The sequence below is a fragment of the Scleropages formosus genome, chromosome 4 (assembly GCF_900964775.1).
Source record: "Scleropages formosus chromosome 4, fSclFor1.1, whole genome shotgun sequence".
NCBI classification, from domain to species: Eukaryota; Metazoa; Chordata; class Actinopteri; order Osteoglossiformes; family Osteoglossidae; genus Scleropages; species Scleropages formosus.
This window is the reverse complement of record NC_041809.1, coordinates 4,427,177-4,555,196: the sequence shown is the minus strand read 5'-3', so window position 1 is coordinate 4,555,196 and position 128,020 is coordinate 4,427,177. Positions and strand designations below refer to the sequence as shown.

The 128,020-nt window shown below is 48.1% G+C and overlaps 9 protein-coding genes across 12 annotated transcripts; 4 read left to right on the top strand and 5 right to left on the bottom strand.

Annotated features, from left to right (window-relative positions):
• Positions 1–9,990: 9,990 nt before the first annotated feature.
• On the top strand, positions 9,991–25,219 carry slc29a1a (solute carrier family 29 member 1a). 2 transcript variants are annotated; one of them, XM_018740238.2, is made up of 13 exons: positions 9,991–10,152; positions 17,847–17,928; positions 18,006–18,087; positions 18,616–18,770; positions 19,298–19,437; positions 19,845–19,979; positions 20,086–20,183; positions 20,435–20,516; positions 20,813–20,889; positions 21,183–21,285; positions 22,065–22,150; positions 23,605–23,804; positions 24,082–25,219. In XM_018740238.2, the coding sequence occupies exons 2-13, from the start codon at positions 17,900–17,902 to the stop codon at positions 24,191–24,193; spliced, it is 1,299 nt and encodes a 432-aa protein (XP_018595754.1). In that variant the 5' UTR covers positions 9,991–10,152; positions 17,847–17,899; the 3' UTR covers positions 24,194–25,219. The 2 variants fall into 2 exon arrangements, with proteins under 2 accessions (XP_018595754.1, XP_018595753.1); XM_018740237.2 differs by having other exon boundaries at positions 9,993–10,152; positions 21,183–21,291.
• Positions 25,220–28,290: 3,071 nt separating this feature from the next.
• On the top strand, positions 28,291–30,668 carry LOC114910439 (coiled-coil domain-containing protein 177). The gene has a single exon (XM_029251444.1). The coding sequence runs from the start codon at positions 28,514–28,516 to the stop codon at positions 30,221–30,223; it is 1,710 nt and encodes a 569-aa protein (XP_029107277.1). The 5' UTR covers positions 28,291–28,513; the 3' UTR covers positions 30,224–30,668.
• Positions 30,669–31,365: 697 nt separating this feature from the next.
• On the bottom strand, positions 31,366–39,540 carry LOC108926957 (zinc transporter ZIP9-B). Its single transcript, XM_018739973.2, has 8 exons — positions 39,348–39,540; positions 38,765–39,113; positions 37,112–37,217; positions 36,178–36,357; positions 35,986–36,054; positions 34,275–34,360; positions 33,616–33,750; positions 31,366–32,918 (listed from the first exon to the last, which is right to left on the bottom strand). The coding sequence occupies exons 2-8, from the start codon at positions 38,858–38,860 to the stop codon at positions 32,682–32,684; spliced, it is 909 nt and encodes a 302-aa protein (XP_018595489.1). The 5' UTR covers positions 38,861–39,113; positions 39,348–39,540; the 3' UTR covers positions 31,366–32,681.
• Positions 39,541–42,529: 2,989 nt separating this feature from the next.
• Positions 42,530–77,451, bottom strand: tmem63ba (transmembrane protein 63Ba). Of its 3 annotated transcripts, XM_029251171.1 has the most exons (24): positions 77,148–77,451; positions 60,243–60,493; positions 57,735–57,814; positions 54,418–54,456; positions 53,137–53,221; positions 52,586–52,623; positions 52,196–52,338; positions 52,004–52,055; positions 51,788–51,896; positions 51,320–51,390; positions 50,463–50,543; positions 49,714–49,837; positions 47,925–48,058; positions 47,685–47,822; positions 47,273–47,426; positions 47,008–47,114; positions 46,803–46,889; positions 46,527–46,592; positions 46,254–46,416; positions 46,016–46,121; positions 45,361–45,528; positions 45,028–45,143; positions 44,693–44,764; positions 42,530–43,920 (listed from the first exon to the last, which is right to left on the bottom strand). In XM_029251171.1, exons 2-24 carry the CDS (start codon positions 60,468–60,470, stop codon positions 43,741–43,743), a joined length of 2,541 nt encoding a protein of 846 aa, XP_029107004.1. In that variant the 5' UTR covers positions 60,471–60,493; positions 77,148–77,451; the 3' UTR covers positions 42,530–43,740. The 3 variants fall into 3 exon arrangements, with proteins under 3 accessions (XP_029107004.1, XP_029107005.1, XP_029107006.1); XM_029251172.1 differs by lacking the exon at positions 54,418–54,456 and having other exon boundaries at positions 43,741–43,920; XM_029251173.1 differs by lacking the exons at positions 57,735–57,814; positions 60,243–60,493; positions 77,148–77,451 and adding an exon at positions 56,919–56,923 and having other exon boundaries at positions 43,741–43,920.
• A 958-nt stretch (positions 77,452–78,409) lies between these two features.
• mrpl14 (mitochondrial ribosomal protein L14) lies at positions 78,410–80,532 on the top strand. Its single transcript, XM_018739994.2, has 3 exons — positions 78,410–78,498; positions 79,990–80,070; positions 80,166–80,532. Exons 2-3 carry the CDS (start codon positions 80,003–80,005, stop codon positions 80,530–80,532), a joined length of 435 nt encoding a protein of 144 aa, XP_018595510.1. The 5' UTR covers positions 78,410–78,498; positions 79,990–80,002.
• Positions 80,533–80,659: 127 nt separating this feature from the next.
• Positions 80,660–84,583, bottom strand: sde2 (SDE2 telomere maintenance homolog (S. pombe)). Its single transcript, XM_018739992.2, has 7 exons — positions 84,430–84,583; positions 83,952–84,072; positions 83,157–83,268; positions 82,865–83,034; positions 82,486–82,591; positions 81,860–82,214; positions 80,660–81,203 (listed from the first exon to the last, which is right to left on the bottom strand). The coding sequence occupies exons 1-7, from the start codon at positions 84,529–84,531 to the stop codon at positions 80,988–80,990; spliced, it is 1,182 nt and encodes a 393-aa protein (XP_018595508.2). The 5' UTR covers positions 84,532–84,583; the 3' UTR covers positions 80,660–80,987.
• Positions 84,584–84,812: 229 nt separating this feature from the next.
• On the top strand, positions 84,813–86,572 carry mrps28 (mitochondrial ribosomal protein S28). The gene has a single exon (XM_018740176.2). The coding sequence runs from the start codon at positions 84,817–84,819 to the stop codon at positions 85,438–85,440; it is 624 nt and encodes a 207-aa protein (XP_018595692.2). The 5' UTR covers positions 84,813–84,816; the 3' UTR covers positions 85,441–86,572.
• A 305-nt stretch (positions 86,573–86,877) lies between these two features.
• On the bottom strand, positions 86,878–106,248 carry LOC108927110 (calpain-1 catalytic subunit-like). The gene is made up of 22 exons (XM_018740173.2): positions 105,861–106,248; positions 99,673–99,919; positions 97,107–97,176; positions 93,587–93,705; positions 93,342–93,475; positions 93,076–93,244; positions 92,910–92,993; positions 92,616–92,701; positions 92,132–92,206; positions 91,825–91,985; positions 91,523–91,695; positions 91,271–91,282; positions 89,499–89,710; positions 89,367–89,406; positions 89,168–89,233; positions 89,026–89,083; positions 88,587–88,651; positions 88,385–88,453; positions 87,510–87,588; positions 87,303–87,416; positions 87,101–87,159; positions 86,878–86,957 (listed from the first exon to the last, which is right to left on the bottom strand). Exons 1-22 carry the CDS (start codon positions 106,184–106,186, stop codon positions 86,931–86,933), a joined length of 2,445 nt encoding a protein of 814 aa, XP_018595689.2. The 5' UTR covers positions 106,187–106,248; the 3' UTR covers positions 86,878–86,930.
• Positions 106,249–107,142: 894 nt separating this feature from the next.
• LOC108927128 (calpain-2 catalytic subunit-like) lies at positions 107,143–126,041 on the bottom strand. Its single transcript, XM_018740216.2, has 21 exons — positions 125,510–126,041; positions 124,298–124,367; positions 119,883–120,001; positions 115,903–116,036; positions 115,130–115,298; positions 114,637–114,720; positions 114,108–114,193; positions 113,068–113,136; positions 112,165–112,325; positions 110,881–111,050; positions 110,615–110,626; positions 109,961–110,172; positions 109,702–109,738; positions 109,549–109,614; positions 109,248–109,305; positions 109,089–109,153; positions 108,631–108,699; positions 108,294–108,372; positions 108,013–108,129; positions 107,481–107,539; positions 107,143–107,370 (listed from the first exon to the last, which is right to left on the bottom strand). Exons 1-21 carry the CDS (start codon positions 125,744–125,746, stop codon positions 107,347–107,349), a joined length of 2,097 nt encoding a protein of 698 aa, XP_018595732.1. The 5' UTR covers positions 125,747–126,041; the 3' UTR covers positions 107,143–107,346.
• Positions 126,042–128,020: the final 1,979 nt, after the last annotated feature.

Genomic DNA, 128,020 nt, shown 5'->3' with positions numbered 1-128,020 from the left:
CCTCGGACGTCTCTCACCTTGACAGTCTCGCCAACAACTCCGACAGATCGATACCGAAACCGCTTTACTGATAACAAGCAAAATGGCACAGTGGTGCAGCTGCATGTACGCAACAATTATGTTTCTTTTAATTTATTCACGTAGCTGACACTTTCCTCCAACTCAAAGTGAACAAAAGTTAAGAAGTTAAGGGCTTTGGATGGACGTGTCCCCTCTGCCCCCAAGTCGTTTCGGTTAAACCAAGTAGGTAAGTAGAATCAGGGGTGTAAATCATCACCATTTGTTCGTGTCATAGATTTAGTTTATGATCAAGATTTTATAAGTATATTTTAATATCTTATACGTTAATGACCATCTACATGGGGTTGACATGGAAGTGTTTGCATGTGTGTGTGTGTATATATACGTATACCTTGGGGTGACACGGTGGCACAGCGTGTAAGCCAGGGTGATGCGAGAAGACGCGGGTTCGATTTCTGCTCAGTCTGTGTAGAGTTTGCATGTTCTGCCCATGTCTGCGTGGGTTTCCCCTGGGTGCTCTGGTTTCCTCCCACAGTCCAAATACATGCTCTTCAGGTCCCCCATAGTGTGTGTGAGTGACAGAGAGAGCGTGTGTGTGTGTTCCACTGATGTATGGATGAGTGACCCAGCCTAAGTAGTGTATCTGGCAGTGTAAGTCACCATGGTGAATAAGGTGTGTGGGTGGATAACACTACATAGACTTAATTGGAAGTTGCTTTGGAGAAAAGTGTCTGCTAAATAAATAAATGTAAACATATATATAGAGCTGTAGGGGGTAGTACTATGCTGTAGTGAAATGTGTAGAAGGCCAGTAGAAACCATCAGTTCAAGTACCGTGTTCCTTTGCCGCAGTAAATTGCTCCGACAGAAGAGCGGTGAGAACACTAAACGCTCAGCCGGTCTCCCTGGTTTGGTCATCTTGGTGATTCTGACATCCTCAATGTCCAGCTGCGTTTTAAGTGACTCCAGACTCCTCCCATTAGGCTCTTTACCAGGGTGTTCCAAGCACTGGTTACCCCATGCGAAGGAGTGTTGCAATTCCCTCCTGAGCTCCACACTAATGCAGCCTCAAACATTTTTCTTTTCTTGACTCCCTGCTGCTCCGTTCTCACTAACGACGATGAATGTGCTCACTACTCATGGAGGAATTTAAGACCTTCCTCCATGATACTCTGGGTCGTTTTGGGTGCGGTCATGCTGCAAGCTGAGGTACGAGTGCAGAAGGTGGAAACGCACGGACTGCGTTTCCTTCTACCCTGATTCGTATACAAAGTGCTTTTTCTCCGAAGTGGTGTACGACTCGGAGAACGAAAGTGCATTTCCAAGAGCGGCACGTGCTCGCCGAAGCAGTTTGTCTGATTCCGCCGTGTTGCTACCACCAGCACACGTTACACGAGGAGCTGCCTTTAGAATCGACTCTGATATCTGCGAGAGACGGTGCGTGAATTTAAGGAGAAGTGGGCGAGATAGAGATAACTTTCGTGCGCCTTCGTGACCTTTGAAAGGGATTCAGCAGCTCCGAGGGACGGAGGGAGTTCCTTCCAGCGCGCAGGGGACAAAACTGAGAATGTGCGGACGGTCGCTTTTGGGGGGTGTAGGAAAGATCAGCTCCTCTAGGTGCACATCCGTTGGACTGAAACATGGTCTTTTCTTTTATGTGGAAGAACCCTGAAGTAACCCTGTTCCCCAAGTCAATGTCATGACCCCCCCGCATCCCTGTTTGAATCCAGGCGATTTTTTGACGTCGTGTGTTTTTTGGCAGCTCTGTGTTTTTGTTTTGCCTTCTTTTTGGAGAACACAATACTCGTATCCCCAGAGAGTGACCTGGACTGGCAAACAGGGTTTTCCGCTCATCAAGCGCTTTGCGATGTGACATTAAGGGCCACTTCCCGTCTCCCGTGAACGCAGAGAGATCTGTTGAAATATCTGGGAACTGTTTCGGGGCGTTCTCTTCCTTTATCCAAAACGCAGTTTTCTGCGCCTCGAACGTCAACAGCTCGGTGACAATAAATCAATGCCACTCATTTCACTTTCAATGTCCTGTGAGTTCATCAGCAGAGACTATATCGCTGTTAACAGCAACGATCAAAAACATGTTCCGGAAAGCTGAGGGTGGCCTTCTCCGTATTCTATGCATCCACGCTCATTTCCACCCTGTATTGACATAAATTTCATATTTAACGTATTTCTTCTTCTTTATCAAAGGCGTTTCTCCAAAAGTCACTTACAATGATTTACCCGCTTATACAGCTGGGTAATTTTTATGAGAGTAATTTAGAGTAATTTTTTAAGGTCGGTGCCCGCCCGCTCGAGGGCGCTAGGGCAGTCGATGGGATGTGAACCCAAAAGGTCGCAGCTCCATCCGCTGCGGTACAAGCTGCCCTCGCTGCTGCAATTGTACGATTGCTACAGAACATACGAAGAACGTGGAATCCTCTCTTTTGTGTGGCCGGAGAAGCTGCACATGAAGTAAATATACCCACAGATGTGGTGTTATGCATGCAGTGGGGGCGAAAGGTGGGCTCAAGAGACCTCCCAACTGTGCGCCCCCCCGCTGTGATTTCCCAGATTTCAGAAGCGGCGTTCGTGGACCAGCTGTGTCACATCCTGACGTGTCGAGCCCCGCTGACCGCTCGCCAGCTCTCGGAAATATCAAAGGAGCTTCCACGCCGTCTGCTCTCAGGAAGCCCAGTGCAGCAGCTCCCATCACTATGTACGTTTTTATACTGAATCAATGAGAAATATCAGTTTAAATCAATAAATATTTAATTTAATTCCAGGTAGTGACAGTTACATTTTTTGAAAATGAAGATCCGGACAATAGAACCTTCAGGATTAATTAGGAGTTTGTCAACAAAATTCATAATAATAATGACAATGTAGTGAAGCGATGAAGGGCAGCATGGTGGTGCAGCGGGTAGTGCTGCTGCCTCACAGCATCCGGGCTGTTTGGGTGAAGGTTTGGGTGGCTCAGCCTGGGTGGAGGCTGCATGGGTTTCCTATGAGTGCTCTGGTTTCCTCCCACAGTCGAAAGACATGTGCTTGAGATTAACTGGCGATGCAAAATTTCCTGCGCTGAGCGTGACTACCTTGTGATAGACTGCTGTCCAGTAAAGGGTGTAACCCCCCTTCCCCAGCCTTGTGCCCAGTGATTCCAAGATATGTTCTGGACTGCTGTGACCCAGACCAGGACAGGTGGTTAGTGAAGAGCAGTAAGTCCAACTAAATCAGAATCCTTCTTCTTCTTTTGTCTTTCAGCTTTTGTAAGGTCGACCTTTAAGCCCACACTGGCACAAGCTTCCTCCCCCCTACCCCCATCATCTGGGATGTCCCATTTTCCCCAGTGAGGCCTGAGTAAAACTCACATCAGGCTGCTGTGGAACTGCATGCATGGGAGCCAGGGTTCAACAGGGCTCTCCGGGGGTGGGGTGGGGGGGGGGGCCTTTTGTATGAATGCAAATGAGCCCTCCGAGAAAAACTGCGAAGCCTTTCAGGGATTTTGAACTATCTCAAGTCCTGCTGAGGCTGAAGGGCTTTTTGCAGCACATTCGTCATTGTCCGACGAGGCCTTGGTGATGAACGCGCTTAGAGGAAACCTCAGCTGTTCATTTCTGTCCACTCTAGAGGACACGAGTTTTGTCCTCTAGAGTGGACAAAATGAATAGTGTCTCAAAGTATCTCAGACCTGGTAAATGTTACAGTGCTGCTTATGAATACAAGAGGACATTCCATGCTTTTAAGTCACGCCACACGTTTGGGGTGGGGCTTTGGACAGCGCTCTAAAAATACGAGAACTACGTCTGAAAGAGTCTCTCCGATGTCCTCGGGACAATATAATGACATATGACATACTGCTTTCCCAACACCGTTCCCGCAAGAACTGCAAGTTTAATGCGCACACAACTTGACATCAGCCCGAAACGCACAAAATTTCATGAAATGCAGATGCTGCTTTGTTTTTCGATTCGTGCGAATTGCAGAATACCATTGTGTAACAATTAGTGTAACCATGGAAACCCCATATCCCCAAAACACACCGAAAAGCAACCTCTCTGAGTATGAAGAATGTCTTTCCAATGCAGGCCTGTGCCAAAGGAACACATTGTGTGCTCTGTTGAGTTCTTTCCGCTCAGCTGCTTTGTGTTATTACAACCGTCCTCTTCCAATAACTAATAAGCTCTACTGCTCGTGTTTGTGTTCTCAGCGCTATTTAATTGCAACATGCTGAAATTATGTGGGCAAGGGAATAGATCAGGACCATCTGAATAATTGCGGCTTGTGCTAAACAGGCCATATGAGAAGCGGCCGGGACAAAATTGAGTGTATTGCTAAGGAGGGCTTCTCTAAGGTCCTTATATGAAAAAATCTACAATAGCATCTTAGGATTGAACGGAAAATCACAGAAAGTCATTCACTGCTGGTAAAAAAAAAGTGTCAAAAACAAGAGAAGCTATAAAAACAGGAAAGCAGGAATATTTGTCTAACACGAGAGGTCATATGTTACTCTTGTAAAAACACTCCTGTTATTATGAGATGACACTGCCAAGTTTACGCCTTCAAGAAGGAAATGACCCCAAATGGAAAATGAAGCTGCTGAAACATTGAACGTGACTAATATTCAGCTAAAGACTCCTGTCTCCAAGTTCTGCAGAAACCGGGACAAAATTCTCCATTTATGTTCTTCCCCGTAGGCAAGAGAAATAACAGACCAAGTTCTAAATATATATAAAACGTATATATATTAAACATATATTTAAACACATTTATGTGATGCATAGATGCATTATATACTGTCTATAAATGGAACGTGTGTGTGGTTCTGTGCGTCTTTATGTATATATGTTTCAATATGAATGTGCTGTTATGTGCTATAAATATTGTATATATGCATGTTACAAGTTCATACACAGAGGATGTGGAGGATCATTTTCGATGATACCACATGCTTCAGGGTGGGGCTTAGATAACGTCCACATACACGCACGCACACAGCCATGCACGCACACACACATCTATGCAAAACCTCCCGAGACTGAGCAAAGCCAGATTTTTGTACACATATACAGTAAATATACAAATAGACTGCACTCTAGAACGACGCGTCTATATCCAAATCTCTCCTTCTGCCGACGTAATGAACTCTTTGCGTTTTTCTCCGAGTTGCATGTCGCCTTGGATAAAAGCATCTGCTAAATGTGAAAAAATGAATGTAAACGTGCGTACGGCATGTGTATGTGTACTGTGAGCGCGGGGGCGGGATCCGACTGACGGACAGCTCCCAAGGACCCACCCCCGCCCTAACAGAATAATGACAACCAGCTGCTGCCAGTTGAACGCGGTCCCGGAGGACTGCGAAGCAGCTGGCCTGAGGACTCATAAGGCATCATTATGAGCGTTGGGCTTGTGGTTCAGTTTCGTTACTTTTGTTGTTCCTTTGTCTCGTATTGCTTTTGTTTGTGCGCCGAATGTCGCTGGTTTGGTTTTGATCCTGTGTTTGAGTAATAAAGCCTGCGCGGGTGGTGAAAACTGCTGTCCAGTGCTTTTGTCTTGCCCATGTGGTTGCCTCCACCCCAATGTGTGTGTGTGTGTGTACATATATATATATATATATATACATACACACATAGACACACACACGTAGGCTCTATATGTACCATATGTACTACAGTGGATCTAGTACATACATATCTATATAAGGCTTCCTATTAGCTTAGTGAGCTCTGCGGAGAAGGACGACAAGAGCTCTGCTGGCTTGGAAACGCCACCGCAAACTTATTTTAGGAGCAGACAGGGAGGGGATGGGCAGGGTTATGGGGAAAACAAGGGCCTCGCATCCAGGGCGTAAACAAGGGGGCGGCCAGCTCCTTTCCGAAGGCCCCAGCGAGATCGGAGCAGGTCGCTATCTGGACCGACCTCCTCCGGCAAGGAGAGAAAACACACGATAAATCTAATCAGAGTTTGCACACCCTGCCAGCGCTTCCCAGAGGTGCGTTGTTTTTCTCTCAAAATATATATTTTTCTTCTTTACTGCCAGTGGCTTTTAAAGATTTTTTCAGCTTTATCCTTCACGCTTGATCGAGGGAGCACGCTACCAGTAAACGTTTGCTTTCACTTTCCCGCATGGCAGGAAGTGGGCATGGCACACACACTGACACGCTCAAACACACAGCAGGCCCCTGTACCCACTGTGTTTGCTTCACCCTTATAACCCCGCCCCATCTGGCCTCCTGCGGGTTTGGAAGGCTTCCCATCGTCCCGGGAACAGTACCTGCCTTCACGGGGTGTGTTACACCGCGGTATTCACGTCTCGCTGCGGACGCCGCGCTCCTACCTTCCCTTCCTGCTCCCGGCATCTGCTCTCATGGAGCGGGGGTGGAGGGGGATCAAGATCCACAGGTCCACTGCATCACCTTTCCCAAAGCAGAAAGGTTCTGCAACGGCTCACATCGAGATACCAGAGATCAGATCTTACGGAAACCTCACCGCGGTCCACAGTAAAAAGTGAAATGAAGTCATGTGGTGCGGCAGTGATGTCAGCCCCACACCTGTCACCTAACTACCGTTGAGTGTAACTCCACAGCGAAGTGGAAAATGCTCCAGGGCACTGATGATTAACTATTTATTATCGTTAATCATTCATCGATATTATTGCTTTCGTTTACTTACTCATTTATTTACTTACTTATTGGCAAGTCTAACTTGCCCGAGGGGGAAACGATTAGAAAAAGGGACTTCTGGTTTTTCTGCTGAGAAAGCCGAGAGCGCGATGCCTCCGCAGGGAAGAGAGTCTGCAGCGCTGTGCTCAGTGAGCGGTGTGTCGGTGGGGGGAGACCCAGTGTGAGATGATAAGCTCGCTAAGCGGCTTCCAGATAACAGCGTTCGGCGTGTAGATGATGCAGGGGGATGGAGGCGATAGCCCTTTGCCACCGCCGCTTCTGCGCGCAGGCTTCTGAGATCATCTGCAGGAGGACGCAAACGTTTCTGCTGAGGTCCAGGGAAACAGCCGCGAGTCCAAACCGAGGGAAAAAGGGTTTAAAGACCAATATTTACTTACTTATAATATAAGACATTAATAAGCCTGTTTCAACTCACATCGAAAGCGCTGGGAGCTCAAATATTTCGATGCTTCATGCAGGACGCTGCCAGATCCTGGGATTTGGGAAGTGAGTCCCAGAGGGTCTGAAGGAAGGAATCGTCTTCAAACAGATGTTCCACATATTTGTAAAAAAAAAAAAAAAGGAGGGGGCAGGCTTGTGTCTTGTGTATTTGTTGTAGGAAAAAAGGAATGATAACAACATTGTTTATTAGGCCAAATAAAAGCATATTTCCACTCTAGGCGTAAACATGGGGGAGGATGTTCGATTTCGTGGCTTTGGGGGTTGGGGGGTTGCTGGCCCCCGCCGGGTGACTTTCTGAAGTCAGAGCCTTCCCTGCTGGGGTGGGGGGGACGGGTGCCGTTAAGAGTTGTTTTCCCAAGTTTAAATTTAAAACAGCACCAGGGCAGATGACATCAGCTCGAAATGCCTCTGTAACACAATGAAGTGCTTATGCTGTCTCCTTAAACATCACACACCTTCATGTCTTCGTTTGACATGATTATGTCCCAGACGACTTACAATGTTGGGTTTTTATATTAAGCTGTTTACAGAAATTTAAACGGCTGGGTAATTCAGCTCATCCATCCTTGCAGTTGGGTAACGGTATCAGTTGAGGGTAAGTACCTCAGTGGACTATACCAGGGTTAGGGATTCAAACCTGGATCCTTGGACTGCAAAGCCTTCGAACCACAATTTGTCATCTTCATCTCTCGACTGATTATTCATAATGTTTTCGGGCACAAAACTCCGGCTCTCTTGTGGAACCCATGGGGAGCTCTGAAATGTTAGCAGGACCTTCAGAGGAGTTGCACGCTGAGAGGACTCTTGGTGTGTTTGTACATTAAAGTGGCGCTTCCGACTCGTGCCAAGTGGGAATTCGGACACGGACGAGCCGTGAGCGGTGCCACGCGCACTGCGCCGTTGGGTTTTATAAATGGAAATGTCTGGAATTCAAAACATCTGACCACGCTCTCATGTTACCTGGTCTGGATTCGCTCAGATTAGTAAAGAACACCGCTGTGCAGAACTTGCCTGCCTTTCAGGGTAAAATTCAACCATGAATTTAAGAGCAGTGGCTCAGAACGCAAATTGTTCGAATGGTTCATACATAAACTCACTTCTTTTGAACCTTGGCACTTGTCAGGACGACTAAGACGGGGCGTCTGTTCGTAAATCAATTTGTTTGTAACACCAAAATCACCTACACCCCTAATTCAGAGTCAATAAAGTTTTAATAATAGAGATTTTGCTTCATTCATTCTCTGGTTAAGTTCTCTAAACACTAAAATTAATTCAAAATTACTGAAAATAGAAATATGTCATCTCCGCAAACCACCTACCCAATCACGACAGTTGACTGATTCATCCCATAAACATATGCATTATTTGTCATCTTGCTGATCACCAGCGCTCATGAACACCAGACATGAGCTGTAGACACTGTGGAAGTCAGTTTGATCAGTGCGGTCACACATTCCTATTCTCTTTACTGTTAAAGTCCAGCCAGCCATGTAAATACAGGTCACTGAACTTAATCAATAATAATACAGCCATATAATTAATATAGTATAGTATAATAAAATACAACTAATAATAATAAATAATTAATCTTTGGTGCCATACATTGTTTTCATTATTCAATAATGATTATATCAATCATTATTTTCTGAAAATAGATCGCTGTAAAAAAATGCAGTTAGAAATAAATAAAGAGGAAAAATTATTGTCTTTGAAAATTCTTAACATGCGTAATCCAAACGGTCAACATAGGTAAACGGTTTTTGCCTCTCCTGCAAAACGTTGCTGATGGAATTACAGAGCAACTGAATTTATTTGCTCTGCGCTATGTTATTGCTTTCTTAACCTCATCTGCAGTGAAGACCAATTACACCTGCAGCTTATTTTTACTACAAAAAGGAAATAGCTGCGAGCCACAATTGCCCTTTGAGATGCTGAATTTCCAGGGTAAGGCCCTTGAGAGCAGACCTCCTGCTTAGACCCGTGACACAGGCAGTGAGAACATTTGCTCAGCTGAAGTTTGACCTGATACACTTTGACAAAGACATGTTTTACCCAACAGTCAATATTGGGGCTTTGAACAAGAAAATCTATCCACCGCCAAAAAGGTCCCAGATGTTCTTCGGACAGGTGTGGGGGAGGGGCTCTTTCGTCGTTTACATTTCCCTCGGATCGCCACGGTGATTTACCCTCTTTCCTCCTTCCTTTATCTGCAGATAATCAGCAGTCTGGTCATGGACAGAGGAGGAGTCCTTTGAAGTGCTGATGTGGTCAGTTAGGATAAATGGTTCTGATTTGAATGGGGGGGGTTGGGGATCAATCAATGGGCAGGAGAGCAGTTCCTTCAGCTCCCCTCTCAGGGTCTTCCTAGGTTTTACTCCAGATAAGCAGGTTTAAGTTGTTGACCGTTAAAGTTATTCGATATCGGGCCACGTGTATCCATTTTCACAAGGGTTCCTACACATGGTTGCAGTGTCGGCCCAGCGGGTAGCACTGGTGCCACATGGCGTTGGGGCTCTGGACTCAAGAATGGGCTCAAATCTGCCCTAAATCTCTGAACATTCGTGTTCAAAACGTCATTAAAACTTTTCTCATCGCAAACATGACAGAGATTACTGACTCATAAACATAGTCATCTTTCCAAAACAATCAGAGTTTAAAAACAAGTATGAACAATCGACGTTTTAACTAAGAACAAAATTTGGGACTTTAAAGCCGTTCATATTTTAAAACGGTGTTTAACCCATAAGAAAAGTACCTTAAACTTTTACACTCGTAAGGTTTAATTGGATTTCCAGTGTTAACTCTGCGCTGGACACGGCCGAGCGCGTTATGAATCGCAGCAGATGAGAGAGACGGTGAGATGAGTGACACGGGCGCGCGCGCTCGCACGCACTCACGTACACAGTTATCGTCGTCCCTAGCGACGCCCCCACGCGCCTCAGCCTCAGCCTCGCGTCGCTGGTGTCTCGCGCTCCACACGCGGCTCGTGCACTGCGACTGACGGACGCGCCCGGTGAGTGCTCCGCATTTACCGTGTTTACACCATCCTCGCGCACTCCGTCGGCATCAGTTCGAAACGGACAGAACAGGGAGCCGCTGACGCTTCATCAACTTCATAGATATATTCCTCATAATTGCTTTTGTCACGCGAAATGTCAATGTGTGTATTTTAATTTAATTTCAACGTCGTGACATCCGAGTTCTTCAGATTTCACATTTTTGCGATGTTTCCATCACTCTCGTTTTATTTGGAATAATCGTGTCGTGTCGGAGAAAATGTATAAACTCGGTCGTTGTTTCCCCTCAAGTTTGAGTTAGAGCGAGAAGAAGACGGTGTGTCACTGTGTGTGGAGGAGAACGTGTCTGAGCTGTGTGTGTGTCTTTTTTTCTGAAAGGACGCGTTTTTAACTTTCTCATTTTCTCAACGCACGGGTCTGGATGTTTTCTGTAAATGTGCGTTACGGGTGTTTTCCCGCCAGCAGCAGCGGGGAAACATTTAATAATTCAATTTTCCCGCAAAAAAAATTCAAGTTCGGCGCCAAGAGGAGGAAGTCATCGAGTGTAGTAAAAATGAAGGCACGTTTGCGCCAGGAAGTCCGCTAAGCAAGGAAGGAGCAGAGAAACTGTGAAAGCTGGTGTGAAATTAATAGTTTTTTCGAAAAATTATTTTAATGTGCTATTAATCGGTAGATTATGTGTCTGTCGAAGCCGCGTGAGTGACAATGGACGCTGCCTGTGGTCGCGCGCGTGCTCTCCCTCTCGCGCGCCACGTGCACAACCCCGGGCGGGCGGGAAATGAAAGCGCGCGCTCTTTATGTCTCTCATTCATTCGTTCGTTCCGTCGCGGGTTACATCATGATGTTGTAGAACAGAATCCCACCCCAGTGTGTGTACCCGCGTGGTTCTTGCGGCAGCGCCACACACGCGGGCACCGTCACGCGGAGGCGCGCGCCGGAGCGTGACACCAATTTAGGGACACTCCCCGTTTCCGTCTCCGCGTGGCAGGTTTCGCGAGCGGTGGAAAGGGGCGCGCGCAGCGATACAGAACGCTCCGATCTCGCCCCCCCCCCCCGGGAATAAATATGAGGTTTTATTGCACGGCCTGGTGAGGCACCAGGTCGAAATGTATTTTACATCAGCATTGAGGGGGAGAGCATGGTGTGGTATGGTACCTGTCACTGACAGTACTCAGTGGAGTGAATCACAAGGGGGTCCAAATTAGGTTCGCTGGAGCACTGGAGGGACCGGTTCCCCGCTGTGTGTTGCACTTAGATGGACAGTCGTATTTTTTCATAACCGGTTGATGGCTCTCGATAATTTGGTGGAATCTGCTGGCTGATGGGACCTGCCCTTTGGATGTTCAGCATCACCCCTGTCCTGCAGCTCTGTCTTTCAACAGGATGTCTGACAAGACTCGGCGAATCACCTCCCTGTGATTCAATGCCATCTAACTTGTTGCATCCTGCAACTCGCCGCATTCTTCCTCCTTTGGGGTTTATCGAACGCTGCAGTAGGATTTTGATTTAAGTCCCAGAAGTGGTTGTGCTACACTGCCTTTGAGCAAGAAAGCTAGCCTGAACTGCTCCTGTAAATCATCCAACTGTATAAATGGGTAAAAAATTGTTAGTGGCTTTGGATTAGTGAGGTTTAGATAAATAATGAAGCTGATTACAAAAATAATAAGCCGGAAACCTTCTTGATTGCAGCCCGCCAGGACATTGTATGGGTCAGGAGATGGATCCTGGCCTACAGTCAAGGATTGTGTGAGATGATGTGCCCTTCCTTGTCATGTCTGATGAGAGTGACTATTTATGGTCCTCTGATTTTAAAGTAAAAATCAGGAAAAGCTTGAAAATCAGAGGCCCATTTATGGCCCTCTGATTTTAAGTGAAAATCAGAAGAGCTTTTCTTGATTGACGCAAACTGCTGTTCAAAGTTCATCACCCCTCCAAGCACTATGGAAAATGTTTACAATAACTGGACTTTTGGTTGTCTTCTAAGCCGCAGCAGCTTTTGCTGGAGCCTGAAAAATGGGGAACTGAGGCCTTTGCGATGCTGTAAAGATAGTATTGGGGAAAAGGGAACATAAAAGTGCAGTTGTTGCAGGGAAACTGAACGGCCATGTGATTTGAAGTCTTGATGACAATTTTCTATGCTCATATTTTCTGCAGACAACTGAAAAGCAGCTCTTTACTATGTGTGCGCACTGTCCAGCACGTGCTGCCAGAGGAACCTGGCAAAATTACACACGTTGACTGAAACTGCTTATCCCATGCGGGGTCGCGGAGAGCCGGAGCCTAACCCGGCAGCACAGGGCATAGGGCTGGAGGGGGAGGGGACACACCCAGGACAGGATGCCAGTCTGTCATCACAAGGCACCCCCAGCGGGACTCGAACCCCAGACCTGGCAGAGAGCAGGACCCGGTCAAACCCGCTGTGCCACCGTGCCCCCCGGCAAAATTACATAAGAGAAAAAATGTTTCAGGAGTCTTACTGTGTACCATCTTTGAAGTGTAGTTTCTACCAACAGAGCTTCCCTCTCAGCGTCTTGCAGTACCAGGGATTCCAAGGAATTGGCATATTGCACCTTAAACCCAGCGGCATGTGCCATATTAGGGCCATTACAACCATTGTTTTTTTTTTTTGTGCAGGAGGAAAAGACGGCACTGTCATTTTAAGGCACACAGTAGTTTTCTAGTTACCGTCTTAATTTCGTCAATGAGTGCAGCAAGTCCCACGTACACTTTTTCCCTCTAATTGCTGACTAAAACGTTTTTTTTTTTTCCACATCTTCTCAGACTGGATTAATAGGGCACAGCATTATTCCTTTCACTGCTCTCCAGTTTTTTTTCAATTCCAAAAGCCTCCATTGTTGGTTCGTGTGAAAGCTGCGATTAGTCTTGAGAAAACTTTGTCTACAATTATGTCGACTTGCAGCTTTGAGGAAGTTTTGGGCAGGTTGAGTTAAATATTTAGTCTTTGACCCAAGTAGAAATATTTTATGTAGGAATACTGGCCCATACTGGTGTAGGGATGTTTCAGATTACAGCAAAAGCTACAGGGAAAAACAAATCAATACGATGCAGGTCAGTTTAATTTCCAAGAAACCAACAAGAATAAGACTTCATTACAGAGCTGTTACCAGCATGTTCCAACACAAGGTCTGTTACGGACTTGTCGTCAAAGGCCAAACGGTCTATTTCTGGATCCTCCAGTCACAGCTGAGCCACAGTGGCATGCACCGGGACGCTGTGGGAACACGATCCCAGGAAGTGGTGCAAATGGAGGTATTTCAGAACATAGCCACAGGGTGGTGAGGGCCTGTGACTGGAGCCTGGAGGCGTGACACTATGCAGCAGGACACGGGACACTGTGCTTCCCCTTCTCTCCACATTTAGCTCCAAAGCGGGCTTACTGACAGCCAGTGGAGCATAAGTCAACAAGGGATTGAACCTGAAAACTAGTCGTGATGCTGTTCCATTCTGGTTTTTTCCAGACTTAAAGACAGCTTGTACAGCTGGGGTCAGTTTTCCCACACTGACAATACAGTAAAGTATGTCAATGCACTGTTTGTCTGCTACAATGGTGGGCCAATGTCTGCGTGCTGTGGCACTGGATGGCAGGTTTTCACAAGCCACACAGGCTTTATATCTCAAACACAGGATCAAAACCAAACCAGTGCTGTAGCGCATTCAGCAAACAAACTAAAGCAACAAAGGAACACCAAACCAAAGAAACGGAGCCCAGGCAAGGCCAACACTGCTTTAAAGTCGTTCTCGATTCCCTTCAAAAGCTCCAGTGGGAGCTTTTCCATCAGTCAGACACCACCTCCTATCTTATCTGTACCAGCTCACCTGCCCCACAGTAGCTCATCTTCAGAGAGTTGATGAAATGACAGCAATACAGTTAGTCCCTGAAACATGAACTTTTGAGTAACAATTTTTTATTGGTACAGGTTGTTCTTGACATGTATTTAGGCTGACATATCAATTGATATGCAGACAGATGGTGATCCTGCATAGTAAGCGTTGCCTTGAGTATTTCAAAAGAGTGGAGAAGATTAAGAAGGTGAAAAGAGTAGGTGAGAAAGCTATAGATGACCAAGTCCCACATACCTTCTACATCTACTGGTGTTGAGCTGTCAGTCAGGTGCCGCATCTCCATCTTCCTTCACCTCCATGTAATACCTCTGGCTTTAAGATGATGTGGAGTTGTTGTCTGTGCTTCAAGGTAAATAACAGACAACATAAATCACATTTTAAATTTCATATAATTGTGTTTTTAGGAGCAGGGGGTGTGGTGGCGCAGTGGGTTGGACCGCAGTCCTGCTCTCCGGTGGGTCTGGGGTTCGAGTCCCGCTTGGGGTGCCTTGCGACGGACTGGCGTCCCGTCCTGGGTGTGTCCCCTCCCCCTCCGGCCTTACGCCCTGTGTTGCCGGGTAGGCTCCGGTTCCCCGTGACCCCGTATGGGACGAGCGGTTCTGAAACTGTGTGTGTGTGTGTGTGTGTGTTTTAGGTCTTACACTTAGACTTTTTCAGGAACAAACCAACTCACACATATAAAGTCTACAGCTACTTGTCCCGAGTGGAGGTCACGGCAAACCGGAGCCTATCCCAGCAACACAGGGTGCAAGCCTGAAGCGATGCACCCCGGACAGGACGCCAGTCCGCTGCAAGGCACCCCAATTAGGACTTTAACCCTAGACCCACCACACAGCAGGCCCTGGCCAAATGCACTAATTAATGAGACACTTCAGGATGAGGAGGATGCCATGAGTGGTTCCCACAGTTCCACACCAGTCAAAGGAACCTGGCTTTCAAGTCAGTCTGTTTGCCCAGTGTCCCACTTTCTTTCATCCCTTTGTCTCAGACATTGCTGAACTTGTAAACTTGAATTTTGAAGGGCATCCATATTATTCGTTAGCATGACTAGCCGCCACTGGAATGTGAAGTGTTTTCCTGTGACTTAGTGAAGCCTGAAGGGAATGTGAGGTCATGAGGTGAACTGGCCCTATGGAAGGTTTGATGACAAGGTCATTGAGATTCTCTCCAGTGAGCAGGAAAGAGATGCTTCCAGTTCCCCAACTGGATTCTTTGGACCATGTGATTTATTGGGCTTCTCTAACTACACTGGATGTAATAAAATTCTCTGTAAACAAATTGCAATGTATTTGTACAATTACAACCCGGAGGTCGGGTTAGAAATGAAGCAACGACTTCGGCTATCTATTCTGTAATACTACTTATACAAGATTGTACCTTCTGGAATTTTAGAGAAAAATTTCTTGATTAAAGGAAGTCCATCTTATCCTGTGCATATGATATATGGAGATCAAGCATCAAAAATAAAAGCTGATTGATATGCACTTTCAGATATATTTGACACTGAAGTGATAGTCGGCAATGGAAGGAATCCAGCATAAATAAAGGACATGTGACCAAACTCTAGAGTTCACCACACAGAATACTACACATGGTATAAGGGATGGTAAAGATAACTGCCATTGAGTCAAAGTTAACTGCTTGGGTGGTTTTCATCGTAAGGAGGGTGGAGAAGTGGTTTACCGTCACTTTGCTCAGAGAACATCCTGGTATCTTGGGTTTACCGTTGTCTTCTTGGGGGGACACGCAAAGTCTGCACAGAGAGATGGGTGTAACCCACGTCCGGTCCCACCATGTGTGAAACAACCAAACCTGTTACTCACAGTTGTGAAGTACAGATTTCTCCTGCCATATATGGGAGGGTCTACCAGGCCAGGATAATCTGAGATATACTTGTATAAGATGTACAAGTGCACCCCAGCAGCCCACTGGAGCCAGCACGGACTCCCAGATGATTGTTTAGCTTCATTTGCACCGCATACAATGACTTGAACACATTTGTAATTTCTTCCAAATAGTTCTCAGTGGGGACTTGCTGTTCCTTGTCTTTAGCACAGTCAGGGCTGGTTTGGGCATGTGTAGAGAAATAACACACAGTCCCACATGCCAGCTGTCACTTTTACTTAAGCACAGGGTATGAATGTAGCACAGAGACGGGTTATTTCCCAATCAGAAAAACAGGACCAGAATATCCAGTATTTGTCAGTAAAGTTTAAATCGTTTTACGAGAGAACTGAGAACAAGGTGTGGCAAAACTTATTGGCATGATTTTCTGTCACAGTTGAGGAACATCCTTATCATGGTAAACCACCCGCTGCACTGCAACTGACATAAAATGCAATGCAATGGGCTGCCGTGCTTTTTGCTGATGGTGAATGGTACACATCTTGGACGTACTGCTCAGACCTGGGTGCAAAAGTGGCTTGTTTGGGCGGAAGATCACTCGGGCTCAGCCTGCGGTGTGTGACACAACTGTGCATCATTGGCACGTCCAAAAAGGGTGTTTACAGTCCTGTCCATTGTTCCCACCAATAAACTGGTGCCTTGTGGGAAGGCTGTCTAGACATTTTGGTGATGAAATTACTTCCTTTGGTAAAGGGGGTGTCTTTTTTGAGTCGGCAGCACGCTGTATATGGTGGACTGGCCCTGTTTTGCAAAGTACTTCCATCTGAACCACTGTTTAGGTGCTGGGTTCTTGGCCAAGGACAGTGTTGTACGTGGTAAGTCTGGATTATTTGTGTTACTGTGACAAGGGGACAGCCTGCTTTGTTTAGGAAGGCTCTGCCTAGAGTTTCTGCACCTAGTCGTGAGCCCATTTGGTGCTCTGCAAATTCTAAGCGTACAGTCTTTCTTTGCCAAATAAAACGTTACAGCTGCTGTCTGCAGAGGCAACTGCTGCAGTTGTCAAGTAGCTCAATGGAAAGTTAGCGGAGCTCAGCCACCCGTAAACAGGCACCTGGGACCATCGTAAGCTGGGGCTGGTACATGTTGCTCTGAGATCACATCGAGAGAGCTGACCAGACAGCTGCGAGAGGGGCCCAGCTTCTCCAGGGCCCCCAGCTCTGCTCGGTGCATGGGCCAGTGGGGCAGAACCCCCAACCTGCCGAGCGGTCTCCAGCTGACTCGTCCTGAGGGGCAGTGAGTCCCACTACCTTGGGGTGGAACAGAAATGTGGAAGTGGGCCAGACCCCCCCATCTCGTATCAGTTGCTAGAACGTGACCAAGGGTTCAAAACCTGTCAGCCTTGAAAAATCCAGGGAAACGACGTCGTCAGCATTAAGCACGCGTACGCCTTTGTCTGCTTTTGTGCTCATCGGCTGGTGGTTTCAATGAGAAGGCACAGCTGACGGAAGCCACTGGAATCTTGCGGAGGTTCATGTTCGAAAAAACTGACACAACATGATTTGTAACAAAAAAATCGGTTCCTTTTGCGTTTTGTAGTAAGTAAATATATAGAAGAAATCTTAACATGCAGTTTGTTGTGCACAATAAACGGGAATAATAAATTGATGCTTTTGTATGCTTTCTCATTGTTGATGTTTTTGGTTGTGTTAACACAAATTGTCTGCTTACTGGTTCCAAAGGCAAAAGTTTAATATTGTTTTTGCTTTATAAACACCGTAGCATTTAGGAAAATGTAAATTATTGCATAATTTTGACGAGCAGTTGGAGCCTGCAGCCACTTCTCTTTCCTCAAATTCTCTGTGACGTCCAGCTCCGCTGTGCAATGTACGTCTCCATTTGTGGTGAACGGTCCTATCAGCTATCTGTTTCGCAGAGCATGTATAAAAATTTAGTAAATGCATTATGATCCTTTTTGTTCCAGGTTTGACACAAAGCAATTACAGCGCATCGTTCTTATAGCCACCGAGAGGGACAATGACGGCCATCAATGCGCCTCGGGACCGGTGAGTACATTTCTGTCCTGGCGTTAATCGAGAAGTCAAGGCGTTTGTATTACAGTATCTCTGTGTCTCATTGTCAGCTATCATGCTGTGTGGATCATATTCTTCATCCTGGGCCTGGGAACACTCTTACCGTGGAACTTCTTCATGACTGCAACGGCGGTAACGTCCCTTCTTTCATTGCCTCATGCCTGTGATATTTTCCTGTGCTAATGGAGAACCTGTGGAAGATCAGTAGGTAACAAACAGTGGAATTGTAGATGCAGCAGCAATGGTCACTCCCTACTGTAGTACTATAATTGTCTTGTGGCCACCCCACCACAGTGCACCAGTGTTCTGAGTATTTTGTAGGTGGCATGGTGACACAGCAGGGGTAGCACTGATGTCTTACAGTTCCTGGACTGTATGGACAGATGTGGCTTTGAATCTAATTCAGTTTGTGTGGAGTTTGCATGTTCTCCCAATGTTTGCTTGCGTTACCTTCTGGCCATAGACATGTTTCAGACCACCCAAGTGGAACTAAACTTACACTGTAATGAGGAAAGTGGTCAGTGAGGTTGGAAAAGTAATTGAAGGATCGAGAAGTTTGAGGAATGCAGAGAATGACATGGTCGTGAAGACCACCTGATTAGTCCTGACCATCAGATTCCTGAGAGCCTAGCATGTGACTGTCTCCCCGCCACCCCGCAGTACTTCACCAGCCGGTTGAAGAACAGCACCAACCTGACGGCCAGTGAGGCAGTCGGCCGCAACACGCTGGAGTCCACGTTCAACAATGTGATGACCCTGTGTGCCATGGTTCCCCTCCTGATCTTCACGTGCCTCAACTCGTTCATTCATCAGAAGTATGTTTACGCTGGAAACAACGTTGGGGATGTGTGAGGCGGGCTGAGATACTGTGCACTCAACACTCAGTCCTATCCAGGGCATCAAGGGCAGTCCACTAAAATTGAAACTAGTCAACAATTTCGGTAGCACATCTGTTAAGATCTTTATTTTTCTCCTGTGGGCTGTTACTACCCCAAGGATGGGGTGGCTCCTTGACATTTGAAAACAATTAAGTCCAGTATGAGACTGATTACTTATGAGTTCTAACTCTTTCTCATGGCCAGTGCAGTTGCTTAGGGCTTTTACACACAATATTAGCATGTGCACATCTGATTTATGAATACATGCTAGAGAAAAGTGTTTTGCTTGGCTAACTGCCTGTTGCACCACACTGAGCCTGAGCTGAGGGTACAGTTAATAAAGCTGTTGTTGTATTTTGAAAGATGGATCATCTGTGAGCATGGAGAACGAACCACCGCCCTTGTACCCACCCAGGTAGATGACATACCCAGGATGTTTATCTCAGCCCTTTCTTCTCTTCCAGGATTCCCCAGAAGGTGCGGATTTTGGGTGGTCTGGTTGCTATATTCGTGGTGTTCTTAGTGACTGCCATCGTTGTGAAGGTGGAGATATCGCCACTGCCCTTCTATGTCTTCACCATGATCAAGATCGTCTTCATCAACTGTGAGTGTCCACGACTTGCCCCACTGCAGGCCTTTGGGGCTGCGCCCATCCCCCCTCTGAATGAGCCGTAGCTTCTCGTACAAATCTGGAAGAGACCCAACACTCATTTAGCCTCGTGTTTTGATCCATGAGAAATTCCAGGCTCCACATGTTTGTGTTGGGTTTTTCTGTGGCAGTGAAGGTCAACTTCATTTCCTCGAAGGCTACTGTTTGATGTTCACACAGAAATTCCTTTTGCTCAGCAGTGTCGAAGCGCGCTTTGTTTAATCTGACTTTTTTCTTTTAAAAAAAAAATCCTTTTTTCTTGAAAAATATTTGATTGTTGGAGTTGCTTGTCAGGACTGCGAAGACAAAGTTTCACTCTGTTCTGGTCCATCCGCCTAAATGCCACATTCCTCTGCCTCCAGCATTCGGCGCCATCCTCCAGAGCAGCCTTTTTGGTCTGGCTGGGATGTTGCCCGCCTCCTATACCGCACCCATCATGAGTGGTCAGGGCCTTGCAGGCACCTTTGCAGCCTTCTCCATGATCTGCGCCCTGTTGTGTATGTACAGTATATACTCCTGTCTGACTCATTACCTTGTTGTGTTGAGGCCCATCGACCCTCATGCTCCTTCAGGACCCTGACCATTCCTTCATGTTCTCTCCAGCTGGTTCTGAGCTCCAAGATAGTGCCTTTGGCTATTTCATCACAGCCTGCATGGTCATCCTCCTAGCCATTGTGTCCTACATCGCCTTGCCAAAAATGGTACGAACGTAGCACAGCGTACACGATATATACTTGTCACGTCCTGCTTTGAGCGATGATCACTCTTGTTGAACATGTTGCTGCTGAAGAAGGTTCTGGGTAACAGTAATATTAATAACATTTTGCAAACACTCGTCAGTAAAGCCTTTATAGCTGCTTTTCAAGAGCAGTGGCCAGAGTTCCCTTCCTTCGCTGTTCCCGCTTATTTACAGCAGTGTGATGAAGGAGCTCCTTCTTTTTCTGTGCTCCAGGAATTTTTCCAGTATTACTTGGAGACCAACAGCAACCGAGCCTCTGGGGATGAGGAGAACAAGATGGACCTGCTGAAGAAAGGTAAATCCAACATGATTAACTTCCCACAGGCAGTTAGACACATTCTTTCCTTAGACTCCTGTGTAATTCAGACACCTGTGATGTTTTCCAGCAGTTAGCTAAATATGTCATTGTTTCCCCAAGTATGTGTCTTACGTTATCTTATGTTAGCGTAGCCACAATGGCAGGTGATGTTTAGAGCTTTAAGCTTCTCAGCAAACAAAACGCCCTCAGAAAGACATCCCTTTGAAACTGCTATCGTGCTGTTTGGTGGCAAGACTCACTGAGGTCTGATGTGACGTCACGTCTTCCCACAGATCCTGCCGAGAAGATGCCTGTCCTGAACGACGAGGAGCCTGCATCAAGCTCCTCCGTGTTCAGCATCTTCAGAAAGGTACCACGCCGGCTCCAGGCCCCGGTGGGCTCACTTAATACCCTCATCACTGTCTGTAACTGAAAAGACACTAAAAGCTGCCTATGGTGCTGCGTTGATGGCTCTCTAGTACCATTTTCTGTTGCCCAGCCTGTCCTGTTTTCTTAGTATTGTACACATTTCAATCACATGTTTAGGTGTTTCAAGGGTTCCAGAGTAGACTCTTGGAAACACTTTTAGCATAATATAAAGTACTGAGTTGTCCACACCAACGGTGAAACCCTCTCTCCCTCGCTGCTTCCCTGCGTCTGCAGATCTGGGTGATGGCCTTGTCCGTGTGCTTCGTCTTCACCATCACCATCGGTGTCTTTCCCGCTGTGACTGTGGATGCCCAGTCGACTGTGGCAACTGATAGAGGTTGGGGTGAGGAACCGCGTGAGGGAGTGTGCACATCTCTGCTTGTGTGTGCGAGAGTGATGGATGAATCCCTATCGTAAGGAGGTATCTTTCTGTCCGAAGAGCAGTTCCAACATGTGATCAGTCCAAACAGAGACATGCGATGCTCGCTCAAGGCCGAACGGACAACAGAAATGGCCCGAGGGGCAAGACCAGTGTCCAGCTCTTCAGGGTCAAGTTGGAAGCCCACATTTGACACAGACGTAGGAGAGACGCTCCTGTTGAGAGCGGTTCTGCACAGCAGCAGATCCCACATGGAGAAGCCCATACTGATTGTTCTTTGAGAAACTAGAGACAGACCATGTTGTACGCTGTCTGTCCTTCCCTTTGTATGGAGAACTGCGAGAAACTTCATGTGCCAATTTGGCACTGAAATTAAACATCTCAAAGTACATAGGAAATGCTTTTTCCAAAGTTCCCATGGAAAGAAACGTGGCAAATGATCTTGCTTGGGGAAGTAAATCCCAAGTTTACTATAAATTTTCAGAAAAGGCAGATTTACAAGTGAATTTTCCTGAAAGAAAAAAGTGAATAAGTTGTATTTGGACATTACATTGATATAACATTAATTAGATACTTAATGGTTGTGTTATATTTAATATATTTGTTATATTTACTGTCCATTTATCCATCCAGTGTCATTAACCACTTCTAACTGAGGGTTTGTAGCCACCTGCATTATATTTTTACTAAATGTTTAAGTCTCCCTGACCATTTTATCCTTGTTCACTTGTCCACAGCTACGTACTTTATCCCCGTGTCCTGCTTCCTGGTCTTCAACCTGATGGACTGGGCCGGCCGGAGTCTCACTGCGCTGTGTATGTGGGTAAGTTTCAAATCCAAAGCAGTGTCGCTACCCTACGGTTTCCATCGCTGAACCGTTGTGCTTTTCCTCGAAACCCTGCGGGATTTCAGCCACACTGAACTTCGGTCGTGGAATTGGCACGTTGACTTCTCTCTCGATATTATTGCCGTCCAAAAAGAATTTATCCCAGTTTGTAAGAGGAAACAGCCTAATTGCCAAATGCGTTCCCATCTGGCCCATAACCTCCTCAGAGGACAGTGCTGATACCAGGACTTTCCACCAAGAAAAAAAACACGTTTTGACAAAACAACATTCTACTCCGATTCAGTCTGCAGAATTGCCTTCAGGAAAAGATCTTATTTTTCTCTGAAGAATGTATAATAAAAGCACTCTTTTACTGCTTGGATGTGCTTTTGTTTTCCAAGCTTACAATCAGAGCTGTACTTGGAACAGCACACTGACACAGTGACAGGTCCACTGGGGGGTTTTTGTTGATCAAGGACTAAATGAAATTCTGTATAGAATAAACAAACGTAATGGATTCTCTGCCAGAGTGAATCCCAACAGTGTAAACCTCTGTTCCTTGTCTTGTAACTCACTCCTTTGGCTTTGGACACACTCACAGTGCATCCATTAGCGGTAACACTTGCAGTTAACATCACGTTAGACACACTCATGTAGCGGCTGCACGGGCAGAGGCCCAGGGGACACGCAGTTTGCAGTTAGCTATTTGCATTTGGCGAGGGGACATCTGAAAAAAACAGATGCTGTCAGAGGGGAAGAAAGTAGCGGCGACACAGCTGGGACTGTTGAGTGAGTGAGTGTGTGTGTGTGTGTGTGTGTCTGCATGCACATCTGTGTCTCTGACTGAGGGCGGCAACTGGCTACTTAGAATTATTGAATGAATGAAACATTCTGATTTATTGAGGCATTGGGGTCTCCCTTTCCCCACCCCACCCCCTTTCCCAAGGACTCCCAGTAAAGTTAAGGGAACCACAGAGCACAGAACAACCCCCCAGCACCCATCCAGTTGGTTTAGTTATCTTGCGTGTCTGATACAGAAATTGGATTTACACTTGCTTAAGATGCTGAGATAAAGCAGAGCTTGTATCTCTGGATCTCCTTTTCTGCTATTGTGATTGGACTCCAGACCGTAACTCCCAGATGAGCTTCATAAAGGTGAAAGCACTTCTTAAAGCCAAAAGGAGCTTCAGATGGAAGCTGAAAGTTTCTTGTATGCACATAAATAATTCACTTATGTAGATGTTAATATTTCTGCTAATTGAAACATTAATCTGTCTTAGTATTGTGTGTGTATACAGTGCGATTTTATTAGATGTAGAGAGCCAGAACAGTGATGGACTTTTTTCACGAATCAGATGTGTTGTGGGCAGACGAAAGAGTGTTTATGGTTGGTGCACAGATACCGGTGTTGAATGAAGGTGTTCATAGCCCTTACCCTGTTCTCCTTCTAGCCGGGCAAAGACAGCATCCTCCTGCCCATCTTGGTGTTGGTTCGCCTCATCTTCGTGCCCCTTTTCATGCTCTGCAACATCAAACCCAGGGAGTACCTGCCCGTGGTCTTCGAGAACGACGGCTGGTACATCTTCTTCATGGTGCTCTTTGCCTTCTCCAACGGCTACCTGGCCAGCCTCTGCATGTGCTTCGGGCCCAAGTAAGGACGACCTTCCTCGGTTTTTCTGCATTACCTTCATCACTCCCTGTACTCTGCTCTGCCACCTCAGGGCTGGAAAGTCATAAATGCTCATCATTTGCACTGAGGCTCTAGGCAATACTGAGTTTAAAATGTTGAACATAATTTGTTCCATGAATAACTTGATTACACAAGCAAATCTACATCTGATGTTTTCTTACTGCAGAGCACGGAAACAAACCACTCCCATCGTTCCCTGGAAGGTTTCACAGCGTACCTTTGTTTTTGTTCCCCTCAGGAAAGTGTTGCCGCACGAAGCTGAGACGGCCGGCGCTGTAATGGCATTTTTCCTCTCTTTGGGTCTGGCACTGGGAGCGGCGCTGTCCTTTGCTTTCAGAGCCATGGTGTAGAACGAGGGTCACTCCTCCAGTCTCGCGGCCTTGGAGGAACAGAGACGCTCGCAAGGAGGGAGGACCATTATTTGACCAGGTGTTTATGTTTTTAGTCGTGTGCTCTGGAATGAGCTGTGACGGACGTAGTCACAGAGCTGTCCCCGGGAACGCAAAAGCAAATGACTGCAGTGCCTTCGGCGTCACGGATGCCTCGCTACTACTTTTTGCCAGCAGCAGTATATCGGCGTGGTAAACTTAAATAGAAGACAAGGTGCTTTCCCAGCTGTTTTATACTTGCTTCCCGTTCAAGAGGAATTGCGCGCTGTGCTTCACCTCCTCCACACAAACGGAGATTTTGTGGAACTTTTGTGATATTCAGCTCTTTGAGTTTTTTAGAAACAGAATGTGTCTCTAAAATGTATCTGAAGTGAACCCGGCCCTATGGAGATACACACTATAAATATGTAAATGATAACTATTGCAGGGATTCAGTCTGAAGTAGTGCCTATCACTACTTTAAGCGCAGCTGTTACATACAGACATATATTTTATTAGCAACAAAGTGGTAAAAATTATTTTGTGTCATTTCCAGTCACAACAAATACGTGTTCGCCGTATTCTGTCCCTCAAAACTGTTACAGTTCTGTTGAAAAACAAAAGTAAATGTTTAGTTGGCTCCATGTGTTACAAACAGTTGAGCTAAAAGACCATCAGTAAACACTGAGTTTAAGGCAGTCCTTCACTCCTGTTCTGTATGGTGGTGTTTCAGTTATCCCTCAGGCGGATGTGTAAATACAGGCTGCATTGGCTTCCTTTCAAATGTTACATTTATTCATTTAGCTGATGCTTTTCATTTTTACTGGAGCAATTCAAGGTAAGTACCTTGATCAAGGACAGATTTCAAACCTGCTGCCAGCACATTTTACAAAATGCATGTGAAGAAAACAACTGAATTGAAATGGAAACTGTTTTGTAACTCTCTGTTCCTAACACAAGAAGCCCTGGTCTTCTTTTATTACAGTACTGGATAATGTTGTTACAAAACCTAAACCGTAGGGATGTCGGTATTTTTCAAGTTTTATTGTTGCCAAGTGGTGAGTGTCGTTGAAGTTCCAAACAATGAAAATTACTAACAGACTTCCAGTCCCAACTGTTTATAAAGCGAGGAGCCCATGTATTTTCAATATCTTCTGTATAAAACTGAGTCATTTCAAGCATTTCTACAAAAAAAGACTGCCTTACAGTTTTTGATTTAGTGATAAAATGGATTCATTGCTTGTATTGTTTCTCTGTCTATATGCGTCTTGCACTAGAAGTCTAAAATGTTAGTTTTTTTGTTTATGTGAAACTGAGGGCCCATGGTCTTCAGCTGAGTACCTTCTCTGCAGAACAGTGTGGAGCTGGAGAAAGAGGTTTGCTGGGTGTGTCTGCTCTGCTGTTCATCTCCAAGTACGCAGACCTTGTTAACCTGATTGCCATACAGTGTCTGATAAAACATCATAACTAACCTATAACGCACATCAGACAAGAAAATACTATTTTTAACATTTATTTTCACACAACTGGGTATTGATACAATAAAGTAATAGAATATTGGAATGCAGATGCACCTCCGGTGCCATATGATCACAAGTGGTATCACCCGGAAGTGTCCCTACACGGTGTCAGAAGTGGGATCTATTGCGCAATTTCTCAACATGAGTTACATTTAGCTGACACTTTTCTCCAAAACAGCTTACAATGGTAAGTTACCCACAACTATTTCCATAGCTGTGCAATTTTACAGGAGCAACTTATACAAAGTACCTTGCTCAAGGGTATTAGAGTTAGGATTTGAACCACTAACCTCACGGTGCAAAGGTAGCACCACTGACTTAATATGTTACAAGCTGCCCCTTTGAAGCACTTTAAAGGTTTAAATTTGATTTAAATCTCATTTAAAGAAACATTCTTCATCTGTGAACGTACAGAAGCAGGTGTAAGTTTAGCAGTTGGTGGAAAATGCATGGAACAGATTCCACACCACAATGCTGTGTGTACATTCTTCAAACCGCTGAGCTGCTTCAAAGCCCTTCTGCGACCGATCACTTTCACGCTGCCTTGAGTTACTTTCCCTGGAATCCCAAAAGAATGCGAGCTCCGGGTGACTATAATTGTCCCATGGGAGTCTTCCAGAAACATCTGCACCTTTTGCACGTACAGGTGACAGGACTGCGCCATCTGCCCTTCGTAAACCAGCGAGAGAGCCGACTTTCACGGGCGCTCAGTACCCTTTGACAAAATAGCAGCCTGTGATGATGGAAACTGGCTCCGCCGCACAAAGTCGGCGCTCACTGGCACTGCAACAATTTACCCCGTGTGGTATATTTACATTCACTCGCTTTTCTCCAAAGCAACTCGCCGTGTAAAGCTGATTACAACTATTAACCCATTTACACAGCTGAGTGATTTTACTGGAGTGATGTAGGGCGAGTACCTTGCTCAAGGATATCGGAACTGGAGATGGGATTCGAAAGCAGCACGTTTCAGCACCATGGGAGCAGACTTTAAGCCACACCACATACACATGTTCGAAATTCCATCATCGGGCCAGTGGTCCTTCGGCCCGAATCATATCTCACTTCTCATACGTTACACTGTATCAGAAGGGTGAGGGGTGTCGTTGAAGTATCTCCTTTGATAGCCCAGCCCACCCTTCCAAGAAAACAGCTGCCAGAAACGATAAGCAGGATCAGGGCCGTCAAACTTCTTTCATACAGCGGGATGAATGGGATCGGTGGCGCCTGCTGGGGGTCCGGTTTCGGACGTCATGTCTGTATAGCAGTGACCAGCAGACTAAACTCTTTGTAGCCAATGAAAATTATTAAAGCCATGTCCACCGGTACTATGGTGCTGTACACCGATTCGATACGCTTCATTTCCAAAATCAAAGCGTCACTACTGCACCGTGACCTTGACAGTTCATTTTACTGCTTGGGACAGTTGGCAGCGTAGCTCTTAGTACTAGTGCCTTTCAACGAGAAGGTTGTGGGTTTGAATCCCACCTGTAGTACCCTTGAACAATATACTTAAGCGAAATTGCTCCCGTAAAATAACCCAGCTGTATAAATTCGTAAATTATTGTAAGCAGCTTAATGTTGGGACTCAGTAGGGGGGTCAGATAAATGACTTTACTTCCTAATGCCAGTTTAAAATGAGCCTCTTCTGAGTCGAGAACCACATCTTCACCGATTCGTAACAGAAACCAGGTGTTTGCAGACATAAGTTACCCTGGACATGGATGCAATTCCTACAGTATAATCCGTGAGCCTGGAGAATTTTGAACGTTAACTACACACTATGTCATCAGTTACGTAGATGCATATTATGCAAATCTTTGTCATGCATGTCTTTATCAATATCTTCCTTATTACAGTATACCGCAAATTAATCCTGCAAACTGACCCACACTGATTATTAATAATGGCATTTTTGCGTTATGTTACGATGCAATAATCTAAAAAAAAACTGAAATTCGGACGTCTGCTTGGTGTGCAAACTCGACCTTATACCGCCCCCTGCTGTTCAAACCTCGCATTAACCAATCGCATAAAAGGTCACTCTTGGGTACCTTTAAATGTACAGTATTCGTTTATTTTACTCCTTTCTCCCCGGCGACATACAGTGTTGGGTTTTTATATTAAGCAGATTACAGTTTTTAACCCATTTTTTCAGGTGAGAATTTTTACTGGCGCAAGTTTAGGGTACGGACCTCAGTCGAGGGAACTAGAGCAGGAAAAGGGATTCAAACCTATCTTTCGACGAGAAAACGCTTCTGACCACAAGGCCGATGTCACATGTGCCATTTCGTGCGCCCGTTCAACTGTAAATTTACCGCAGCGTCCCAATGACCCAGCAGCGGTGCACTTGCAACATTTCCATCGGACGCCAGGCGGCGCTAAAGAAAACGACTTCCAACACGGACCGGCGAAATGCCCGTGTGCCGAAACGAAAGCTTTTCGGCGCCGCTGTAGTGACTCCGCCGGCAGCTAGAGGGCAACAGAGCGACTTCCGAACAGCGACGCTGACGGAAGTCCCTCTTTAAAACGGACATCTCTTTTTTCCATGGCGACCGACTGAGCGTCCTCGTCCTGTCACCGCGGTTGCGCGCAGATTGACTGAATGAGCACTGTCAGAGGCGAAGACGGAGCTCGGGCATCCTGTCTATAGCTGCACCGGTTTCAATATGTTCTCATCACGACCAGAACTTGAACGTTAAACGCTTCGAGACATGATTTGATGCACTGGTAGTTGTTATGTTGTCATAATCATAAACTAAAGTAGTAAAGCGCGGCGATCATGGGGGACGAGCGCGGCGCCGCCTCTCCGCTCGTCCACCTCGACCTCGACAACTTCGACTCGAAGGAGGCCCGCCGCTGTCGCTACGTGCTCACGAGCCCGCGCTCGCTGGAGTCGTGCGCGCGGCTCGGCGTGCGGCCCGCGGATCTCCTGCAGCGCTCGCTGTCCGAGTTCGTGCGCGCGCACCGGGACGCGCCGCTGCGCTCCGTGGCGCTGCTCTACGAGGTCTACGAGAGGGAGCGCCGGCGCCGCGTGCGCCTCTGCCGCGAGGAGCGCAGGAAGGTGATGGAGGAGGGCGCGCTGGAAACCGTGCCCGAGCACGCGGCCGAGAGCCAGATTTCGGAACCCAGAGCCGGGCGTGCCGGTCGGGACGAGGCCCCGAGAAGAGCGGATAAGAGGCCCGGTCAGAGAGGCACAACAAGGGGGCGGTCCCTGTCCGTGGAGCGCAGGGGAGCGCCGCGCTCGCGCGACTGCATCGCCACGAGCTTCAGCCTGGGGGACCTGAGGCACTCGGCGGCCACGAGCCAGAGGCTGGAGCGTCTCGAGCGGGAGATCCGGAAAGAGAGGAGCGTCACCGTGCCGCACAAGGACCGCAAGATCGCCGCGCTGATGCTGGCGAGGCGCGAGGAGGAAGAGCTGCGCCTCAGGAGGAGCCAGCGCGAGGAGGAGCTGCGCGAGGAGGCGCAGCGGCACGAGGCTCTACAGCGCGCGGTTGCCGAGCGTCGCCGGCGGCAAGAGCTGGAGCGCGGCGCGCTGCTCTGGCAGGAGGCGCTGGAGGCGCGGCGGAGGCAGCGCCAGCGCGAGGAGGCGCGGCTCGCCGCAGTGCGCGAGCAGGAGCGCGTGACGCACGAGGAGCGGCAGCGGCGGCTCGCCGAAGAGCAAGGGCGGCGGCGACGGGAGCGCGCGGAAGCGGCGCGCAGGGAGGCGGGCGAGCGCAAGCGCTGCCAGCAGCGGCTGCTCGAGGAGCAGGAGCGGCAGGAGCGCGCCGGGCGCCAGCAGGAGCTCCGACTCGCCCTGGACAAGGAGCTGCGGGCCGGGAGGAGCAGGCGGAGCTGGGAGCGCGCGGAGCGGCGGCGGCGGCGGATCCACAACCAGCAGCAGATGCTCCGGCACGTCCTGCTCACGAGGGAGCTGGAGGAGGAGGCGCGCGCCCTCGAGCTCCGGATGAGAAGCGCCCTCGAGCGGAGGCTGGAGCGCTCCCGGGGGAACCACGCGCAGTGCCTGCAGGCGCGGCACCAGGAGCTGCGGGAGCGCGCCGCCCACGGGGAGGAGCTGAAGGAGCGGGCGCGCACCCGCGCCGGGCAACAGGCGCGCCAGCGGGAGCAGCAGCGCCGCGTGCTGGCCGAGCTGTGCGAGCAGCGCATGGAGCGCGCCGCGCAGCGGGTCGGAGCGCAGCGCCGCGAGAGGGCCCAGGAGGCTCGGCGCGCCAACGCGGCGCGGGAGCGAGCACACCGCCTTCTCCGGGAGAGGCTGCGCGAGGAAGAGGAGGGCGTCCTGCGCCAGCGGCTGGGCCACATCGCCCGCAAGGAGCGCCGCCGAGAGCAGCTGCAGCGGGTCCGAGAGGAGGTGCAGGAGAAGGGCCGCCGGCTGGCGCGCGCCTCCTTCCACATGCGCGAGCGGCTCAAGGAGGAGAGCAGCAGTAGCCGCTCGTTCCAGCAGATGGCGCTGGAGGCGCAGATTGCAGCGGCGCTGGACCGGATCAAGCTCTGAGAGTCTCTCTCTCTCTCTCTCTCTCTCTCTCTCTCTCTCTCTCTCTCTCACACACACTCACACACACCGCACTTTAGAGCCCCCCCATGGAAGCAAACCCACGTAAACATGGGTAGAACATGCAAATTCTATCCAGGCTTAGTTGGGTTCAAACCCAAAGCTGTGAGGCACCAGTGCTACCTGCTGCGCCACGATGAGTGGCAATACAGTGTTACTTTAGGAACTATATTTATGTGTTAATTACATTATGCGCTTGGGTGTTTGTATTGTTGTACAGCAGTAATGAGTTATACTCATTGGGAGCAGCAAAGTCCTTTGAAGTTTTTACCCTGTAGCTCTAAGAAGTGACAGTCAGAATTAAGGTTTTTTCAGTGTTTTTTTTGTGTGAAAGATTAACAAGAGCTGTGTCAATCACTCTACGACCAAAGATATTTGCAGTATTTTTAAATCAGAGTTAAATATGTATTTATAGAGAAAATTAGTATATTTTGATTACTACTGTAGTTTTATATGCTGTTGATATTTTTCTATTAACCTAGTTTAACACATCCATTGAATAAACTGTTTTTGTGGAAATTAAAGGAGAAAAATGTCAAGCAAAAAAAATCTAGTAAATTTCTCTATACTGTATTCATTGGTATTGTTTCCTTTTCCATCAAATTGGTAAATTTAGTGTAAAACACTTGCTACGTATAATTTGGAGCCATACATCATAAGCTCGTTCCCGCTAGCTGAAATAAAACAAGAATACTCCAGAAAGACCTCGAAAGAGAAAGGGAACAGCACCTGTGAAAACGTGCGGCAAATTAGCACCTCGAGTAAAACATCAAAAAGTGATGGAACATAAAAAAAAAAAAAAAAAAATCTTCAAAAGCATCTGAGGGCCCTGTAATGGCAGAGGGACTTAATTGGTATTCCACGAACCCATGGTAAACCACGGTAAAGAGGAGACCCTCCGATGACACTGGCTACAATGATGTGACACCAATACTGAAAAATGAACAGCTGTGATTCTCCTACTCGCTGCCTGCACTGGCTAATCTTTACCACGTTTACACAGTCGAGGTCAGCTGAGAACAAGAAGAGGGGGCTCAAATTCCTCTAATTTTTTCCTGATGTTTCCGGGTACGGGGGAGGGGGGGGGTTCCTCTACCCAAACATGTCCTTACTGAACTCGGGAGTCAGCCGGCAGTGAGCTGCACCTTGGGTTCGACCCCCCTGTGGGCGAGGCTATCAAGGAGCACAGTGGGGAACATCTCCCAAATGCAGAGGGCAAACAAGGAGCCGCTTGATGGTCTCAGCACAGGAAAAACCTTGATGAACAAAGAGGATTCAGTTAGAAAATGACACCTGTTATACTGGGAAGACACTACCATATATAGCAAAGCTGCTGATTCATTAAATAACACTAAATAACTGTTGGAGCCACCATGGCCACAGGGCAGGACTAAAGCCAGAAACAGCAAGATCTTAACCAAATAAGGGTTTTTATTATAAATTTAAAAAAAAAAAAAAAAGAGAGAGAGAGAGAACTCTTTGTGATGTACTCTTCCAGGCAAAAGGCAAGCAGCAAAACCTCTTCTCCTCCAGGCCGCTCTCAACCCGTTTCCAAACACACCTCCTCCAAGTTCTTAGACCAGCTGCCTTTACAGTCCTTTGGCTGAGCTGGTAAATGTTGGCAGCTGGGCGTCTTACAATTGTCCATTTATTCTACCCGGCTCCCTCCCCCCTTCACTTACCCTCAACTGATACAATAACAATACTGTAGAAATGGGTAAATCACTGTAAAGATCACTATATGACACCGTGCGTCGCTTTGTACAGAGGATTTGGCTCAAAAAATATTCGCTAAAATGCGGAGAACGTAAAGCAGCGTTTATCTCGGCCACACTGGACGACACCCTTTAAAGCCTGAGGACATTCTGAAGGCGTTTCGCCGAGCTTAACAACACGGTATTTCTGATACGAAATCATGAATGATCTTATCAACAATTCAACTGCCCTTTATGCCCATACATAATCAATGAATTGCTGCTTTGTGTATTTTCACCCAGGAATCCTGTTGACCAGCAGAAAACCGAGACACCAGTGGACTGAAATGCATTTTAGCAGTTTGGACGTTTTAATAAAGACGGTTGTGGCTAAAACTCCTGTTAACAGTCACACGGCTGTAGCCGATGAGGTACAACAGTAAATCACTGCAAAGTCTGAGAGGCTCCTAACCACGAGGCTTTTTGGTTTGTTTGGCTCTTTGGCTGACAAACACAGAAGTTCCTTCATAATCTCACATGGCTCGGAATACGAAACCGAATTCACCATCTCGAGGTGCGCTAGTCGACCTGATGAGTGCCGATCCCTGAATAAATGCCCATCTGCAAGCCCCGCCTCCTCAGCGGACTCCCCCCTGTCTGCCTCAGCGGGCCCTCGGCACTGCACGCGGTGCAGATGGTCCCCACGGTCAGCCGTCATGAAGGCCGAGCGCCAGCAACACAGGAAGCCCCGCCCCGGCGATGAGGGTCAGGCTCTCCAGGACCCCGAGACCTCCTTGGGGGTAGGGCCCGGTGCCCGAGTGGTGGTGGCCCCTGCTGCTGATCTCTGGCAGCACGTGCACGGTGGCCACGTAGAGGAAGGTGCCGGCGGAGAAGAGCATCCCAATGCCGGTGGCGCCAAGGCGGTGCTGCGAGGAGCCTCCGGTCTGTGGGCACAGCAGACAGAGGTCACCTTCTCCCATCATCAGAGAGCTCCGGGATCTCCAGCTGGACCTTACCGGATCATCTGCACCATGGTGTGGTCACCACTTGCCCTCAAGGACCACGGTGCCGTGGCTCCTCGCTTTATCGCTGGCAAATAAGTCACCTCACCGTGGTTCTTAAGGTAAAAATCGGGACTTGAAGTTGGCAGGTTTGAATCCCACGTCCCGCTGTAGTACACTTGATCAAGGTACTTACCCTGAATTGCTCCAGTAAAAATTACCCTGCTCTAAAAATGGGTAAATAACTGCGGGGAAGCTGATGTAGCACTTGGCTTCGAAGTCAAGCATCAGCACAAGGAATTAATGTAAATCTCTTTTTATGAAGTGTCGCTAACCATGTAATTACGCTAGAAGCTTACAAGACGGTTAAAGAATTCGGGAGCCCAGATACCTACAGGTCTACAATCAATCCCCGCACCCCAAAAAAGACCATTATGTTCCCCCGTCTCTGACCGCTTGGTCGTCCCAGTAATAAGAGGTCCAAAATTAAAATCCAACAGGTTTGTGCTTTTGACTCAGATGTGGTCTAATAAGGTCCCTCTGGACAGACACAGACACGGACACGGACACGGACACACACACACACACACACACACACTACTGCAATCCCCACACATGTTCCTCCCTCCCTCCCTCTCACCGCGCTCAAGATGAAGTACGTGCTGATGGCCAGCAGGGGCGCTGCCACTGAGAATGCCAGCAAGTGCGTCTGGATTTGCCTCCTCTCCAGGCCCGCGTGCATCAGGAAGGAGACCAGGCCGAACGCTGCCGGTGCCTGCGGGGGGTGGGGGTGGTCGGTAGTGTCGAGACACAGTGACGGTGATTTATTAGAGGGCCGCTCAAAACGAGGTTCGAATAATCGGGCCAGTGATTAATATCTGAAAACTTGACCATTAGTCAGAACCTGTAGAAGAGGCAGCAGGGGGCGTAGCAGTTAGAGCCATTGCCTCACCATGGGAATGTCCTGAGTTTCAACCCCTTTTCCTACTGTAGAAGCCTTGATCAAGGTACCTACCCTGAATTTATACAGTAAAATTACCCAGCGACATAAAGGGGTGAATCAGTGTAAGTAGCTTAACAATGTAAATTGCCTTGGAGAAAAGCACCAGCTAAATGAGGAATGGCAAATGTAGAAGCTATTATATTGTTATAATATAATTATTATTAAGCATTGTTTTATGGCAGTGGTATGATAATTGCCCGCTTCATATTAATTTATGTCACCGAAGCAGCATCTGAGGGTATCGCAAAGGCATTTGCTGCGGTACGTGGCCCGTGGTTCCCGCGCCGGGCTCCGACCTTGTGCAGAATGACGGCGAAGAACACGATGACTTGAACGGTGATCTGGGAGGAGGCTGCCGCTGCCCCGAGGGCGACGCCGTCGGCTGGAAGAACACGGAGAGGCGATGAGAGCCGCGCTCACCCGGACCAGTCGGGACCAATTATTAAAAAATATGTCGTAATACAGATCGTACGCGGTGATACCCTGAGACACACCCGTTTGGGTTACAAGAACGAGGCGGGGGGGGGGCTTCATCCGATACCCCGCCTTTGGCTCGAGAGGCATTTCTGTTTTTGCGTTTTACCAGGACAGGATTCGGAGCCGAGGGCCTCCCCGCAGCCGAGCGGTACGAGACCGGAACCGCCACGCGATCCTCTTCACTTACGGTTTGGTTCGTTCTGCGTCGGGGGGTCTCGGCCTCCATCAGCCCTCGTTCGCTATTTTCCCCGTTACGATCCCATAACCGCGCCCCCATCCGGGCTGTAAAAACAGCGTCGGCTTGTTCGCTGAGCGAGGCTTCTTCATTTACATTGTTTTCCTTTATTTCTACTGCATTAATGCAGGTAAACTGCCCTGTTACATTGTGATACAACTAATGTTAACTATTCAAGTAATTGTGTCCATTTTACACGGATCAGGTGTAATTTTGCACAAACTGTTGCCACTTTTGGGACTCAGAAATACGTAACTTCTTCAAAACTGTTGGAATTACGAGTATTAATAGAGAGCATTCAATTATTAGTGCGGTTCGTTGTACTCGTCAAGGCTTTTTGGGGGGGCGCATTGGCTTCGTAAGGCAGGGGACGCCGTACTGCTCTTTAGTGCAGGATAACCATTTCGGCTAATCTTGCATTTAAAATATTTTAAAAATCTGTGATCCAAGACCAACTGCTGGTGAACTGGTGACAGGGCGAGACGGCTCCTTCGCGGCAGCGCGGAAAGGAAGTAACGGAGCGGATCGTCATCGAGCAAAAATTTCACCCAGGGTTCACATCCGAGTGGCGAGACTCGCACAAACACCCTAGCGTTTCCTCATCGCGCAGCCCTTCGTCTCGGCCCTGCTTACACGCCTCCTGGATGGGAACACCCTGAAAACGGACACGGAGCCAACAAGCTCAGCTATTGGTCTCCGGGCCGTGGGACCAGTCTGTGGGTTTTACAGGAAGGGGTAAAAGGAGATGATAGCAGCGGGGGGGGGGGATGATACAATACGACTGATGGAATCCTTCCAATGTGCAATCTGGCGGTTTCACCCCGCCCTTCAACCTTCAACAGTGTCCTGTTGGCAAGGAACTACATAGTGCGCAATAAGGAAGCACACACACGCACACACGCACACAGTCTGAAAACACTTGTCCCGAGCAGGGTTGCGGCAGACCAGAGCTGGGGGGGGGGGGCACACCCAGGACGGGACGCCAATCCATCGCAAGGCACCCCAAGCGGGACTCGAACCCCGGAGCCGCCAGAGAGTAAGACCTGGCCAAACCCGCTGCGCCACCGCGGCCCCGCAATAAAGAAGCAGCAAAATGTAATTTTAACAAAATAACAGAAATACGAGGAAAATGCACAAAAATGTTTAAAAAACGTAAGTTAAAACCTTCAGTGCTCGACACATGAGCAGAACTGTACAAAAAAAGGCACGATCAAAACGACGAGGGAGACGAGGTAAAAGATCAAAGGTGGCTGCGGGCACCGATATGCAAATGAGGTGCAATGAATGCACTGTACCTGCGGCGTGGATGACCAGTCCCAGCGTGGCGGTGATGCTGGTGCTGCTGGACATGCCTGTGCGCGGGTCTGCAGTCACAGACAAGGCAGAGTCAGTCACGTACGTATAAACAGCGGGTACGGATCCAAACGTCTGGACGGAAGCTGGCATCGCGACCTTCATCCGACTCGCTTGATTCGGGATCAACTTGCCGTGCACTGAGCAGTAGCTGCTGATCTGGTCCACGATGAACATGAGGATGAAGCCCACAACCAGAGACACCCCGATGAAGAAGTGGGGGGGCACGCCCCGTCCGGATCCCGTACCCGCGGACGGGCCGAGTCCGCTGGAGTTCTCGCGGGACTCCGCTCTGGTGCAGGGAGGGGCAGGACCTGGGGAGGGACAGGAACAGTTGGCTCTGTCCAACCTGTGGGCCACTGTGTCTGGAGGAATCATACAAACTCCACACAGACTGGAAGAGGAGCTTTGAGACACCAGCAACCCTAAGTGGGCGGCACAGCGGCACCGGGCGCTCTGGTTGCCTCCCACACTCCAGAGACATGCTGTTCAGCTTCACCCGTAGCGTGCGAGTGACAGAGAGCGCGTTCCACTAATGCGTGGATGAGCGACCCAGCGTAAGTCACCACGGTAAATAAGGTATGTCGGCTGATAACGCTACACAGAGTTCGTTGGGTGTCGCTTTGGAGAACAGTGTCTGCTGAATAAATAAACAAATATCTAAGTGCAAAATGGGAACTATGAAGCACGGACGCTCCAACCGCCTGAAAATGAAGGCAGTTGTCCGAGATTTTTCTGCAAAAGGGCTCAAACTGTGAAAACCTACAGGGAAGGTCTGCAGCAACAGTGGCTGTGTTTTAAGGCTCCTCGTTTTCTTTACCCATATTCACACGAGACGGAGGTGGGGATCTAGTTCATATGAGAAATACGGCAACGCGTGAACATTCGAGAACACGGGCTGAGATCCCGGGAAGGTGCGATCGAGGGAAGAACGCTGCTGCGCCCAGTGATGCCCTGCGGACAGTCCACTTCCTGGGAGGGATTCGACGGGTCTGTAAAGAGAGATGTTTGACTGCGAAACAAATTCCACAAATTCAGAAAGACGTCCGCCCCCCCCCAACGTCGCACCTCCCCAGGCGTCTTCGAGCAGTTCCACACCCTCGGGGATGATGACGGCCAGCGCCGTCCCGCACAGCAACCCGGCGCCCAGCAGGCTCACGAACTGCAGCTTCTTCTGAAACCAGAGAAGCCGGAAAATACCGGATGTCACGTGACTTGCGTGTCGGTCGAAACGAGAGCGGTTACTCGGCGCAGGTCATCGAGGACACGGAGGAAGGATGAGATTTCCGAAGCAGTCTTGGCCCGGAACTTTCTAGGGCACAGACTGATCAATAAGGCTTTGATGGGATTGCGCCAGGACTGCAGTTGCATCGAAAGGAGTCCAGTTGTTGGTGTTTTTGCAATGAATAAAGACAAAGGTCATCCATCGCAGGCAGTACTGGGCAAAGTGCTCCCTAGCATGGAGAGCAAAACTCTTGAATGAATGAATGAATGAACCACACATATCAACAGGCATAAACACATAAATAATAAACACATAAACAGCCAGTAAGAAACTAGACAGGAAAAACTGGGGAAGACTGCAATGTGCATCAACTGTATCAAAAGTTCCTCCACTTCACCAGTATTTGAACCTACGCACAGCCTCACTCTCACATGACCCTTCCATGGGCCAGAAGGTGCGACCGGTGGGTTGTTGGTTCGAGTCCCACACTCTGCTCCTGCTGTAGTACCTGAATCAATGGTACTGATGAACTGCAGAATTCCCTCCTCAAGAATATCTGAGAGGTAAACTTATAGAACCGCATTAAAATAAATCTTTTGTTTTGCTATTATTTTCTAGTTATTTAATTGTCCTGATGTCTTATTGTTGCATTTTGTTATTATGCCACCCTGTACGATTAATTTATTTCTGTAGTTTCATTTTCAGACCCTGTATATCTGCCTTAATTCTGTAAAGCACTTCGAGAACCTGTTTCTACAGGCGCTTATAAAATGAAGACTCATGATTTATTATAATTTATTGTTATTACTAAAATGTAGGGGGTGCGGTGGCGCAGTAGGTTGAACCACAGTCCTGCTCTCCGGTGGGTCTGGGGTTCGAGTCCCACTTGGGGTGCCTTGCGACGGACTGGCGTCCCGTCCTGGGTGTGTCCCCTCCCCCTCCAGCCTTACGCCCTGAGTTGCCAGGTTAGGCTCCGGTTCCCCGTGACCCCGTATGGGACAAGCGGTTCAGAAAATGTGTGTGTGTGTGTGTGTGTGTATTACTAAAAGCACGACTTACCCTGAATTACTGTAGTGAAATTCGCATCGGTGTAAATCGGTCCACTTGGGGCGTATTCCACAGCTAAGCAAATGATTTAAAGCGATAATGCACTTTTGTTGACACTGGCGGGGTCGCGACCGTAAACGCAAGAAGCGGCGCGTGACTCGGAGCTCAGCGTCGCGCGCAAAGGCAAAGCGAAACTTCGCTCGCGCGGCGGGAGTTGTGCGTAAAAGTGAGCTCGCGGAGCCCACGGGCAGCTCAGTTTCCGCGAAAAAAAAAAAAAAAAAATTACATATCTAATAGAGAAAAGCACAAGGGAGGGAGCCAGATTGAATGAGACAATGACAATGTTGTCGTGAGCGGTTCCGATACAACAACCTACTGACAGCGGGGAACCGACATCGATCGGCGGCGTTCGAGTGAAAAAAGAGGAATGAAAAGGGATCGGAACCCACCTCGGAGAGCTTCACCAGCAGGGGGATCAAGCCGAGGCAGAAGGAGCCCAGGAACATCGCGGCCGAAATGAGGACGACCGCCGTGGAACCGTCCATGGTCGAGCGGCACGCACGCACGCACGCACACGGTACGAACTGCACTGGCCGAAAATACCGGTCAGAAAGTGTCACGTCATGGCCTCGTTATACGAGCACAGCGGAGCACAGCGGAACCCAGCTCGTGGCGACGCGCGGGTTGGAAGCGCGCAGCGGGGACGCGCTCGTCCACGTCGCCTCTTGTCGGGTGGCACTTGTGTGCTGGAGGGAAACTCCTGGTGTTCGAGCGGAGAACTACACACACTTTGGACCTCTTCCGCAGAGAAAGAGGGACAGAGAGAGAGAGAGAGAGAGAGAGAAAGAGAATTACACCGGGTGAAACGGTGTAACTCCTATTCTTAGAGTGATTCATTGTAACTGATTGTTCAACTGATACAGTGTAAAACATGGTGATCAGAAGTGAGCTCTAACCAGATACATCGATCCCCTTTTATTCAGTTATGTTTGTAAAAAAAAAATAATGTACTTTTAGCCTGTTATAACTCACCATTCCAGCTACCTCTGAGTTTTCCCACCAAGTTTCAAGACAGTGTTCAGTGTTGCCACTTTCGGAGTGACCCACTAGCAACACCTCCTCGCTGTCGGCGCTCTTCATCCATCATGGGCTTCGTGGCCTCTTCTTCACTGGAGGTCACTCAGTTTTCCCCTAAAACTTTCAAATCACTTCCACTGTACACAGGTAGGGCAGCTGATGATGAAACTTCCAGAAAATTGGTTTAAATGTCTTAAGGGTACTATTGGACTGTATTTGCATTTGCTTGTACTGTAATTGTGTTGAATTTAACTGTTGAATACTATGAACAAATTTTACTAGTTTTATAAGAAAGCTGATTCCCTCCACTTTGTAATTCGGCTTCAAAGTTAAAACTATTAGCGGAATGTTATTCAAACAGCTGTTAGACAACATTTTCGCTCGCTGTTCTACATTAGCTTTCCATTTATATCTTAAATGAACAAATAGCTAAAGAGATGAGCATCAAGTCAGGTAGGCTGTCAGTAAAGCAAGTTCACAAAATGGCATTAAGCAGCTTATTAGACAGTGTTTTTTTATTTTCCGTTTGTTTTATGAGCAATACCTGAACTTCCAATTTATTGAAAATTGTTCACGAGTTAAAACTATGTTGAAACTTAATGCTAGTGATTTAGGTCAGGACACGAAAATCACAATTTGAATCAAAGTAATTCAGTACTTGAGCAGCTTTTTAACCCGTTAGTTTTTACTTTTAGATTTTTACTTTAACTTTAATCCATGGACTGTCAATAACCACCTGTCTAATGCAACAGGGTCGTCCTGGTCCGGAGCCGTTATATTACTTGAGTGCTTTTGCTACTCTAGCGACCTCTGGCGAAGAAACAATGTAACTGCACTATGATTGTGGCCAGTGTGGATGACGTCATTAGTGCGCGTGTGACCGACCCCCCGCCCCCACACCAGCCTGCACGTGACTGATATAGTGGGCATAGAGGTTCAAATGTTTTTTTTTTTTTTTAAATAAAGCTTCTTAAAAAAAAGGCGGACATTCAAAGTTCAGAAAAATAATTTTAAAAAAATCTAAGAGAGAAATACAATTCTGTCACGTGTCTTTTAATCATGGAATTGTGCACGTGACCTTTAAAGAACGGGCTGTTGTCTCCACTGACTCGCCGCATCTTCTTCAACAGCAGCCCACTGTGTGAATAAATCCTTCTACAGCTCAGGTTGCGGTTTGATCCTTCCCAACAGCCAAGTCGAAATGTGCCCGTTGTAGTTAATTAAGCTTTATTTTCCTTTTTTATTTTGGTATACTCGAAACACAAACTATTAAAAATAAAGTCAATCCCTTCAAGTTTAACCTCAGGGGCAGAACGGGAACTGAGGGGCGTCATTCCTTTATTTAACATTTCATCTTAAACAGCGTCTTCTGAACGCAAATAAGCAGAAACCATTTGGGCTTTTTAATAAGACCTCCACGTCCTTATACATTTATTTAAAAAAAAAAAAAAAAAACAAAAAAAAACAAAACAAAACCCTGAACCTAGTAAAAATACTGCAATAAAAATGTTTACAGCGACCCCTTGTGGACAGTGTTGACTGCGGTCCTTCCGCTTTGCGTTTCTCCGAGGTACAGCAGACTGCTGGGGCTGAGCGTCATTTGCAGAACGGGTACCATGTTTGTACAGCTCATCACACTGCCTACTTTACATAAGGGAGGAGAATTTAAAAATACAGGCCGAGCATGTATTGCGACTCCTTTCAACAAACTTCTGATTTCTGCTCACCCACAATAACAGTGTTTACACTCTTACTCCTCATTCCAGTCCATCTTTTTCCACAGGACACCAGATGTCCCCGTCACTCCCAGTCAGGCGACTAAATCGGAGCCCTGCCTCGTCACAGCCAGCGGTCGTTCGGAAACAAAAAAAACCTCATTCGCACGCACACGCACACCAAACTTCTTCCTGCTCGTCTCTGACTTTGAAAGAAGAAACTTTGCGTTACATTTTCCTCCCCCTTATCCCTCATTTTTCGACGCTCATCAAAAATTCCCATACTTATGCAGCGCAACAAAACTGGGGCAGCGATCCATGAATTAAAATCTAATCCTCAGTTTCATCGCTAACAAAGTTATTAGTCCTAAAGGGAAAAGCAGTGACTGCATTTAAAAATGACTAATTCTTGAAATCAGAACGCAATAAGTGTAGTTCCTAACAATTTGACCCAGGATCCTTCCAGAAATTTGAGAGAGACTGGGGGGAAAAAGCGATTAAAGCACTCAGCCTTCATGTATCACAAACAGTTTTGCGAGATGATCCAAGGGCCTCAGTGGAGACAGACTGTGATCTCTGACCTCAAGTAAAAGAAAAAGGGGGGGGCTTTTTCACTCTGAGAATCAGACAGGTACAGGCTGAACGCACACTGCAGTGCTGCGGGGAATTTATTCCATGACGTAATGGAAGAAGACGGGGGGATGCGAGTCCATCTGGGTGGACGGTCCATACCAGCAGCACGGGGGGGGGGGAGAGTTAAAAAAACTAAAAATAGCAAAATCACTTCAGAAGATTCATAACCTATTGAATGAGAATAAGGACATTAAAAAAATAGAATAGTATTCGTTTCTCATTTGCTGAGCCCCGAAAACAAATGCTGGGAACATAAACTATGAGGCGGAGAGCCGCGGTCCAGGCGCCGTTGCTCAGAATGGACGCGGAGACACCGCGCAACTGACAAATGAGCACGATGTGGAAATGTGGCTGAGGCCAGGGTCTCCGTGTTCCCCGCTCCACCATCAGAGGAAGAGGAAGGAGCACCGGACACGACGAGGAGGTCAGTTCTTGGAACCAAACGGTCACCGAAGCGGGCAACGCAGCCGATGCCCCAAGGGTGAAAGAGAGAACAGCCTAGATGAGGCTGCGTGACCATCTGAGGTCATCATCATCTGCCAACAGCAGAACCCCACCCCCCCCACCGTCCTCCGGAGTCTTCCGCAAACCCCAGACCAGGCAACACGTGTTCAGCAGTGCACCGCTGTGTGACAAACATGAAAACAAACACACACCTGTACGGTTAAAACAAAAGAGGGAAGTACAATTATTTGTAGAGGTACAGGAATATTTGATATCGAGCGCCTGCCGAAATATTTCAGTAAACAATTTCCAAGAAAAAAAAAAAAAAAAAAAAAAAACCCACACTTGAAATGAACAAAAAAAAAAAAAAATTTCAACAAAAAATGCAATTTACTCAATCATGTATTAGTACCAATGTGAGAAACAGGAAAAATAAGAACACGTTCCCTAATATTCCAACAGCTGCAGTGCGATGGAAATTAAAAAGAAATCGTGAGTGTGCGCGCGCGGTGGCACGTTAAGTACACACACACACACACCACACACACACACAAACACGCAGACGATTCTCACGTCTTTTATTCACTGGATTAAATATCAACCAGCTGCTCCACACCACACACTCTTACCCGTGGCCTGATGTAGCTTAATGCGCCGCTGCAATGGCTTCTGGGAAATCAGAGGAACCAGACCACGTTAGACATACGGTAACGAAAACAAACCTACACACTAACTTAGAAAAAAAAAAAAACCCACAAATAAATAAATCAAAGGACTTTGAGAAACACTGAATCCATCCCGAAGCCTGACGAGCCAGCAATGGGACGACACCTTTGCTCAGATACCGTTATTTACTCTGTTTTGTAGTGGAACAAGTCACCCTGCGGCGCAATTGCTGCTTCTTCTTTCTGGAATTGTTCGAAAAGGGGACCCGGTTGTATTGCGTACAAAAAAAAAAAAAAAAAAAAAAAAAAAAAAAATTAAAAATAAGAGAAATACTCAAATCCTACGTCAGTCTTCAGTGTACGAGAAGGTGCAAGCTGCTGGGTGGTACATCCCAACCTTGGGTTCGAGAGCAACAAACATTGGTCCTCACGGTAACGGCTCCCGGCCTGGAACGGAGGCTCGGGCTAGTTATGTGCAGGAAGTAAAATAAATAGAGGTCGGGCACGAGCGGCACAGCCAACCGGGAGACGAGCGGTGTTAAGGTACGCCCGAGAAACAAGAGGACGCGGAGGGGAACGTCCTAAAGACGGACAGGAAGGAAGTCTCAGGTCGCCGCTCCGACGGCGTTCCGCAGCCGTCCGTGGGTCGGCGGCGCCGTGCCGGAAAGCGGCGGCAGGGAAAGGAGCAGAGCGCCGGGTAACGGCAGCAGCTGTGGTCATGGAGTCTGTACACGGAGCGCCGGAGAGGAGCCGGCTGGGTATGAGGTCTCGCATAGAGCGCAGGGCTTCAGTGTCGTTAACTGCTGCATTTAGTCGAATGCCGCCGCCGCCGCCGCCTCCACCTGTCGCCCGTGGTTCGAGCCCGTCGGTGCCCTCTTCCCCCGGGCACCTCTACTGGCACACCTCGTTGGCTATGAGGCTGTCCTCTCCGGACTGGAAGTCCGCCTCGTTAAGGCTGTCGGCCGCGTTGATCATCTCCTCGTCTTGCGAGGAGCCCTGGCCGTCGTCCTCCTCGCTGCCTGCGCCAATCTCGTCCGAGTTGGGGTCCTGCAGCACCTGGGCGATGTACATCTGCAGGGAAATGGGTGCGGGGGATGGAATAAGAGATCCGTCATTAAGACTCATTAAAAGCATCCTCAATGACCCCATCAGAAGAAAAAAAAAAAAATTTATAACATGCGCTGCGACTTCAAAATAAATCTAGAAATGTATTCGGGTGCCTCAAATGTAACCGGCTACTGCCCGGCAGCGAGGCGCTCGATACGCCGTCTCCTCGTCTTTGAAATAGTCAGGTTACAAATTTTCGAAAGCACATTTCACGTGTTATTTATTTCCAGTTGCATATTCTCATTCATTTTTATTAATGTTTACGGCAAGGCAACCTGTATTTACGCTGCCAGCCAGCAGATGTCAGTAAAACACATTTCAGCAGACATTTAGCAAGAGATTCATTCCTACAGTCTTCATGGCTCATTACTGCCGTTCCTCAGTGGTGGGCATTAATAAAATGAGGAATACCGCAGGCTGATGACATTAATTCGTCAACAACCGGCACCGAGTTTGAGGAGACTAATTTTAGGCATTTTAACAACTCAAAATATTTCAAAGTATTTTTTAAAAACCGTTATACCCATTTCTGAGACTTTCATGCAACCAAATGCAAAAATAAACGGAGGGAAATCTGTCTTATGATGCTTCCTGCGATTAAGAGTTCGCGATTATGGAGTTAGAAACAAATCCATTTGCAAACTGCTTTCCAGTACCGACTGTGTTCCTAAACTGCAGAAGCCGCGTATTTGGATTCTGGGACTCGGTGACCCCAAACAGGGGTTCAACTGCTCACCTGTGTCCTGTTAGTGGGTGACATCTGTTCCTGGCGCTCGTTTCCCAGCCCATCCACTTCATCGGTGTCGATCTGAGAAAAACCAACACCGCGATCACGACCCTTTATCTACATCGCCTGCATGTCGTCAACCGGTGCCGAACGTCCATAAAGAAGAAAACGCCATCGCAAAATACATAATCGTGCACGTCAACGTGTTTGGGAGCAAATGTCCGTTTGTCCATTAGGTCCGGTGAAAAAGGGACGGTTGTTGACAAAGTCACAGGCAGCGGAAAGAAGAGACAGGATCCGAGGGTCAGGGTTGGCGAGGAGGACCCGGCGCGAGCGCGTCGTACCTTATAGTTGTGAGCGCTGAGATACTTGAAGTGTCCGAAGCAGGTGTGGGAGAGGCAGATGATGATGGTGATGATGAGGACGATCAGCGTTACCACGGACGTAGGCGCGGTGACCCCTGTCGGACAGAGAGAAGGCACGCGACTTAATGCCACCGTCGCAGCGGTCGGCTGGAGACGCGCGGGGTGCGGATCACACGTCTCCCAGACTCCCCTGGAGCTGCAACACCACGCAGCCGCTTAGTTAGCTGTAACATGGAGGCCCGCAGGCTGCAAAGCGGTCGAAAGGCATTTTGGGAAATGACACAAGGTGAAACCCGGTCCTGGTTCCCTCACCCGTGCGCACGGTGGAGAAGAACAGCAGCCAGAAGAGGCAGAGGATGGGCGCTGCCACCACCTGGTTGACTGCGCCGGAGTGGATCTTCTTGTCCAGCTTGGAGGGCAGGTAGGCATAGTACATGTTGTACCTGTCCACCAGGTGCTTCAGCAGCATGTACATGAGGCCTGGAGGGGGGGGGGTAGAGGGTCACTAGGAGAATGAGCAGGAATTGGGCCATTTCTCACTCGCATCACGTATTATTAATAGCAACAATTTAGCTGACACTTGCATAATAAGGCACTAACATATTTATTCATTTATTCAGCTGGGTAGTTTTTACTGCATCAATTCAGCATAAGTACCTTCAATAAGGGTTCTACAGTAGGAAGTGGGATTTGAAGGCAAGTCCTTCGAGCGCAAGTTGGTGACTAACCCACTACGCTACTTGCTGCCATCAGAATTATGAGAAGGGCCTTTATTAAGAACGAGGATATACCCAGAAGTAAGAAAACAAAGAATTAAGTATATAGTGAAAGAAAAACAGAGAACACATAGTCATTGTGCAGGTGAAAGCTTCTTTATAGCCTGTGGTGCCTGCACGATCGTCCCTGGAGCCCCCGCTCGGCTCGCTCTCCGGACCAGGCTGACGAAGACGACCGCGTCAGGACTCACCGAACGGAACGATGATGGGGCAGGTGATGCTGTAGGTCATGACCACGGTGAAGACGCACATCATCCAGCCGTAGGCGGCGCCAAACTGAAACTCGTAGGCCTGGTGCTGGAAGAAGAGAGGACCAGGGGCTGAAAGGGGGGTGACTATTGTCCTCTGCGCAACACGGTAACGCAAGACAAAGGAACGAGGCTGGAGGAGGTGTCCCGCGTCGGAGGGTCGGCCGTACGGGCAGCTCACCCGCTTGACGTTGCGCCTCTCGGCTGCCGAGCGTGCCATACACAGGCGGATCATGTACATGAGCAGACCCGGGATGCGCAGCAGATCCATGGCGTTACCGATGAAGGCCGAGGCGATGACGTAGTTGACGAAGAAGGCGCCGTTGTCCGGCAGAAACACGCATCTGCGGCACAGGAAGCGGCGGCTGAGCAGCGGAAATAACCTCGCGCCACAACGTGCGGTGGTGGATCGGAAGGGGGGGGTATGGGGGGTGGGACGAGCGACCTCGCTTACTCAAACCGGATTTTGGCGTCCTCCAGGAATTTCTGGTCAAACAGCCAACGGAAAAAAACATCCAGACTGTTTTTGAGGGGAGAGAAAAAAAAAAAAAAAAAAAAAAACACAGGAAACGAAGCATTATTGTGACAACTTGCGCAGAAGAGATGGGAAAACGTACAGGAAGGAAAGCAGTTCAAAGAGGCTCTGGGGATCTTTAACGGCAAACACTTCATTAGAATGCAGACCGGCGATGACTTCACCAACGGCAACAGACGGATGCTGGGAAGGTACCTGGTGAGTCCCAGCGAGGGCAGCAGGAGGACCATGAAGATCAGGAACGTGTAGCACTTGTGCATTGTGGTCCTGTTCTCCCCAGACCTGCAGATGAGATGAAACTGTTAAAAAATCGTTGTCATCTACAACTTTTGGGATCGATGATGCTCTTTCTACCCGCCTTTCTATAAACCACTTCCAGCCCTGGGGGTGTCCAGCCTACCTGGTCCAGTGGGCCTCAAAGAAAGCAGAGTAGTAGACGATGGTGGGCAGCAGAGCCGAGAAGGACCACAGCAGCAGGGTGGGGAAGAATTGTGTGATGATGGGGTTCTGGAGGACAGGGAGACAGCGTGGGGGTGGAGGTCAAATGTACCAAAGGTGTCGTCCTTGGATTTGCTTCCAGCAGGCTTCATTTTCCCACCTATTCCCGCCTCCCTTGCAGAGAGGTCGATCGGAGGATACGGAAGGGCGTGGCCCTCGATACCTACGTTGAGGTACTCCACGGGTTTGGTGACGTTGAACTTGTCCATGGTAGAGATGATGATGGCCGGGGTGGTGAGGAAGAAGAGGAGGATGAACAGGATGACGTTGATGAAGAAGCACCGTAGCCACCAGACGATGCCTCCGACAGACAGGTGCTCCCTGGAGGGGTCGGGGGAGAGGAATTACATCTTAGGAAAAACGTCTTACATTTTTCTCCCTCGGCAAGTGAACTCAGACATGCATTTAAAGTAATTTCCTGTAATTTCCTGAAAAAGACGTTGGGGTCCGTCTATGCTTCAATGAAAATGGACTCGGACTAGGCTGAGGGTGATGACCACCCAACCTCCCTGCGATCTGAACACACAACCTACCCCCATGAACACAGTAGCGAGAGAAAACTGAACACGGCTGCCTCACCAGTACACGTTCTGAGGGTCAGGTGCATAGCTCACGGTCCAGTTGTGGACTTTCAGGCTGCTGCTGAAGCTGGAGAAGCGCGGCTCCCGACGGCACTTACAGCCATGGCAGTCGCAGGCATTGAAGTCCTTGAGGATTCTTAGCGAGAGAACGGGACATCGGGCAAACATCATTAACAGGTTGACCGGGAACCGTCCGGTCGAGAACGGAGCAGACGGGACGGGACAAGGGGACGCTCACTTTGCGGTCATCATTTCGTTCTGAAAGGTAACGAACGCCATCCCCAGCGGCTTCGTGTTGACCTCCGCCTTGGCCTTCCTGCACTCCTCCTTCAACTTGGCCTCCAGCTTTGTGTAGTAGGTCACCGCCTCCTCCTGCTCCGGTGGAGGGACAAGGCAACAAGGTGACAACGTGTGACACATGGGAGGGGCAGGTGCAAACAGACACACACACACACACACACACACAGTCATGCTTGAAACTGTATATCACTGAAGTGACATCATGATGACGCTCACCTCAATAAAAGTTTGCCGGCCGCACCCGAATTGAAAAACAACGGAAGTCAATAAACACAAAGTTCACCCGCTTTGCCGACATGCCTGTTAAATAAATTCGATTTTTCCGAGAGCACCACAGCACACAAATCGGTCTGTAGAAACATGTACACTCATGCGCATACATAGCACGCTAATACCACCAGAGGTCTGTAACAGACAGGCAGCAAACGTTGCTGCGAACAAAAGAAATATTATAACAGAAGTGGAGTCAAACATGTGAACAGCCCTCTCTCACTCACAGCTGCTGAATCCCTCTCAGCATTCAATAAGAGTCTCAAAACACATCTTTCGAAAACCCTACTTTCCCGATTTCCTAGGTACTGCATAAACTTTAACAATGTCAATGAATAAAAGTACTAATAAAAAAATAAAAACGTAACAGTAATGTAAATGTAATAATAATAATAATAATAATAATAATAATAATACTCCCTATCAATTCTGTAAGCAGCTACTTGCGCAATGTGTGCAAAGACAGCGGCACCGGACTAAGTGATGGACTTCGAGAAAAGCGTTTGCTAAACGAAGGAAAGCGAAAGTACCAGCACCGCCCCGCACGCGAAGCCGGGAGTCCTGGCCCAACTCGGCCACTAGAGGCCACCGGCGAGCGCCCTGCGGGTCGGGGACGCGCACGACCCTCCCCATCACACGACCATCGCCCAACAGGGATGACAACCGTTCTTCATTTCAACTTGTCCGCGCAAGAGGCCGATCGATGCGCTCGGCTAAAAGCGCTTTCCTTCCCTCGTTTCAGACACGCTTCACTTAACACAGCTGCGCAGCACCAGACCTCTTTGCCGCGGTGACCATGATAGAACCCCGAGCGCAACGCCAATCTAGAATATATTATCGTACACACATATGGAGTGAAACAACACAAAAACATACATGTTCTTATTATAATGACTGTATATATAATATAGTGCAGCTTCAAAGTATGTGAAGCCCTTGTGTCCTTTAGTTTTACCACAAAATGGTTATTTAATGAGAATCAATGTTTCTCATGTGACACAATCGGTGTCCATCCATCCACCCATCGCCAACAACCACTTGTCCCATACGGGGTCGCAGCGAGCAGGAGCCTTACCCAGCAACACAGGTCGCAAGGCCGAGGCGGGAGGGGAAACACCCAGGATGGGACGCCAGTCTGTCGCAAGGCACCCCAAGCAGGGCTTGAACCCCAGACCCACTACACAGCGGGCACTGGCTGAACCCACCGCACCGCTGCGCCCCCATATTGAGTGTTCATTCCGACCTATATACCCTGTGATGGACTGGCGTTCCGTCCGGGGTGTTCCCTAACTCAACCTCGGACCTGGTCATTCAGGGATCAGCTCCGGACCCTATGATCAATTCCATATGTTTCTTTAAGTTACTTATGACGATTTGCCCACTTACACAGCTAGGTGTTTTTTTACTGGAGATTCAGGGTAAGTACCTTGGCGGGGGATGGGGACGGGGACACTCACCCGCTCGCAACCCCGGATGTCGCAGCAACACAGGTGACCGCAGGGCTTGGGGTTGATCATGGTGTGCATGTGCTCCCGGGCCATCAGGTCCGTGAAGAATTTCTTGCTGCGCTCCGCCTTCTTCCTGCAGGCCACACCCACAGCAGTTAGCGCACCCTCACCACGCTTATGGAGGGTGGGAAGCAAGGGGAACCAGGCACGAGTGTCACTTTCGCGCCACCCGGAGCACGAGGTCCATTCATGCAGACGCCTGGAAAAATTCCCTGGTAAAAGGAGCCGGCGTGAGTCCCATTAGAGTAATTCTATTTGAGAGAGACGTCGAAAGTTCGGGAGCGGCGGTGAAAGGGCGCCACTGTGCCCCGGGTCCGAAACAGACTACCCGAAGGCTCGGCAAACGAGAGCCGCGTGCTGAAGATCCCGTGACCAGTTAGTCTATCCAATTACAGAAGAACGTGCACGTGCCCAAAAAACATTCTCCGTGACCGCCCAACTCTTGAACGTTAACGTTCCACACCTCGTCTGCAGGGCCGTCCACCTCCGGTTAAAGTTCAACACAAACTATTTCAGGTCCTGATCCAAAATTTTTATTGTACAAGATAGAAATGTATTTATTTGGTTCCCACACCCGGGTCTCTATTGGCACATTGTCTCATGCTAAGGAGCTGGGGAACGAGCGTCATGCATTGGGTCACGAACTGACACACTTCTAGAACCTTGGCTCCTCTATGGAATTCGGTCTGTTGGCGTACCTTTCGGTGGTCAGGGACATCAGCTTGGCCACATTGTAGCAGATGCGAGCCTCCAGCACGATGCAGTTGTCATAGGCCTGTCTGCAGACACACACACACACACACACACACACACACACACACACACACACACAGCGTTACCTATCCAGTTAGACTGGAACACAACACATAATTCACTGTTCTCTGTATGTGCAGTAATTGAATTTTAACCAGGAGAGTTGAGCTCACATCCCTTACAGGAATGCAACAGTGAAGCCCATAAAATTCAGTTTAAAGCTCTGAATCTTTGAGAACATCAGACAGCCTGCCAGACAAATTATGCAAGGTACAGATACACTTAACTAAAAAAAAAAAAAAAAAAAAAATAATAATAAAAAAAAAGCGGCCACTTTATTGGGTACACCTGCTTGTAAATGAGGACAGTAAATCAGGTGGTTGTAACTGAGGTTGCTGCGTGTAAAGTGTACAGACAGGGTCACAGGGTTCACTTCCAGCTGGCATGAGAATTTACAAGATGCTGGATCTAAGCCATTTTGAACACGGCACATTGTGTCCGTGCACTACCATGTCGAGAGATTTTGGAGAACGGGACAATAAACACCACCACTCACACGGGATGTTCCAGCAGAAAAATGCGGACCTACTAGGTGTACCTAATGAAGTGGCCTGAGTTCTGAGCTTCAGACCCCTGGACTTCACACCACTCGACCCAAGTTATTTTGAACGGACGGAAGCAAGGGGTCTTTGGTTCGCTGATGTCCTCCAATCGCCGTCCCTTCTCACTTGGCGATGTCCACTGCTCTTACTACGAGCAGGATGCCACCTGCACAGCATCCCAACCGTTAAGGGTCGCTTACTCAAAGTGCTGCTTGATCTGGTCCGGCTCAGCATACTTGGAGATCCCATTGATGAACAAAGTCCGCTTGACCTGCAGGGACAGGAGGACGACGTAACATTTACATTTATTTAGCAGACGCTTTTCTCCAAAGCGACTTCCAATGAAATCTATGTAGTGTTATCAGTCCATACCTTATTCACCGTGGTGACTTACACTGCTAGATACACTACTTACAATGGGTCACTCATCCATACATCAGTGAAACACACTCTCTTCGTCACTCGCGCACTATAGGTGAACCTGAACAGCATGTCTTTGGACTGTGGGAGGAAACCAGAGCACCCGGAGGAAACCCACGCAGACACAGGCAGAACGTGCAAACTCCTTAACAGGACCAGGAGTTGCCTCCTCACACACATCTGCAGTCATCACATATACTAGTAACAGTAAATCACCCCCTCCCTCCTGTGCACCGCCGTTCCCTCACCAGGTCGTCCTCTTTGTAGTGCATCTTGGACGTGTGTCTCCTCATGCTGTATACGGTGAGCAGCAGGTAGACGAAGGCAAATGTCGTGTGGAGCCACAGCAGGTTGTTCCTGTGGAGAACGAGGCAGGAATAGGGCTCACGCCGGCATCTCCGTGTGGCAAACCTGCCCGGACTCCTCCGCCGCATCCTCTGGGACAACTGGTCCGCTCTACTTACCCAGAACTGAGGTTGGCTATGGTGGTCCGCCCAAAGCTGTAGGCATTATTTTCTAGGGGATGGAAAAGAGGAGAGAGAAGAAAGAAAGGAAAAAAATTTATTATTATTACATGCATGCTGAATCAATAACAGACACAAGTATTTTTATCCCTAAGCTGCGCGGTGGATCCGTATCCCCCAGTTGCAACTCACCCAATAGATCTCCTGAGAAGTTGACGGGCAGCACGATGCCCACGGAGAGCACGCCCACCACCACCAGCAGACCGATGATGTGGCGCTGGAAGGACAGGTAGTGCACGGCATCCTCGCCGCATTTCTCCCTGATCTCATCGTCCCTGGGGGGGGGTGGCAGCTGAGTCATCGGCTCCCGTCGCCTCAACCCTTCCCCGACATCCTTACCACGCTAAAGCCAGGCTACAGCACCCTCTCATTGCTTTTGGACTTTGGACCAAATGAATCTGGCTTGATGCCTTCACATAAGCAGTTGAGGGCGAAAATGTTGAAGGTACGAGGGAAGACGGAACACAAAGGTCCTGCCTGCTCACAATGACACATTCTACTCGGGGCGGCTGCTATACTCACTTAATCCTGAAGATCGCCGTGAGCCAGGAGCAGAAGCCCTGCAGGGGGAGCAATGAGGAAGGGACACGTTCAGACAAGGGAAGGTAAGGGGCCCGGCGGGCCGAGGCCGTTTCCGTGACGATGACTTTCCGGTTTCTCGCTGGCGAGTGCATTGTGGGAACAAACCATTGTTCACACGGTGCCTCACGGGGTACGCTTTCATTACAGTATTTATAATTGTGTAATAACCATTGTTGGAAAATGTTATAATTGTACTCAGATTGGAATATTTCTTATTGCATTTGGGGTTTTGGGTCATTTTGGGTGCAACTGGGTCCTGCTTAAATCAAGACTGGAATCCCTGTAAGAATAAACAATATCAGTCATTTCAAACGGACTTTGTGACAAATTTTTGCCAGATGAATCTGAACGATTTCAAGCAACAAATCGGGTACCTAAATCGAGGGACCGGCGCGTAGGACATCGGACCTACCAGGTACTGGGGGGGTGTACCTAATAAAGTGGCCCCGGAGTGTCATTTACTTTGGGTCCAAGTAGCGGGGAAGACTTACATTGTCTCGCTGGTCAAAATCGACGGAGCTGGAGACGGAGGTGAGGCGCTCGTAGCGGTCAGGGGTCTGCATGGCGGAGGCCACACTGGGGGGGGACACAGGGTCAGAGGTCAGAGCTGAGAACAAACAGCTCTTTGCATCGGCCCCAGAGGCACAGTGCAAGTCAGGCGAAAAGGCACCGTCACAAGTCAGGGTTAAAGGTCAACTAGAGAGCGCCGAAAATGGCCTGAGGGGTTCGGATGGATGGGGTCCTCAGATAAGCGCGTCCGTTCGGGAGATCCTTTGTGCAAAAGCAAACCTTCCCTCTCATCGCGCCGTCTACCATTTCTCAGAGGTGATCACGGAAAACCCCGGAAAGTGCTGGAACGTAAACTCATCCCTTTATTCTGCCCAGAGGTATTTTAATAAACGAGCTACGAGCCCCTCAGAGCCATTTCACACGGCTGAACAAGTGCAGAAAGATGGCGCCCAGCAGGAGAGGCTATGCTGGGGAGTACGCCGGACCCCCCCCTGCTACGGAGGAGGCCGCTGTTAGTCTTCGTTAGTCACCCAGCTGGGGGTCCTGACCCCACGCTACCACCCCGCTAACACTCACTGGAGTTGCGTCACGTTCAGCGTGCGCATCGGCGGCTCCGGCACCGCACCGCCTTACGAACCCTGAGAGCAGCTTGGTCGCAATGCTCCGGAGCTGTCCCAGAATGCATCGGGACGCTGAATGTGACGCAGGCCCCGCTAAACTGGACGTCAAAGTAGGTAAACTACAACAGCAGACAACTTTACCCAGAGCTCATCGGGAATGTGGACAATTTCAGCCAATCGCGTGCCGGGAACCGGAGGGGACCCCGCGTGGGCCGAAGCGCGGTCGCCACGGCAACGTGACACGACAAAAGAGCTCTAGGCAGGTGGTCCTTACTGACACCCACGGAAGGAGTACGTGGCAAGCGGTCCGTTACCTGTCTACAGAGTCATCTGGCCTCGGGGGGCCGTGGGGGGGGCTCACACAGTCAAAAACGGGCATGCTTGCCAAGAGATTCAACGCACAGATTAGGAGAAACATCTTAGTCCAAAAGGTCAGGCACCTGCGGTGCCGCAATCTATGAGTAGCGGGAAGCGCCGAGAGACACCGAGGTGGAAAAGAGTGAGTGAGAGAACCCAGAACCCAGAGAGAGTGGATCTAGAGAGGAGGAAGGAAAGGGTTAATCCAGGAGAGAGACCAGCGAACAGAGCTGCGAGGAGAGCGCAGCGCCACGGCGGCAAGAGAATGAACAAAATGAGACATACTATTCCCGTACTTCCAAGCCGTTGGACTGCTGTCTTTGTCTTGGGAGAGAAATGGAGAGGGGGGGGTGTCAGTCTGGTTAACAGTGTATTACCCACACATGACAAGTGAAAAATGTAACACTGGTTACAATAATAAAAACCACGTTCACATCACTCAGGTTGGGGGGGGGGGGTGATCCCTTCCTTGACCGGCTGCCTCGGACCTACGATTCGAGCAGCAGCTTAAACTGGTCAGTGTTTTGTGTGTGTGTGTGTGGAGGGAGGCACCATCCAATGCTGTGAGCGCAGCTGTGAACTCCCTGAACCACCCCCCCCCACCCAGCCCTCCCGGTGACAGCATGCGCCTTAGGAAACAAAGGGCTCTCACACTCTAGCCCCCCCGCCCAACCCCAACCCCAACCCCAGCCCCCACTCCCTGCTGCTGCTGCCCACCAGGGATGGGGAGGGAGGAAGCATCAGCTGTAACACACAAACTTCAGCGGTGATGGTGGGGGGGTTCTCAGCAGGCAGGAGGAACAATGGGAAGTTAGTGGGTGTTGGGCAGAGGGTATTACAGTGAGAACCAAACCTCTCTACTTCAGGTCCTAAGGTGGTACCACTAACCACACCACCACCAAAAACAGTTCACATTACTGTAGTAACTCAAAAGCAAATCGAGGGGTCCAACCAGTTTGTACCGGTCCAAAGGGCGGTTCCGGTAGGATCGTCGGATCAATAGACAGACACTCGAAGGAAAGAGGAGGAGCCGAGTCGTTCGAGAGCGTGAGGCTTCCGGAAAGTTCAGCGCCCTGACCACACTCGCAGTCCAGCCATCCTCAGTCCATTAGCACGATGAGGCTCCGCAAACAGGGCCCCGGCCCGTCTCCTACCTCCTGACCTTGTCGTTACGGTAACGGCTTCCCAAACTCCCCTCCGTCACTCGGCTTCCATCTACCCATCATCCCCTGGGCCCGGTCCAGCTCCGCATAGAATCATACCGGACCGGCTTAGCAAGGACTGTGCCATCATTGTGGAGCCGCAGGGAGGAGAAGAAGCGTCTGGCAGGAGCCGTGGCGCGGGTACGAGGAACAGGCAGTCGGCGGAGCGACTCCCCCAGAACCCGGAGGCGCTAGACAAGGACGAGCGGTGCAGGGAAAGGCTTCACATATGCAAATGACTCAAGGAGCAGATGGCTCTGACGACCGAGTCGTGATGTTTGTTATCCTGCCGAATCGCTGCCACCCCCCCCCCCTTCAGTAAATGGCGGTCGCAGTGGGGGAGGGGGGGGGACGGGTGTCACATTCTCCCAGCTAGAGCTGGTGAGGAGGAAGCAGCCAGGAGCTGAACTCCACCAGTGACAATAGATGGTAAAACTCACCAGGCACATGAAGGGAACAAAACCAGCTAATTCTTAAAAATTTCGTATTTATTAATTTATCTGAACATTTTCTATAAAGCGACTTACAATGTTAAGCTACTTTATTTGCCCAGTTATACAGCTGGGTAATTTTACTGGAGTAATTCAGGGTACTACAGCTGGGATTCAAACCTGTGAAGCCACTTGTCCCATATAGGGTCGCGGGGAGCCAGAGCCTAACCCGGCAACACAGGGCGTAAGGCTGGAGGGGACACCAGTCCATCCCAAGGCACCCCAAGCGGGACTCGAACCGCAGACCCACCAGAGAGCAGGACCCGGTCCAACCCACTACGCCACTGCGCCACCGTGCCCCCTGCTGTATAACTATACTACATTATAATTTTACTACTTTCTATTATAAGAGGCAGCAGGTGGCGTAGCGATTAGAGCTGGAACCTTCCAATCAAAGGATCTGGGTTTGAATCCCACCTTCTGTTCCAGTACCCTTGATCAAGGTTGCTACCCTAAACTGATGAGTAAAAATTACTCAGTTGTATAAATAGGTAAATAATTGTAAGTAGTTTACAAAGACAACCTTGTAATTCACCTTTGAGGAAAGTGGCAAATGTATTTTTATTTGTTTGTTTTTTTTTTTTTTTTAAATTAATGTCATTAACACAGAGGTGACACGATGTCACAGCAGGTAGCGCTTGTCTCTCGCAGTTCCTGGGTTGGGGGGGTTGGCTCAGTCTGTGGAGTTTTGCACATTTTCCTCCAGGTGCTCTGGTTTCCTTCCATAAAGACATGTTGATTCAAATCACTGGCGACTTTAAAGTGCCGTGTGTGTGTGTGTGTGTGTGTGTGTGTGTGTGTGTGAGAGAGAGAGAGAGACTGAATCAGTGAGTTATGTTTTGATGGACTGGTGTCCCATCCAGCATGTCCTCACACCCTGTGAGTCCAGGATAGGCTCTGGACCCCCACGACCCTCCGCTGGTAATGAATGTACATATGGATGGATTAAATACAAAACCATTCGCCTACAAGCGAAAACAGAACCAGAAGGTAACGGGTTCAAAGTTCATAGGTTCACAGTCTCTGTCAATAAGGACACCCAGTGTTTGAACTCTTAGTATGCATGTTATATAAATAAGCAACGTGAGCTCACATTAGATGGTCAGCGCAGTGCGCTTCCAGACTTTACCGTGGGGCCCCGTACCCCTCCCCCTTGGTTCGCTGCTCACTCGACCTCTGCTCCTCATTCCAGCAAGAAGAAGAAAAAAAAAAAAACGTACGCTCAGTGTTCAGCAGGACAACCTGCTGAGAACCCCCCCAACTTCTCCTACACTTAGACCCTCTGTCCCGCCGACCTCAGCATCTGATCTTCATTTACCCTTGAGCCCGACCATGACCGCCCATAACGACATCATAACTCATTCTCCGTAATTCCTTCCATAATTACCCATCAAGAACGAGCAGGGACTTTAGGGAGCGAGAGGCATCGGCTTCGGGGCCGGGACTCGGGGTGGATGGAGAAGCTCTTTGAACCCGGGACCCTTCGACCGCGGTTCAGTTTACCAGCAAATGTTTGCACGCTCGGGATTATTGAAATTAGCCCACTTCGAGGACGGACGGACCCAGCTGCGTTCGCTCACGCCACCCAGCTAAGTCCACGGAGGGGTGATCAAAGTCCCCGGAGCCACCGTCTCAGCGAGCTGGGGAAGCGGAGGGTGGGGGTGGATCTCAGCTGTTCCACTTCGTTCGTTTTCAAATGACTGCGATTCCGTAGGCAGTTCACGAGTAGGCAGGGGTGGCTGGGAGGAGGGGGTGCTTGCAGAGTGCCTGTGTTGCTAAGGACTCAGTTCAGAGGACATATAGTACGTTACTGTGAGGAACAGAGCAAGGACTCGAAACGCGCACCCGCCCCCAACCAAACCCCACGGCGGAGCCGTGCGCGGCCCCCGCGGCGATCGGCTCCCGTTACCTGTCGGCGTCGGTCACCAGAGCCAGGCGGCCGTAGTCCCAGGCCACCTTGCGCAGGATGGAGAAGACAAAGAGCAGACCCTGTAAAGCAGGAAGGAGAAGAGTGAGCGGCGATCTCCTTCCTGTGGGCGTGCGCTCTTCCACCGAGGACGGCACGGACCACCTTCCGCCGAAAGGCAGCCACGGGAACCCCCAGCATCCACCAGCTCCCCTGCAGGAGTTCCCACACATGTAGGACACCCGCACACTTCCTTTCAATCTTCTGTCCAATTTGTCCCGTACAGGCGGACTCATACTTTTGACCGGCACTGCTTGGGGCAGCCAACAGGACGGGGGTGAGAGCTGCCACCTTGGCATCTGAAGGCCACAGGTTCGATTCCCACATCCTGCTGCATTACATTCATTCATTTAGCTCACGCTTTTCTCCAGAGCCCCTTACTCTGATTCACCCATTTAGACAGCTGGGTAATTTCCTCTGGAGCAATTCGGGGTGCGTACCTTGCTAAACGGTACTACAGCAGGACGTGGAATTCGAACCACTACACCCCCTGATGCCCTTGACAGCACATCTGTGCGCTGAACCCGTCAGTGGGACACCGGTTGGGTTCAACCCCCCCCAGCCCCTCCGTGTGAAGTTCACAGCACAGCGCAGAAATCCTGCGACTCCTCCGAAGCCCAGATGACGAGGCTGTTGCATAAGCGCGAGGGCGGCTACGGCCCGATTTTGCGCAAACCCGGTGCGTATAGCGAAGAGCCTCCTTCACATACACGCACCGTGCGGCTCACTATTACTAACCCTTTGTCCACGGCGACTTACGGAGCTGGATGGGAACAGCAGGGGGCGTAGCGGTTAGAGCTGCTTCCCTGCACTTAGCGGACCCAGGGTCAGGCCCCCACCATACATCAATACCCTTGGGCAACTCAAGTTACCCTGCTGCAAAAATGGGGAAATCATTTTAAGCAGCTTAGCGCCGAACGTGGCTTTGGAGAAAAGCGCCAGCGCGACGGACTGTTTAGGACTCCGTCTGGGCGGTTCCCCCCAGCAGATCGCAGACTTACAAACGTTGCGGTTTTCAGAGCTTTTTGGATTTCGCAATTGCGGATAAAGCGCCGTGGATCTGTAGTTCCCTCATGTAAAGAGAAGTTTTTTTTAAATTTTTTTTTAATTTCTTAAATGTTCCTATGAGTATGTGGGTGAGGCATGCAACCCTGGTATATGAGGACTGCACACATGTTTACTTCCAGCAAATTTAAATTAGTTTTAAATGTCGCTTGAAGTTGTTAAACACGTTACAGTCCACGTATATTTATTAAAGCTATATCCAAGACTTTTGCAGAATTTACCCGGAAAATAAAATTGGGTATGTCCCAGTTTTACAGTTTCAATAATTGCATAAATTACAAAGCAAACTAAAAAGTGGGCAGATGCTGATAGTTTTGCACATTATTTCAAATAAATAAAGCATAATACGATACAAGTAATGCGATGCATCGGTATCCTGTTCGCTGCCTCGTGCTGTTTTCGGGACAGACTCAGGAACACACTTCACAGGACGAGTTCTTAATGAAAAAGGAATAAAGTCTTACAGGAAATATTTCAATCATTATAACTTTGAGTTTTTTTTTTTTTTTAACAGAATCCAGCCTTGGGGGACGTGGTGGCGCAGTGGGTTGGACCGGGTCCTGCTTTCCGGTAGGTCTGAGGTTCGAGTCCTGCTTGGCGTCCCGTCCTGGGTGTGTCCCCTCCCCCTTTGCCCTTTCGCCCTGTGTTCCAGGTTAGGCTCCGGCTCCCCGTGACCCCGAATGGGACAAGAGGTTCGGAAATGTGAGAATCCAGCCTCAGGCATGCCAGTTGTGTAAATTTAATGTTACGGAGTGGTTGGATTTACGGAGAAACTGAACTACAACGTGACTGTCCCAATTGTGTTTGTACGTTGAGGGTCCGGTGTACTATAGTAAACCACTTCTGTACCCATCCATACAGCAGAGCAATGAAACCCACTCTCACACGCATACACTATCTGGGCAATTTAGAGCAATCGCTTCACCCGAAACACATCTTTGGACTGTGGGAAGAAACAAGCACCAGTGCTTTACGTTGCACCACAAAAAATAAATAAATAAATAAATAAATAAATAAATAACCCAGGCAAGCTGACCACCGGCACAAAAGACATCATTCCAACACCTTAGCTGCAAAAAACCCAACATGAACAATGGTGCTGCCCAAACTCGAAATTACATAGGAGTGAAAGCACACATACACGCATACCTGCACGACAGGTACTTAATTTTCACTCCATAAACCCGACTTACAATGTAATCTTCCACAATCACACCGTGTCGGCTCGCTGTTGCTCGACAGGCAGCATTTTTTTAAAATCGCGACGGCAGACCGGATCTTTAGTCATCTAGCGCATCATCTTCTCCGGGTGTCCGGATGCACCAGCAGCCGAGACCCACAAGTCCGCTGCACAAGAGGTCGAAGGACGCCGGGCGGCAGACTCACCAGGAAGCACATGAAGTCGAGGGCGAGCACGGTGGGCACACCCCCGAAGGGCAGGCCTTGCAGCACGGTGCTGCGGATGCGTGCGCTGTAGCAGTACTCCTTGGAGGAGGAGCCGTTGTCGGGGGCGCCGTAGGAGGAGGTGCAGCCGTGCTGGCCGGAGCAGGCGTCTTCCGCCCGGGCCGCACCCAGGGCCAAGCCCACTACCAGCGCTGACAGGAGGCGGGACATCCTCACTGGCGCATGCTTCAAACCTGCACACACACGGGATGGGGCGAGAAGCGGAGTCAGTGCGAGCGCTGGCGATCGACACCTTTGCTCCCACGGGTCACACGCCATCACAGAGTTCATTCCTTTACCGTCATTTTTTTTCCTGCAGAAGAGAATCCCACCCACTTCACTGTCAATTTCAATCGGAAAAGGCAGCCTCTTATTGCAAGGATACGCATACGGAACCGCAGAAAGTCAACTGAAATCAACACGGAAGAGCATCCGGAACGCCTACTGACATGGTGTCTCACTACGGGATACAACATTTTGACCCTCCTATAATTCATCCATGCCAGACAGTTAGGAGTAATTATCGTGATGAATCCAGCTCTGTATTGTGGGGGGGACTTTAAGTGTGTATGAATGAATTTCCCCAAAGCTCAGCTTTGAATTCCTCCAACCCTGCATGAGTTTGCTTATGTAGACGGTCCCATGGACAACAGGAGCCTTGATTCTGCTCAAGCTGCTGCTTTCCTGCCAAAGAGTCGCCGTACCAAGAATGGAAGCTTCAGGTTTTTCAGTGGTCAGGAGTCACTTTATTTTTTTTTTTTTGGGGGGGGGGACAATTCAGCGCAAAGGACGGTGCATTTGGCGGGCTGACGGACGCACGATTCCTGCAGGACGGGACCCAAGACAGAGCGTCCGAGTCGCACCGCCAGGCTCAAAAATCCGATTTGTAATAAACAGGGACGGCTAATGAGTTGAGACGAATTCCGTTCAGTGAGTGCAACCCTTGGTAAGAGCCAAATTCCTGTCCCACAAGACAGGAGCCCCCGAGGCTCCGGCTGCTCCCGCTGAACTCACCCGACAGGCACCGACACGCAATGCCTCGAAAACAGCGAATGCTCCTCACAGGGCACATCCAGAGTTTAGCCAGCATTATGTTCTTTGTGAAAGACATCTTAAAGTTTGGGAGATCCTAACGGCCTCCCCACACAGAAAAATTCTAACAGAAGTCTGTTAAAAACCATCCTTTCAGCTCTAATACAAAAGGTCACGAGAGATAAATATATATAATTTATTCATTTTCGGAACGCTTTCAACATTCCCTGCCCCCCCCCCTCCCGGTGCACAATCACACGGTCCTGTAGTGTCTTGAAAAAAGTGAATATTTCCAACATAATATGCCATGATCTAAACTAATAAAACGTGATCTCTTGGAAATTCTTTCCAGATGCTGCAGCACTTCTCAAGTTCGACTCGGTTATCATCCAAAATGATCCATTACCATCACCCTATCCTCGCATCCAGTCCCTACCCTCTAAAACCCTCATCTACATGGAGATACGTTGGAAACCGACAACGAGACCCCGTGGAGTCTGGACAGGAGTCGGAGCGCTGTACGGGATCACCACTTCCGGAGAGACAAAGGAATGCCGTCCCCCTATAGAAGTGACAAAAGGCTTCGCTTGGGAGCAGAGGCCAAGTGGAGTTGTGGTGTCCCCCACTTCCTGTGCCAGATCTGCCTCTGCCAGCGGATTCCAGACTGGAATTGTCACGCACGAAGGCCACGGTGCAACCGTAGTCTACACAACACTGCAGAGCACTTTTGGGCAAGGAGCTGAACTCCAGCTTGTAGGCGCGCGACCCACGGAGAGAGGCCGACCCTCTCGGCAGCCAGGTCTGCATTTCGGCCAGAGGTTCGGGTGGAAAGGAAGGCGGAAGGTCCACTCGTTATCTCATCCGAGGGGTTAATTACCCGAGGATGGACAGTAAAGTTACTTCTACTCCTTCGCCTGTACCCACTTGTAACCAGATATTTTGAGAAAGTGAGTTTTTTTTTTGCATTAATACTTTTTACTTTTACTCAAGTAACCTGGCAAGTGAAAAAGTGTGATTTATTATGTAAGTGCTATATTACATTTGTCACCCTCTTCTCGTTACTTAAGAATTTTGCATATTTAAGGTTTTAGTGTTCTGTCCCCGAAACCAATCAAATCACTTTTTACTGCAGACCATTAAACACCTCTTTACGGTCAGCTGACTTTTTCTGTGCTTTTCATTGGCTGGTATCAGCTGTCAGTCACAGTTTTCTAATACATTAAGACCTCAGTAAGGCATGAGACCTTATTATTGTCAGCTGTGTCTTTGGATTTCATTGGTCATCATTAATTTTTAACCAATCCAAATTTTTCCATGAGTTTTGTCCCTCCTTAACCAACAACAATTCATGTGACGGTAGAACTGAGAAAAATAAATAGTTTACATAAAAGTTAATACGTTAAAATTTGTTACACACTATGAAAGCTGAATGTTAAGAGTCTAAGAGTATAAACTGCTCTTCGGTACAGCAACTGTGCAACATTTTATTAATGTTATGGAAATGTTACATCATTCTGTGGTTATAAAGAGTTTGAAAGGAAAATTAAAGGCCTGTTATTTAAAAACATTATTATTCATGCTATTATAAGTGTTTTTTTTTTGCTCTTAACTGCAACTGGGGAGTTATTTAAGAACTAAATTGAGAACAGAGTTCCAGAAAGTCCATATGGGTATGTCAAATAAAACATACTAATTGCACACAAGCTGCAAACGAGAGAGTGATGGTAAGCAGGTGGTTCACAGATGTTTAATTTTTAGTTTTGGTGAATTGAACTAATTCGAAAATGCCTCATGCAGGGTTTTCTTATGGCAAAAATTCTCCTATGACAGTGTCATAACTCTGAGCACTGATCCTGTGAAATGACCGGGCAGCTACTATATTTACACACAGCAAGTAGAGCAGTGTTTCACAGTGCCCCCTCTAACCTCTTTTAAACACCCCCCTATCCCAGCACAGAAAGGGAATGTAGAAACAGGGAAGAAATCATTTCCTCCATTTAACTTTGTTCAGGGTTAATGTGTTCTAGTGAAGCATCTTCCCAGACAGCCAGAACGCAGCTTAACGAATTCCCTTCCGCTGAAAGTTTGACCGTTACACCATATGGATGCAAAACTTGGTCTGAAAAAGGGACTGAAACATTAAGCCTCGAACAAGCTTTCCTGGATTTTACAGCAAATTATTACTTTTGTATTATGCGTATCGATAACTACGGAAATTCCTTAGACTGCAATAGAGTTGAAAAAGGTGGATTTTGGAGTCAACGCCTCAGTGGAGCCAGTGGTTTACAAAAAGTCATGTGAGCTCGTGGTCATTCATGCCAAATGGGCACGTTGCACAGTAAGTTCAGCATGCGAACAAGAGCTAAAACCTCAGAGTTGCGATACTGTGACCGAGGTCTTTCGATTTCACCGACTTAGGCCAGTGCGACGCGCTCACTGGGAGGGGGTCACGACGGGTCGCTTCTTCCATATACACAACCCACTGCTCGCCAGGACGGCCATTTGCTCGAGAGTCGAATGCCAGCGCTCATTTCCTCGTTCCGCCAGTCTCGGCAGTCGCTAGGAAGAAGACGGATGTAGGCGAGAAGTTATCGGCAACACGGTCTGCCGTACGCATGCCCGCAGGCTTGAAACTTCCGCAAATGAGGATGAGGTGATTCCCCCTCGGATTCTGACTTCAGAGCCTTTACAGGACACTCCAGATGGAAACCGTGTTTGTGTTTTGCACGCAATACGCAACAAGAGCACAAAGTAGTGCGCCGGAGTCATCGCCTTCCGACCAAAGGAGCCGGGTTTCAATCCCCGCTGTAGTGCCCTTGATCAAGCTACTTGAACGGACGGAGTAAAAACTACCCAGCTGTACAAATGGATGAGCATACAAAACGAAATATCCTCGGCTGCTTTGGAGAAAAAGATCGGAAAGTAATGAATTTACACCAAACAGAACCTCTGTGTCCTCCAGCTCCGAACAACCAAACCTAGTTTCATTTCTTTTTTTTTTCTTTGTTTTGTTCTTAGAAGGCCTAGGCGAGCAGAACCATACAAGCTGCTGTGGATGTGAAACTCCAGAGCCTAATGAAGAAGCTCTGACGGCACATTCTCCACCATGTCAGCTTTAACACTCCGGCGGTTCTTGCTTGAGCGTGTAAATTTGGTTTTGTTTAATCCCGTCAGCCAAATCCGCAGCACCATATTTCATCCGAGACAGTCTTCATATCCTCACCACCTGTTAACCTTGTAAGCCCTCCTGTGCCGTACAGTCCGAACACTGTTTTCTACCTTTAAAACACGCCAGATAAATAAAGCACGATAAAAATAGCTAAAACAATACACAGGGCTCTTTCTCTCAGAAGAACGAGCTGGCTGACGGCAAACAACCCACGAGGGAGCGTTCCTTCCATTACGTTCATCTGTTTCACCCGAACAAACAACTGAGCCCATAATGCTGTCAAGGACCTTGGCTGCCCCAAGGCTGCCGATTGGACAACCGACACATCAATCAAACCTGCGGTGCCCAATCAAACCAGGCGGCTTGTGCCCGCCCCAACGAGGCAGTTTCGATGCAGCGCAATGCACGTGCCAGGGAGCGTGAGCGGGAACGTGCCAACGGCTGCCAGCCACAATTCCTCTTGACAGCCAAAGCCAGACGCCCGACCAGAAATACCGGTTCCTGGTGCGGGGTGAGAGATGAAAAAACAAATAAATAAAACAACACAGTGCCACGTGCACCTGTCAGATATGGAAACAGGTCTGTTATCGTTTCCCGTATAAACGCATTGAAGAACCACAGACAGCAATATGTTTTATCTACCTTTTCTTTGAGGGGCTTTCAAGATTCAAGATTCAGGATTCTCTCTTTTCAAGGCACGTGGATGGCGGAAGAAAGAACTCGCAGGACACAGGCGCTCAGGAGAACTCGGGGAAAGTGCTGCGCCGGACGTCATCGATCCGATGGCGCGCCACCCTCGCGACCATGACCGATGGATGCCGCATCCGCTCGAACGTTCTCCCTTAAGAGCTACGCTAAGTGCTCTTTCCCAGCACCACCTGAGGCCCCGTCGATCCAGACAGATAAGTGACGAGGCGGGAGGCCCAGGGGTCAGAGGTCAACGCTCGCACGCTCTAGCGTTTCGAGGAAAAGGGGGGAAACTAGGTTAGGGTTTCAGAAAAGAACGGTCCGATTGTAGGCGACTGCAGGTCGACAGCTGTTCCCCTGAGAGGGAGAAGAAAAGCACCTGTCCGTTTTAAATTTTTTATTTCGCCCGGTATCATGTTCTAGAAACCCGAAGCTAGAGGCAGTTCGGCTCATAGCACAACACAGCTCACTTTTTCCACCACCAGCAGGTGGTGTAGTGGTTAGAACCCAAGCCTTACGATGAAAAAGGCTCAAATTCCAGCCCTTACCGTAGCACCCTCGACCAAAGTACTTACCCTGAACTGCCACAAATACCCAATTGCATAAGGGCTAAGTAATCTTAAGTGGCACAGTAGAAAAGATGGATACTGTAAGGTGCTTTTAAAAAAAATACTAAAATTAATAAACAATAATTAACATGTACATGACAAAAGAAAAGGGGATGTCTAAGTGTGGGATCGTGTGAATGAATTCTGGAAGATTAGGTCATATTTTCGGATCTTTGAACAGGGCTGTATGAAAAATATTTGTACTTGCATTTTGTCAGTATATCAACTATATATCAAATATTTAAATGGGAAAGAAGTAAATACTGTCGACCAACAGCAAAAATCCTTAAAAAAATAATAAAATTAATAAATTTAGCTGATGGTTTTTTCCAACGCGATTTACAATAAGGTCATAGTTATCACAAGCTTACAATTATTTATCCATTTATACAGTTAGGTAAGTAAGTAATTCAGGGTAAGTGCCTTGGTCAAGGATACTACAACCAGAGGTGGGGATCGAACCTGCATCCTTTGGATCCAAGTAGCTCTAACCATTATCCTACCGGATGTCCTATAAAAGCATGAGATCCTAACACCCGAGCTCTGTTGCTCACTTTCTGGAACTAATCCCCTATTGTAATTATTTGCTGCTTTGGGTCCTTCCAGTCAAAAAGTGATCTTTGCTCATCTTCACTCGAACCCCACAGGAAGACCATTCAGACTCTGATTCAGATCCCTTCTGTTCACCCGCTGCTACATGTCACGACACAGAAGGCCCACCCTCAGCTCTCAAGGAGCTCGAGGCTTTCGATATGCAGCTACGAGAAGCTCAACAGGATTGGAACGGGTTCGAGGAGAGAAGCAGAGGCGTTTGGATTCCGTGCAGATGCAAACGACGACAGGTTTGGAATGGGAGTGACAGAGGAGAGCAGCAAAATGAAACAACTTCCGGACAGAGTGAAACACCAAGGCAGATACAGACCTGCTTTAGCACTACCCTGTCTGTGTCTCTCACACACACACACACACACACACACACACCTGTGCACTGAAGCATCAGTCAGTCAGTGGATCGTACACTGACAAGGTCCCTCGCCTGGGCCAACACTTTTCCAAGAACAGGCTGTTTTTTGCTTTTAAAGACATTTCAGCATTAATGTGACACTTTTCTCCATAGCAACTAAAATATCAATCTGCTAACGCTGATTTACCCCTTCATATAGCCGGGTAATCCGTACCGGTGCAAGTCAGGGTAAGTACCATCACCAGTGCTACCACAGCAGGAGGTGGGGTTCGAACCTGGGTCCTGCGAGTCCAAAGGCGGCCGCTCTAACCACCACGCCCCCTGCTACCTTAAAACGAATGACAAAAGGTACGATCTAAGAGTTGCGGTACATTTTGTCAGCGGGGAAAATGAACAGTGAAAGGAATACATATCCGCCACGTACGTGGGGGGTAAAAAAAAATAAATAAATAAATAAAAATCATGACATCATAACCAGAGGAACCACTGGATGCAGCGGGAACCACAATCGACGAACCCCGACTGACCAGTCCCATGCGGCCATTGCACTGCAACATATGATCCAGACCCAAGACGGAAAACACACTGTAGTTTCAGCCAGAAAACACCCGTCAATGTCTTATTATCCAGCATATTGTACAAAAATTCCAGTCTCTACTGAAAATGAGTGCAATAAGTTTTGACAATTGCATCAACTTCATAAAATCCGTCCGATGGGATTCAACCTAAATCCAACATAACGGAAAGCAGAAGTCATTCAAGGTATAGTATTTACTGGCTCAGATTTACCCCCTTCCTGCAAGTGGCATGTCTGTGTACAGAACACGCCCCCCCTCCCTCTTTTCGCCAGCTTGTCACGGATTCGGATTTAAGTACAGCTGACACACCAGGAGCATGACGCGACACATCGAACTGGAGCACAAGTCGAACCCCCACCATCGGTGACTCTGACGCATCGTAGTTCCAGCAAACCCCACGGTGACTCAGCAGAGCTGCGAGCGGCACCACGAGTGCCTGAGCAGGGCGTCGATGAGGGAGAGGACCCTGCTTCCCACACCTCAGCAAAGGGGCGGAGCTGTGCAGGGGGCCAGGGAGGTGTCCGCTGCTCAGGGCGAAGACAGAAAAAAAAAGCAGAACCGTGACTCAAGATGGAAAATTCTGCCACCCCTCTTTCCCGTTTGTCCAGGTTGCCATGGCGCCAGGATCCCACAGTGCTCTCCAAAACAGACTCCAAAAAAAAGAAGAAAAAAAAAAAAAAAAAAAAAAAACAGCTGAGGTGTAGAAGGAGGGAGGAAAAATGCATTTGTCTTCCTTCACAAGGTCAGTTTAAATGGGAATTCCAGGCCTGGGTTCGAAGCATCTCCCATTCTTAGGGAGGTCAGAGTTCGGGCCAGGGTGGATCCTGTCCCCCCACCCATTTCACATCACATTACTATAGTATCACATGTACAGCTGAGTTCACCTTTAAGAGGTCCGCACCTGCATTCCAGCGCACCACCAAGGCCTCGAACCACAGCCACAGGCCTCCCTCAGGTCACACCGCGCATTGGGTAGAACCAGCGGTAACCAGCATTCTATAGTACTGTTGCAGAAAGAAGTTCAGATAAATTACCGTGGTATAATATCTACCGGATGAACTGCAAATTAAACAGTGCAGAGCAGCGGTGATCCAGAGTCTATCCACACACACACACACACACACACACACACACACACACACACACACTGCAGCCAGTTTGGAGTCAACAGTTCACATGAAACACGTCTTGGCAGGAAACCCACGTGAACGCGGGGAGAGCATGCAAACTCCACAAAGACCGAGCGGGATTCGAACCCATGCCTGAACACGCAGCCCAGGAGTCGCGAGGCACCGTGCCGCCCAGCATCAACAGTGACACGATGATGATAAACCCAGAGAGCGGCTCCCTCCAGTCCCGCTCCGTCCACAGCATAGGTCCCACATTCCTTCCTCGCTTCACTCTGCTCCCTTTGAGCCTCAGCTGGTACTCAACCCCACCATCGAACCCACCCCCTGGCTGGCAGCGCTCACCCTCCCCCGGTTCTGGAGCTTCCCTACAACATCCTACCAGCATTCTGCAAACTGGAGGGAATTCCTGGAATGTCGAGCGAAGGAGACGATAGCTGTTGACACACTGCCGAGAGTTTCCCCCTCAGCCAGCACGTCCGAACCCCCCGCAGAGGGGCGGACCGCAAAAACCTGTCGGTCGCGCTTGATAAGAACAGGCTGAGTTCGAGACCAGGCTCACGGTCCTGGATGAGTACCGAGCGTCAGCCACGTTCTCGTAACCATCAGTAGGCCTCGTCTGGAAGACGAACACGTGACCGTGGCCCTCCGGTGACACGGGGTCACACAGCTGGGAGGGAGGAGCGCCCCTGGGCTGCCCGGGTGCGGTTCTCAGCAGCTGCTACCAACCCTACGCGTCCCATAGCGAGCCTGGAAGCACAAAGCGTCCCTCAAATCGGGCTCATCTGATTGTTCTAATGAGGAAATTAAATTCCTCCACCCAGCAGTAAACTCTCAGAAGAGGATCTCAGAGAGAAGCGCCTGTTGGCTGAAGTTCCAGCCCATCGTCGGCATCCGGCTACGAGCACAATGACCACACCACACTGGGAAACGGCCTTACGGTCGGCGCGAGACCGAGACCACAGCCCTACCCGGTGCCCTCAAGGGTGACCCCACCCAGGTGCTCCAGGCCCCTTCCGTCATCTTTCATTTAATTTATTAATTAAACTGACATTTCCCTTCAATGTGACTCACAGCACTAAATTACTTGCACTCATTTACCCATTTATTCACCTGGGTCATTTTGACTAGAGCACCCAGTGATCAAGGGCACTGGAGCAGGAGGTTGGATTTGAACCTGCAACGTGCAGGTCCAAAGGCAACGGCGCTGTCCACTATGCCACCTGCCGGGTCGCCGTATCCCGAACGGCGAAAGGATCAAACGCCCTGAAGGGGAAAGGTACCCAGAGAAAATCTTGACATCAATTAGCTCTCAGCACCGTGTTTTTACAGCGGCCGACCTTGCGGGTGTCGGGAACACGCGGCGCATGCGTGACCGTGTTTGGAAAAGGTGTTCCGCTCGTGCGCGGCTCCGCTGCGGTGAAGAAACCAAGACAAACAAATACTTCAGATAAGAGAGGTGTCGATTGGCTGAAATGCTGCCGATCGCATTATCGAGAGTGTGAGTGTGTGGCGTTCCTTGGCTCAAGCTATCTGTTGAACATTAACTGCATTACAATGGGTGGGGGTGGGATCACATCCCGAGGTGGAGGCACAGGGCTGGGAACAAGGCCACCGTCATAGTCCCTCTGATGTTGGGAAATCTAGTGACCACGACAGGTCACGTGACACGGCTGGAGAACCAAACGATCCCCCCACACACACACACACGGAGAGTGAAGTACAGTAAAGCACATTCAGTGACGCAGCAGCTCCACTAAATAACGCGACCAGGTGCCGGAGATGTGAAGGAGGGAGGAGCCAAGAGTTCGCCGCAGAAGGATGCGATGGATTGATGCTCCGAGAAACTCGGTTTGCTAAACTCACTTATGAAATTTTCTGCTCATAAAATTTGGTTAAGGACATTTGCCAACCGTGCGAAAATGATGCTCCCGGATTTTTATCTCCGTTGGACGCCGGTAGGGAGAATTATCTTCGCCGGGTGCTGCCGCGTGTCAAATGCGCTTAACTTATAAAGGCTTTTAACAACGTTCACTTGGTGGCCTTATGAACCATTAGTATCCCCTCTATAGAGGATGATGTGGAAACCGAGAGCGAAGCGTCGCAGGCAACGCACGGCTACGCAAAGAAGGCCCCGGAAGCCGAATTTGACCACGCATCAGAAGAGGCTCCTCTACCCAAAACTCCCAAAAATACAGAGCCGGTGACAGTCCTCGGGCGCCCAACGGCACGCTGCTGTCCGCTACTGAAAAGGTGGGGAAAATGCAAGAAGAAACCGTCTCGTGAAGTAATGGTGCAAAACCGCACCGACTCGAAGAAAAGCCTCATGACCTCGCTGGAGGAGTTCTTAGGCAGGCAGATGGAGGACATCAGCGGAAAAGTGGACGGTCTGCAGAGCAAAGTCTCCACCGAACAACGATGGCGAAATAACTGACGGCCCCGCAAAGAGATCCTCGTTCCGTGCCGAACTCTACAGTGATCTTGGCAGATCTAGATACCCTGAAGGTTCAGCAGCTCTATCCTTGCACTCAGCTGACCGTGACGGAAGGTGGCGAGAAGGCTTCTGATGGTATCATTACTCTAGAGGAGATGACAATGTATTGCGGGCTTCAAGAACAATAAGTTTCCTGGTCATGGTGGAATCACAGCTAAAATCTATAAAATGTTCTCCAAACAACTTGCTCCGAGTTTTCCTCAAAAGTGTAAAAAAATGGGGCACTTCCACCAACTATGACCCGAGAAATTACATTAATCCCTAAACCTAAGAAAGATTTGCCTTCTTTAGAGAATTGGAGCCCTATTAGTCTGCTCAATAATGATTAGAAAATATCTGGGATAAGGTGTGTGGGCTGATAACACTACATAGAGTCCATTGGAAGTTGCTTTGGAGAAAAGCATCTGCTAAATAAATTAACGTAATGTAATATCTGCCTCCATATTTGCACTAAGGATCAAAAATGCATCAGACGGTAAGACTGAGGAAACAGAACGACTTAATGAGAAAGCGACGCGTTGCTAATAATATTCGGTTACTATACAGATTTATTACTATGATGAATATACAGATAGTGATGGCTACATACCTTTTTTTAGACTTCTATAAAGCCTTTGATTCAGTGGAACAAATTCATTTTGAAAGCTCAAATTTGGCTCCTTTTTTCTGTAATGCCATCAACATTGTAGAAGAACGGCAATAGGTGCATTAAGCCGAAATGGGGCTCGTCCCCAAGATTCGCTCCGTTTCGTCGGGGTAGACAGGGTTGTCCAACCTCCCCATACCTCTTTCTCGTTGTCTCGCAGCTTCCGTCCACCCACTTGTTGGAAAGTAAGTTACAGGGTAGTTTGATCGCCGGCCAACACATCCTCATTAGGCCACCGGCAGTCGTCTCTTCCCAAATATCAGAAGCTACTGCTCTTATTGAAGAGTTTTCAAGCATCGTGACTCCCTCTAAACCTCAACAAAAGTGAATTAACGGCTATAAAAAAAAAAAATAAAAAAAAAATTTAAAAAAATAAAAAATACAGACCCCCAGTATATGTGGTATCCCTGTAAAAGTACAAGTGACATATTTGGGTGTCATAAAAAGGAAAGATGAAAACAAGGTGTCCCGCACATCTAAAATCAGTTATTGAGAGAACGTAAAAGAAGTTGAGCTCCTGGTTACAGAGAGATTTATCATTAAGGGGGAGAAATGTACTGACGAAGGCAGGCGGCTTATCCACGGCAGGTTTTGCCGGATGCCGCGAGGAGGAAGGCGATGGAGACGAGGAGAAACGCACACCGGCCTGCGGGGATCCCCGTTATCCCAGCCCTCACACACGGATCCAGCAACCACCTCGGGCACGTAAAGCTGACCCCGGGTACGACGCCCGCCGCTCGTCCGGACTCCACACGCTCTTATTACGCTCCTCCCCGGCCTAAACACAGAGTCTTCGTTCTGCCGGATTCCAAGGCGTGACACTCCAGTCCACAGGCAGCGACTTCATCGCGTGTCACGTGGGCCAAAGGAAACAGCAGTTTGTCTCGTAACTCTGTGTGTGTGTGTGTATGTGTGTGTGTGTGTATACAGCCTTCCTGCCTGCTGGGAAACACACTTCTGTTTACCTTGAAAGCGTGCGAACAATATGAAACCTGCACGTTAACCTTCCCAGCTTGCTTCCTGATGTGCGTGAATTTCAGACGTTCCATGGGACAGAACGTAACGTTAACACTTTCGAACGCCGAGCAACCCGCACAGCAGCGATCAAAGGACCGTTAAATACTTGCTGCCACATTATGACAGTGAAATTAAAATCTTACGCAGATGGCAGAGCCCTCATGACATCGGGTCCTTGTGACAATTATTATAGCTGAGATGTTACAGTCCAGGATTTCCAGCCTCTTTCTGATTCGTTCTCAGCAAGTTTCACTTGAGCAGATTGGGGGGGGATTCAACCAAAAACCATTCCGTTAAAATCTGGACCGGAGCAGCTGAATATCAGACACGACGATCATAATTTCGAGGAAAAGTTAAACAAACAAAACAAACAAGCCTAAACGCACTGATATCTTCTGCTGGAGGAATTCACCCTGGAACCGATGGCATCTCTTTTTGGGAAGAGATCAGCAAACGCGGAGATGCTGGGTCCCGACCACTGGCACGCGGCGTGAAGAACGCTGAGCTTTCAGGAAGAGGCGACTTTTGGACACCGCCACCCCATGCCTGTCAATAAACTTTTCTGTGTATTTCAGGCCCACTCCGCTCTGCAGCTCGGAGGGTTGTGGGAGCGCGACCCCTCGACCTCATGGGATAAAGGTCCTCACCAATATCCACCTACCGAGGTCATGAGTTTTGTAGACGCCCTGACAGGCTGGTGTAACAGGGTCCGGGAGAGCAAGAGTGCAGCTCCACTGAGTTCTACTGCCAATGTTTTCCGGTCCCCAAAATTACCCTAGTAATCTAAGGATCTTTAGAACAGCAGAAGCTCTGACACGGTGTGGGACAACCCATATCCACACAACACTTGGGATATGGGTTTGAATGTGGGTTTCAATCAGACTCAGTCTGTGTGAAGTTTGCATGTTTTCCCTGTGTTCATGTACATTTGCTCTGGTTTCCTCCCACAGTCCAAAGACATACACTTCTGGTCAACTGGGGACTACTTGCCCTTAGTGTGTGTGTGTGTGTGTGTGCGCGCAAGAGAGGGAGAGACAGAATGAACGACAGCGTGCGATTGCCCTGAGATAGACTGATATCTCATCTAGAGTGTAGCCAGCACTACATTCTATGCTCCCAGGATAGGCTCCAGACCACCGTGACCCTGCACTGGAGAAGCAGTTATTGATAACAGATGTACAGACGGGGGGTGAAATGGGAATCATGGGGCTCTAATCTGCAGTTCACCTGCAGACAAAGGGTGTGATGATGGAATTCACCGGTGAATTGCACCTAAACACAACCAGAGGAGTAAACAAAACAGACGAATGTCAAGAATCAGGAAACAGATGTTGTGGGAACCACCCCGGAGGCTCACCAAGGAGCGCCAGAATCGCACCTTGAGCTGGCTGCAAATCGCAAGTCTAAGGATGGGGTGAGCAGAGGCTCGCAGTGTGATGCTGTGTGTGTTTTGTGATCTGAGAGCGGGGGGGAAAAAAAAAAAAAACACTCAAAACACAGCGATGAAGTCAAGTACAAGATCCTTCGGAGGACGCACACTTTTCTGATGGACTCGGCTTCCGTTAAAATGCACGTGAACCTCAACGAAGGAAGGTCACAAAGGGCTGGGAACCGTCAGCTCGTCAATTCGGAACACACACACACACACACACACTCGCTGCACAGTATTTCTTCGAAAAGCACCCACGCTGGGCATACTGGCTCCCACACACAGTTCACACACAAGCACTCGCACTCGTACTTATTCTCCCAGATAAAAGAAAAGGGTTCGAAAGTTCACGTGCGGCCGATGGCGGCGTCGAAAGCAAAACCTGCAAACGGAACAGGTTTGCGATAAATCAGTATCGCACCGGGACGTGCGCGCCTTACCGGGTTTTCACAACCCGCTTAAGGGTGCGAGGGCCATCAGAAGGAGCCTTCCGGCACTTTCCTCTCCCTCCGTACTATAATACTGCAATATTTCATCACCGCATCCTTTGTGGACCAGCATTAAATTTAAAAACCGATTCCTTTACGGGGGGGAAAAAAGTACAAAACAAGCCATTTCAAGCAAACATTTGGACCAGAAACTTCCCACTTTTCACCTGTTCTACACAAGGAGACGACGATATGAAACATTTGTGAGAAAATATAGACCAGAAACAACATGCAAATAAGACAATGTCAAATATTTATCTTACAAGCACAAACAATGGTTTAAGCCCCATGGTAACGCACTGAAATTGATCTTCTGTAACCAAAGACCGCGCCATTTCTGCCCTTGAACGCAGTATAATTCGGAGTACAGTTTGACACAGTATTACCTGTGCGTCGGTGTCCTCTGCTACAACTAACGTGGCGCATTAAAATGTACGGATTACACCCGATCAGGTGATGGGGATTATCTCCGAGACACTGACCGCTCTCGCTCACCAGGTACGCAAATAGAAAAAGGCCCCCTGGGTCGTCTACTCAAACCACGTGTCAACGCCCACAAAGACTACAGATGGATGATGACCACTGCACACGTGTGGAGAAAGTTCTGGAGTCAAGAGCTGCTCTAATATTGTGTTATGATGTCACTTACGGCGAAAGCGATGCTGCGTTTCCATACTCGCGCTGAGGCCTTGGTACAGGAGAAGGCTGCCCCATACCTCAACAAACCTGGCCTACCGCGGTATCGAGCATTTTAAGGTCGGGTGCTCTTTATAGAAACAACTGTGTGCCGTCCATCCAGCTGTATGCGAGATACATCCCAACGGGCTTCCTGAGCAACACAGAGCAGCAGTGAAAACAAAGAACCGAGCAAACGGTTCAAATGTGGCGAAACCTGAGCGCCCATCTGAAGCTAGGAACATTACTTCACCAGAATGAAGTAAATCCCCAAAGTGCATCTCAGTCATTACACCCAACCCAGGTAAACAGCGATGCCCTTAACTAATATTAATAAAGCGGTCAACAGAACAGCACAAAGAGGAGACGATGGACATTGCGGGACGTTGCGGGATGTGTGCGGCACAGCAAAATGTACCACTGGTGCCCTTCTGTCCTCACAGTGCTTCACTTCCCCGGAGCAGAGAATAACCGCGGTACTGTTCGCAAGAAGGTGAAGAAGGCCTGCTTTATACCAGCACAGTAAACTGGAGGAGCGGAGATAAAGACAGAAACTAATTGAGTTACTGCTGTTTCACGATCCCTCTAACTGGAATTTCATGTGTCATCCACACGTCGATAAACTGTCTTGTCTGCCGGACAACCGAGCACGATTGTATTTTCACTATGCTTCCGCTGTGTACCACGTTGGGTCACTATTTGTCACTGTTTACACTACATACCACATTGTATCGCTGTGTATCATGTTGTATCCTTATGAATAACTGGTTCATATTGTCTCACTGTTTTCAAACTGTATCACGTTGCAGCACTATGTATCTTATTGTGTCACTATGTTTTCTCTAAATACCACATCGTAGAACTATGTTTCCATTGCGTACTATATTGTTTCAACTTACATTTACATTTATTTAGCAGACACTTTTCTCCAAAGCAACTTCCATTGAACTGATGTAGTATTATCAGCCCACACACCTTATTGACCAAGGTGACTTACACTGCTAGATACACTACTTACAATGGGTCACTCATCCATAAATCAGTGGAACACACTCTCTCTGTCGCTCACACACTATGTGTGAACCTGAACAGCATGTCTTTGGACTTATCAATATGTTTTCTGGATCACTGTGTATCTCCCTCACACAAACACACACGACTATATTCTTTTGAACCGTATCACTGTTACTATGTGTCATTATCATTTACCATATTGTATCACTACTTTCTCTAAATACCATGTTGTAATTGTTTTCACTGGTGCTATTGTTTCTACTTGTTTTCTGGATCACTCTGTTTTCACGATGTATCACTATGTTTGAACTGTATCATTGTGTTACTATCATCATGTATCTCATTGTATCACTATGCGACTTCTACGTTGTATAACTATGTTTCCACCGTGTAACCATGCTGTATCTATTTATCAGTCTGGATGCACTACACCGCATGGTTTTGCGGCACTATGCCGTCGTTTTTCCACGCTCGTTCAGTCAGTGTTTCTTCTTATCTTTGCACAGCGCTGCTATCATGCGGCACCGCAAAAAAAAAAAAAAAAAAAAAAACAGGCGCAGCGCGTTTCTTATCCGAAAGCGCGCAGTAGATTAAGTAAGAGCTTCAACCGACTGCTTCACCGCTAACTAAACTTCACCAGCCCAGAAATACGTTTAAACGACATGATTGATTTCCATAGCCGCGCAGCGCGGAATATGTTGTTCGTATGTTGCGTGAAAGGACACGTTCCCTCCGACAACAAACAGCTCATTTACCGACGGGAGCGACAGGCTCGTCGCAGTTATGCCCCGAGAAACAGGGGTTACAGTTCTTATTATTACTGCTTCCACGACTGGATTTAAAAGGCGCACAACGTCGTCGTCTTTCCCACGAGCCCGATTGATTCGCGAAGGGCGCAGAAAAGCGCATGTTCATTTTACCTGGGAGTCGGGTGCGAGAGAGAGAGAGCGAGGCGAGCGCGCCGCGCGCACACAGTGAGTCCGCAGGCAGCGGTCCCGGCTTTATTAGGGGTCCGGCAGCACGAGAAGGACGAGGGTGACGACTGTAATAACGGATGCCGGTGGCTCTTTGGAGAACAGAACTGCGTCCCACGCTGAGCCGGGAAAACAAAGACCGCAGCTGACACACACGGACACACACACACACGTTCGGCCGCCGGAGACTCCAGTGCCTCTCCCGTCTCCAAACGCGCCAGGTATGGAGCGGAGTGTCCGCAGGGGGCGCCCTCTCTCTCTCTCTCTCTCTCTCTCTCTCTCTCTCTCCGCCCGAAAGAGGGCTGCGTCACTGCTCTGTCCTGGGGGGCGATGTGGGGTGGGCAGGACACTGGGGATAGCATGCATTACCATGCATTACCAGGGAAACGCTGTTAACTCTGCACTGCGGGGAAATGGGTGTCGGTAATGAACCTGGAGAAGCGCGACGTCTTTCAGTAATTCCAGCAGCTTTCCCGGGGTATAAAGCTCTAAGATGACGTGATACAGAATATCAGATATAAAGAATAATAAAACTGAACACAAGTAAATGATAAATGAAGAAAACGGATCGGAATATAAAAGTACCGATGCGCGGTGTGCGCTGGAAAAAAAGTGCGCTCGTCTGTGCAAAACACATGTTCTTTCTTGCGTTTAAAAACTCGTGCACTGTTGCGCAATATTATTTTAAACGCCCTTGTTACTTAAACGATTACACGAATTGGATGTAATAGATAAACTATTATTATTCGTCAAATATGGTATTTTTCTCTACATCCATCCAATGGATGGAGCAAATTGAGAGGGCTTTTATTTTGAATTTCCAGATGCCCCGAACACAGGAAGTACGACTCATTTTTTTACGACATAATAGAGGGCATTAATGTTCCGAATGTGGCCTGTTCTGTGCTGCAGGGAAAAAATATGAGCCGAAACTGCACGCCTTAATACTATTATCTGGAACATTTCTTAAAACGTAGGAATGAAGGGAACCTGTGCTACTGTGATTCTGGCGCATTTTTGACCAGTTGTACTCATTTGGCGCTTTTTGATGACGTTAACTCACGAACGTGTCGCCAACCTTAGTTTATGTATGAAATATCATATTGGCAAATAGTATACACATTGTCACCAAATTTACAAAATATATGATATATGTAGTTTCTTTTTTTTTACATCAAAATACCGGGCTAAACAATCTGGGCTTAGTCGCTTTTATATGATGTCATAAGGCCGTTGACATCATGGGGCGCTCGTGAAAGGCATCCTGACGAGGAATCTTCGAAAAAAGAAATCAAAGGTAAATTCAGTTCTTAATATTTACTTTTCGTTTATGTAGCATTTTATAGTGTGCTTAATGTTTTTAAACATATCTTTTACGTAAAATCTGATCTCTAGCTCATCATGTGGTGTAAATAAATGTTCGACATCTTCATCATACAACGGCGCAGTAGTCGTAAGTCGGCATGCCCAGACTCAGAGAGATACTACACACACAGCCGCTACTCCTGTTGTACTTAAATATTTGTTTATGTACCTAAAAACTAAAAAAAAAAAAAAAAAAAAAAAAAAAGAAAAAGTAAATAGTGGGAAGGTGATCAGGAATCGTCGATATTCTCAGTTTTACGCAGCTGCTCGTCGTCGTGTGATGAACAGAGATTGGTTCATGATGAGGGAAGAAACATTTAGAATCACACGGCTTCTCTCTCTTTATTAATGAACATATGATGATTTGTATTTTCTATGAGATGTGCGTGGATTTGGAGAAAAGCGTCTGCTAAATGAATAAATGTAAATGTAGAAGATAGGCGGCATGGCTGTAAGGTCATCATGCGCGTGCCTTACGAAATGACCCTCTCGTGATGTTCATCTCCTGCACATTCTATTCTGCACACTCTGTGTGTGTGTGTGTGTGTGTGTGTGTGTGTACGTACGTAGATGAGTGTATTTTCAGTTTGTCTGTCTGTGACTGAGTGTACAGGCGGTCCCCGATTTACGACGGGATTACCGTTCATGAAACCCATTATGAGTCGAAAATGTATTTAATACAGCTGATGCACACCTATGTGTGACAAACTGGGAGATGCGGATCGCTACCGCTGCCCAGCATCGTGAGGGAATATCGCTCTGCATGTCGCATGCCTGGGAAAAAAAAATCTAAATTCAAAGCATGTTTAGACTGAATGTTTATAGTTAGCTCACCATCATTGTAAAGTGGAACCGTCGAAAATCGGGGACCACCTGTATATGCGTGAGCAGGGCTTGACATACGTTTTTTGGCTCACCGGCCACTGTGGCTAACCAAAATGCCACCCCCCCATCTCCCAACACACACAAATAAAAGGTAACTGGAGACTGTAACTGCGTTTTTTTTTATCATTTATTTGAACAAAAATGAATTTAGCCTTTTTGTGCATCCACACGGTTGACAAAAATAAGTTTGATCTTGCTCAGTAAAATAAGTAAGCTTTTTAAATAACATATTAGTCTGGTGGGTTTGGTGAGTTTAGGGTGTTGGTTTGGGTTTGTCAGTTTCGTGGGGTTCAGTGTGTTGGTTTGGCTTGGTGGATTTGTTGAGTTGGGTTTGTTGGAAGAGGTAGCTAAACTTCTTGATCTCAGGTCATGAAGATGTCTGGCTACGCTGGATGTTCTCTGTGGCTTCATGTTTTTTTGACTGGGTCTTTGTACAGCCGTTGATAAATACACATGGGGTATAAAGTCTTGTATCTTGAATGAATGTGTTTATATATGTATAATTTTTTAGTTAATAGTAATTCTGTATTCCCTGTAGAGCAGAGGCCAACATGGCACTGTTTTCAAGACTCTGGTTCGGCCTCACCCAGCTGTCGGCAGCGCAGCATCGCTCATTCAGGTACGTGGTCTTTTAAAATACCAAAGTGATCCCACCCATCCTATGGTTGAGTTTGTGCGTGTTGTCAGCGTTGCCCATTTTCCTTTTGTGTGAAGTGTATCGACAGCAGCGTCTGCCATCTATAAGATGACCCGGGTGAGAGTGGTTGACAACAGTTCGCTGGGGAACACGCCGTATCACCGCGTCCCTCGCGTCATCCATGTCTACAACAAGTCAGGCATCGGCAAAGTGGGCAACAAGGTCCTGCTGGCCATCAAAGGACAGAAGAAGAAAGCGCTCATCGTTGGACACAGAATGCCTGGGGACCGCATGACCCCACGGTTCGACTCCAACAACGTGGTCCTGATAGAGGACAACGGAAACCCGACGGGGACGAGGATCAAAGTGCCTGTGCCTTCACACCTGCGCAAGTTGGAAGGAGAATACTCCAAAGTGCTGGCTATTGCACTCCGGTTCGTGTAGGGCCCTGCGACTCACCTCTACCTGGATGCGGTTACCAGTTACCTTTGTAACATTTGAAAATGAAAAACCTCAACGTAGAAGACAAATCACTGCGCTTAGTGGGCAGATATTAAAGTGCAAGGTAACAAATACAGAATCCAGCTTGTAAAAAAAATTTTTACTAATGAATTGCAGAAAAACTACATTTTAGAAGAAATTTCAAGCACAATGTATCAATACTGGCTTAGGCAGTTGCGTACATCACATGTTCATATGACGTCACTGTACCAAAGCATGCAAGATATAGGAAAAGAATATACACACCTTCGACCAAAAACTAAAGAGGGGTCATATAAAGATCTACATTTCCTAGACATTAGCTAAGTTATAACACACCCTTTCTGTAATAATGCTGCAATGGAACTTTATTGGGCTTTATTTTTTAAAAAAAGAAAAACTGTATTTAGTTTTTAGATCTATTTCTTTTTGCCCTTCATGGGCTTGGCTAGGAGGCTGGGATCGATCTCCTCCCTGGAAAGTCCTCTGACGGAGAACAGTCTGGCGGCCCGTTCCTGCAGGGTGCCCCCGCATTTCATCCCAAGCCTCGTGAGCTCAGCCTTCAATTTCTCCAGTCCCAGGGCCTCGAGCTCTGTTGAGCTGTTGAATGCCTCCAGGTCCAAGGGGGAGTCATGCTGTGGAGAGGGGAAGTTACAAACCACTGACTGACTTTAAATCTGCACAGCCTGGTTATACTGCTGGCTAACGTCACTGAAAATAAATGCGATATAGGTGGTCCTCGCCTTCCAGCAACACTGTCGACTACTGCAAATGTCCTTTTACTGCATTTTAGGAACCATAAAGATAACTAAGATGCATGAATATTTCATAAAATGGAGCTTTGTTATTTTTTACTGAATCCAAACATTCATCTGTAGAGGGTGAATACACTATGCAGTTGAGCATTACAATTATACTTTCATGCTGCACAATTACTTTCACTTCTACATCATCACCTGCTAATCCTTGTAAAAAAAGGAATTTTAAAAAAAGTAACTTGAAATATCAAACTAAACATTCTGTAGATAAAATGTTTTTGGAAATAAAACAATTGATACACACTGAGTCGAGATATGCCATGCAGGAATGCGGCCAGCTCATGTTATCATACAGTAAGTCATCAGACATTAGGACCAAACTTTGGGACTCAAAAATAATATAAAGTTGACAGGACAGTCATGAGATTTTAGCCTGAGGATTGTCTGTACGGTGGATCATTTTCCAGACTTAAAACCCTTCAGATAGGAAACACTTGAATCTTACAGGTGTGGTGCAGTAGATAGACACTTACACTTGGCTGCAATGGTGCTTTCTGAGGTTGAGAAGAGCAGGCACTATCTGGGTTTGTAGTTGCAGCTTTTATGCCAGTCTCCTCCTGGGTACCGACATTTGAACTGTCAGGTTCTGACTGTGCCTCGAGGATCTCTGTAGTGACAGAAGGTTCTGGTTCCTCCTTGGTTGGTTCTTTCTGAGTGATCTGGGGGGAGTTAGACAGAGACCCAGAGCTGGTGCTGCTCGCAGTTGGTTTCTTGTTCTGGCCTATGGTGCTTGTTTTCTGGGCTGCTGGACCCTCCTCTGCAGAGGCCACACTAGCATCGCTGTCATCCTCTGAGCTTGACATGTCCTCCAGCTCATCCAAACCAGTCCTGAAAACAAAACGGACTTCACAGGTGACAAGAGCAATTTCCTCCCTCTTCCCTTAATGTTGTTTTCTATAGAACAAGCTTCCTGTGCTTGTGATTACCTTCCAATAACATTTGGTAACTCATGCTTTTCATTGAACGTTTACAGTTAAGTACATAAATCACAACTGTTAGTTTTGCAAATTCTTCAGTTGAAAATAACCATGTTTAAGCACTTTAAAGAAGTCTCCCAGCCTTTAAATCTTTATTCATATAATGGGTAGAAATCTCATACCAAAGCAGTTTCCTTTTCTTAGTGACCTGCTCTTTACTTGCTGATGGTCTTTTCCTGCTGGGTTCTTCATCTGCTTTGATGTCTCCGCTGCATGATGCCTGCATACCTTTACAAAGAGTTTACACACATACAGTTAGTGCACCGATTTACCTTCAAACCCAGTTCGGAAAGCATCTGCTCTGATCTCTGGATTAAACCTGGACCGTAGAATGAGCACAGAACACAACATCCCATCCAGGGCATCATGACGTACAGAGGATGAAGACATTAGTGAGCATTAAGTGCCACACGATCTGCTGCTTTCCACTTCATCACAGCACTCTGCTCATATTTCAGGAGTGACGCATAACCCCAGAAATTTCCGAGTGTAATTGAGTACCTTTCAGGACGGAGTCCTCCAGGCGTTCTGCCAGCTCGTGGCACTGCTGCTCGTAGTCTGTGTCAGTGAAAAGATGCTTGGGCTCCGCCAGCTTCCGCTGCAGTTTCTCCAGGCGCCGTTGCTCCCTTTCAGCCTCACGATCCACCTGTTTCTTCAGCCAGTCTGCCATCCTACATGGTCAGGCAGACACCAACACAGGCTCACTCAAACATTCAGTCAGTCAAATTTTACAAATCTAAACACATGTGATCAGATGTTCCCAAGCCACATAGCAAGAGTAGAGAAAGCTCACTCTTTCTCATGGTTGACATCGCGGAGACGTCTTCCGCTCAGGTCTCTGCATGCCTCCCGGTTTGTGGTCTTCTCGATTTGAGCCCCGAGAGCTCTGAGCATGGACCCGAAACCTATCGAACAGAAGTGTCAGTATTAGAAACACATTATTTACACTTTTCTCCAAAACAAGTTACAATGTTAAGCTGCCTGCAATTACTTACCCACTCATACAGCTGTCTAATTTCACCAGAGCAATTTTAGGGTTAGTACCTTGCTCAAGGGTCCTACAGCTGGAGACAGGATTCTAACCTACAACCTTTGGGTTCCAAGACAGAACCTCAAACCACTACGCTACCAGCTGCCCTTTACTATACTTAAGTGCTACATCCATTCAAAGATGCACTAATATTTTCTTGATTGTTCTGAAAGACAAACTGCACAGCCAATGTATTTATACACACACCGTATAAAATGTATTCCACTAAAGAAGTCTGAACCAGGGACTTTCAGATATCAACGTGGTGGCTTTAATTACATCACCAGCTTCCGCAGAAGGTTTTAAAGCAAAATCAGCACACTCTCTACTAAATGAGATATCCCTGGTCTTCCTTATAAACCCTCAGTTGTACAGTTAAATGAGTAATTCATTTCGATAAGGCCCACATCGGTGTTGATGCTGGCAAACTCGGATCAAGTTTTAAAAGAAAGAGGATCCCCGTTCAGTTGTAGACATAAGTAAAACGAGCCTCCAGGGCTGAAAAGTGCAGTATATTAAGGTAAAGCATCATGTCAAAGACTTAGAGCCGCCACCCACCTCCTTTGCCACCACAGAGCCGAGGCTCCAGGCGGTACAACGTTCCTCTCTGCAGCCGATCATCGCGTCCACACAGGCGGCCGTTGGTCTTCACGTACAGGTCGCAGGAGGATGGGACTCCCTGAGCGGGTGAACACGGTAAAACGAGGTACCGAACATTGAACAGGTCATGATGAAAGGCTCGACAAACACACAGCACTGCACTGCACTGCAGCAGGAACAACCGCAACTGTATTAATCATTAGGAATTAAAAGGCCGCCTTTCTTTCTTTAATCCCTCTGATTAATTTAAGCCACTCAATTAAAAAGTAGAAACAGTAACTCACTGCAGAGCGCAGTAACTTAGACTTGTCAAGTGTGAATCTGGACTAGTCTAGACGAGTCACACATCAAATCAAATGATCATCATGTCATGACACGATAGCGGTATTGAGCTGTTAATCGTCCGGAAAGCGGATCACTTCGAACACACACTTACCTGTTCGCCTGAGAATACCCGTATCAGATCCCTGACTGTGGCGTCAAACGGGACATTTAAACTGTGCGACCGAAGAAACGCGTCGTATACAAACACCTCCATATTCCTCCGAAGATGCGCAGCTACCTTTTCCGGAAATAACCGTCTGACCCGGAAATAGATGTTACCGGAAATAACTCGTCACTTCCGTCTATGGCTAAGAACAAAAACAACACTTTAATACAACGTATTTTCTCATGTAATAATTTGGAATACTATATTCCATTAAATTCCATCGACGTAATCTTAGTTTAGTCTATTTGTATTATAGGTTGAGTTGCGTAATATTCTCAAACGCGTGACATTTTGCTTCATATCCCATAATCCCTTGCTGTTGTGAAGGCAAAGATGGCGACTTTCACGAGCGCTTTGTCTTCTGCGAGGAGAGGTGTGTATGCGGGACTTTCGGGAGGACGGGCGGTGTTGGGACGACACCCGCTGTACAGCACCGATAGTCGAAACACCGCCGGTGATGCTTCGGTGACCGAAAGCGCCGGCGCGACGGCAGAGAAGCCAAAGAGCGGCTTCGCCGCCGCCTTCGAGCTCCATTCGGACCTGCAGCAGCAGCAAAAGCGGCATGATGAGGAAGAGGAGGCCGGTAGCGGCAGGAGGAGGCAGATCCCCGACGTGCGGGTCGTCCGCTCCTTCGCCTCTCTGCTGAGACACTCTCCTCTGGTCCAAATGGGCCCCGCCAAGGACAAGGTGGTTGTGGGGAAGATCTTCCACATCGTCCAGGACGACCTCTACATTGACTTCGGCGCAAAGTTCCACTGCGTGTGCAAGCGGCCCGCCGTGGATGGAGACAGGTACCAGCGAGGAGTCCGGGTCCGCCTGCGACTGCTCGACGTGGAGCTCACCGCCCGTTTCCTGGGCTCCAACACGGACACCACGCTGCTGGAGGCGGACGCCGTGCTGCTCGGCCTCATGGACTCCAGAGAGGCGACGCCCAAGGAGAAGGAGAGAGATCAGTGAATCTGCAGAGCCCTGGCTGGAGCTCCACGGAGGACCATGGATGGAGCAGAATAAGCGGCGTTGAAGGACTGCGAACCGCTGCAGGTGTCCCCTGGAGTGACTCAAGGATGGAGGACCATGATCTCCACGGAGGAGCGTGGAGAACCACGCCATTAGAGGACAATGAGCCACAAATAAAAAGAAAAATATGTACTGCGCTTGTACTTTTTGTGGCTCGGATGTACGAGTAAATTAACTGACATTAAAAGTGGTTTGGGTGTGGTTTTGACATTTTTATTTTGACTGTTTGACATTTCCTACATTCAGAAGCAGACAGTCTTTGCTCATTGAATGGTATATTCTATTTGTTAAACTCTGACAGGTGATCTGATGAAAAGCATGCTTAATACATTGAGGTCAACAGTGAGTCACATTTTAATGTATGGTTAATACTCAGCTCCTAAAGTAAGGTACAAAGTCAGTTATTCAAGCCTTGATAGAATATTTTCAGTCCTATTTGAAAATGCTGGAAACTAATTGGGTTTTCCTCTTATATAATGATCCAATATGACAATTTAACATATACTATTTGTCAGTGCAGGTACATTAGATGTATGTGATGCAAACTAGCATTGTTATACTCTAAACATTCATTACATTAAAGGTTTTGAGAAAAGTTATACTTAGCTCAGTGGAAAGGAGGAAATGCAAAGTTGTAAACTGTTACTCTATAAAGCAAATTATACTAAAAAATTAGTGTGTTCTAGAATGTGAGGGAAAAAATCAATTATTCTGGTTTATTTGCCAATTCTTAGTTCTTCCATAGTTTATAGTTTTCACTTTCATTGTATTTCATTTTTTTAGTTATCTGAAATGAAAGTAACAGTTCCACCCTCATTATAATTAAAAGCAAACGTCCAGCAGGAAGATGATTTTGCTGTGTTTCCTGCTGGTCTGAAAAGTAATCGACATATGTGAAGTATTTGTAATGTAGTCATATAACAGTTTATCTTCCACATTACTGATTCGTTACCTTCAACTGAGCTTGACACTCCAATTTTAACAGAAAAGAGACGCTCTTCTTCATACAAATAAGATAACCGTATGCTATGCTGCTAAATACATAAACACATTAAAACAAGGTTAAAAAAAAGAATAAAAATGACAGCTAACTTCACTGCTTCATTTTTGTTTGAAGCAAAAGACTGATTTTAACCACAGTGTTGCTGACATGAGGTTGTGGGCAGCGATGCCAAACACTTGCTGGCGTCGTTAAGGTCAAAGGTCATTCAAGGTATAAGCCGAGATTTACCGCAGTGCTCGGTAAAGTGGTTAACTGAAGAGTAAAGGTCTCTGTGCATCAGACCTTAACCCTGAATCAAATAGGCAGCAGTCTGGTTTTGCCAACTGGTGGGCTGTGGCGTATCCTCACACCACGTACTACTCTTCTCGGGGTAAAATCCTCAGATGCATCCAAAGCTTCCCTTTTCCTTCCAACTGGAATTAATTCTTTAGCCGCACATGGTCAAGTAAAGCCACTGTAAACGAGAAGGGAGAGAAGGTGCTGATTGATCTGTAGAAGATGGTAAACATGGACGGCTGACATGGTACGGCTGTGTAAGATCAGCTGGTTTACACTAGTGTGCACACGGGTAAATGGCGGGGGCTGCGCAGTTTTTACCTCGCTCATATTCATTTCAGCCACACCAGTCCCATCTTTGTCGAGCTGATAGAAAGTTCCTAGGAAAGACAAAATCCAGGAGTGATTTAGTGCAAAAGTATGAGGCACCAACATTAAAAAAAATTCCTTCCTGAGAACATGGGCTCCCAGAAGAGTCCTCGGTCCGCTGGAACGGCTGCACTGGACCAGATGACGCACGTACTGAACATGGTTTCCAGCTTGACGAGGCAGCAGATGAAGTTGTCGAAGTCGACGGCTTCGTTTTCGGCATATCTGGCCACCAGGATCTGGTTCAGCTTGTTGTCGAGCTTGAAGCCTGCAGAGAAAGAAGGATCAAGAGGAGCTCCACTGGAACAGGACAGCAAGGCCCCAAGGTCTGTTCACACAGACTGCTCTCCTTCAAAATTACCTGCAGATTCCACCGCGAGACGCATCTCATAAGAGCTCATGGCCCCTGACTTGTCCAGGTCGAACTGCCGGAAGAGGACCTCGATATGAGAGAGCAAAGGGAGATGTGAGGAGCTGGACTCCTGACCAATGGGCTGCCTTTCCAGAAAAATCTCTGCTGTGATACCCTTGGAACGGATCGTCCCCTGCATCCCAGCAGGAGTGCGGTGCTCCACGACCTCTGGTGGCATGGTGGTCCTGCTATCGAGGAATTCAAAACTGAAAGTCCACACATTCTCAGTTTTGTTCCCAAATTAGTAGAAAGGGCTCCTTACATCCCTCAGAGCTGCTGAATCCTCCCAGCATTCAAGAAGAATCTCAAACCCACATCTTTCAGACCCATTTTCCCCTGTGGTCTCCTGACAACTACATAAATGAATCCAACACCATCTGCTATGATTGTTATGCGTTTTTTATCTATGATGACAAAATACAAAGAACGGATTGTATGTATAAACGCATCTTGTATATGAAAGTCACTTCAGTCGGCAGCTACTTGTGAGACGCGAACCAGCAACAAGGTGGGGTCAGAAAAACAAGCTGCGCGTCAATAATCCCATGTCTGTGTCTAAAGCTCTTCATCGGTTCTTGATGCACTTTTATTTGTACATCACGTTGGAGGAAATAAACTACTAAAAGGACACATTTAAATTCTTCTCTGGGGCAGCAAGTAGCAAAGTTCTGAGAATCACCACCTTGGAATCGAAGGACCCAGGTTCGAGACCCTCCTCCTGTGGTCGTACCCTAGATCAAGGTGCTTACCCTGAGCTGACACAGTAAAAATGATTATTCCCACTACATTAGGTGTTGGTTAGCGAGGGTTCGAGCGTCACTCACCAACCACTTCCTAATCTTATTCCAGAGAATCTGGAACTCCATCAGGCCAAGACGGGCGCTGCCATCTTTCTGCGCGGTACGTGAGTAAAGGAGCACCGCAGCCACGGGACTCAGGCACGTCATGCACCAATTTGCATTTACGTGAATTTACATGTACATTTGGCACAAAGAAGCGACCGTGTCATGGAGCTGAGAAGGATACGTCCATGAGGTTCACCATGGTCCGGCACGACTCCATGCTGAAGCCGTCGGTCTTCAGGTCCTTGTCTGAAACCGGAGAGAAACGTTGTCTACGCAATCGGGAAACGGACAGCGGCGCGGCCAAAATAGTTTGGTAGCTGGAACCAAACAAGGCGTTAAAGAGTTTTCAGGGCTTTGACCTCTAAATACACTTTCGTTTATCTGAAACTTTTCTCCAAACCGTGTAATTCACTTACACTGATTTACCCAGCTATGATTTATTATGCAGCTGGGTTTTACTGTATCAGTATAGGGTAAGTACCTCGGTCAAAGGAATTACAGCAGGAGGCGGGATTCGAACCTGCAACCTTCAAGTGTACAAGTGGGAGCGCTAACCATTACGCCATCTGCTGCCATGGCAACAATAAAAACAGTGGTGCGTCAGAGGGGGTGGCACTCACGTTTGGACACCACTCTGTTAAGGATGGTCCTGAGCTCGTGAACAGATATTTCCATGTCCTGGAACAAAGAGGGTGTGTCGTAACTCACAATCTCCGTTCGCAGCACGTGCGCGTGCGTTCATGCGCCGGCTTTGCGACCGACCTCCCCGGCCAGCTGGGCGAACAAAGACTTGAAGGAGTCGTCGATGTCATCCTCCGTGATCTCCTCCTGCAGAAGAGTGCAATAAAGCAGGTGTCGCACTCGTCGTGTGCGTGCGTGTGCGTGCGTGTGTGTGCGTGTGTGTGTGTCTGTGTGTGCTCCCATTTCAATCAGTGAGGTTAGACGCACACTATCCGCTCACCTCGTCTTCGAGGTTTGCCGAGATTTCATCATCCAGCTCTCTGGAACAGAGCATAAAGACACACCCATTGATTTAAGGTCACCGTATCGCCACCTTTCTCACACACACACACACACACACACACACACTTACTCCGTCTCGGACTGCTTCTCGGTGAAGACCCTGAGGACGAAGTCGGCCTCCTTGCTGGGCTCGAAGGTGGAGGGCACGATGAGGTACTCGCCCGGGGGCAGGCGGAGTCGCGAGCTCACCTCGCGCAGGTTGATGAAGGTCTCGGAGCGCGCGCACGACGAGTGCGCCAGGAAGAAGTCCTTCTTCAGGTGGATGTTCTGACAACCCTTAAACTGTGAGAGCAAGGGGAGTGGGGGGTGGGTGAGGTGAGCAGCGCTCCCATTAGGGGTCCGAGTCCCGACAACCTGCCTCGGCAGACTCTCGGGTGTGCGGGTGCGAGGGAGGGGCCCCTCCCGTAAAGAAGAGCGCACAGTGACCCCACCGAAACTTGTCATTTCCAAACAGTTTCTACAAGACCTGATCACTCGGTACACGCAAACCAGACTGCTGCGCTCTACCACCTCTGTCCGCTCGGCGGTCCAACGTACGATAGGTCCAATATCAAAAGTACGAAAGTGTTCGGTCCTGCGGTGGAATGAGCACCCCTCTCACTCAGAACTGCTGAATCCCCCTCTAGATTCAAGAAAGGTCTCAAAATTCACCTCTTTCAGACTCTTTTCCCCTTATCTCTTAAGTCAGATGTAATGTAGTGTAAATGTAAATATATGTAAATGTATTAAGCGCATAATAAATGTGTAATTATTAATAAGATGTTTAATAACGGAAAAGCCTTTATGCAGCTACTCGTCATCGAATCTCGTGTCTGCATCCAAATCTCTCCCTGTTGATGTAATATATATTTTTTATTGTCCCCCGAGATGTACGTCACTTTGGAGCGAAGCGTCCGCTAAAAGAATGAATGTAAATGCAAAATGTAAATATGATATAATAAAATGTACTTAACTGCCGATGACATTCGCTCCTTCCTCACTCTACAAACACAATCGGGACCGTTTGCTGGTAAATCGATGCGTTTTGTAAACCCGAGGCTGCTTTTACCACCAAGTCACAATCAATAAAAGGTTAACAGTACAGATGATACACTCTTGATAAAACAGTAATAAAAATACAAACATTTCTATTGAAATGATACCCATTTCAATTAAATTTAAAAGCAAAAAACTGAAATATGTGCAACACGCGCAACGTTTATCGTCGTGTTACTCATCACCGGCTCAGGGCAACAGCGACCCGAGCTGTAAACACTGCGGACGCGAGTTGAATTAAGGCGGTCCCGCGGTTCCGTTCAGTTAGTTTGCCTCTTATTACCTCCCGTCAGCTGTGAAAATGAACGAACGAGCCAGGAAATGTTTGCACATTCAAAAATTTGTAACTGCAATATCTCAAACCGGCGAAGTCAGCGTACAGCCATTGTGAGAGTACACACACACACACACATTTTCAGAACCGCATGTCCCTTACGGGGTCACGGGGAACCGGAGCCTACCCGGCAACACAGGGCGTAAGGCCGGAGGGGGAAGGGGACACACCCAGGACGGGACGCCAGTCCGCAGCAAGGCACCCCAAGCGGGACTTGAACCCCAGACCCACCGGAGAGCAGGACTGCGGTCCAACCCCATTGTGAGAGTAAAAATACTTAAGTCCACATAATTGATCATTTTATCACAAATTATATTTTTTATCATGTTGATCGTGCTTCCCGCTGCCTTGCCGTGGTCCCGCCACGGTCACAACCGAGCGGAGACGCCGCAACCGTGACCGAGAGGTGGACGGAGTACAGGTGTGCGGCGCTCTTACTGCTGCGAGGGAGGACGGGGGAGGATGTTTCATACCTCATCTGGAATCTGTTGAAGCAAAAAAAGCCAAAAAAACACAGTTTAATTAAACATAATTTAATTCCACAGCACAAAGTTCAGCTACAACCAGATTTTCCCAGAATCCCATGTTTTCTAACCGACGGTGTGAAAATGGCAGATTTGCAGTAACCCCATCATTTCCGTAACGCCGTGTACGAGGGCGCGACGCCGCGCGGCGCGTAACGGCACGTGTCCGGCCGGGCGGGGTCGCCCGGAAAGCTCCTTCACCTCGTAGATGGCGAATCCGATGGTGTGCATGTCCTGGCCGTGGCGCCGATACCGCCGCCGGTCTTTCTGCATGAGCGCCACCAGGAAGCTGCAGGCCACCTCGTCGTCCTCGGGGTCGTCGTCGTCCTCCTCCAGCAGCGTGATCTTATACTGGGGGTTGATCCAGAACGTGTCTGGGGAGCGGAGGGGGTCGGGGGGTCACACGTTGCACCTTTTCGGCGGGAACTGTTTCCCTCTACAGACCGTAGGAAAGTCCACGGCGAAAGGTCCCGCGCGGGTAAAGGCGAGAGCCGCTCGCTCACTGGGGTGGTTCCTGCAGCCCCCTGCCGTGCTGCCCCTCCTCCAGGTCCCGTGGAACTTGATGGTGTTCCAGAAGCTGGCCGCATCGGCGCTCAGCGCGTCCGGCGTCAGGTTGCAGATCTCGAGCCGAGAGAACTGGCGCAGGAATTCCTGGAAGGACATCCTGGAAGAACAGGGACGGGAAAGGGCAGCAAAGCTTCACGCGTGCGCTCCGGCGTGGGGCGCGAGGACGGAGGACGGGGGACGGGGCTGCGGGTCGAGGATGAGGGACCGGAGGGAAACGCTGCCTGTACCGTGTAATGGATTTACCAGAACTCTCCATCCTCCATCTTTAAATGCAGATCCTCCCTCTCGGACGGGTCGATCTCATCCCACTCCCGCGAGCTGGACAAACACAGGGCATGTTGGTGGGCGTCGGACATTTGTGTGGAAAGACGTAATTATGACGACGGACACGGTGACTAAACGAGCGATGCCTTTATTGTAATGATCTTATACTAATCAATCAGAATTAAAGTGACAGTTAACGTGAGACAGCGTGAGATTCGTACCCTGAGTCTCTTATACTGATTCACCCAGATCGAGGGTACTACAGTGGGAATGGGGATTAAAACCCATGTTCATCAGTTGCTAGGTGACGCTTCTAAGCGCTGCGCGACCCGCTGCTCTTGCTGGAAGAATATGAGTAGTGAAAGTTCTGGAGGTTTGACAGGTGGTGGGAGTCACCGACCGGCCCTCCGACAGGCCAAGCCTCTCTCCCGACCCTTAACAGACGGGTGTTGGGTCCACTCACTTGTCACTCCAGGCTCCTGTCCACTCCACCTGCCCCCAGGGGTTCCGGATGCGGATCAGTTTCTCCATCTGGCCCTGGTAGTCTACCTGTCATACGGGGTGGCCAACGGGGGGCAGAGCGGTTAAACAGACAGATGCAACCCTAACCACAATGCTGCAGGTTCACGTCCCTCTTGGGGAATTAGCGGAAATCACCGGGACGAATGCGACCCCTCCACGCCCCCCATCTGGCGCGACGCAGGTCACGGGGACCAAAAGCAAACGAAGGGGTGACACGGCACTTCCTGCTCCCTACCTGCCTCAGGCCGGTCACTGAGTAGGCGTGGCCCTTCACCAGCTTCTTGAAGGTCACAGCCTCCATATCGAAGGCACTAGTGATCTGTAAAGACAAACTTTAGCTTCATCTTATCCCTGCTCATGTTTCCATGGCGACAAAGTTTGAGTGGCAGGCGGCTGCTCACGTCTATGGAACAGCCCAGCAGGGACCCCCTCTCCAAGGCCTTCCCGATGATCTTGTAAAGGTCCCTGGGGGGCTTTCGCAGCTCATACATTTCCGCCACGCCTCCCGTGAAGTCCTCGAACCCCTCGGTGGTGCTGCCCCCCGACAACGCCTCGTAGGATCCGTTGAGCCTGCGGTCACATGACCGTGCGATCAAGGTCTACCGTAGGGGACGGGCGGTAGATGCGTATCCGCGCGAGAGACGGACCCACGCGCAGGATAACATACTTGGCGTAGGCTTTCTCGATCAAGGCGCTCCAGAACTCGTTGCCCTCGGCAGAGTGGACGAACATGAGTTCTCCGTCTTTCGCCGGGAGCCGGTCATCAATGACCACATCCACCCACTCGCCAAACTGCCAGAACTGGAACGCAAGGCAGGCGTACAGCCATCACTTTACCACAAGTTCAGTTTAGTTTATTAACCGTCACACCCCCTGCCGGCCCACGTTGCAAGTGCAAGGCCGTCTTCATACCTGGAAGTGGAAGATTCCGGCATAGTCGTCCTGGAAGGACTGGCCATGTGGAACCACACGGTGAAGCAGGATGTCGTTCAGGGTGAGGGAGGCGATAGCGGCCAGAAGCCAGCAGTCCCCTAGACATATGGGGATGGGAGGGGAAGAGATGCCGGTAGGTTATGGTCCAGATGCCACAGCAGTACGGATACAGGAAACCAGACTGTTTGATTCTTCATTTCACTTCATCATCACAAAGTACATCACCAATGACCGTATTTATTATATTTTCCAAAGTATTTATTTACATAATGGTCATTATTTTAATTGTACTTTTCCTACATATTTTTTAAACATTAGGACAGCCGGTAGCGTAGCGGTAAGAGCTATTGAGTTTGGACCCAAGCGGCATCGCGTCGAACCGCCTGAGCACAGACCAGGGAGTGTAGTGATCAGACTTTGAGCTGATTGGTCAAGAGCTGTTGCTCCGCCCACCGATATGGCCCACCCCTCTTAGAGCACCAGCAGCTCGGAGCGAATGATCAAAATAGGTCCCCGGCCAACTGAGCAGGCAACGGTCTCAATGACAGAACTTGGATGGCGACAGGATTACGGAAGTCAGATTTAATTATCATATCGGCACAGGGTTCAAGAGGGAGATACCTCTGGGGTGGGGGGGAGGGCGGGATACAACAGAAAAATCTTATTGGAGCGTCGCCGAGTGGTGAAAGGAGAACGGTGAGTCCGAGACACTGAGCAACAAATCCATCCATCTGTCCATCATCAATCACTGCTTGCCAAGTTCAGGGTCACAGAGGTCAGAAGCCTATCCTGGAAACACATGGCGTGAGGTGGGGTACACCCTGAAAGGGTCACTAGTCCATCACAGTGCAACCCCTCTCTCTCTCTCCCACACACACACACACACACACACACTAAGGCCCATTCATTATCACCAGTTCCACAGAAACAAATCAGAAACTGTGGGAGGAAACCAGAGCACATGGAAGTAACCCCTTACTCACATGGGGAGAACATGCAAATTCCACGCAGCTTAAGCTGGACTTGAACCTACATTCAAACCCACATCCCAGGCGATGTGGGTTCATGCCCGGCACTGCTCATGGGCAGCATGGTGGCTCAGCGGGTAGCAAATCATTATGAGAAATGACTTGGTTCAGTTGTGCCAAACTCTGAAGCAGCTCTTAAAAAAACCAACAAAAAGAAACAAAAAAGTGGGAAAAGCAGCTCTTTTTGGGACACCTGCTCAGGAGCTGCTTTTCGCATATTTCGGAGGTTTCGGAAGCTCATGAGCCCAAAGAGTCCGGAAACATCTGTGCAGATTTATCAGAGATCAGTGAGTAAAGGTGTTTCTTTATTCTTTACTGATGCACTGTTTGGTTTCTATGAGATCGGTAAGCAGAAAGAAAATGAACAGCGATTAATTTAATATTACTAGCAAAAATTCACAATCGTTATAGTAAATGTACCAGCAAAAACCATCCTGTACCACAATTACGTCAAGCAGCGTATCAGTACCATAGTAATCTTCTTATGCCCTTATTTCAAGCTTTTATGTACGATGTGCGCCGTTTTATGCAAACATATATTCCGGGGACTTATTTTTCCTCCTTGCATTGCATTTGGACTGTTGTGTCGAAATTATTCTTAAAAATGGTTAAAAACTCTTAGAAAGCTGCTGTATCCGGCCTCACCAAAAGGGGGAGCCACGAGCGAGGGACACGCGGGAAAAAAAGAAAACGTGAAGAGCAGAAGGGTCGGGAGCGGCTCGTTTTGGCAACCTGCGCCGAGGCAATCCTGTTCAAACCATCACAGCTCGGATTTCTCCCGTAGGAGCCAATATGACGTTGTTTCGAATCCCAAAACGCAGCGAAAAGCTCGACTCGCGGAGGTTTGAGTTTCGTCTTTGGGCACAAAGTGCTGCACGCGTGGAGCGTAACAGGAAGTTCGTTCCCCGGCCGCGAGGCGTGTGTGTGTGTGTGTGCGTGCGTGATGGTTGCCGTGGCGACACAGCCTATGCCATTACAGGTCTGTACTAAGACAGGCGCCTGGTGTGGTAGCTGTGGAACCCAGTGAGTCACAGCAACTATGCCGGCAGCCACGCCTTTGACATGAGTCACGCTCGGGCCTGTGGCTGCGAGGAGGGAGAACCCGGCCAGCCTTCCAAGTTCGGCGCCCTGAGCTACGAACGGAAAACGGACGGAAACTCCTGGAAACGAACGGGAAAAGAATCTCAGTTCTCCGATCCTTTTTCCACCTTCTGTAACAAAGGAAAAAATAATCTCGTTTTTTTTTTTTTTTTTTTTTTTGTCAAATACAACCGGATGAATAAAGAGATGATGTTTGCTTTTAATCCTGCTGCCATTCCCACCTCTTTACCCGTTTTACCTTATTCGCATCTCTATAAGAGCACAGTACGGTTATCTTACCTAACGAATAGAGCGCTGCTGCAAAGTATGGGAACCCCACGGCAATGCTCATTATTCCTAATACTATATAAAACATTCTAATAAACTGATCAAATCTTAAATACGTGAGTATGGTTTACATCCCTGACTCTACTTAGCCACTTGGGTTAACAAGCGTAACTTGGGCTTCGCTTATTTTTACACCCGCACTACTTGCGTGTTTCTGCTACACACACGACTTCCTCTAAAGCAACATACAGAACTGGTCTTTACACACCTATTATGTCACATGAGAAACACTGACTGTCATTAAAAAACCATTTCGTGGGCAAACTAAGGGACTCGGAGGGGGGTTCGGGTTCATATACTTTCAGGGAGAGCTGTGTATTATTACAATGCGACCCTGTGATCTGCACCAGTAAAGGTGTGTGCGCACAGCATTGCTGTGACTTAGATGAGACGGGGGGGGGGGGGGGGGGGGGACCACTGGGTGTCATGGCCACACCAAAAAGTGCCATGAGACACGGGTGACGCAGTGTCAGAGGAACCAGGCCGGATGTGGCAAGGAGGGTGTTAGGTCCCCCCCCAGGGGCGTGTCCTCCCTGCAGCCGGCGCTGCTTTTCAAGAGGGGAGGAGGGCAGGAGGGCAGGAAAATGTTGCCCGCCGTTGAGGAAGGACCGGGGTTCGGGAATGTGGGACAGGAACAGGGACTAGGAGGCGGTCGCTGCTCCGATGCCCACACACGTCCGGAACGGCGACACGGCCTCAAACATTTTTACCGCGGTACGGCGGTAAAACGAACCCAAGACAGACATGCTCGGACGGGCCGCGGAGACGCAGGCGCAGACGCTGGCCGGATATAAGGGGAAGAGCAGGGTTAAAACAAGCGAGATTTTTCCAGCTGGAGGAATGCATCGGGTGTGGGGGAGGGGCCCGGCTCCCCAGCGAGAGCTGAGCGCTAATGACAAGCAAATGCTTGTTTGGCTGAGCGGTCGCTGGAATTCTCCTCTGGAATCAGGAAGACCCGAGGCGGAGATCTCAATCGCAAGCGACACGCCAAAATCCCCCCTCCCCACCCACGGCCCTCACCGGGACCACGTCCCAGAACTCACCCAAAGCCCCCTGGCAGATATCGGTCCTCGTGGCCCCGCCCACGATGAACTGGGGGTCGTCCGTGAGCTCCTGCGGGAAGTAAACACAGGGGGTCAGGAAGGGAGGGAGAGGAGCGCTCGGCGAGGAGCGGGTGACCTGGCTGGCATCAGCGCTTTGGGGGGGGGGGGTCGACGCTCGAAGATCCGACCAAAACACAGAAACACTCATCGCTTCTAAAGGGCAAAAACGATGAGGGACGTGACCTTGGAGGAGCCTCGCAATCACTGCAGTGCAATTTGGGGCCAGCAGGGGGCGTGCCAATTAGAGTGTTCGCCTGGGTTTGAATCCCTCCTCCTGCTGCAGTACACTTGATGGAGATACATACCCTGAATTGATAGAGAAAAAACTGTCCCGCGGTATAGAGAGGTAAATCACTGTAAACAGTCATAAGTCGCATTTGAAACAGTATCAGCTAAGCTAATAACAACAATAATAATAATGAAGAGAAAGAGAACGCCTTATTTCATTATTATAGCTAAAATCATTAGGCAATAATCTTTCGTGAAGCATTTATGCTCATTTTCTAAGTTCCGTCCTAATTGCAGGATCGCTCTCCTCCTCGCTGCACGTCTGACACGTCTTTACTAACGGCAAATATGTACAGCATATTTCTAAACGTCATTCGCTTGAACTGACGAACAAGGACGCCGGCCTGTTGATTTTTTTCTCCCCGTTTCCCGCTGGAACGGCGCGGCGTGCAGCCGGTGTTCGGCACCATATTTGGGAGCCAAACTTGCGCACTTTGACAAGATGTTTCCGTAACCCCTCGAGGGCGCCGCTCGGCCACATTCCTCACACGTCCCACTAAGGAAAGGGGATCCTGCATTCGGACACGCCGGCTCGGGTGCGTATCCCCCCCATCAAACGCAGGGCCCATGCTCGGGGGGGGGGAGGTGTGACTCGTGCTCTTAACAGCTGTGTGTCGCCGCCACATATGGATGAATCTGGCATCTTCTTGGGGGGGGGGGTTAGCTGGCAACGGCTTTTCCAAATCATCCAACCAAATATATTCCCCCCCAAGGAAGGGATCTCCCTAAATCACCGCCCACACACAGGCATGCAGCTCGCCGGGGTGGGTTCGTACTGCACGCCACGAAAAGGGATTATTGCTGTTTTTTTCCCCACTTATCTCACACTTTCCTCCAAAGTGAACTACACTGTTACCTTTGTAAGCTACTGATAATTTTACCCATATAAAACGGAGTAATTTTTACTATCCCAATTCAGGGTAAGCATCTCGATGCAGGGTACTACTGCAGGAGCGGGAATCGAACCAGGGTCCTTCGAGCGCAAGGCGACGGCTCGAACCACTAGGGTACCACCTGCCCCAGGGATGATTGCAGTCTCAGAGGTGGGGGACATTTTAGCTTTAAAATATTGGGTAAAAACACATAATTTATCATCGCGTATCAAGTCACCATGCAGGAAATGAAAGTGGGAGGAAGCCCTTAACGTCCTGCAAATCCGGAACTCTAACGGGAAACAAATCTGTGACCTAATGGCATGAATCACATTGAATTTCATTAATTTCAACAAAGTAGCCCTCAATGGGTGGGTTCGAGCGGCTCCTGCGCAAACAAAAGCAACCAGACAATCCCACAATATTATGAACTCGATGGAATAACAACTTTATGACTCATTTTGCAGCCGCAGCCCTGCCCTTAATGAGAACGTTAAGCGGAGATCCTGAGATATATAAGAGAAGGTGGGAGCGTCGCCCACGTTTCTCCTCGTTTTCGTGCACTGCGCTCCTCCACCTCTGGCCGCCTGGGGGTCTCACACACAGAGGGGGTCCAAAATCAAAAGTTTATCAGTTCTCAGTTTTGTCCCCAAAGTGGTAGAAGAGCTCCCTGTGGCCCTCACAGCTGCTGAATCCCTCCCAGCACTCAAAAAGGGTCTCAAAACTCATCACTACCAGACCCACTGGCTTCATAACCGAGTCCAACCGTCTGCAATGATGATCTATACATTTGCCATTTGAATGTCTCTTCTACGGGCAGCTACTTGAGGGATGCGAACCAGCAACATGGCGCTATCAAACAAACAAGTGACGTCGATAATCCCGTGCCTGCGCTCTTCGTCTCTTGTCGCTGCGCCTTTGTTCACTCTTGAGACGTACGTCAATTGCAAATAATAATAATAAACGTAAATACATGTGTAGGAACCACCGAGCCAAAGTCAAACGAACTGCAATATTATCTAATCGAACGGCACAGGATGATTTCTGCCAAAATGTTACATTTATGCGTTTAGCAGCCAATTTTCTGCAAAGTGACTTACAATGTTGCCTATTTATAATTATTTACTCATTTTACAGCTGGGTATTTTTTACTGGAGGAATTAAGGCTAAACACCTTCCTCAAGGGTACTACAACCGGAGGTGGGAATCGAACCTACGACCTTTGGGTCCAAAGGCAACACCTCTAACCGCTACGCAACCAGCTGCCTCTTTTATTGCGATATTCTCATTAAAAACAGCAATAAGAGGTTAGAAACGCAGACCCCGAAGGCCGACCGCAGACGTACCGTGGGCCGCATCCACTCCACCCCGCGGGTTTTGGAGGAGTGCGGTGCCAGCTCCTTGAAGCCCAGGGAAGGGGGCTCCGCGGGGAAGCAGGGGTCCTCGAAGAGACGCCCGCTCTCCAGGCACTGCTGCTTGAGCGCCTCGTAGTCCTGGTTGAAGAGCCTGACGGCCTGCTCGTTGGAGCCCATGCCTTCGGCCTGCAGCCTCTGCGTCTGAATGCGGGCAGCAATGCCGCCGAACGCGTACATACTGGGCAGATAAAAATAAAGGGGGGCTGTTACCAAGAGACGCTCTATAAATAACCGGCGGGGAGACAGGGGACAGAAACAAACCAGTCGACACGTCTCATCCCGGCCGCTCCTCCGTGCGACCGTGCATGCCGGAACCCTCCGGAACGGGGACAAGACGAGGGATTTTCAGCGGCAGGACATCATCGGGGCTCTCGTACATCTGTCCGTTTCGGTGTCCGCTGCAAAAGTTCTCTACGCTTATCCTTCCACCGAAACGCCTTAAAGTGTTGAGATACCTACAGTAACTTATCTATTTAAACAGCTGGGAGATTTTTTTTTTTTTACCATATCAACTTGCGATAAGTACCTCGCTCAAAGGTACGAAAGCAGAAGGTGGGATTCGAACCAGTAACCTCCAAGTCCAAAGGCAGCAGCGCTTAACACGCCGCTACCTGCTGGCCCCGACCCACCGACTCTCTCGGTTCTGAGAGTTATTGCGCAAATACATTCTTTTTTAGCTACAAATTAAACTGTAATATATTGCCTCAATTCGAACAAACTAACGTTTATTACGATGTTGAAAAGACGACGGTTTCCCAGAATTTTCCGAGAAGAAAACCAAATCAACAAATAAGATATCGTTCTTAAAGCAATACTTGATACGAATAAACATTTATTAAAACGTAGGGGGGAAAAGAAAAATGTTTCCTAGAATTTTCCGAAAAGAAATCTAAGCGACGAATAAGGTATCGTTCTCAAAGCAACACTTGTAAACCATTAAAATGACTAATTTAAAAAAAAAAAAAAAAAAAAAATGCTAAAACGATACATCCTGTAAGAAATGAGTGCTTATAAAAACACACAGGGGGTGTCACAGAAAAATGCTTTTTTAATTTTTTTGATCTTAATTATCAAGCTGGAGAATGTGACAAATCACATCCTGGATCTGAAATCAGTCTATTTCTGTCAAAAATAAGTTGTCATTTCTTTCTTTTTTTTTTTAAAGTAACACATACTATTCAGACCTTTTTTTCCAGGACACCCTTACTGTTCATCATCAACCAGTCAGACACGCAGCATGTTAAACCGCAAAAGAAAATATGAGCAGCACAAAACAACCAAACCGAATGTGAAAAACAGCACGTTAAATTATTACACGCAGAAGCTCACAGGTTTTACAGGGTTTCTGCCCTCCGTCTCTTCTCCTATTTCAGTGCCGGGACACAGATTGCAAAGGAGTGTGTGCTGAACCCGAAGATACTTCTCTTGGACCTTTGAGGGCGTTTTCTTTAGTACAACAAATGTGTTTACTTCTGTAATCATACGGGTGGATAAATAGGGGAAATGCAACACCGCGAGCTACGGAAATTAATCTTACATACTTAGCTATAGGGTACCTCTCCTCTGCTTAAAGTGTAATTATTATCATTATTATTATTATTAGAAAAGGGGGAACCTGGTGGAAATTTGTAGGACACAGAGGAAGAAGGTGTATGGGTGGAAAAATGTGCAAGGTACCGCACTAAGACAGGGATTAGGGACAAAGGCAAAGCAAACGTGGTAAATGCATGACATGGAAAAAAAGAGATCTTGGGTAAGCCATAAAAGAAAAGAGAGGGAGGGTGGAAGGCTCCGCCCCTTAAAAAAAAAAAAAAACGTGGACAACATGGAGACAGAAAGCAGAGCGGAGGAGCCTTTGTTACCTGGAATCTCTCCGCGGGCCGTAGGCTTGAGGAAAGAAAATTCCGGCTGTAATTGAGTAGGCACACAAACACGGAACATCAGACGCACAGCGAACACACACCCCTGTGCGTTAACACGGTAGCCCTGCATTGATGCAAACCAGTTCCTCCGAACAATGGGTCTCATATGCGTGATTAAAAATTAGCAGCCCGGCCGAGAAGAAACCGTGCGTTCGCCTCGGTGACCTTCACAGCCAGCGGAGAGGAATTCAAATATTTGCTCACGGGGAGAGTCGAGACTCGGTCTGGGATTTTTTGAGGGTCGCGGTTTGAGGGCGGGGGGGCTGCCGTGGTTCGGCGTGCTCCACCGTGCTCCTCAGCCCATCGCTGCTTCCTCCAGGTTCCGGACAAAGCCGCGGCAGCAGGAGATGGGTTCGCGGCCCTAAGCAACGCACGGGCCGTATGCGTCCGCATAACCTTATTCATTATTGTAGAACTGGTCTCAGATGTACTTAAAAGGAAATGATTGCAACACAAGTTATACATATTTCGTAGGAAGCATAACCGTAGATTTTCCAGGAAGAAGCACCGATTTATAAGTAATATTCCATTTTATGTATTTTACGTGGGACGGAAGGTCTTGGGAAAGCAGAGCGGTACACGATGGCGGTTAAGCTGAAGCACAGCATCATTTTACTGCATCAAGTGCCTTTAATGGGGTAGAAGCTTCAGCAGAGCCCTACTGGTGGAATACTCCAGAACATGGTCTGGAGGAGGTCACCAGGGTCACTGAAGACACACAGCTACTTGGGATTTCTACATCCTGGACCAACAGCCATCTGGCGCCAGCGGTTAATGAGTGTTAGAAAGCAGGAAAGCCAGCAATGAAAGTCCCTCCATGAAGAGATTGACCAAACACTCTTCAGACTTGAGTGTGTGTGTGTTCGTGTGTACACGTGATCCATCTTGTCTACTGTGAGCATCCTGTTTACAGGCAATTACATACAATCCTTTGAAGCAATGTTCTTCTTGATGGATATCAGTCTAGGTTCAAGATCAGTGGTTCCACAGAAACTGCTCTCCTAATGGTTATCAGAAGCTCTGTGATCTGCAAGCTGCCACTCTCTCCTCTGTTCTCATTCTTCTCCACCTCTCCAACACTTCTGAGTCAACCACCCTTAGCTTGCAGGAACACCGAGGTACCAATAGATCATCACTGAACTGACTGGGCTCCTACCCATCAGGTAGACCTCACCAAACAGTCCTGTGTGGCTCCATCTCCGCTCATCTCTCATCGGGTGTTCCACAGGGCTCAGTACTTGGCCCTTTATTCTTCTCTATCAAAACCCCTTCCGAGGCTTGATTTCCAATGAAAAGTCTGAAAGTAACAACTCACTGCAGTCTTTGCTTCTCCCAGCACATTTCAGCCCTGCATGCACCAAAAAAAAAATCAATCAATCTACCCCTCTGGGGCTGCCTATCGTCTCTCTTATTCCCCATTCTATAAGCAGCTACAATCCTAGAATATGGGTGCCGTAAAAATACTACCAACAAGCTGCACTTAAATAACAGTATGTTCCCCAGTTCCCCCTCTGTTGCGGGATGCACTTTTGTTTAGTTTTGTTGTATATCACTTGGGTGAAAAGTGCCTGGCAAATGCGTGAATTTAAGTGAGGAATCTGACCAATCACAGCCCTCCTCAGGCACACGTGATTGTGTGCTCCGGCTCCGCGGCGATCCATCACCGAAACTAAGCACTGGCACTGGTCAGCGCTGTGCTCGTACGTCCAGGCGTGTCAGGAGTGCGGAGAAAAGGCTTTGGGAGATTTTGGTTCAGTCGAGCGGGGTCCCAGGGCGCGAGACAAAACTGTTCTGTCCCGGGACGAAACGGGGGGTGGGGCAGTATGGTCCGATTCACTGTAAGACAATGAGCCTGTGTCTATGCAGCCTCCAGGAATGTCCAATGTTCATACGGCCAGGTTGCCAGGCTGCAAAACGGAGCCTCGCCATGCTATGAGAACGACCGGTCCGGTGCGGTATCCCCACCGAAGAGCCATGGCATCGGGAAACTCATCACTCATGCAAGTCACCACATGGTCAACCAGTGAGCAAGACCTCATGGACAAGGGAGCAAAGAGCCTGTCCAAAACTCGCTGTCGGAGCAGTTTGACATCACCTTCCAGTTTCGATTTTGAAATATTTTGTATTAGAGAAACAGAAGCAAAGGCAACAACCAAAAAAGGCGTGAACCGCAGTGAGTATGATGAAAACGGGCCTCTTCACACACCCTCCAACAACACGTATTTATGAACGCGTTTAGTATTTAAGTTTCCGTAGAACGGCGAGGCGGCCGGGGAAGGGGGCGGAGATGGGGAAGAAGCGGTCACAGCGGGGGTTGGGTGCACTCCCTATTTCTTCCCCTGTGCCTGGCAGTAAGAGAGAGATGGAGGAGGAGAGCGAATCCACGCAGACGAGCACGAATTCGAAATCGAACCCGGGGATGACGTCGCCCGGACCGACCCGAGGCTCCTAGCCCTCCTGACCCGCACAAAGCCCCATCCTACCAGTTCCCCGTTCCCATCCCCTTCCTTCTCCCTGATCCCAGACTGAATAAAACCCCTTCGACGACAGACACCGCATCTGTTGTCTCCTGCCTCGTCTGTTGCAGGCACCTTATGTTTGTTTCTTCTTCAGCTGAACTGAAAAGACAAAATAAATTTACATTTTCATGCATTCAGCTGACACTTTTATCCACAGCAACTAGCTATGTTAAACTACTCATTTACCCTTTTTAAAGAGCTGGGTAATTTTACTGGAGAAATTTAGGAAAAGTACCTTAAAACCTGCAACCTTTGGGTCCCAAGGCTGCCGTTGTAACAACTATGCTACAAAAAACCCACCCTGAACCAACCAGAAAAGTCTGAATTTCTTCATAAAATCATTGCTTTTCATTCTGCTATAAATCATTTAACTGCATCCGATACGGGGTGCGGTGGCGCAGCGGGTTCGGTCGGGTCCTGCTCTCCGGTGGGTCTGCGGTTCGAGTCCTGCTTGAGGTGCCTGCTGCGGACTGGCGTCCCGTCCTGGGTGCGTCCCCTCCCCCTCCGGCCTCGCACCCTGCGTTGCCGGGTTAGGCTCCGCCTCGCCGCAACCCCACTTGGGACATGTGGCTTCAGCCAGTGTGTGTGTGTGTGAGCGATACATTCTTTCACCTTAGCGGATAAAACAAGCACACGAGCTGCTGGTGGTTTCTGCAGCAGCTGCAGTTTGGACCGATTTTCTCCGCCGGTTCCTGGGGGCTGCGAACGTTCAGTGGTGAAGAGCTGCAGCTCTGGGACCGTAACTCCACTGCAACACACCGTATATCATTCATTCATTCATTCATTATCCAGAACGCACGGTCCAAGTCAGGGTCGCGGTGGTCCGGATCCCGGAAGCATAGACTCCATCCCGGACGGGACGCCTGTCCATCACAGGGCAATCTGTCTCTGTCTCTCTCTCTCGCTCGCTCACTCGCTCTCACACACACACACAAAAGCATCTTTTCTTTACAGGCAATTTTCAGAATCGCCAATTCACCGGAAGCAGTTGACTTCACCTCTTTGGACTATACTTTACTAGTACACCTTTATATAACACTTTACACTACGCAGTACACGATTTTATGCTATTTATTACACACAGGAGTGTTCTGTATCTGGACGGTGTTCAGGAGCTGAAATATAAAACGAGGAGAATCCGTGAGCAGCAGAAGAGTGCGACTTTAAATGGTATTATTTACACTTTTAGGCCCAGAACATGATGATGTAATGTTGTAAGCAGTAACCGAAAACACCACACACACGGACCGAGTCGAGACACACAGATCCTCGTCATCCAATTAACGTACATTGATTGATATTGACGCGATGAATAAGTGGACTGGATTTTGAGCACAAAAATCACTGCCCAAAAAAACCGATCAGGCTCGAGTAGCGGAAACACGGCCGCGCGCGCTGTAAACATAAAACAAGCAAAGAAATCGGAGCTCCCGGTTCAAGAGCGCTCCTCCTTCCTCCTTCCTCCTGGGATGCGAGTGCGTGTGTGTGAAAAAGTTGCGTTCGTGTTATCTGCGCGGGTTAGGAGCCGCGGGGATTAAAGACAGACACTGATTCAGACACCGAAGCGGCATAACAGACACACAGCCTCATCCGCGCGGGGCTGCGCTCTGCTGCGCTGCAGCACTGCGCTCCTTCCTGCTGCCGGTGCCGCCGCGAGCCGCGAGGGAACGCCACTTACCAAATGCTCGCGACGAGTCGCGCGGCCGGTCCTTCCCTGAGTCGGACCCGAGGGGGAATAGCTGAGCGCGTGGACAGCCGCTCTGCTCTCCCGCAGAACAGCCGGGGTAAAAGGGGGATGGGGGTGGGGGTGGGGCGAGGTGAGTCCTCGCGACAGGCCACTAGGCGACTTGGCAGCGCGCGCTGCGATCCTCTTAAAGCGGAAGGCGACGTGTCGGGGGTCCCGCTAGTTTGGATACGCGCATGAAAACGCGCATGACGCGGCTGCAGCGACGTACAGCACAGAGCGCAGATCCACAGATGATTCCGTTTATCCAAACTCTGCATTCAGGAGTCATACAGCGAATGTTCAACTGCAGTGAGGAAGCGGAGAAGAAAATCTCGGGTTCTGAGCATGGCTCAGTCAGTGGGTCCCATGATACCCGACACACACACACACACACACACACACACACACAGTGACTGCGCATACAAAATGTAACTTAATGAGCTCCATCACATCTGATCAGTTGTTTCAACCCTGGCCTGTGCAGAGCGCTCATGGGCCCCAAAAATGGCCACCGCCGCCCACATGCTGCCAAAGAGCGCTGATTCGCAGGGATCCGCTGGGCTCTGCTGAATTCGGACACACTGCCGATCTCGGGAAACTGCGCCGACACGCTTCGGAAGTGATGAGTCGCCCGGGAGTAAGACCTTTAGGAGGCCCTTACCCGGATTCATCTTGAGGACAGGCAGGTGGGAGAGGAGCGGGACTGATGGGACAGCTGTCCTCCCAATGTCCACATCACCCTAATGCCCCCAATATTTGTCACATTTCTAAATCATCTGTGGTCCCCCGCTACCTTCCAAGTTGTTACACCTGGGCGCTTAACGCGTGCAAATACTGTACCGACTACAGTTCGGATCTTCCTTTCACACCATGCGGTTCACAGGTACGAAGCCTGGAGAAGCAGCATCCAGACGGCCCTCCTTAAGAAATCAAACATGATTACTAAACTTTGCCAGGAAAAAAGGAATCAAGTCTTGCAACATACTGTAAAAGAAAGAGGCGTTGAAATATTATATCAACTGTCATGAATTTATGACTAATGAAGTTGTTTCAACACATGCTGTTGGTTATGACGTTTTTACTGCCGAGTCATGTTTTCGACCAATCGAGTGCATAGAGAAGAACTGTTTCGAACGATATTTTAAATACTTTATACAAAAAAAAAAAATCCACCACTACTTCACACCTTCACAAAATCACAACAGTAACATTAACATGAAAAAACCACACAAAATTAGTCATTGACATTTATTGTTATAATTCCTTCCATACCAAAAAAGTCAACAAGATCCAACCCTGTAAAATTTGTCTGTCATCCATCATTATTGCATTTAAAATCAAAGTCAGTCTAAAACAATGTAATAATACCGTTTAAAACATTTTTATAATGAAGTCTTTTTGGTTTGTAGTTTCTGCCGAGTACACGTGTGGAGCTCTTCTAGATCATAGCAAACATCAGCCACTATAAAAACAGAAATAAAAAAGCCATTATGGTCCTGACACTGGTAAGCATGTTGCTAAGACTGTTCTTTGTTGGTCTTAATGTCCATAATAAATCTCATTCTGACTCACCTGATTGAAGTCCAGCTCTATGCAGTTCTTTTTATCAATGTCTAATCTCTTGAAGATTCCTACAGAAGAGACAGGAGCCCTGGTTAAATACAAGCTTGCAGAGCACTGTACCGCTTAATAATTTAAAATGTGTGTTTAATGGTGAACGTTTCATGATTAGAAAAGCTCAACTTATTTTTTTGCGCTAATGAGACTATAAACTACACTTCGGTTAGAGCTGTCGACTTGCCACAGGAGACGCGGGTTCGAGTCCCGCTTTCTATTGTGGTACCCTTGCGCAAGGTACTATTTCCCTGCATTGATACAATAAAACCTGGTGTATAAATGGGTGAATAATTCTAAGTAGCTTAGTGTAGAAACCTAACCTTCTAAGTGACTAGAGACAAAAAGTGTTAGCTAACTGAATAAATAACAGTAATACATAATAATAAACTTACGATCACAACAACTGGGAGGCTAACTTCCATGCTAGTTACAGGTGCTGCAAGTTCCTAAATGGATAAAGTCACTGCCATAAGGAAAAAGAACTCACTGAACATCATCTCCAGGCGAATGCAGCATCCAACAAAGTCGTCGAAGTCAATGGTCATGTCTGTATTGCCATAGCGCGCCACCACGATCTGATGAATCGAGTTGCACAGAGTGAAGCCTGTTTCAGAGTGGAGGAAAGATGAAGGTCACAGAGGTCTCGGGGGATCGGTGGAACACAAAGATAAAGATGGTGCCACGTAGCAGCACAAAAGAGTCATACTTCGAAATACAAGGGTAAAGAGATCGCGTCAACTGAATGGAGATGTTGGTGTCCTCACGTACCGGCTTCCTTAAGAGCTAAACGCATCTCTGGGGTACTCATGGTGCCGGACTGATCCAAGTCGTTCTTCTTGTAGATGATCTGGAAGGACACCGTACAAAAACTTCTATAGGGAATCGTGATGACGAGGAACAGATTCCCTACATCCAAGACATTTTCCAGTCTAAAGGTGTAAATGGTCAAAACACACCGCTTCTGCAAGTGTAAATTATTTTCTTCTGTTAGCAATACAGAAGTCTGCTGTTCAGTCGCTAAGAGCAAATCTTCAGCTCCTTAATTAGGGAGAACGTCACACCGTCGCGGCACCAACGAGAAGACATACTTCTAAGATTGTTTTACCAGATATTTCTGGATCTTCTTCCACAGGGTGGCAAACTCTCCAAGTCCAAGCTTCCCGTTTCCACTGTCCTAGTTTGGAGTCAAGGGTAACTGCAGGCCACGGTGAATGACAGCTGGCGAACCTCATCTTGAATCGATTAAACCCCCGTGGAAATTTTGACAGCAAGTCAAAAAGTATCCGCAGTAATGTCTTAACTTTTTTCTAAAGATTATTGTGATTTCTTTTTCCACTTACCGTGGTACATGCGTATTTACAGTGTACTTTCTCTGGATTTTAAAGCAATTTGAGATTTTTTCCTGTTTAATTTGCTTTGAAAATCTACTGAAAAGAACAAAGTTCTTATGAATATGTTGCACTTCAAATAAAAATTAACTAAGTCACAGAGAAATGGTTGCGGAAATGCTGAGGAACTCTTCAGTAGACAATATACTGAACATCTGTTCCCAATAAAAGATACATCCATGAGGTGGACCATGACTCGGCAGGTTTCCAGACTGAAGCCATCAGTTTTTATATCGGTACCTGCAACACACAAAACACAGCAAATTCTGAATACGCAATTAATTGAGTTCGCCCTTCTATTAGAAACTCGCAGAAAGACAAAACCCGATCTTACGTTTGCTGACGATTTTATTTAAAATGGTTTGAAGTTCTGCGCAAGAGATTTCCATGTCCTGCCAAGAAAAATGCCAGCTGGTTAGAGAAAAGTTGATGAAAATGAATAAGGTTACATAAGGTTAAATAAGGTTACATTTCATTACATCACAGCTCCAAAGAGCAAACCAATCCAAAGAGGTCAACCAAAATTACAGTGCATTTCAACACATATTTGGCCAATTAAAAAAAAAAAAAAATACAAGTCACTACAAGCGCTACTGTGATGGGTCTACTTTTAACAAACAACACTTTGCACTCACAGCTCCTGCAAGTTTCACAAACATGTTCCGGAATCCCGATTCCACCTCATCCTCAGATACGGTATCCTAAAATGGTTAAAAGATGATATATTATAACTACAGAACAGATCACACAATTCAACAAAAAACAGCAGTAACAAGAAAGCTGCTCACATCTTCCAAGTTTGCTTCTATTGGGTCTTCGCAGGGCCTGAATGAGTTAAAGAAGAAAAGACAAAAATGTACGAGTCAACAAAATGTTCCTGCTGTCCCGAGATCTCTGAGCACAGAGTAAATGGTTGCAGGTTACAACGTTTTTTTTTCTGAAGCGCTGCCCTGCTTACTTTGGATTAGTTCTGAATGAAGGGATTCTCAAAGATTCCAGAAACAACACCACCCTCACGGAAGACGCAGAGTAAAATTAGGGCCTTACTGTGCCTCGGACTGCTTCTCAGAGAAGACCCGCAGGCAGAAATCCCCATTTTTGTTGGGCTCGAAGGTGGAGGGTACGATCAGGTACTCCCCGGGGGGTAGCTTAAAGCGTGTGCTGACCTCCCGTTGGTTGATGAAGGTCTCTGAACGGGCTGTTTGTGCATGGGTCAGGAAGTAGTTCTTGTCCAGGTGGACCTCTGTCTGGCCACGGAACTGAAAGACAAAGCCAGTCAGAAGGAAGCGTTGGGCAAACTATGAACTTCGGAGCTAACGATACATGTAAGAGCCAATCAAAAGAGAGCAGTAGGCACAAATTGAGCTATGACAGCCAATCAGAAGGAAGCAAGAGGCAACACATCGGCTTCGGAGGAAAAAAATCACAAAAAAGGGCCAATCAGAACAAAGGGGTTGGGCAAAGGCTAAGCTTCCAAATTAACAATTCACTTAAGAGGGCCAATCAGAAAAAAGGGGTTGGGCAAAGGCTGAGCGTCCCAGTTAACAATTCACGTATAAATAGATGTTCATGAACAGGAATCACGGCTTTGTTTCACACAGTCGAGGTAAGCACTGGTCGAGTAAAACTTCCCACAATGAGGATGTCGAAACCATCTCCCTGCAGCTATGCTGATTTCTGCAGGCACTTTTTGTCGCTCACCTGCGGAGGAACCTGAAACAAAGCAGAACAGTAACAAACTAGGTTACTACGACAGGATCCGACAGCTGCCGTACAGGCGGCGACTAACCCGTGAAGTTACTGCTTCCAGAATACTTAATTGGAAAAAATTTCAGTCCTAGCTTTGCGTGTTCCCTAGTGCAATTTCAAAGGTATGTAAATGATACGTTATGCAAATCATGCCATTCCAAACAACGTACAAAGGGCACTGGGGATTCAGTCACACCTTTGCTGCTAGGTGTCCTCACCTCGTAGATGGCAAAGCCGATGGTGTGCATGTCCTCTCCCATCTTCCGCATCTGACGCCGGTTCTTTTGGATGAGGCCCACCACGAAGCTGCAGCCGACTTCCTTGTCGGCCGGGTCGTCGTCGTCCTCCTCCAACTTGATCCGGAACTGCGGATTCATCCAGAACGTGTCTGGTGGAATAAGGAGAAGTCCGTAAAATAGCCACAATCGGGGCCGTTTCTTGCTGTATAAGCAGCGTCATAGTGCTCAGAAGTGATGTTAGTAGTTATTTTTTTTATTTAGTTTACTCAAAGGATTTTTGTCAGGTAGTTATTTTATTCTAGCTTTTTATTAAGTCGTTATTGGAAAGCATTCATTGTCAGGGGGCCTCCGATTTCCCCCCACAGTTTTGTTAGATTAACCATACCCTTGGCGATAGATTGTACTATATGTCAGTTTTTAGAAAAATATTCCATATTCTTGAAAGTAGCAAATTTTGGCACTGGGTTCCAAGCACCAGATATTAGAGCACCTTTAATAATCTGATGCTTTCTAGAATGTTCTGGTGTAATCTAGAATCTGCCAACGGCTGCAAGATTCTGTGGCTTAAACCGACACTCTAGAAGAACTAGTGGTATTTTTGTAATCAGTAAACTTTAATCACAACCAGCGCAAAAATCAACATAACTAAGATTGAAAAATTCTTACATTGCAATACATGTTATAATATACAAATATATTACTAGTGTATTATACCACACTTATTATTCTCCCTCCCCATCAGTACCACACAGTGCTCTGATGTTGGTGCCCCTGCAGACTTAATTCTCGTTCACAGAGGAGCTCTCCTTGCAGACAGCTGTACAAGTCTGTGCACATCCCGCATATCAGCCTAGAAAAGCGCGCACACGCTCTGAACCGCTTGTCCCATACGGGGTCACGGGGAGCCGGTGCCCAACCCGGCAACACAGGGCATAAGGCTGGAGGGGGAGGAGACACACCCAGGACGGGATGTCAGTCAGTCGCAGGCGGGACTTGAACCCCAGACCCACCAGAAAGCAGGACCCGGTCCAAACCGCTGCACCACTGTACCCCCCACTGCCCAGAAAAGCATCGTGGGACTATTTCAACACGACATCTCATATGTCATAGGCTCTGTGTGCATCGCTGTAAGGGTATTAAGGTGGTATCTAAGGTATGGCATGGGGTATGTTTTTGCGGGGGACATGTGGTATGGGGCACACCGGGGGGCGGGTCACCAGACAGGGTGGGGTACGTGCGGGGCTCGGCGGGGCCGACACTCACAGGGGTGGTTCCTGCACCCCCCTGCTGTGGAGCCTCTCCTCCAGCTGCCATCGAATTTGGTCACGCTCCAGCGCTTGTAGTTGTCACTGGTCAGTGTGTCCGGAGTCAGGGTGCAGATCTCAATGCGGGAGTACTGCCTCTGGAAGTCGCCGAACGACATCCTGACGGAGACACGACACAGAGTTAACGCAACATCCGCGCAGCTCGCAAACCAGTCACCTGACACATCACGAAGAGACGGGCTTAGGTTCACGTTTCAAGAATGGATGCTGTTATTGGGCCACCGGAAAAGTTATTTACCCTGACAATTAAACCTCGAACATCAGTTTTATGTTACATTTATTCATTTAGCTGACGCTTTTCTCCAAACAAACTTAATCCATTGACCTACCTACAATTACTTACCCTTTTATACAGCTGGGTCATTTTACTGGAGCAATTCAGGGTAAGTACCTTGCTCAAGGGTACTACGGCCGGAGGTGAGATTCGAACCTGCGACCTCCGAGTCCAAAGGCAGTAGCTCTAACCGCTACACTACCAGTAAAATGGAAATTTAAAACGAAGCCAACTGAGAGAATAAAATCACCTTTTGTTTAAGTATTCCATGTTTTTCCACACTGTAAATTTACCAGGGTGAGTGCAGTCAAAAGTCATCTCACGGCAACCACTTGTGTGGATTTCATGGTAAAGGATGGTATAGAAGTAGTTGAGTATTTCTTTTTTCTGCCCATCTGTTTGGGTCGCCAATGTGTGCCGACTCCAGGCACCCAGAGCTGGATTTGAACCTACATCCAAACCTGCAGCTCAGGCATTGTGAGGCATCAGTGTTACCACTGGCCCACGCTGCTGATGGAAATTGCTCATAATTTTTGTTTCCCCATATCAAAATATTGAGGGTCTTACCAAAATTCTCCATCATCCGCTTTCACATTCTGGCGCTCTGAGGGGTCAACTGCATTCCACTCGGAAGAGCTGGACAGAGAGACGGAGAGCAGTCAACCACGAGCTCACGTCCACGCCGTTTCTCACCGTTCTCTCTCTCTCTCTCTCTCTCTCTCTCTCTCTCTCACACACACACCATATGCTTTTTACCTCTTTCCACTGGTTATGTATCAACGTTACTTCGACGTTTTTACATTTGTACAAACATCTGGTTTTCTGTTTTTGAATAAGGTATAAAGTCAGTGTGACAGACTTTCGAGCTGCAGGTTATTTTTAATTATTTTATTTGAGCTGCAAGTGATTTTTAATTATTTTAAGTATTTTAATTGCTGTTTTAATGGCTTCCTGCAGTTTTGGCTTCGGTCAGGTAAGCGTGTGTTCCAGGCAAAATCAGTGCCTTGGCATTTTTAATAAGCGTACGGAACTTGACTGCTCTTGTGACTCGATATATAGTTGGAATTCTGTTGTTTATTTGCGATTTATTTTTAAGAATCGATTTATTATCTATTGTGATGCAGCAAATTTGCATTGTTAGAAGCTTACTGTATTTCGAGTGGTTTCAAAAACTTCACTGGTTCCAGTAAAGTTTGGGGGGGGGGGGGGGGGGGCTCCCTTTTGACTGAGTCAGACTTAGGAATGTTATTCAAAACACTCCCACGTGGCCCAGCCCAGGCTTTAAAAGCAAAACTTGCTTAACCAAGTGAGCGAAGCAGACGGTTATCGCCGGACCTTCCCTTGAAGGGCCGGACAGCGTGTTCGTCGAGTAGAAACGTGCTCATTAACACATCCGTGCCGCAACACGTCCTGTAACCTGACCTCTCACACAAGACCCTGACGACGGGACAGCAGCAAGACGCCGGAACCTAAAACCAAAACAACCGATTTCTGCTTTGTACCTAAGCAGTAATTTTCTCTGTTGACGTTGGCAACAGGTGGAAAGTTCTGGAATTCCAGCGCTCGGCGTTTCCTACGACCGCAACCCCCAGCGAATCGCCACTCACTTGTCGCTCCAGGCCCCGGTCCACTCCACCTGCCCCCAGGGGTTACGCACTCTCACCAGCTTCTCCAAACGGCCACGGTAGGTCACCTGGGAAAGGTCAGAGGTCATCACTATGAGGCCGAGTCATGATCCACAGCTACCAGCACTACTCAAAACGCATCGGTATTAGCTATCAAATTTAATTAGCAGGCCCTATAATTTGCACTCATTAGCAAAACCAGGTTTTAAAATCATTGTAAATGGTGTAGCGGTTGGAGGTGCTACCTTGCAATCCGAGGACCCACGTTCGAACCCCACCCCCTGCTGCAATACCCTCGATCTGGTACTTACCCAGAATTGCTCCAGGAAAAATGACCCAACTTCATAAAGTGCTACATAACTATAAATAGCTTAAGTCACTTTGGAGAAAAGTGTGTGGAAACGCAATAAGCAGCACTAAAGAAACATTGGATATGAATACATACGTTTGCCCATGTACAAATGAAAACGTAGAAAGGGTCTAGATGTGACGAGCGAGCAATGCGTCGTACCTCTATAGCCCCTGTGAGGGAATAGGCGTGGCCCTTGACCAGCTTCTGGTAGGTTATGGCCTCCGAGTCCGCAGCGCTGGTAATCTAGACACACAAACCGTCATTCCCAAAGGACCCTGGGAATTCCACATGGCTCCTCTACTTTTGCTACTTTTGGTAAAACGGATTCAGCCTTGTGCACTCGGGCTGAATTCTGCTAGCAGGAGAACATGCCTAACGGCATTCTAAGCCCTTCGATTCATCCAAAAGCTGATTTTCATTACTGCCGCCATACTTGGTAAACCGACCGATGGATCCCAGCCAACTGTTACACCCAACCTTACGGTCAGCTTCAACGCAGATGCTTTATTTAACATCTGCACTTAATATAATTGCCTCAGTCTCGACGAAGAGGCGCATTGGAATGAACAGTAAATCCAAATCTCATTCAATTGATCTCGCATTTGAAACAATCAATAGGCAGTTAAGGTAGAAGATTGCGGGCGAGCCGTACGTCGATGGAGCAGCCCAGCAGAGCGCCGCATTCCAGGGCATTCTGGATGATCTGGAACATGTTGGAGGGGGCTTTCCTCAGCTCATAGTTCTCTGCGATGCCGCCGGTGAAGTCCTCGAAGCCCTCGGTGGTGGAGCCACCCGACAGAGCCTCGTAGCAGCCGTTCACCCTGGAGGTCGCACGGTGGAACAACGGGGACGAATCGGAGACACGGGACAGAAGACGTAAGGAGACCGTATGACGACTTAGCCTTTAACCTCAACGTAACAGGTTGACGTACTGCACTGCATGCGTTTAAAGCATAAGAGCATTTTTGGAGAAGGTTCCTCATAAGCCAATTGTATTTTATTGCGATGGTGTACAGGATAAGCTCTCTCTTCAAACATGTGCTTCGCTCAAGTACATAAATTAATTCTGCTTGAAAAATTAACATGCATGAATTCTGGAAAATTTGGTCACCTTTTCAGAACTTCCCACACAGCGCTTAAACACGACCAGCCCTGCTAAGCACTACAACCTTTGGCCCTCGTGCTGGATCACGCGAATCTGTGTGTATTTGCATTTTTCCCCATTGTACTGATTCTTCTGTTAAACCTAAAAAAAAAAAAAATTTCTACACATTCATTCCCTTACAATGCAAAAAAGAAAAAAGAAAAAAAAATAAAATCTTGTCAAAAGACCAGGAATTGTCTGGAAATTAAATTATATATAGTGCTCGGGTGGAAATTCTGCTTTTCTGTGCCTAAGGGAAGAGCAGACCGGGATGGACTCACTTGGCATAGGCCTTCTCCAGCAAGGCGCTCCAGAACTCGGTGCCCTCGGCCGAGTGGACGAACAGCAGCTCTCCGTCCCTGGTGGGGAGCCGGTCGTCGATCACCACATCCACCCACTCCCCGAACTGCCAGAACTGCAGGATCGAAAACACGACAGACTGAAAATGCAACACATCCCAACGACACACATCTGCTCTACGCACTCAGCTCTATCTGTGCCTCTTGGCTGATAGAAACACTACATTATTGGCAACAGAAAAACACTAAAGGGGATCTCGCCTCTGTACCTTTGCATGAGAATCCCCTTTAAATAACCTGACTTCAATGTACTGGACTGCAATGCCAAACAGCTGAGGTCAACAGACAAGAAGCGGTCAGGTGCCATAGCCATTTAAATACAGTATACAACAGAAGGAAGTACACCCCTGTGCAGTATCACTTAAATGTCAAATGATTCAACACTATCACCTCTCAATAGTGGCATTATTTCTAAGTTGAAGATTAGGGTATTTGCTCTTACGTGAAATTAAACAGTTTAGACAGTTACAGTTTAGATTCACTATATTAAAAATAGAGGCCCCACAATAGGAACTCAATGCAACAAAAGTCAGTACACCTTTCATTACTGAGATTCAGATCTTTTATTTTTTCAACACTTTGTATGTCCACCTTTATTTTTGATGACAGACTCAGTCCTTCTCTCCTGTGGAGACCAGAACTTTCTCAGTTTTGGACCTATGGGCTGTGTCTATCTGCGTGTCTGCATCGTGGCTCCACATGGAAAAGAAGTGCCGGAGGAATTGAAAAATCTGATTGTGAAACTTCACAAAGATGGAAAAGGATACAGGAGGATCGGTGACCAACTAAAAATGAGTTTGAACACAGCTGGAGCAGTGATCAGGTGGTACAGGCTCAGTGATCAGGTGGTACAGGCTCAGTGATCAGGTGGTAGCATACTGGTTAGAGCTACTGCCTTTGGACCCAAAGATTGCAGGTTTGATCCCCACCTCTGGCTGTAGTACCCTTGAGCAAAGTACTTACCCTAAATTGCTCCAGTAAATTTACCCAGCTGTATAAAAGGGTAAATAATTGTAATTTGCTTTGGAGAAAAGCACCAGCTAAACAAATAAATGTATAGAATGAGCCATAGTACCAGTAATCAGAGGCAAAGTGACTGTCCTCCTAAAATGATGCCACAGATTGTGCAAGTAGCCCACTGTCCAACTCTGAAAAACAGATGGGGAAGTGTTTCAGGTTTAGTACAGGCGTTATCAATGGAAATCGGAGTCTCTGCAACAGCTCAAACACTGTGAAGGGCATTGCATAATGTCAACCTCTATATGATGTCCAAGGAAAAAAAAAAAAATCCCTTGCTTGTTCTTCGGCACAAAACTGCAAGATTAAACTTGATTAAAGAAAATGAGAAGAAGCCTGATAATATTGGGAGGACATTCTTTGGTCTGACGAGACCGAGATAAATTTGTTCGGCTCAGATGGGTTCCAGCATGCTCGGCGTGAACCTGGCCAGAACTACCATAGTCAATGCACAGTCCTGACAGTAAAAGATGGAGGTGGGAGTGTCATGATATGGGGCTGCATGAGTGCAAAAGTTGTTGGTGAGATGACATTTATAGATGGCACCATGATTGTCTGTGGATATACCAAAATACTGGCTAATAAGATGACTCCCAGTCTCCAGAAGCTTGGCAGAAGAGGAATATTCTGGCATGATAACAATCCAAAGCACACAAGAGTTTCTAAAGAAAAAAAGTGAAAACTCTGACCTGGCCAAGTATGTCACCTGACTTGAATCCGGTAGAACACCTCCGTGGTATTTTAAGGAGAAAGATCGAGCAACACAACCCCTCCAGCAAAGAGCAGCTTAAAAAATAGTCTCTCAAGAATGCCACAACATCTCCCCATAAATGTGTGCAACACTGGTATCCTCCAGACCGAGGAGGACTGAGTCCGTCATCAAAAATAAAGGTGGACATAGAAAGTATTGAAAAAAATGAAATATTTGAACCTCAGTAATGAAAAGTGTACTGACTTTTGTTGCATTGAGCCCCTACTGTGGGGCCTGCATTTTAATACAGTAAATCTAAACAGTTATTTTTTAACTGGGGGGTGCGGTGGTGCAGTGGGTTTGACCGGGTTCTACTCTCTGGTGGGTCTGGGGTTCAAGTCCCGCTTGGAGTGCCCTGCGACGGACTGGGGTCCCGTCCTGGGTGTGTCCCCTCCCCCTCCAGCCCTACGCCTTGTGTTGCCGGGTTGGACTCCAGCTCCCCGCAACCCCATATGGGACAAGCGGTTTCAGAAAATGTGTGTGTGTGTGTGTACTTTTTAATTTTACATAAAAACAAATACCCTACTGTTCAACTTAGAAGTGATACCATTTTGAATCATTTGACATTTAAGCGATACTGCACAAGGGTGTACTCCCTTCTAATGTATACTGCAAGTGTTTGAAATTTTCAGCCCTTTTGAAAACGCTCAAAAAAGCTAAAACAATCGTGAGCGTTCTAGCAGGGGACGAGTCGGAGTCCTGCGGGAAAGCCCGATGTTCTGACTCAAACTTCCTCCTCTAATTACATTTCCATCCACCACACCCCAAGGAAAACAATAGGGTATGTGAAGCGTGCGAGGGCTTCGCTTCACCACGTTTTCGTGCAAAAGCACCAACGAGTGGCACGACACATCTGCCAGTCCCTATAGAAGGAAGTAGACTAAAAAGAGTAGTCGGGCAGCGCAACGCCTGTTTGCGAGATGACACCCTTCAAAGAGCGCCAAAGCCACAACGTGACCTGCTCGTTCAGTCTAACATCCGGCGTACGCGGCACCTTCGACGCACGCGTCACCCGAGTTGTACGTTGCTTCTGAAAAAAAAACTGCCTGCAAAATGGATAAACTCAAACATTCATGTAAAATCAGACGCTAGTGACGTTTTCATTATGGTGCACAACGGAGATCCTCCGTAACACGGGAACAAGAACGGGTGCAAGCGGAACAGAGCAGGACGAAAACTATTACATCACTCAAATACCGTATTTTTTCTTTTACAACAAACCTTTAAGAGATTCCATCCTTTGAAAATGACTTCTTAAACAGCTGATAATATCGTTACAAAAAATACAAATGTGAAAACGATGAATTCCTAGAGCTAAAACAGAAAGAAAAATAAATTCACAAGCACCTTGATGTCATTCTCACTTTAAAAACAAAAATATTACAGATAAGTTATTCTAAATGATCACACACACACGTTTTAGACCCACGTCTCCCCTGATCTTCTATTTTCCCAATGAACTGTCACTACTTCCATCCACCAGTGTTCAGTAACCGCCATTTCCCGAGAAGGGTCGTGGTGATCTGGAGCCTATCCTGGAAGCACTAGGCACAAGGCTGTGGGGGGGTGGTACACCCTGGACGGGTCGCCAGTCCATCCCAGTGTATCCACATTTGCAAAGAGTCACTCACCCATTCACACACTGCAAACAACTGAGTCACCGATCCACCTAACTGCATGTTTTTGGACTGTGGGAGGAAACCAAAGCACCCGGAGAAAACCCATGCCGACAAGGGAATAACATGCAAATTCCAGATCTAACCCACGTTCTCTCACACCATCCAAGCGCTGCAAAGTGATTGCCACCCATTCACTACTTATGTTAGGAAAAAAACATCCCAGTCAACATTTTTCACAGCTATTTGTGTTAATGCATACAGAGAAAAACAGTGATATCCTCAACCAGCTCACCTAACTTCGCGAATCACCTGTCTGTGTCTCTGCGTGTTGCTGAAATGTACTTTTCTTTACTCTTGAGCTGTATGTCACTTTTTTTAGTGTCTGCTAAACGAATAAATTTAAATGTCATAAAAATACCTTTAAAACACCTATAACAACATGGTCAGGGAGGCGACGTCAAGCCGCCCATTACACGCACCTAACACACTTAAAATGAGAGTTTCTGCCTTTTTACCTGGAAGTGGAAGATGCCGGCGTAGCCGTCACCGAAGCTCTGTCCGGAGGGCACCACCCTCGCCAGCACATCTTCGTTCAGGGTGAGCGAAGCAATAGCGGCCAGGAGCCAGCAGTCACCTGGACACCACAGCAGAAACGTTGGCATTTAAGTACAAACTAACGTCACATTTTGATAGAGGCTGAGCTCAGAATAAAAAAGGGAAAATCGGCCGTGAAGAATCAAAAACGGCTGCAGCATCTGGTTTCGGGCAGCTGATGCCTCCGGCTTCCAACTCCGAGCAGTTAAGGTTTTTGTTACACAAGGAGTAAATAATCTGATATAACTTAGTAACCCTAACTCTGATTTAAAAAAAAAAACGTTTAGTCTTCAAGACGGTCAGGTGACATCCCACAATCGCTGGATCAAGTTTAATCTGGGCTTTTAAGGCAAACCCTGTTTAGGCCTGACTTCATAAACACAAACGCTATCCAGGACACTTACACAATGACGCCCTGCGGTCACGACGCGCAATTTTCTCAGCCGGGTGTACGGTTTACAAAAAGACGAGTGTTTAAAACTTCGTTTCGATGACTTCTGGGGGGGGAGGGGGGGTGCAAACAGCCAAACGCGATTTTGTTTCCTCTGCCTTAAAATCAGCATGAATACTGTTTTGCAACCAGCTGGATAGATGAAGCCCGGAATAAGGAAGCCCTTAACGGTCGGGATCCATTTGTATATAAATAGAGTTGCGAGAGCATGATTCACCGAATTAAAAGTCCTAGATTCTGCATTTGTGTGTGTGATATATGGCTTTACTTCCTTCCTCCTACCTCCAGAGAGCTTCCCGTTCCCCTACGCAGAATACCGCGGTGCGCAGCACCTTTACCGCGGGGCCACGATTGAAACAGGCCCCGAAATAACACACAGCTGTCAAACCCGTTACGAACTCACAAGCTTCTCATTCACACCTTCATCCACAGTTTCGTAAGGAAATAACTTGCCAGTCAGGCCTTTACGCAAGACTACGTCTCAAGTTTTAGTTTGGAGTAAAAACAGAAGGGGACTGAATGTGATGGAAAATTCCTTTTGCTGTAAACCGAGCTCACAGTCACTCTTTTCACCGCGTATCTTTCGTGAATTGGTACCTTGTACCGTTTACACCGCCCCGAGGGGCTCAATGCACCGTAAACCACTCAAGTTAATATTTCTCGCACGCAATTCTCATCCTGCATTATTGAACCCGAGAGCCTCTACTGAAGGACACAAAGCATCGTTTGAAATGCTTTGTCTCTCATTCCTAAATTTGAGATGTTTTGCAACCTTGGTTGTGTTTTTTTTTTTTTCCCCCCTTTTCCTTTCCACTAGAAGAGCAACGCTGCACAAAATTCTCAACATCGTCCCTTTAAAACTCGAGCAAATTTTCCAGGAACCTGACGAATTCCGCTGCTTTTTGTTACCGTTACTCGTACATCGCCAGGGGACCGGTCATATTTTTAGGGCTCGGCCGCGCGCATATTCCCCCGTTTCCGCAACGCCCGCCGCGCCATTATAGCGCTCCGGCCGTCATTTTATCCCGCGTCCTTTCCTGCCCGTTTTCGTCCAGCTGCGGCGCAATAGCAGCTCAGGCTCTTCTGGGACAGTTCCGGCAAGTGGCCGCCAACACCTCGAGGAGAAACCAGTCTTTCCAGTAGAATAAAACAGGCTGTGCGTGACGAGAGTCCTTCTGCCCTTTGGACACCTCCGCCATAAACTCCAAGGCCGCATTAAAAAAAAAAAAAAAAAAAAACAAACAGCCCTATCGGTGGGTACTGTCCTCCACACAAAGGCTCCTTCCATGTGTAAATAATGAGATCTACTCCCTGAATGTGCTCCGTCTTTGTCACACCACATATTTGGAAAGAGTAAACCGCGAAGAAACTCCGCCACGGACGGTCCCGAGCCCGGCCGAGAAAGGAGGAGGAGGGTTGGGCCCGCGCGGGGTTAGCTACGCCGCACCGTAAAAACCTTGCCAGCTACAGAAATGCCAACAAGGAAACTTCAAGACATCTCAGGTGTTGGAATGGACAGAGACGCCGGGAGAACCCTTGTTGGCGGCCTGTGCCCCGGGCGGGGTGGAAGGCATGAGAAGAGAAACCACAAACAATGCGCACCCTGCACTTTTCCGGCCTGCGGCCATCTTTAATTTGACAGCAAAGCAGATATCCGTGCTCAAGGTACGCGGACCATCGTGGGATTGCGGCCTCCATCTCCCGGCGCACGTATTCTGGCTGTTTAGAAGGGTCGAGGTTAGACGGGGGAAGGGAAAGGGAGACTAATCCAGTCGCTTTCCCGGTTTTCGCAGCCATTACAGCCCAACGAGGCGTCGCAAATCGGAGCCGCCTTTAGCTGAGCTTGCTTAGCTTAGCAACCAGTCCTACAGGCTCTGGGCTCTCGAACCATGCGCTTCCCCAAACAGGGCGTTTCCTTCAGTCGTGAAGTGGCACGGAGCGGCAGCATATTTACGCAATCAAACTGGTTTTTTTTTTTGCGTGCCGTTTTGCCGAACCAAAAACGAAAACTCGAAAAAGCGAGGCTCGCGCATCGCCAACGATACGCAGCGACGCGCCACGGAGAAAGGAGGCGTTTTAAGTGCACCGCCCCTTTCGGTTCTCGTTCACCCTGCTAGATGTACATTATTACAAAGTCAGCTGCGGTGTTTACTTGTGCTCGGCTGGTCTCGGCGCGTTGCTTTCCGAGACGAACTTAGCGGCACCGGGCTATTCGGGAGGCGCAATGGTTGGTAGCGGTCATCTATGGGGCCGCAACGGTACAGTGGTGGGTTCTCCTGGTATTACTGTTTCATTCCTTCCTGGTGTCTCTAGTATGTATAGAGAGCGAAAGACAAATTTAATCAACAGATTTTCCTCCACAGCATATTTATGCTATTATAACTATCAGTCTATACACCTTTACCTTTTAATGGCAAGTGTACCAATTCTCACTAGGCACTACAAACAAATATGTAACCATGTAATTGATTTCCTAACACAATAAGTACCAGTTAACACTGAGTTATCAGTGTCTTGTATTTTTTAAAAATTTAAATTCAGCTTTTAATTGTGTGTGGGTGGAGTGTACTAATGACAAAAAAAGGAAAAAAAAAATCACTCACTTTGTCATCACTTATTAATTCTTTGCTTATCTGACTTTTCAATGTGACTGGCAGAGTTGGACCCATTTAAAACAGGGGGGGGATGTTTTACAGTCTCTTCCTCAAGGGTAATACAGCAGTAGCAGGGAGTGGAATTTGAAACGGCAACCTTCAAGCCACAAGTCCACATCACTCATCATTACGCTACCAGCTGCGCCTTATTTTTAAACATATGTAAATATGTAAACTTTGGATTAGAAGAAAGCAGAACAGCCAGTCTGTACAGAATCTATATTGCAAACTGAATATTTTAATCACTATCCCAGCCATAAAACCATACCTTTTGTTTTGCTGATGAATCATTTTGCTCCATAAACACACTATTTTACATGTTTCAGCGATAAATGACAGGTATGGTGTAAATGTTCATGCACCGTAACTTCAAGAGCATCCGCAGATAAGCCTTTATACAGCCGCTACTCCTGCATCGTATGTGAATGATTGTGTACCTTATAAGGCAAAAAAAAAAAAAAAAAGGAAAAAATTTTGGGAAGATTATCAGATTCATCTATCCTGCATTTTTTGTGCCTACTCGAGCGATGAACATCGGTGCATCGAGTGGAAAGAAACAAACTAAGTTTACTTAAGAGTCACACGTCTACTACGTCTCCTTCTCTTAATGTAATGCACAAATTATATTTTTGCTGAGATGTACGTCACTTTGGAGAAAAGCATCTGCTAACACAAATGTAAATACATGATTATGATATTAATAAGAAGTTTGAATATTCTAGCCTTTCCCCGAGGGTGTGACGTATTCTTCTAGACAGAACTATGAGTGCATTAGTCTGTAACGGCAGCTGGAGCAACTTTGTTCCTGTTCATCCTTATCATGGGATCATTTTTTTTTTTAATACTGAACTACTGGGGAGTGTTTTCAGTCAACTGCTGCAGCAGAATGCAACGATTGACTTTTCTGGCATTAAGAAACAACGAAACGCACCGATCCAGGGATACATGGATGACTAGCACGCTTTCGGTTTGTCGCAGCTGATCCGAGACGATGCCGTCACCGAGTTAAGGTGTTCCGGTACGCGTACAGGCGACGTGGCTCAGATGCGAGAGAGAAACTACCAAGAACAGCTTGAGTCCTGCAAACCGGAGCTGTGTAAAGCACAGGAGCAGCGTTGTCCACACACTGCATTACTGTGGTCAGAACTTCAGGACTCACAGCACCACTTGGGGGGTGGGAGTGGGAGTGGGGGGGGTGCCTACAGCAGCTTCTCTATCTGCGTGGACTTACCGAGAGCTCCTTGGCAGATATCCGTTCTGGTGGCGCCTCCAATGATGAACTGGGGATTGGAGGTTAACTCCTGACCAAACAAATACAAAACACACTTTTAAAACAAGTTTCAACGCATACATTTGAACTTAAATATATATGATGGTTATGTTTAAAAGGTTTTTATGTAAATAAAATGAGCAAAAAAAAAAAAAAACTACCCATCATGCGATTTCCTGTATTTCAGTGGCAAGTGGCCACCCTCCTTTCACCTGATGTGCTGCAGTTTATGGGGGTTTTTCCACTGCATGTTGGACTTTAATCGGTGTGTTAATGCTGGTTGAGCTTTAATTAAGACCCATTTCGGATACTGTGCCGTTTTTATTATACTCTCTATATTTTGGTTATGCTTTTCAAACACATTCTATTTTAAGTGTATAAAAAACAGTAAGACAACTCATACAAACTTTTCGAAAAAAGTCCAGAACAGCCATGTTTACCATATGAGCACATTTGGTTCTCGTGCCAAGAGTTCGAGGTGAGGAACAGCGCCCCCGCGCGGTACGGCTTCGATACAACTAAGTTTATGTAAACGCTGCCATTTAAAATCAAGGTCGGACTTCCCGTTTTTAATTTCCTACACTGGCTACAGCTCACAGTTCCTGACGGGGGGGGGGAAAGGGCTGGGAGGCCGCGAACACGTAAGATGAAACTCGGGTCCCGAACGACGTACATTTTTTTGGGTGTTAGTCAGAGCCCGCTCGCGACTCGGCTCGCGCGCGCAACTTCTCGTTCTTCTTCTTCGCATCACTTCATCATCTTACACCATGGTGGCGCAGCTCCGCAACGAGGCACCACTTGTGGCCGTTCATTTTCTCCCCGCCACCTGGCAAAACACCCCGCTAAAACAGATAAAGGCACCGAGTACCGCCGCGCAGGGACAAAAAGTCGCAAATAAAACAACATTAACGATTATTACAACTTTCCGTGCGTCGCCGGCCACGCCCATCGCGATGCTGCGCGCGCTCGACGACCACAAGACTTCCAAGTCCGCGCATTTTTTGCGCTCTTCCCCCCAAGTCAAAACTTCGCCGAGTTTCTCACACGTCTCCTGGTTGCTAGATGTGGCGTTTTGCACTATGGCAGTGGCAGATAATTAACTCCCCACTAACAGGAAGGGATGATGATTATGATGATTATCTGATGATGATGATGATGATGATGACGACTCACCCCAGGTCTTTTCCACTGCACCCCCCGCGTCTTGGACGAGCTCGGACCCAGTTCCCTGAAGCCCAGGGCCTCCGGAGCGGCTGAGAAGGTGGGGTCGCAGAAGAGCGCCCCCCTGCTCAGGCACTGGGAGCGCAGCGCCTCGAAGTCCTGGTTCAGGTAGCGCACCGCGTTGGCGTTGGTGCCGAAGCCGGCGGCCTTAGCCCTCTGCTTGGCCAGAGTCGAAGCCACTCCAGACATGGTGATGAAGATGGTGACTGATGGTGATATCAGATGAGTGCGTCCCCACACAGCAGCACAAGCAACAAGTTGCCCCGTCCGACGCCTCTCGCGCCGCTTCTTCTCCTCCTCCTCCTCCAGCAAAAGTCACATTCTTTCTCCGCCCATCATTTTTCAGGCGTGGTCTCGTTTCTGCCCAGAAAGACGGAGTGCGGAGAGGGGCTCGCGCGCTCGAGTTTGCACGCGCGACGGACACACACGCGTTGCGTGCGCACTTACTTTACGCGCAGCTCGGTTGCTGTAGAGCGCCACGAAACAGCCAAATTTACACCAACAAACCGTGGAGAGCAACACCACACACGACACGCCGCTCGGTTACTCCGTATCCGCAAAGTAACAAACTCACTCAGACAGAGTAGATCCGTGACACGAAAGTGAATGAAACACTTTAGACTTTTTTTTTTATTATTTTTAAAAGTGACTTTTATGTCATTAATAAGAAAAACAAAGTGCGCTTGGACAAACATAAAGAATCACGCTTGCTCACGCACAGTACGCTGTGGGTTCGCGCGCGGAGCGGGGGGGGGGGGTTTGACGCGGCAGTTTACCATGGAAACCCTCGGGGAAATAATCATAATGTCATAACACTGCGTTTCCGGGAAGCAGAGCGATAAAAGTTTGACGCATCACAGTGAATGTTTATGGAAATACTGGCCATCTGTAACGACTGCAGATGCCAACCTTTGCTGCCATGTGGTGCGTTGCGGCGTTTTCGTATTTTTTTGCACCATCCATACAACAACAACAACCGCTTGTCCCGAGCAGGGTCCTGGTCGTCCGGAGCCTATCCCGGAAGCATTAGGCGGAAGGGGAGCCGGGACTGATTGTTCTCACTTGAAATATGAGGAATAATTCTCGGTATATTCGCATTGTGGACCCTGAATAAACACAGGAAGTTCACACATTCGAGACAATTCAAATGAAGCTCCGCCCCCTTCAATAGTATGAAAATCACCCCAGAGGATAAAATCCATGTGGCCTCAAAGTTCCATCTCGCTCACCTGTGGTGTGTCACTGAAACAGAAAAATAAACACACAACTCATTGAATGATACAAAAACACCTGAAAACAAAGCAAAATCTTTAGGAAAAGTCTACTTGTCTAATTGAATGTTAATAATTATAAAAAAGAAAATCAACAAAGCATTTCTCTAAGCAAACTGCACGTGGGCAGTTGATAGTGTGGTGCTTAAAGCTGCTGTCTTTGGACCCAGAGGTTTGAATCTCACCTCCAGGCTGTAGTACCCTTGAGCATGGGCTTTTCTATAAAAAAAAATTACAAAGGGCACAGGACTTTTACCATAGTGTTTACCGCGGGATTTACCAGGGTCACAGTGCTGTTCATGATGGTGAGTGGGGATAATGCTGAGGTGTTTCTCCTAAAGTCCACAATCATCTCCACCGTTTTGAGCGTGTTCAGCTCCAGGTTGTTATGACTGCACCAGACAGCCAGCTCTTGGACTTCCTGTCCGTAAGCAGACTCGTCACCATCCCGGATGAGGCCGATGGGTGTGGTGCCGTCTGCAAACTTCAGGAGTTTGACAGAGGGGTCTTTAGCGGTGCAGTCGTTGGTGTACAGGGAGAAGAGCAGTGGGGAGAGCACACATCCCTGGGGGGCTCCAGTACTGATCGTGCGAGTATTGGATGAGAATTTTCCCAGCCTCACTATCTGCTGCCTGTCTGTCAGAAAGTTGGTGATCCACCGACAGATGGAGGCGGGCACGGAGAGTTGGGTTAATTTGGACAGGAGGAGGTGTGGGATGATGGTGTTGAAGGCTGAGCTGAAGTCCACGAACAGGATTCTCGCATAAGTCCCTGGTTTGTCCAGATGTTGTAGAATGTATTGCAGTCCCATGTTGACTGCATCATCCACAGACCTGTTTGCTCGGTAAGCAAACTGCAGGGGGTCCAGCAACGGTCCAGTGATGTCCTTCAGGTAGGCCAACACCAGTCTTTCAAATGACTTCATGACCACAGACATTAGGGCAACAGGTCTGTACCATCTCACAGGACCCGAAGTGGGAGTTCCACATAGACTCCATTGTGAAGAAGGCCCAGCAGAGGTTGTATTTCCTTCGCCAGCTGAGGAAGTTCAACCTGCCACAGGAGCTACTGATGCAATTCTACTCCGCAGTCATCCAGTCTGTCCTCTGCACCTCTATAACTGTCTGGTTCAGCTCAGCTACAAAATCAGACATCAGAAGATTACAGCAGATAGTTCGGACTTCTGGAAGAA

Excerpts from the sequence above, each read along its gene's own strand:
- slc29a1a (XM_018740237.2), top strand. The coding sequence starts at position 17,900 with ATGACGGCCATCAATGCGCCTCGGGACCG. Across the intron at positions 18,771-19,297 it reads AACTCGTTCATTCATCAGAA|GATTCCCCAGAAGGTGCGGA; the intron begins GTATGTTTACGC and ends CTTCTCTTCCAG. Across the intron at positions 23,805-24,081 it reads TGCATGTGCTTCGGGCCCAA|GAAAGTGTTGCCGCACGAAG; the intron begins GTAAGGACGACC and ends TGTTCCCCTCAG.
- LOC114910439 (XM_029251444.1), top strand. The coding sequence starts at position 28,514 with ATGGGGGACGAGCGCGGCGCCGCCTCTCCGCTCGTCCACCTCGACCTC.
- LOC108926957 (XM_018739973.2), bottom strand. The coding sequence starts at position 38,860 with ATGGACGGTTCCACGGCGGTCGTCCTCATTTCGGCCGCGATGTTCCTG. Across the intron at positions 36,358-37,111 it reads GCTCGAAGACGCCTGGGGAG|GTCCTGCCCCTCCCTGCACC; the intron begins GTGCGACGTTGG and ends GTCCCTCCCCAG. Across the intron at positions 36,055-36,177 it reads CAGCTACTGCTCAGTGCACG|ACCCGCGCACAGGCATGTCC; the intron begins GCAAGTTGATCC and ends CTGTGACTGCAG.
- tmem63ba (XM_029251171.1), bottom strand. The coding sequence starts at position 60,470 with ATGTCCCGCCTCCTGTCAGCGCTGGTAGTGGGCTTGGCCCTGGGTGCG. Across the intron at positions 46,417-46,526 it reads GACGCCAAAATCCGGTTTGA|ATGCGTGTTTCTGCCGGACA; the intron begins GTAAGCGAGGTC and ends CCTGTGCCGCAG. Across the intron at positions 44,765-45,027 it reads TCAGCGCTCACAACTATAAG|ATCGACACCGATGAAGTGGA; the intron begins GTACGACGCGCT and ends GGTTTTTCTCAG.
- mrpl14 (XM_018739994.2), top strand. The coding sequence starts at position 80,003 with ATGGCACTGTTTTCAAGACTCTGGTTCGGCCTCACCCAGCTGTCGGCA. Across the intron at positions 80,071-80,165 it reads GCGCAGCATCGCTCATTCAG|TGTATCGACAGCAGCGTCTG; the intron begins GTACGTGGTCTT and ends TTTTGTGTGAAG.
- sde2 (XM_018739992.2), bottom strand. The coding sequence starts at position 84,531 with ATGGAGGTGTTTGTATACGACGCGTTTCTTCGGTCGCACAGTTTAAAT. Across the intron at positions 83,269-83,951 it reads GCTCTGTGGTGGCAAAGGAG|GTTTCGGGTCCATGCTCAGA; the intron begins GTGGGTGGCGGC and ends TCTGTTCGATAG. Across the intron at positions 83,035-83,156 it reads GATGTCAACCATGAGAAAGA|GATGGCAGACTGGCTGAAGA; the intron begins GTGAGCTTTCTC and ends CTGACCATGTAG.
- mrps28 (XM_018740176.2), top strand. The coding sequence starts at position 84,817 with ATGGCGACTTTCACGAGCGCTTTGTCTTCTGCGAGGAGAGGTGTGTAT.
- LOC108927110 (XM_018740173.2), bottom strand. The coding sequence starts at position 106,186 with ATGCAGAGTTTGGATAAACGGAATCATCTGTGGATCTGCGCTCTGTGC. Across the intron at positions 93,476-93,586 it reads CCGGAATCTTCCACTTCCAG|TTCTGGCAGTTTGGCGAGTG; the intron begins GTATGAAGACGG and ends CTTGCGTTCCAG. Across the intron at positions 89,407-89,498 it reads GAGAAGCAGTCCGAGACGGA|AGAGCTGGATGATGAAATCT; the intron begins GTAAGTGTGTGT and ends GCTCTGTTCCAG.
- LOC108927128 (XM_018740216.2), bottom strand. The coding sequence starts at position 125,746 with ATGTCTGGAGTGGCTTCGACTCTGGCCAAGCAGAGGGCTAAGGCCGCC. Across the intron at positions 124,368-125,509 it reads TGCAGTGGAAAAGACCTGGG|GAGTTAACCTCCAATCCCCA; the intron begins GTGAGTCGTCAT and ends TTGTTTGGTCAG. Across the intron at positions 111,051-112,164 it reads GGGGTGCAGGAACCACCCCT|ACACGTTCTGGATGAATCCG; the intron begins GTGAGTGTCGGC and ends TTATTCCACCAG.